Source organism: Cynocephalus volans, chromosome 10 (genome assembly GCF_027409185.1).
Source record: "Cynocephalus volans isolate mCynVol1 chromosome 10, mCynVol1.pri, whole genome shotgun sequence".
Lineage (NCBI taxonomy): Eukaryota > Metazoa > Chordata > Mammalia > Dermoptera > Cynocephalidae > Cynocephalus > Cynocephalus volans.
In genome coordinates this window covers 116,861,203-117,000,116 of record NC_084469.1, presented here as the reverse complement: position 1 = coordinate 117,000,116, position 138,914 = coordinate 116,861,203, and the positions used below count along the sequence as shown (strand labels likewise).

The following is a 138,914-nucleotide window of genomic DNA, read 5'->3' as shown; positions in this document are numbered from 1 at the left end:
GACGCTATCTGAACCCAGGCAGTTTGACCTCAGGGGTCTTAGCCTCTACACTAAGAAACAGTTTGGAGACCTTGACACTGACCCAGGGTAGCTCAGCCACAGGTGCTGTGAGACAACTAGAAAGATTTTTTTTTTTTCTTGGCTGCTGGCCAGTATGGGGATCCATACCCTTGACCTTAGCGTTATAACACCATGCTCTAACCAACTAAGCTAACTGGCTAGCCCCGTGCCGGCTTTTTTAGAACATCATTTTTGCCTGGGCTTTATTACTTGCATTGCAATAACCTTACAAACTCTTTTAAAGCCAGTGTCCTGGTTTCCACATTTTGCTTGGTGCAACAAATTAAAATTTTAAAAAAAATCAAAAATAAAAAAAAAATCCCACCTCAGCTGTAATTAGACACTGGGAATAAAACATAACCCTGAAACTTGCTTTTCTCAGCAAGGTGGTTATCATTCTGAAGCAGCTGCCTTACACAGAATGGATATTTATAGAAAATGATATTTATGGTATCTGTGTTGATCTCACCCACTGTCAAATCTCTGAAAAGAGGCTCCCAGGAACATTTGAAAAATGAAGATGCAGAGCCACTGACCGAGGGAGTGTAAAATGGCACTTCTGAATGGTCTACCCGGGGCAACATAACCTGGGGTTTTAGCCGCCAGTGAGTAAGGGCAGAGGGTCTCCAGGTCACTGAGCGGGTGGTGTAGTCTGATGGTTAAGGCTCTGGGTGGCTGCTAACCCAAGTCCTGGCTCTGCCATACACTTCCTGAGCTCCAGTTTCCTCTTGGTGAAATGGAGTATCTCCCACGGACGATTTTTTGAGAATCACATGTGGAAAATGCATGTAAAAATATATAGTGGCAGCTGGTATTTTAAGTGCCAGTCTCCCAAATCTGCATATCTGTATGCCATCTTAAACTGCATTACTAGAAGTAGCACATGGTGCTAGACTCCACACTGGAATAAGAAACTACGAGTACATAAAGTAGGAAGAAATTAATGCAGGGATGGGAGAGCTGAGAAGCCAAGCAGGTTGGTGAGGCACCCCAAGATTGGCCACAGCACAGAGAGTAGGGAGCAGCCCTGGGCCAGAGAGACAGAGAGAAGAGGAGAGGACACTAGAATCCAGGGACTGGGGTCACCCCAGGAAAGTTTCAGCACAGAGGAGGTGTGGCTGCTGGAGATTTGCTGCACAGTGGGGCAGAAATACCCAGAGTTGTCTTCCCTCCCACCCTCCAATCTCTCACCAGAGTATCCCACTGGCCAGACCTGGCTGGAAGTCACTAACTTTCTGGGGAGCCTGCAGGGGAGAGGCTCTCCCCCCTTGCACCTCCTTGGCCCCACCTCATCTCCCCAGGGATTCAGAGCACAGAGGGCAAGGTAAGGGGGAGGAGCAGATCCAACAAGTTCCTGTGTAAGATTCACACCCAGAACAAGAGAACAAGAGAGTGCTGCACCGGGAGTGGGTTAGACCACGCCTCAGGAATTGTGCTCTGACGTCCTGGAGGGAGGACCCAGGCAGCACAGAGCCCTTAGGAGTGGAGGAAAAGACACAGGTGTGGGTTTATCCTGCAGGAGAGAAGCTCTGTAAGGACTTGAGACAGGAGGACTGTCCCTCCATTCCAGAGGGGCTCTCTCTTGCAGCAGATGGTAATCTCCTTTCATGAACCTCCAAACAGCAGAACAAAACCAGTTACAGGGAGATCGTTTGAGCTCAGTATAAAGAAGTTCTTTCTAATGGAGACAGATTGGGCTCTGCTGTGAGGTAGTGAGTTCCCCATCACCACAAAGGCTCATGAGAATTAATTCTTGACCCTGTGACTGCTGCCATTCTGAACTACTTTTTACTTTTCCCATGTCAAAGACGTTTCAGTGACACAGGGTCTTGTATCATCACATGAACTTTTGCACTTGCTTTGTAAAACCTCTGCTCTATTCCCCCTTAGCAGGCTGTAAATTCCTCACCAACAGCAACTTGTAAATCTTCCTGACCTGAAGCAAATATATATATATAATATGTGACAATCTGAGTTCTTGGTTTTACCAAAAAAAAAAAAAAAAAAAAAACCTACCACAGAAGTCCTTTAAACAGTCATTCTCCCTAGAATATTTAAAATATAATTTCAGGTTCATACATGATTTTTTCTGAAACATATATTACATGCTGCAGAAGGGAAAGTATTACTCTGGGGAGACCACAGAGAAGAAGAAATTAGTGTAGACAATATACAAATAAAAATTCACAGTTATCTGCAGCATTTTAAAGTAAGCATCCCTTTGGCTTTAAACTGCCCGTAACAGAAGCATGCCCCAGGAAAAGAAACATTGTTCAAGTTAATTAACATAGAATACCTATATAATTCAATAAATATAATAAATTAAAAATCTGTAGTTCCATATTTGGACATGTACTAGATAGAGAAAAAGGAAGAGAAAACAGCAGAGAAAAGGGAAAAAGCGAAATTGAAAAAGTGGGAAAAAAGAGGAGACAGAACTTCAGAAAGATGTGGAAGCTTTCTTGTCCTGTAAAATCAGGACTGGTCCATCATCTATTGTGAATATGAGAAGTCAGTGAATACAGGGAGTCATCTTAAATTCTCATATGTATTTTACTTGCCCTAATGTATATGAGTGGGCATTCTGTGAGAACAGGCTGGCTGAAATAGGCCTTGAGTCTTCTCATGTAGACCAGGCCTATAATCCTGCTACAATTTCCCATTTCCTATCCTTTCCAGTGGCTGGAGAAACTAGAGACACTTTCAAAGTAATCTACATGCAGATCCATTCTGGGGTCCACTGCTCCCCTCCACCCAGTCTTCCGCAGCTCCCAGAGCTAATCAATGTCAACTTTCTTAGTCACGCTCTTCCTCAAGGCTTCCGAAGGCGCATCTGAGTTTTCGTAGAATGACATCCCTTCTTTTTACCTTCATGTCCCCACAACTTATGTACTGTTCAATTGAACAAATTAATGGCAATAATAATCACAACTGCCATGCATGGTTTGGGAGCAAACACAACTAACTCTAGACAAGCGCACAGCCGAGTGATGGGGAGAGGCACGTTGGAAGTGCTCGGCATGCTGCGAGCAACTGTTAGTGTGTGTCACAGCAGCAACGGGACAAGTCTGTTATCCAGTGAGTCAACTAAGTGGAAGTTGGTTGAGAGCATCTTAAAAAATAAGTGCTTAAAAATTAAAATTTGATTAGACATTAGAAGTTAGAGATGCCTTTCATGCATCAGTTCATTTCATTTAAGCATCCATTCATTGTTTCATTCAACAAATATTCCTTCAGTGACTTCACAGTACTAGACACAGTGTTTGCCGCAGGCGATTGGCAGGGTCACTATTATCGTGCCCATTTTATTGATGGGGGGACTGAGGCTCAGGCATTTGTCCATCGGCACACACATGGTAAATAATAGTGCCAGGTCTCAAACCCAGGTCTCCTGATTGTATATCCTTATGTGCTTTCTACTATATAATGCTGTGGGTTCACACTGATCTTCCCCTTAGACCAGAAGTTCAGGGTGTCCAAGTGGACAGTGTAGAGTTGGAAAGCAGAGACTCCAGAAGCCATTGTGAAGAATGACAGGTAAATGGATTGAAATTCAAAGTGTCCCAACATAGGGAGTCAGAGTGTTGACAGCAAACAGAAGGCACATCAGGTGGCATTCTGAAGAGAACTTAAATAAGGGACCACTCAGAGAGCTGAGTTAGAAGAGCCGGCAAGGGTGACTGAGGCACCAGGAGCTAGCAAGAACGGGAGCAGTTCCCACTCCAAGCCTGTAGGGTACAGGCAGGGAGGCATGTTACTGGAACCTGGGGTGCCAGGGTCACGGAGGAGGGAGAGACAGTGACTTCAGTTATGCTCCTCGGAGCCTTCTTCTTGACCTTGGCCCCCATCCAGTCTTTGGCCTGCTGAATCCAGTTTTAGCAAAGAATCCTGCTAAGTCAGTTTAGGCAGAACCCCCCACACTTTATATCTGATAAAATTCCTCATCCCTCGCCCTTGATATCTAAGTTCTTGACCTGTTTTTAGCAAGAATCCTGTTAAGTTTGTTTAGCAAGAACCCCCTTTCCTTGATATCTCCTTAGTAATTTCCCATCCACTGACCCCTCACTCTGCTCGGCAGCTATAAATCCCCAGCTGTCTTTGCTATATTTGGAGTTGAGCTCAATCTCTCTCACCTATTGCAACAGTCTTGAATAAAACATCAGAATAATTTCCTTGTGTCAGAATGCCCCAACCTCTCTCCTCCCACCCTCCAACCTCCTTCTGTTGCCTCCCATCGGTGGATCCCAGCAAGGAGTAATGGGGGAAGGGGCACAGGTGATGCCATCCACCAAGGTCAGACTCTGGGACACAGAGAAAGTGAAGAATGGGTGTGGGGAGCAAACAGGGAATAACCAGCCCACCCTGCTTGCCAATGGGTGGCATAAGCTGTGTTTAATTAATAGGGTCAGAATTCTTTTTTTCTTTAAAACATTAAGAATTCTCTGAGGGCCGAGCCCGTGGCGCACTTGGTAGAGTGCTGCGCTGGCAGCGCGGCGACGCTCCCGCCGCGGGTTCGGATCCTATATAGGACTGACCGGTGCACTCACTGGCTGAGTGCCGGTCACGAAAAAACGACAAAAAAAAAAAAAAAAAAAAAAAGAATTCTCTGAGACTGACCCGAGAGGATGTGGCAGGGGCAAGGGCAGGACATGCCAATCAGGGCAGTATTGGTGCCAGCCCACCAAGGTGGTCAAAGGGAATGGGCAGGTGCAGGGAACTGATTCGCAGACACGGGCATGCCAACACTCTTAATGCCCAGAAGGTGACACCTCGACCAGAAAAGGGATTTTGCAAGAGATTGAAGATCAAGAAGGCAGACAAGGGTGTAGTGAGACCACTCTACAGTTCTCATCCAGATTCAAGGCAGTCTTGGTAAAGATGGGACTGTGATCTTCAATCTCTTAGATGAGACACAGTCACTTGGTGAAGTACCTTCAAATCCTCTCTCCACACCTTTCACTCCTGTCACTGTACAGCTAGCTGTTCTGCACAGGTCTCAATGTTTTGTGTAAAATGACAGGGCCACCGGCCAGGACCACCTAACCCTCACTTTCTGCCCAGAGACTTCTCAGATCCCATGGCATAAAGCACTGTAGAGCCCTCTAGAGACTCACACATGCACAAATCAGAAGATGACTGTGGGAGTTAACACCCATGGGCCACCCCTGACCAGTGGGAGTGTAGCCAATAGAAAAATGTGTCCCTCTTTTGTCTCTTGGGTGGACAGTTCTAGATGCATTTCATATGGCTCCCCAGGACATTCTGAGCACCAAGCAATGTGACAATGCATCCCTGGACTGGCTTCCTCTGATTCCCTGTTCCACACTCTTATCCTGAATTCCTACTTCCTGAAATCACTTATATTATGTAACTTGGAAAAGAAAAATATAAAGCATGCTAGTTGCACTCTGCCTTCCGGGAATCAACAGCACGGGAATGGCCTGGGCTCAAGTACATAGACTCATAATCCAGGGCTCTGGGTCAACAAATATGTCTTAACCCCAAAATGCTACTACTTCTGAGTTTGAGAAATTAAAATATTAATAGACCGTGTATTAGTTAGGACTCAGCTATCACAAGTGAGAGAAACAGAAACCACCACACCAGCTTAAGTCAACAGCTGGGGGGGGAGGTGGAGGGGGGAATTAGTGACACATGTAAAGACCCCATAGAAAGAAGGGGTGCAATGGGATGCAGGGATCCAAACATCATCATCTTCATTTTTCTCTTCCTCTGTCTCATTCATTTCTCAGTTCTGTTTCTCTTCGTGTTGGCCACATTCACTTCTATTGCAGATGAACTACTTCCATGAAGAGAACTTTGAGTTTACATCATCCCCAGTCAGTGACAGAGGAAAGGGAGAACTTCTCTCTCCCAGCAACTATATAAAAATCTCAGGGAAGGATCCTGATTTGTCCTGCTTGGGTGACGCGTCCACCCTTTAGACCAATCACCGTAGCTAAGGAATAGGCTGATATGATTGGCCAGACCTGAGTCATGTGCCCACACTTGTGGGTGGGGGTATGTGGGGTTCTCAGCTTGGCAGCTTCAACAGAGATTGGAGGCTTCAACAGAAACTTTTAGAAGGACATCAGGGAGGTAGAGCTTCCTAAAGGAAGGTGCAGTGGGCACTATTGGTGTTGGGACCATATCCCTCAGGTCTCATTTCTTCAGCTGCCAGTATCTGTGTCTCTGGGCCTGAGGGTTTTTTCCCAAATTCACAGAAGATGACTCTGCTCAGATGCCCAGCAGGCTGGAAGTGTGGGCTAATAACACCCTTGAGCAGCTGTCACCAATCAGAGGCAGGATTGATGTATGAGTACCCCAACTCCCCACCCCTTAGACGGGAGAGTACTAAGGTATGTTTCACACTATTTGTAAGAGTTGCTGTGGTATAAAACTCCCTCAGCAGTGGCTGGCTTGATCTGTGCCTTCAGGACCTCTTCCCTTCCCTGTCTGACTCCCCCTCCCAATAAGTGTTTCCTGCACTTTCCAAATTAACTACTTGAGCTTGAATCCTAACCTTAGGATCAGCTTTAGGGGTGAATCCAGGAGAAGAGGATTGGTAGTGGCAGGGGGCAGGGGTTATTGCTCTATAAGAAGGAAAATCATTGTCAGCCACAGTCCTGTCCATTCATTCACTCCATTTGTTCATTGGTGGTGTCATAGGTCAGGTGTCTAAGAAGCAAGACCTGAGACATAGCTTCGGTGCAGTGCTTTATTGAGAAAGGGCTCTCAGAAGGGAGAAGAGGAAGCAGGACAGCACAGGGAGAAAGCCTGGCAAACAGTGTCTCCACTGGAGACTGACCTCAGCTGGATTCCAAGGGAGCTCTGGAGCATGAAAAGCACCTCAGAATTGTTCCCCCCAGCAAGAGGGCCAGACCTTTACACCTTGATATTGGTCAGTCATTGGCTGCAGGCTGCCCTCAGAGGGAGGGGGCTGAGACCTTCCGGGCATTTCCAGGATAGGAGTCCATTCTCCTACCAAGGCTTCAATATTCGGGACCAGCAGGGATGGGTGCACGGGCCCAGAGCTGAGAATCTGCAGTAGAGCATTTTCTACTCATGAGTTGCAGGTTATAGGAAAAGGAGCCTCCAAGCTGCTGAAACTTTTGAAGCAGTCAGCAAATGTGTATTGATTGTAACAAAGAATGAGGATAAGTGAGTTCTGCCTTGACAAAGTTCATAATGTGCTTGTGGAATTTAAAATGTAGCTACTTTAATCTTCCTGTGCCAGCCTCCCAGTTCAGTGCTGAGGGGTTTCTGCCCCTGTGGAGTCTGAGGTCTTTGGCTTCCACCCCATTTCCCACTGTTCCCTGCAAGCACCCCACATTCGGGCAGCCTGGCTCCTCCTGGACTCAGAATGCTACTCAGCCCTTCAGGCCTTCGTGCACACTCTTCCCTCTGCCTGGGATCCCCTTATCCTTCCAAACATGGCTCAAACATCTCTCCCGGATATTTGTATATCATGAGCAAATATGTTTATCCAAGGGGTGCTAGGAAAGTTTAGCGTTTAAAAAAAAAAAAGTTCATGGACTTTACCACACCCACAGAGCAAAAGAGAAAAATCTCCAGGGATTCAGGGATGTGTATGTGACTGATAGTAGCAGCAGGTCTGTATCCAGCACTTATTTACAGCACTCCAGGCACCGTGCTAAGACCTCTGCAAGTACTAATTCACTAAATCCTTCCTGAGCCCTTGCATAGGCTCTACCGTAACCCTCATTTCACGGAGGACAAAAGCAAGGCACAGAGAGGCTATGTAATTTGCCCAACGTCACACAGCTGGTAAGTGGCAGACGCAAGAGTTAAACTCAGACTATCTTCATGGCACGCTATGCTAAACAAATCATTGAATGAATGCAACCAGTAAAACCAAACAATGCAAGAGCCAGCAGGATGGCCCTGCTGCCTCAGCCCTACAGTGGAGAGAGAAGGGCAAGGACAGGCGGTTCACAGGTCTGGCTGCAGATGGTGGAGGTGGGTCCGGGATGGCACCTCCTCCCTGAAGTGGACTCCCCGGGACCCTGTATCTTCCCTCCCCTGGGTTCCCAGAGTGAGGACCAGCCTCTGCCCTCCCCTTGTCTCACTATACTGCAATTGTGTGTTCACGTGTCTGTCTCTCTGGCTTCAGAGGCAGGGGCTGGGTTTCACCCAGTCCTTTATGGCCAGCACTGTTTGCCCAGCCTAGAAACAATACATTTTTTCTTGAATAAAGGAGAGAGACAGGATTCGAGACTCCAGGAGCCCTGGTGAGAACACAGCAGACTTCACCCCAGAGGCAGCCAAGCAAGAAGCCAGTCACTGGCACCAGGTCACAGCAGAAGCAGCTGCTCAGCTGACAAGGTACTGACCATGCACCCCCTATTCCCCTAAGGAGAGGCTGGTCTGGGCCTGGAATCTGAGCTTGAACTCTGCAGACAGGACTTAAGGGGTGCCAGCCTCTGGGTCTGTGCAGGACAAGTCGCTTACCAGGGAATGTGGGAGGTGATGTTGGAGAGGGCAATTATGAGTTCTGAGAAAACATACCTGTTAGTGCTGCCCCATGCTCTGCTCCTAGAATCCCATAGGAGCCTCTGGGCTGGGGAGGGGGGGGCGCTGTGATCAATAAGCAATGTCTGCCATGGTATGAGATGAAAAGTGGGGGCACACATATTCTTTGTTTACCATCCTGAGTAGCAGAGCTGTGGGAGGGAGCTGGGTAGATTACTAGTAATACATAGCAGCTAACGTTTATCCAGCACTTAGAATGTGCCAGGCATGATGTTAAATGCTTTTTCTGCTCTATCTCTTTTTTTTTTTTTTTTTTGGTGGCTGGCCAGTGTGGGGATCTGAGCCCTTAACCTTGGTGTTATCAACACCATACTCTAACCAACTGAGCTCCATCTTATTTAACCCTCAGAATAACCCTAGAAGATAAATGCTATTATTGTCCCTCTTCTAGAAGGCCAGCTCCATGAGGACTATGATCTTTTAAATCTGTGTTGTTTAATGCTGTGTCCTCAGCACCTAAGAGTACCTGGCACATGGCAGGTACCTGACAGTATTTGCCAATGAGTAGATTAACTCTAATTGGCAGATGAGGAAACTGAGGCCCAGAACGGTAAGTAACTTGCTCAAAGTCATGCAACTAGTAAGTGCTGCTCTGGGGCAGTGCATCCAGCAGAACTTTCTGTGATGATGGAAATGTTTTATCATCTGCACTGTCTACTACAGCAGCCACTAGCAGCATGTGGCTCCTGAGGACTTGAAATGTGGCTAGTGTGACTGAGAAACCAAATCTTTAATTTTATGTAAATCTCAACTAATTAAAATGGAAATTGAAAATAGCCACATGTGGCTGGTGCCACACATGGCTGGTGGTGACCGTTTTGCACAGCACAGTTTGAGAGCCTGAGGGCTTGACCACCCTAGACTAATGCCAAGTCCTGGATTTAGAGAACACACAACCAATGATTTCCACAGACTCACACAAATACATTGAGACTTTTTAAGTGATATTTCCATTAGGGAGTGCAGGGGGCGTAACCAGGGAACGAATCTACAAGCGATCACATCTGCACCCTCCAGCAGTTCTGGGAGGGTTTTTATCCCCATTGTCCAGTTTTACATATGAGAGATTTGAAGATTCCAGAGGGGACATGGCTCACTCAGGCTTAACTGCTGAGCTTGGACCCAAGCCAGGTTTCCAACCATGAAATCCTAAATCCCCAGACACTTCATTTTAGCAGTTGACAGAAAGAGTAGTCGGGTCCAGCGTGCCACGGAGGAATCAGGCTGTGGGCATGCCAGCCTGGTTAGGGACCTCAGTGGAAATTCAGCTTGAGAGCAATCCTGACCCAACAGACCCCAGGACAAGAGTCAGCTCAGGTAAAACCGTGCTGTGCAGGGAGCTCCTACCTCACACCTATTCGCCCTCCCTCCTTCTGCACATCTCTGTCCGGGAGCTGGAATCTTCCTTTCCCTCCAATCAAAATGTGATCTTGAAGAAGTGCCTGAAGCTGCTGAACACGAAGGTGTAAATGACTAATAAAAAGTGTCCATTTCCAAACAATTTCTGTGTTAACAGGCATCAAAAGCTTAAGCCAAAGAACACCCCTATAATTGGTAGGGTGTCCAGCATCATCAGCAAAAGCTAATATTTATAGAGCTTTATGTACCCGGCACTGTTTGAAGTGGGCATCATGTGTTAATGCACTTAACTCTCACGACGACACCATGAGAGAGGAACAAGTGCCATCCCATTTGGAGATAGGGAAACTGAGGCACGACAAAGCTAAGTGGCTGGATCAGTCACACAGCTGGGGAGTAGCCACGCCAGGGCTCAAAGCCAAGCAGGGCTGGGAGAGAGATGTTGGCATGGAGAGGAAGGAGGAAGTGGAGAGTACCAACCGAGGGGAGATCTTTTTTCCTTCACCTGATCCGAGAAGCCACTCAAGCACTGGCCCGGGTTGCCCCTTGGCCGCACCCCCTTGCTGGTCTGCTGGTCTGGAGGCATAGGTTGCTTCTCGTCCTCTTGTCTAACAGTTACAAACGTGCAGAAGTGTGTGGGCCAAGAATTCTGCGTGCTGACATGATCCAGGTTGGGCTGCAGGTCTCTTTCATGCCTAGCTGCGATTTTTCTAGATTACTCAGCCTTTGGGAGGGAAGCCGGGCCAAGGACAAACCTTTGGTAAGAAGAACAGGGTGTATAGAGAACCGGCCCCACCTCCTCCTCCCTACCGCCTCCTCCAGGACCTGGAAACACCCTGGGGGGAACAGTGCCACAGCCCAAGCAGCAGCAGCTCAGTGACAACCCTTCCAGGTAATATTGGGAGGGAGCCAGAGAGACCCACCTCTCCCTGCCTCCCCTTCGTAGCCTCTGCGACCGCCTGTGCACTAGGCATGACCGGGGCCAACTCAGGTACCCTGAAAGAGAAGCAGCAGCAGCCCTTCCAGCGAACCCTCTGGTGTGCTGGTAACTGGTTAACTGGGCACTGGCATAAGACAGTCTGAGTTCCTTATCCTGGTTCATGCACTTACCAGCCATGTGATATGGAGTGAGTCATCTTATCAATTGCTCAGAACCTCAGTTTCCTCATCTGTAAAGTAGGGATAACAGCAACATTGACCCATAGGGCTACTGCGAGGATTAGATAGGGAGCTAGCAGAGCCATTAGTACAGGGCCTGTGCGTTAACCACGATTAACCCAGGCCTATCCCCTCCCTCTTTTATTGCTATTCTGTGTCCAGATGATGTGCTTCTTCATACTGGACACTTCCGTGACATTCGTTTTTGAACTGAGATACTGAGGATAGAAATAACATGAGCCTCGAGTGGGCCTCCTTGGTGACAGTGGCAATTGCTCCATCTAGGGCCAGCTTTATGGATGTGTGGCTAGTGTGGTCACACAGGTCTGCTAGCAGAGCCTCCCCCTGCCTCCCCCCCAGCATTCACTGTTTCACAGTCGGGGCCTGGGCACAGGTGCAGGAAGGCATGGAGTTGGACCTGTGCATCCTGCCCATCAAATCACACAACGTGGCCCCAGGTGCCTATGAGGGTCTACATGTGTCCCAAAGATATTCTGGTGCCCAAGGGAGCGCAGCATGAAATAACAAATGAAAAGCACCATGATGGGTGGAGAGAGAGATGGCAGAAGTAAGGAAAGAGCTTTTGGAACAAGGGGCCCCATATTTTCACTCTGTGCTGGGCGCTACAAATTATGTAGCTGGCCCTGGTTCTATCTGATGCTTTCTGAGTCTCAGAAGTGTCAGTGTATTGAGCCACTGTCAGGGGCACCAACTAGTACAGCCTTCTGGGGAAGGAAGTTGCTTAGAGCCTTATGAATATGCACCCCTGATGCAGCAACTCCACTTTATTGTCAGAGATGTGCACAAGGATGTGTGTGCAAGGATGCTTATCATGGCATCATTTATCATAGTGACACTAGCTGGATGCCCAACAATGAGGGAAGGTCAAGTGTACAATCCATATTGAAGGATCGAACATAGCGTTATGAGTGCGGCGCTGGGAGCGCAGCAGCGCTCCCGCCGTGGGTTTGGATCCTACATAGGGATGGTCGGTGCGCTCACTGGCTGAGAGCGGTGTGGCCGGTCACAAAAATAAATAAATAAATAAATAAATAAAATTAAATCATAGAAGAGAACTTATTAACATGAGAAAAACTCATGGAATTTGCAAAAAGGAAAAAAGTAGGCTACCAAAGAGCATGCAGCACATGATCTCATTTGCACAGATGCATAGGTAATATATGCATGGGGGAAATAATAGGCCAACTTTCCCTTAAATACTGACTGCTGTTCTCAGGTGGGGGCTGTTTTCCCCTTTTGTACGTGTCCATCTCCCCAGCTCTCTGCACTGAGCGTGCATCACTTTCACAAGTGTGCAGAAGGAAGCTCTGTGCTGCAGCAGGCAAGGTCAGGCCTGCAGACTCTGGAGCCAATGGCTTGGGTTAGAAGCCCAGCTCTGTGGGCCTGGGCAAGGGATTTAACTTCTCCAATTCCCAGCTTCCCCGTCTGTAAGCAGGGAAAGTAATGATTTCCCCTTCAAAGGGTCAAGGAGTTTAAATGAGTTAATATGTGCAGGGAGCTTAAAGCATTGTCTAGCACACAGTAAGCTCTATGTACGTGCTGGTATTATTATTGTTATCATTCAAAAGAAATTATGTTAGGGAAAATATTGAGAGGCAACAATGTTAACAATTTTGGGGGGATGGTGTAGCAATGAGTGTTTTTTTTCTTTTGGACTTTATATTTTCCAAGTGAAGCATGCATTACTTTTATAATTTGAGGGGGAAACTTACAGAAAGAAAAGAAAGGGAAAGGGGTGGTTCACTAAGAGTTGTTGGGGAAAACAGGATGAAGTCAGATCTGCCAAGTCTGCAGGCTTTTCAGGTCAAGGTCACATGTGGATACCTGAGCTGGTCCCAGGCCCTTGCTCAAGCCCCCTACCCCTGCCACAGGGTGTGCATCTTCTCATTCATAAAGAACCCAACACCTGGAAGGCAGATGTCAATGCTGAGCTAACGGCTCTTAAATTACCTATAGCTAAATCTCTCTATACAGATAGAGAGAGGTCCATAGAGAGATCCATATATACATATATCTCAATCTATCAGGAGAATCTTTAACTCTAGCTGTAAAATAGAATATGTGCCACTCATATTCTGAATATAACCCTAAAGCGGCACTACCCATGATACAGTAATTGCTGACTTGCCTGTTTGCCTCTCTTCATAAAATCCTGGAACATTTCTTCTTTATAACCTTGGCACCTACCACAGTGCCTGGCATGTGGCAAGTGTCCCCTAAAAGTCTGTTGAAGGAATGAATAAAGGAGAACATGGGTCAATGTAATAACAGAGATGAGTATGTCAAGGTACAGGGATAGAGAACATGTGGTTTAGCTTTGTTCGGGGTGGGGGTGAGTCAAGAAAGGACCAAAGACAGGCAAGTAAAGCTTCAGAGTAGAGATGATTGATGCCTGAGTAAGGTTGTGAAGGGTGAAAATGTGTTTGTCCCCATAGAAAAGAGGAGAGAGATGTGGGGACAGCAATCCAATGAGAGAGAACATCACTTAAAGGATCCTCTAGGTGATTCCAGGGCTAGTTTTACTCTAACTCCCATTAATTTAAAAAGATAATTTCTATACTTTTGTTTCTGAACAAATTATGATATTTAATAAAAATCCCAATCATCAAAAGTAAAAAAAATACAACAAAAATGTCTCATAAGTGTAATGCCTTTCAGAGAGAAACAAAGTGTGAGCACCAATGAACTGAACCAGGAATTGGAAGGCTGGGAAGGACAGAGCAGGCTGGCCCTGCTCCTACTGACCCCACTCACAGATGAGGACGCTGACGCTCAGGAGACAAAGCTCACTCGGAAGAAAGTGACAGGCTCCCATGCTAATCTGTCTCTGCTGTATGCTTGAGACACACAGTTATTCGATCACTACAGAAATCCTGCAGCCCTACTTCACCCCAGAGATGACTATGATGCACCCACACCTGCCCTGGAGAGGCAGCCTGTGGGGGCAGTGCTATGGCGAGGGTGGTGAGCCGTGCCCTGGATCTGAGTGGCCACACAGTACCTTGCTGGCAGCCATTTGATGGAAGGGGCCCAAGTTGAGTGTTGTGGCTAGAACAGAAGAAACAAAGAAAGGTCTGGAGGGTTTGCCTGGCCACGCTTACTCCTCTCCCTTATTTTCTCTTTTGTTCAGGCCCACCTTCAGTGGCTGCAACTGGCCATGTTTTATGCAGCCCTGAAAGATGCTCTAAATCCTTTCCAGAGAAGACAGAGAATAGAAAAATAGGGAGAAATAAAAATTTTGTTTGGTTTTGTTTTTATAACAGCATTGTTGAGACAGAATTCACATACCATAAAATTCACCTTTATAAATGATACAATTCAATGGTTTTTAGTATACTCACAGAGTTGTGCAGCTATCAATACTATTAATTTCAGAATATTTTCATCATCCCCCCAAAAAATTCCTTGTCCTTTAGCAGCCATCCCCTATTTCGACCCAACTCCCCGGCCCCTGGCAACCACCAATCCCCTTTCTATCTCTATGGATTTTCCTATTCTCGACATTTCATATACATAGAATCATACAATATGGGGCCTTTTCTGTCTGGCTTCTTCCACTTAGCATCATGTTTTCAAGGTTCATCCATGCTATGGCATGAGAGAAGTCTGACAATTGATAGATTGGTCGATGATGGTTAAATTCATTCATTCAAGAAATATTTACTGAGCGCCTACTGTATGCCAGCCTTGGGGGGCCCTGCCAGGAATAACGCTGACTGTAAACCCTGCCCTGGAGGGTTTCTAGTGGGGAAAAGGGACAATAATCCAAATGAGTAAGTAAATTATTGAGAATATTAGACAGTGGCAACAGCTCAAGCGAAGCTTAAAGCTGGAACTAGGGGAGAAGGGAGAAGGGATGTGACTTTAAACAGAGTGGTCAGCAAGGGCCTCCGCCCAGGCGGATGCAGGGGACAGTGGGGCTCCGACTGGAAGGAGGTGAGGGGGCGATGTTGCCATCACGACGCCCCCTTGCAGTGCTCTGGTCTCGGCACGCAAGTCTGTCCCAGGAGGGTCCGGACCTTGCCTGTCCCGTCCACGCTGTGCCCCCGCGCCCGGGACGGTGGGTGACACCCAGAAAGCATTTCACGCTGCGAGCCTGCGGCCTGCCTCGGCGGGGAGGAGGCCGAGCCGGGGGCCGCCGGACTGCGGCCGAGGGTAGGCGGGCGGCCACCCCGCAGCGCTCGCGCGCGCCTCCCGCCCCGGGCGCAGGCCCCGCCTCGGCGCCGCCCGAGCCCGCCCCCCGCCGGCCGCCGCCATTGGCCGTGCGCCGCCTCCGCCCTCGGCCTCGCACTTCCTGGCGGAGCCATGGCTGCGCACCCGGCCGGCCCAGGGGCCCCGGCGCCCCGGCCCCGCCGCCCCGCCCGCCCGGCCCCGCCGCCGGGGCTCCCAGCGCCGCGCCCGTAGCGCGCCCCCCAGGTGGGCCTCCGCGCGCGTGCGCCCACTCTCCCTGCTCGGGACCCCGCCGGGTCACCGCGCGCGCCGTCGGGGACTGCCGGGGGGTGGTGGGGGGGGCGGGATCGGGAGGGTCCCCGGCCTCTGAGAGCCCCCTGACGTCCCTTTGTGCTGGGGTGGGTGCAGTGGGCGGGCGGGGTGGCGGAGGGGGGCGCCGCGGGGGAGGGGGAGGGGTGCCGCCGCCGCCCCCGCAGGTGACACAGGTGCGGCCTGTGCGGCCGTCCCCCCGCGCCGCTGCAGGTAAGCGCCCCCACGTCCCGCCGCGGGCGCCGGCCCCGAGCGCGTTCCAACTCCGCCTCCTCGCAGCCGGCTCGAGCCTGCCCGGGCGGCCGTTGTGCCGGCAGTTCCGCCAGGGGGTGCCGGGTCCGGAGCGAGCGACTGCGGCGTCCCCTGGGACTCCGCCGGCGAGACCCGGGACGGGCGAGTGCTGCCGGCAGCCGTGTCGATCTCCACAGCGTTGGATTTCCTCGAACGCAGCAGGTTCAGAGTAGCTCAGAGGGGAGGCTCCCTGGGGACCCTCCTTGTCCCAGACGTGGCCTCTGTTACCATGTTTACTGAAAGACCCTTTAGCGTAACTGGGGATCGTCACTGTGCATGTGGATGGCCTTGGTCCCTCACCTGCTTCCACAAAGCATAGGAGGCAGCGGACATGCAACACCCACTTGCCTGGAGACAAAAGGGAGCCTCCGGCACTGGGGAGCTTGAGATCTCTAGATATGCTTGGCCTAGAAGAGAAAGCTTTTAGCGTTTGATAGCAAAACTGAGCCCTGGCTGGCTGCCTGGGGTGGTGGAGAGAAGGGCACCTGCTGCTTCCTGCCGTGTGACCTTGGGCAAGCCTCTCAGCCACCTGAGCATGGATATATCACTGGAAAGGGTGGTGGCACCTGTCTCAAAGGGCAAAAGTGATATAAGGAAGTCAGAGGTATGCAGTAAGCACTGCATGAATGCTGGTTTTCTTCTCTTCCCCCTCTGGGCCTCCCAGCAGCCTCCAGGCAGTCAGGAAGGACAAGGATGGGTACAGCTTGTCATTGTCACAGAGTTGCTATACTTTGTCCAAAGAACTCAAGTTGTCCCTTTCTTCTCCTGGGGAGTTGCACAGGATCGACTGTGTCTGAATTCATTCCTCCCGTGGGAGCACTGGAGCCCTCTCCCTTTGTCCCTGATTATCTTAGAACAGCGCTGACTTCTCGTCACATTGTCCTTTATTAGCAAAGGCTGTTTGTTCAACAGGTAACAAATTGACTCTTCTCATGAACTCAGATAGCAGGGGAAAAAATCCTCCTTAAACCCTCAGTCCCTGTATGTGACTTGTGCCCATATTGTTGACTTAGTCCTTCTGTGTGCCCCCCAAAAGCCCCCCCAAAGCTTGGCTCTGTGCTCTTGGTGAATTGCTTGGTGTTTCAACATTTAGAAACTTTAACATAACCTGGGGCACCAGCCCATTCTATAGATTTGACCATAAGGTTCAGAGAGGTTAGCACAACTGCTCAAGTTCATGTTCAAGGCAGAGCATAAGCCCCAGCAGGGCTTTCCTGCATGTAGGCTTTAAAAACAAAAACAAAAACAAAAAAAACCCCAGCAGTATAGGGGTTAAGAGCAGGAATGCTCCATGGGATGGAATTCCCACTCTGCCGCTGCCTGGCTGTGTGGCACTGGGCAAGGTATTTCACTTCACTGTATCAGTGTTCTCCTCCGTAAAATGAGGGTAGTAACAGCGCTAGCCTTGTGGGGTTGTATTGGGGATTAAATGAGTGAAGACACATGAAAGCACTTAGGACAGTGTCTGTGTCTAGAACATATTTATAGATGTTAGTCATCACTGCACCACGTCCTTAACTTCATGGTATTTTAAACATATGAGACTCTCAAAGACTGGGCCTCATTCAGTGGTGCATCTCGGCAAAGGGCCTAGGTTTGATTCTCAGTCATTTACTAGCTTTGTGACATGAGAGCAATATCCTCACCTGTAAAATGGAACAAGTGACCTCAGCCTGGCTTAACGGTTGTAAGGGTTAAATGAGACGGTGCATGTAAGTCCCTTAGCTTGATTCCAGGGCCATAGTAGTCTGGGCTCTGAAATGAAGGCTATTATTATCATAACCTTGACCTAGCCAAAAGGTCTAGTTTAGGTCAAGCATCAACAGGTAGGTATTTGTAGGATGCAGGCCAAATGACACAATATTGTTAGATTTTAGATAATAAAGGAACACAAGTGAAATGTTCTAAACAATTCTAACAACCTGATCATTCCAACTCACAGCATAAAAGAGTTCTTTGTAGCACACAGTTCTCTCTCCCTCTTTCCTCCATGCAACTGTTTTTACTTGTGCTGTCTCTGGTATCTGCCAGCAGAGCCTGCATTTAATGAGTGACCTGGGGTCGTGGCTACATGCTCAGAAATCCTGTTCTTGTTGCAGGGCCACGATTTCTTTCATGATGGAGGGAAGCAGGCAGACACGAGTGTCTCGGCCGTACAAGATCAGCGAATCTTCGAAGGTCTGTGAATGCTCACTCACCACCTGTGCACATGGCTAAGAAGTGCGATCGTTTCTCTGATTAACTCATCCTAATGCACAGGCTTGATTTTTGTTATTGGGGGTGGGTGTAGTTAATCTCCTTAATGATGAACAGAGGCAGAATCGGGAAAGGAGCAGAAAGCATCGTAAAGTCAGAACTGGAAGTGCAAGGGACATTAGAGACACTGTGGCCGGATGTCTTCATTTTACAGTGTGACATTCCAGAGCTTCCTCTGTGTCACACCTTGACTCGATTATTCTGCCCATCAACCATAGGAGGTGGATGGGACAGAATAAGAACCATGGAATTTCCAGCCCCGCTTAGGGGTTCAAACACTCCAAGGATGTGTCCATTGGGAAACCAGCCTCCAACCTAATGGTGGGGACAACACATTGTATACCTGGATGTTAAGGGCCCGGAGTCCTCTTACCTGGTCATGACTCTTTGGGACCCTAAGAGTAAGTGAGGGTGGTTTCCCCAGGGCTGAACTGCTAACCTGTGTCATGCTGGCTGTATCAGAATCACCCTGAGGGAAAGTGAGGAGGGGATGCCTGCCCCCACCCCGGGCCTGCTGAATTTTCAAATCTGAGAGCAGGACCTTGGAAACTATACCTTCAACAAAATCCTTAGGTGACTCAGAGCATTCCCTGTCCCCACAGCTGCTATAGATGGAGATTGGGGGGCCCATTTGTGGGGCGATCCCCATTTATAATCATTATAAATATTAATGATGTCCTCTTTTCTTTAAAAGTGGCCCTTTTGGGGATGAAATTTTATGGTTACCTTAGATCATACATTCTCAATGGTAGTGATATTGCCCCCAAGGGGGTGGAAATTGGTTCTTGGGGATACAGAAAGAATTTTGCACTTTCTATGTATAAGGCACAGTTCTGCATGCACTGTATAAGCAGACGTGCAGTGTATCTCTGGTGGAAAAATTTTGTGGGGGAGGCTATTAGGAAAAAATATCTTAGGAGGAGAAACACTGCTTTAGATAAAGGGAGTCGTGAGCGGCCTGTAGATTTGAGAAAAGGAGGAAAGAGTTCTACAGTTGTACGTAAAAGAAAAACAGGGTGTCATTTCCAAGAGAGGCTGGTTCTCCTGAGGAATGGTCTCCTATCCCCATTTGAATTTACAGAGACGGCTTCTGCCAAGCCCAGCTTTATCTAATGTGAAAACCCAGAAAGGTCTCGCCACTCTCTCAAAGGGGCTTTGTTTCAGAGCTTGGCTGCAGGGACAGTGTAGCTTTCTGAGGGTGATAGCACTAGAAATCTTTGTCCTCTAAAACCAGATTCTGACTTTCTTTCTCTCTTAATCAACACTCTTAGGAATAAGGTTCTCAATCCTTTGGTTGATTGTATTTATGTTTCCAACTTTTTATTTTTAAAAAAGTGCCCAAATCATAAATGTACTCTTTAATTTCTAGACATTAAACACACACACGTAGCCAGCACCCAGATAGAAAAAAAAAAAAACCCTTCCTGTCACTACACTCAAGACAGCCTCTCTCCAGCTTGTAACACTCATTTTGTCTCCTTTTGAACTTTATTTCAGTAAAGTCATAAGGCAGGAACTCCTGTGTGTCTGGCTTCTTTCATGCAGCAGGGTGCCTCTGAGACTCGCCCACGTTGTGTCGTGCTGGTGGATCGCTCATTCTCAGCGCGATGGAGTCTCGTGGCCACCAAGATTCGTGTAGCCACCGTAAAATGTGTTGATGCATTTTGATGCTAAATTCTTTTTTCATACATAATACTCCATACCTGCTGCTTCTCTCCAGGGTCAGCCTCTGACCACCTGTGTTTGATTAAGGCACTAAAATGGGAGATAAAGGAATGCACAGGATTAATATCATCAGAAAATGTTAGGAGCGAGAGCTTCTAAATTACTTGAAATGCTGAAACTCTGTCACTGACTTCCCTTTAAAATTGGGAAGTCATGTTTGTGTGTTTTTTGAAAGGTGTCATCTAAGCATCTATTCTAAAAACCAGAAACATGTTGTAGTCGAGATGCAGGTAAAGAATTAAATGTGCCTACTTAGTATGGAGACCCAGTCTTAGAGACAACGGCTGCTCTTTTCCCTGCCTGGCTCCCTAGAGCAGATGGTTCCCCTTGGCAGCTGTTGTCCGGGGCTTTCCCCGGTCCCCGCCCCCTGGGCTGTTTCCCTTTTTACACTGCAGCCTGGGGTTGTGTGTAACTCCACCATCACCAGCTTAGAGACAGCCAGGGAACCAGGGTGGGTAGGTGACCCACCTGATGCCCTTCTCCTGCTTCTGTCAGGACACTGAGCCTTCACTGTTACCCAGTGCCACAGCAGTACTTCTTTATTTCCTTCAATCCACACCTGAGCAGTGGGGCCCAGGCCAGTGTCCATAGGAGCCCAGACCATTTCTACTTAATGAGAAGCCAAAACTAGGCCAGGCTCACTCTGTCTGAGTAACCAGAATAAACAGAGGTAGCCACATATGAGATCCATGAAAAACTGTCCTGTGATGTCAGAGCAGCAGGGTGCTCTGAACTTGGAAAAGAAGAAACTTGTGGGTAATGTCCACGAAGCCTCAGCAGGTGTAAGGACATTGCCGCTGCGATAATGTAGACAGCGCAGTTGATGTTGGAACTGGCTAGACATGGATGGACCACAGGGAAGTAAAGTATCTCGATTGCAAATGCACCGGCAGCAGTAAAGAGCAGATTTGAAAGGAAAGGAAGGAACCACAACCATGGCTGTAGGACACATGTAGAGAAGTGACGTAGAATTCAGGAAGATATATGCCAAGCACGCATCTGCTAATGCCTAAAAAGCCCTCAGTCAATTTTTTTCTTCCATTACATTTCCCCTTTTGGGGTTGAATATTCTGCCAGTTCTTTTCATCAGTCGCCCTTGAACAGACCAGGTACCTACTTGATATTTTTGAATGGTCAGTTTTTTCCTATGTGGAATTTTCTTGTTTTGTTTTGTTTTGTTTATAGTGAATAAATAAAGCAGTGTAGAATATCCTGAAAGTGTGGTTGATCAGACCTTCCAAGGGGCTGGCCCGTGGCTCACTTGGGACAATGTGGTGCTGATAACTCTAAGGCCACGGGTTTGGATCCCTATATAGGGTGCCGGTTAGCTCACTTGGGAGAGCGTGGTGCTGACAACACCAAGTCAAGGGTTAAGATCCCCTTACCGGTCATCTTTAAAAAAAAAAGAAATCAGACCTTCCAAGATTTAGAAACTGTTGTCTAGATCTGATATATCTTTGTATTCTCAAAATCACACAGCAGGCCCAGAACACAATAAATGTCTGCCAACTGGAATTTATTGAATTAATAATTTGTATTCATTATTCATATTTAATTAATTAATTCCACTATAGCATGGAGATTAAATGTTTGGGCTCTGGAATCAGACGTAGGTTCAAATCTCAGCCCTGCTAGTCAGTCCCTGTGGTAAATTTCTCAGTCTTTCCGAACCTCAATCTTCCTCATCTGGAGAATGGGGATTATAACAGACGTTCCCTGGGAGGATTATTGAGAGAGTGTCTATCAAGTGCCTGGCCCAGTGTACAGCACATAGGAGCCCCCAGGAAAAGACAACACTCCAGTATTCCTGCACTTTACAACACATTTCTTTTGACCCTAGCAATAACTGATGAAGCCACATTTCTTAAAGTAGGATCCCCAGAGCACCCTAGTCTGATAAGTCTCTGGGACTGGCCACCTCCTAGTACTGAGCAGCAAAATGGGAGATCATGCTTTGTTGCATGACAGTGTGCTAAGCGCTTCATAAGACACAGAGAAAGCTATCTTTCTCAGCGCGGAGCCTCGGTGGGAGCTGACGATCATAACAGCTAACATTTCCCAAGCTGTCACGAAGCCAGCTCTTTGCCATGTTCCGTCTCGTTAACTCCCCGAACCTAAGCGGTAAATACCCTCACCCTCATTTGTGAGAGGAGGAAATGGAGGCTCAGAGAGTCTTTGCGGCTTACCCAAGACTACAGCTAGTGAATGGCAGAGCTGAGCCTCGAACCCACATTGAGTCCTTCTGATTTTAGAGGCTGTGCCCTGAGCAAGCAACTGTACTTCCCTAATAGGACAGCATTTTCAAACCTATATGTCATGACCCACAGTAAAAAAGAAAGAGGGAGAGGGAGGAAAGGAGAGGAAGAGAAAGCAAGCTTTTAGGAATTGCATTTATAAGAAGAAAGGAAGGAAATACATAGAATACATATACACACAGAAATGCCTGTTTCCTGCGGTGCACTCTGATGTTTTCTTTCCACTTCTCTTTAATTCTATGTAATTTCAAACACTGGTTGGGACCCACCGGCTTGATCACAGGACCCTGTGGGCAGTGGGAGAGCAGGCGGCTATGCCTCCTGTCCCTAACGTTCGTTCTCTGTCACAGGTGTACCGCTGGGCCGACCACTCAACCACGGTGCTGCAGCGGCTGAACGAGCAGCGTCTCCGCGGCCTCTTCTGTGACATCATCCTGGTGGCCGACGAACAGCGGGTGCCAGCTCACCGCAACCTGCTGGCCGTGTGCAGCGACTACTTCAACTCCATGTTCACCATTGGCATGCGAGAGGCTTTCCAGAAGGAGGTGGAGCTGATCGGCGCCTCCTACATCGGGCTCAAGGCTGTGGTGGACTTCTTGTACGGTGGGGAGCTGGTGCTGGACGGCGGCAACATCGACTACATCCTGGAGACGGCCCACCTGCTGCAGATCTGGACGGCGGTGGACTTCTGCTGTGAGTACCTGGAGCAGGAGGTGAGTGAGGACAACTACCTGTACCTGCAGGAGCTGGCCTCCATCTACAGCCTCAAGCGGCTCGACGCCTTCATCGACAGTTTCATCCTGAGCCGCTTCGGCACACTGTCTTTCACGCCCGACTTCCTGCAGAACGTCTCCATGCAGAAGCTGTGCCTCTACCTGGGCAGCAGCGAGGTGCAGCGTGAATGCGAGCATGACCTGCTGCAGGCCGCCCTGCAGTGGCTGACGCAGCAGCCCGAGCGCGAGGCCCATGCCTATCAGGTGCTGGAGAACATCCACTTTCCCCTCATCCCCAAGAATGACCTGCTGCACCGCGTCAAGCCGGCCGTGTGCGCGCTGCTGCCCAAGGAGGCCAACTGTGAGGGCTTCATCGAGGAGGCTGTGCGCTACCACAACAGCCTGGCAGCCCAGCCCGTCATGCAGACCAAGCGCACGGCGCTCCGCACCAACGAGGAGCGCTTGCTATTTGTGGGTGGCGAGGTCTCTGAGCGGTGTCTGGAGCTCAGTGACGACACCTGCTACCTGGATGCCAAGAGCGAGCAGTGGGTCAAGGAGACGCCACTGCCGGCCCGGCGGAGCCACCACTGCGTTGCTGTGTTGGGGGGTTTCATCTTCATCGCCGGTGGCAGCTTCTCACGGGACAACGGAGGGGATGCGGCCTCCAATCTTCTTTATAGGTATGACCCCCGCTGTAAACAGTGGATCAAGGTGAGATTAAAGCCAGATTATTTCTTTATTCTTGAGGACTCTTGATTTCCTTACCTAGCCTTGACTTCCCTTCCTTCTCTTGGGCCTTGATGACTGTCCTGCTTCCGAATGAGGTGTGACGATAAAGTGACATAATTTCCACCCTCCCCCATGCCCACACCCTAATTGGGGAGAGTGAAGACTGACCGACCACCCTCTGAAGGGTTGGTCATTGTCCAGAGCAGTGCTGTCCAATGAAATTTCTGCACTGACAGAGAGGTTCCATGTCTACGTTGGCCAATACTGTAGCCACCAGCCACATGTGGTTCTTGTAATATGGCCAATGTGACTGAAGGTCTAAATTTTCACTTTTATTTAATTTTAACTAATTTATATTTGAATGTAAATGGCCTCACAAGGCTCGTGGCTACCATATTGGACGGTGCCAGTGTAGACATTTGATCCATAGTTCAGTGTTCCTTGTGTGTGAGTCTGTTCTGAGCTCCTCTTTGTAAGGTTTTGGGAGCTAGTTTAAGGAGGCCACAAAGGCTCACATCTGGCCCTTCGGCAGGGACTGTGTGGCCTGATTCTGGGAAGAGTATGGGCTTGACACCAGGCCTGAGATGGCATCCCAGCTTGGCTAAATTGTAGTTGGGGGATTTCAGACCAGTTCCTTGGCCTTTCCAAATTTCGGATTCCCCCTCTGGAAAAATATGTGTGGGGACACTGGCCTTCTAGAGTTGGGGGGTTGTAGGTCATGTTGGTTGACAAGCATCTGGCATAAGGAAGGTGTCCCCTTTTTCCCAAGAATGCCTCTCCGGACAACCACCCACAAAAGTCTGTCTCGGTCTTTATACTCACACCTCAGCATTATTAACTCAGTTTTTTTCTAAGCTCAAAAATCAGAACAGATTCCAGATAACCTTTCAATTTTATTCTTAAAAACCTAAAACTTTGCCACTGAAAAGGGGCTTCCAGCTGTGGAGCCCATCTTCAAATGCTCTGTGGCGGTGGCAGCTGAATGTGTGTCTCCTGTGGGACCACATTCATTTGTGCATTCTGCTGGTATTATTTTTTAAAAGTTGGGTCTCCTACTTTTTAATTTCCTGGTACATAGCGCTTTGCTCTGTTAAGATGGATGGCAGTTGGCATTAATTTTTTAAAAATATGTGATGGCGGAGAGAGGGGAAGATAAATTTTTATCCTGCAGTAAATCTGCGATTCTGAACTGTGTGTCCTACAGAATTCTAGTTCATGAGGTTGACCACACGGCCAAGTGAGTTTGGGCAGCCGTGCTGACCATCCCGCTCTTGGTGATTCCAGAGGTCTTAAGGAAACCTCAGGGACTCTGAGAAGTCCCATCTAAAGAGCCTCTCTTCACTCAAGTTTAACTCCCTTTACCTGACCCCCTATGCCTCTGTCTCACCCTCCTGGGCTGTGTATCCCATGGTCACGTTTAGAGAATGCCGAGCTGGGGTCGGTGCTATGCTGGGTCTGGGAAGGGAAGGTGCAGGTGTTTCGCCCCCGCAGGTGGCCTCCATGAACCAGCGCCGCGTGGACTTCTACCTCGCCTCCATCGATGACATGTTGGTGGCCGTTGGCGGCCGGAATGAGAATGGAGCCCTCTCCTCAGTAGAGACGTACAGTCCCAAGACCGACTCCTGGTCCTACGTGGCCGGCTTGCCAAGGTGACTGGGGGTTTTGCAGCAGGCTCTTCCAGCAGGACGTTTTTATGGGATATGGTTTAGTGCACCTCACTTTCTGGGTATCTTGGCCTCCAATTCCAGGAAAGACTCTCATGGCTTGTAGACAACAGTGGGTAGACCAGGAGGGGTGGGATCTGCTGGGGGGAGTCTTGGCTCTTGTTCTAGACTTAGTACAAGTGTCAGCTCTGCCATCAAGACCCCCCCCCCCAGTTTCTGAGTCTGTTCAGTTCCTGAGTTTCAGAGAGTGAGTATTGAGTTCTGATAATGAGGGATTTACCTAAAGAAGTCACTGAATCTGGGCAGGAGGAGCTCTAAGAGGCAGGGGGATATCTATACTACATCTGTGCCTTCACCCCACTCAGCCTTTATTTCCTCATCTGCTGGGTAGGGAGGATCCCAACATCTGCCCCATGGCATTGTCGTGCAGAGCAGATGAAATTCTGCTCACGAGACCCCACGTGGCATCCAGCACACAGGCAGTGCTCCAGGGTTATAGCCCTTTACACTGTCCTTGGTCCTCCCTGTGGCCAGGTGTGCAGTTATTGAGCATTTATTATCATCACAGGATTAGCAGAAGGTGTACACCATTTATTTGACCTGTGGCTATACCTGAAAATGTATTTTCTGAACCACTTTTGCTATGGAACCATCCAGGCATCTTGGGGACTCTGTTCCCAAGGGTTAGAAGAGAGTAGGGGGTAAGTGCCGTGTTTTAAAGTCATGGTTGGGGCATGAATCCCAGATCCTCCATCTCTTAGACAACCACCTTCATGCAGACGTTCCCAGAAGCCAGTGGGGTGTAACACCTGGTTACCTGTTAATAAGATGATTGGGCCATCATCATAGTAGCTACTGATTGCCGAGTGCTAACTCTGGGCCAAGTGCTTCATGTGATGTGTCCTTTGACATCACAGTAGCCTGATGGGGTGGCAGTAGGCATCCTCTATAATTTATCGTCTAAGCCAGGTTGACAGTGAACAGGGCAGGTCAATGGTATATATACTGGCCCTATCCTAGGCTAACCAGGACCCATGGTCTCCCTGGGTTTAGATACTTATATCATCCTACTTCACAGATGGAGAAATAAAGCTTAATAATACGAACACCTGCTGCATCACTTTCTCTGGGCCAGCCAATGTGATTGATGTGTCTTACACACCACGACAACCCTTTTTCTTTCTAAATGGGCTTTAGGTGCACAAAGTTGGAAGAAACACAGTACACGATGCTGTCGTCATTAGTGCATGTTGCAGTTTTATTTAGTTTACTTATTCACATCTTCTTTCATTTATTGACTTGCTTGTATAATGGCACCTCCATGAACCCACGGCCCAACCAGAGCTGTGACATTGAACGGTGACTTCTGTCTGCCCTGGGGTTGTGCTTCTATGAACATCACTCCACGTGCTTTTCTCACCCCACCTCCTCACCCCCGCCTCCCAGCTGAGTAACCGCTGTCCTGATTTTCGTGACATCATTTGCTTGGCTTTTGGTAACCTTTGTTTGCACAGGGGTTTTTTTTGTTGTTGTTGGTCTCTCCCTTTTTTCATAGATTTTTTTTTTTTCTTTTGGTGGCTGGCCGGTACAGGGATCAAACCCATGTCCTTGGTGTTAGAAGGCTGTGCTCTAACCAGCTGAGCTAACCAGTCAGCCCAATAGACTTTAGATTTTAGAGCAGTTTTACGTTTACAGAAAATTGAACAGAAAGTAGAGAAAGTTCCTCTCTCCAGCCACACACATGGTTTCTCCTGTCAACATCTTGCATTGGTGCGTAATATTTGTTGCAATTAAGGAATCGATATTGTTACAGTATTATTAACTAACGTCCCCAGTTTACATTAGGGTTCACTCTGTGTTGCACAGTTCTATGAGCTTTGACAAATGCGTAATAGCATGTATCTACCATTACAGTACCCCACAGAACAGTTTCACTGCCCTAAAAGATGCTTTGTGCTCTCTCTACTCATCCCTTCATCCCTATTCCCACCAGCCCCTGGCAGACATTGATTTTGCTGTCTCTATGGTTTTGTCTTTTCCAGAATGTCATCAGAGTTGGAATTGCACTCTGTTTATTCCCTCTTTGATATGTAATTTGATGGGGTACATGCATGTGCCTAAGCAGCTTATTATTCTAGCTGATTGCATCCGTGTGAGGACGGTAACAGCCCTGTTACTGTCCCCATTTCCCGCTGGGGAAACGGAGATTCCAAGAAGGGCAGGGCAGGGCTGGGATCCCAGCCCAGGTGGCCTGGCTGCCGAGCCGCCCGCTTACCTGCCCTACCACTTCTTTTTTACTGACGTGTACAAAGTGCTCGTGGGGTGCCTGCTCCCTGCACCATCTGCTTAAATCCTCACACCCCCCGAGAGGGCAAGGTTGTCCTGTTTTGCAGAGGAGAAGATAGGCCCAGGCTCTGGAGGCAAAGCCCACAGCAGCACTGAGCTTTTTGTCTCTTTTTCCATCCTTCTCTCCACAGGTTCACATACGGCCACGCGGGCACCATCTACAAAGACTTCGTGTACATCTCGGGGGGCCACGACTACCAGATCGGCCCTTACCGCAAGAACCTGCTGTGCTATGACCACCGGACGGACGTGTGGGAGGAGCGGCGGCCCATGACCACGGCACGCGGCTGGCACAGCATGTGCAGCCTGGGCGAGAGCATCTACTCCATCGGGGGCAGCGACGACACCATCGAGTCCATGGAGCGCTTTGACGTGCTGGGCGTGGAGGCCTACAGCCCGCAGTGCAACCAGTGGACCCGCGTGGCGCCGCTGCTGCAGGCCAACAGCGAGTCGGGTGTGGCCGTGTGGGAGGGCCGCATCTACATCCTGGGTGGCTACAGCTGGGAGAACACCGCCTTCTCCAAGACGGTGCAGGTGTACGACCGTGAGACGAACAAGTGGACCAAAGGCACCGACCTGCCCAAGGCCATTGCCGGCGTGTCCGCCTGCGTCTGCGCCCTGAAGCCACGCCTGGAGGACAAGAAGAGGAAGGGCAAGGGCAAGCGGCACCAGGACCGGGGCCAGTGACCTGCCCACGCCTTCCAGGGACCACGTCCCAGAGTGTCTGTAGACCAGCAGCAACTTCTTAGAATCCTGGAAACATTATGTACTACTTAGCAGCTTTTTTTACTTTTATGATTCTCGGTATTTCTATGATATCACAGTAACCGATTAAATATTATATATAACTTTACATATCTTGCCTGAATAATTAAACCTGGGCCCAGGCAGTGCATACCTCCTATGTCTGTGCAGACCTTCCTCCGCATTATGAATCCCCTCAGCTCTCCCTCATTGTCCCCCTGACAGCAGCTAGTGTGCAGGATACACAAAAATCTTTGTAATGAAGCTCGGGCCTCGAAGGGATAGCTCAGATCACCTAGTGCAAGCCTTCCCAAACCTGGCTGAGCTTTTAAAAATGTTGACTCCTGGGCCCCACCTCAGAATTATTGAATCCAAAACCACCAGGAGTGGGGATTATTTTTTTTTTTTTTTTTTTCTTTTTTCGTGACCGGCACTCAGCCAGTGAGTGCACCGGCCATTCCTATATAGGATCCGAACCCGCGGCCGCTGGGAGCGTTGCCGCGCTCCCAGCGCAGCACCCTCCCGAGTGCGCCACAGGCTCGGCCCCAGGAGTGGGGATTAGAGGGATACCCAGAAACTATATTTTAACCAGTTCTTGGAATTCTGAGCATCAGCCATATTTGGGAGTCACTGGCAAGGTCAAGTGTATTCATTTTATAAATGGGGACACAGAGACCCCATGAGAATGAGTGAGCGACCAGGGTCACACATGTGTTCCCTGGACAGTCAGGTCAGACATGAGTACTATTTGCCAGGGAGCTATTCTCACTGGGATTCCATATCAGGTGACTGTTGTTCTGAATAATCCCATTTTTCCTTATTGGCGATCTTCTGAATTCTAGTAGGTTATAGTTGACCAAAAAAGAAAGAAAAAATGGCACGAAGCTCTTTATAAACATTATTCTATAATTTGTGCTTTTTATTCCCCCCCCCGATCCTACTGTCTCTTATACTTGTATTACTAATGTACTGAGCTCCCAAACTCTGTTTATTTCTCGGGAAAGAAAAAGTAAACACCATAGAATTTGCAATTGTTTCCTGTGACTCTAGCTCTAAGAAGCCATTGGAAGCTTCTCCACAAATGAGCACACGTTGATCCCTAAGAATGTCCGCCAGCCCATGCAACAGGTCCTGGTCCCAGTTACCTGCTCCTAGGTGGTTTTGTGTTGCTGGGCAAATTCTTTAACAAGTCTTTATCTGTTCCCTCATTTAGCAAGAGGGTTAGATGAAATAACCACTGGGCTCCTCCCAGGTGATAAGTTCTTTCAGTCCACATAAGCTATTAATACATGTTTTGCACGTCTTTTTGAGATGCATAACTGCCCTGCACTGATGTCTGCAGTTGCTAAAACAGGTACCAATATCGTATGCCCTTTAAGAGAGCTCTTAGACGCAAAGCAGTATGGGAGGATAGCAGTGCGGTCAGTTTTAATCATGAGCCAAGGAAGGCGTTAATGATTGCAGAGATGAGAAGACATCAAGACTTATCGTTGACATTGATTTTAGGATAAGGAAAATCTGAGTTAACCTTTCTTTCCCTGTCTTTTGTCTCTTCGCTGCACTTCCTTTTCTTTCCCTGTAGGGTTTTAGTTGGTCTGTTTCTGTAATAATCCAGGAGAGATGGGACAATTTGGGATTTGAAAGCTCCGATACTGCCTCTGATACTGCCCTCTGTTGCTAGTTAGGTGAGCAGTCTGCATATTTAGCTAGTTACTTGCATGTGGAAGTCCCTAGGGGCTTACACACCGTTGAGAGGTTCTGCAAGGCATACAAACAAACAAACCAAAAAGCTGTAAAAGCTTCCAGGAGCTCTGCAGCACTTCAGTGTATTAACGGCTCTGAGAAGTCCTGCATTAACTGTTAACCTTCCATCAACCCAGCATGTCCAAACTTCTTTGAGCCTGGAACTCTTTGTCTCAGACCTGGTCCCAGACCTCCATGAAACACCTTTTGCAGAACTTCTGCCAACTTCGTGATAGCCTACCTGCTTCCTGTTCCAGGGAAGCTTCTGTTACTTGAAGACCCTTTAGATGGCATGATGTGGCATAGGTGGTCTGTTCTCCCCAGCTCAGCCTGGGTCATGAGCAAACAGGCAGTTGTTCAACCAGCATCTAGGGGAAGGTTGGGGAGAGCGCATAGAAAGACTGAGTGGTTTGGGAGTAGCATGTCTTTTACCTTGTGAGGAGGAAAGACATTGATTTTTAGCCTAAACCAACTCTTTTTATTTTTTGCTATCGGCACTCATCCCAGGATAAGGGCAAGGTGCTGCCTTCTATTCTGGTTTTCTTGTGCCTTGTGGGTTACATACAATGTCCTGCAGCTAATATTTTGTGATGTCTGTCCTGACACTATTAAGGCAGTTTGGAATTTACATGGCTTAGAATCTATTACTGTTGAGGTTGAGAATCCTCAAAAGGGAGGATTGAGTGGTAAGTTTTTTTATCTTGTGAACCAACTTTAAATAGTTAATGATGGCTACCACTGTGCTGTAGGAAAGGTTTTCGAGCTTCTTAGGGTCGATGGAAAGGCCCATAGCGGGTGACAAGCAGTGTCTGCATGGGCACAGAAGAATGAAGTGGTCGTGCCTGGGCCAGGTTTTTGTTACCTTTGCTTGTAAGTTAGAAATTCACTGTTGTGCCACCCAACTAAGAATGGAAGAAAATGGTTTCTAATTCTGAGAGGTAGAGCTTGGGGCTGTGCTTATAGAGATGGCCATTTGACCGGCACAGTCATGATAGTGTGGTTTCAAACCATAGTAACGAAGGCTGAAAACAGCCCCTTTTGCTGTTTTGTTGTTAAACTATCAATGCTCCACGCTGTTCCGCTTGAACTTTGAGAATACCTGGATCTTTGTTTGTTTGTTTGGTCTTTCAAAATAAGCATGGCAGGCTTTTATTCAGGTTTTGAGAATTAAGGTTTTAACTTCATACTAGTTGTAGGTTTTAGGTGTGATTTATCCTGGAGGCACCCAAGTTGGAGGCCTATTTGCTTAAGACGTAAAGGTAATCGTAAAGGTAATGATAGAAGGAAGGGAGAGTAGAAAGCTGGGTAACCCACTTACATTCACATACAGCAGTCTTCCTGCTGTTTAAAATGTACATAGATTGTCTTAGCTTACTTGTATGGAGCAGTCAGTTGGTATTTTTAACATTTTGCCATTTTAGTAAAATTACCAGGTAGGACTTCTAGACCTTGATCTGAGCAGAACCACATGTATGTATTGTGTTCTGAATGCCCTTCCCCCTGCCCCTTAATAATCAGGTGACCTCACCATTACTTAGTAGAGATCCCAGAAACGAACCCTAAGGGGTGTTCAGTTTTAGGGTGGGAACCCAAATGCCAAAGGGAAGTAGAGTCTCTCTTCTGGGGCCCAGAGTCCTTCTCTGTGAGTTCAGGTGCATTAACCTGTGGCTCAAAGTACCTCGGCCCCGAAACCAAGAGTGACACGTCAGTGATTTGCAGCCATGTAGGAAGTGAAAGGACCCCTACCCTCTACCACCCCCTTGTAGAGTGACGAACCTTCATTCTCGACCCTGGTCCTCCATGGTATGGAGCTTGGCTGGCACCAGCCCAAGTAGTGCCTCATGGCCTTTGGCTCAAATCTCAGCCTGTTGGTCCCACACCTGGACCAGCAGCTATGGTCTGGACCTCCCGGCGTCTCTGTGTACTCTGAATGTTGTGGGGGTGGGAAGAGGGGGTGTCATCCTGGCCTCCAGGACAAGCCCCTGGAGGTAGGACAGCTCTACAGGCACTTGGAGACCCTGACCTGTGCATCTGCCAAGCCCGGCAGTTTTTAAAGGTTTTTGAAATATTTTGATACTTTTTGATACAATTTGCTAATAACCATTTTGTGGAATGCCAACTGGGGTTTCCCACCTCACCCCTTACCTCCCACCCCTTGATTTGTGCCAGACAACAAGTGTCCTGTGGTCAGCATCAGGCACTCGCTTCATGTGGCTTTGTCTTAGGTCTTGCCCTTCTCTGTGACTGATCTGCCACAACTCTTGAATCTCATAAGGTCACACATGGCCCCCAGCTGAGCAAGAGGTCACTGGGTCACCAGGAGGACACTTAAACTACCTTAAGAGGTCCTGTCTTTCTTCTGAAGCTCCTATCTCAGTGATGTGCACAGAGCTGGAGAAACGCCTGAGGGCTGGTACCTGTATCACCTTTCTCAAACGGGTCATTTCTACATCACACGTCTGGCTGGGGTCCGGGACTCCTCCTGTCCACCCCTTCTTTTAAAGAAATCTGAACATGAAATTCGTAAAAGCAAAAAACAGCAAACCATCCTGGCACTTTGCAGAATCATCATCTTCCACTCTAGAGGTTATTCATTTCTTTGTTTTGTTTTTTTACATAGATAGAATTTGTGGCTTCTGAGGGTGTTTGGGGGTCTCAAGAAATTGTCCTTTGGTTGCCTTAGTTACAAGAGTTGAATGAATGTACAAATTTCATGGTGGAAGAGTAGAGGGGATACACCCTTCCGTGTCAGTTTTCTTTGAGAAAACGAACCCCACCTTTTCAAAGTTACTTGAAGCTGTCTTTACAGTTTGCATGTAGTGAAAGGAAGCTTAATGTCCCTTGGATTGAGTGAGTTAATCACCAACCACCAGCCCCCTTTGAAAATCAATAAAGTATTTAATGAGTAAGTAATTCGTTGAGTATGTTCTGGCTGCTGATGTCACTGAAATCTGTAACTGTGTGTGTGTGTTTTAATTTGCTGCTTTTGTATTTGTGATTTTATGACATTCAACGCTTTTCTGTCTTACCTCTTTTTAATTAATATTCTGCATGATGCTTTTTTCCTTTGTTTTTAATTCCATACAGAGTATTCAATTCTTGAAACACATTAAAATAATTTGCCTGCCAGGGTATGGTTTATTTTATAATTGCATTCCCAGACGTGTGTGGTTATTGTAATGATCTTTAGTCTATTTTCTCTGCCCGTATGAAAAATAACCCTTTGCATTTGAGCCCAAATATAATTTTGAAATTAACCAGACTTCCTCTTAATGTTGCAGGAGGCTGGGACATTTCAATTCTGCTTTCATTGTGCTTCGAATGGCTGTATTTTGCCAGGAATTTCATTCAGATTCTTGATTGCAGCACTAAGTTCCCGTGACCTGAAGTGAAACTATTTGCTTAAATTTGTGTCAATTGGGGTAATTGGATTAGAAAAGAGAAGTAGAAACCAAGGAAAACAGCTTGTGACAAGTACAAGGGTATTTCAAAAAGTTCATGGAAAGATTCGTTTTATCTTTCAACTCTATTTTTCCAAGAACTTTTTGAAATACCCTCCTAATTTGTGATCTTTATCAGAGGGATACAATTTCTATAAGCATGGCGTTCACTCTATTTCCCTTAGGGCCTGAGAAGAGGAAGGCTGCTCCCCGGACTTGCTGGCCTTTTGCAAGGCCACCAGCAGACAAGCCCAGTTACAAGTGTGCACCTCTTCCCCAGCACTGTTAGCAATCTAGCATTGGGAGGGTGGAGGGGGGCACCTGTGCAAGTCACACCTAGAAACCTGATTTGCCAATGAGCTACACCAAACTTGACACTGGTTGCCAGATGCCTCATTCCTCACCTGGATTCCTTCATTTCAGCTTCAGAAGAATCTCAGGTTAGAAACAATACTCTCATCATTTTCCAAATGAAGAATCCAAAGCTCAGATTAATTACCCCTCCCAAATTTTATCACCTCGCCTGCCCAGCTAGTCAGCAGCTCTCTGGGTTTGGGTTGTCTTCAATGCAGAACCTTAGACAAAACTTGGATGCAGGTAGTTTATTTGAAGGGAGGTAGGTTCCCAGGAAGCCAGAATGAGACAAGGAGGGAGGAAAAACTGATAAGAACAGCCTTTATCGCTGAATAACCTTCCCCCACCCCCCATCACCACCACCAAGCAGTGGCTTTAAATAATAATAATCATTTATTACGCCACTGAGTCTGAGCCTTGCCCAGCCTGCAATGCTTCTCTCACCTGAGTCTCACTCAGGTGACAAGCAGCTGGGTCCCCTCCAGCACCTCCCCTCCCCCTTTCTGCCCCCTCTCTCTTCCTTTCCCCTCCTCTCTCTCCCTCTGTCTCTCTTCTTTCTCCCCCACCCCCACCCCCATCTCACCTCTCTCTCCTCTTCTTCCCTCCCCTCCCATCCTCTTCTCCCCGCAACCCTCCTCCGCTTCTTTCTCTCGTCTCTCCACCTGGTGGCCTTGCCTAGAATTCTTAGACGGAGCAAATTCCCAGTGCCACTAGCAGAGGCAGCATAGTTTTTCATGGCCTGGCCTAGAAAGACAGGCACTGTCACTCTGCTGCATCTCACTCCTGGAGGCCACCACAAAGGCTCCCCCAGGATCAGGGGAGGGGACACAGATGACACCTCTTGCCTGGATTAGAGCAGCCATGAGGATTGGAAGAGGCCTGAGAAACCACGTGTTCAACATGTCATGATCAGTCATCCACTCCGTCTTCACATGTTTGGAATTTGTTTCACTACTTACAATTTCATGAACATACACTATGAAACCTCCTCGCTTTTCCTACTTGTTGTGCAGACTTACTTCTCATACCGAGAGGTGGTCTCCCTGGTGTGTAAATCTAAATTAAAGCCTCATTTACATTTCCTTATGGACAGAAGGATTTTTCAACAGTGACTAGAATCAGAGGAGGGTCCAGGCCATATCTGGATCCCAAAGGCACCTGCTACAGCACTGGGGTCAGATTGTAACCCAGGTCTGCCAGCTCTGCTAACCTTAGCCTGTGGCTTTCACAGAGCCATCAGCAAAGATTCTGTCACCTAACCTGGATGGAGCCGAGAAGCAGTGGATACAGGACAGGGGAGTGTTCCTGGGGCCAAAGGAGGGCAGACTGAGGACCCACATGGTCATTACCTGTGCTGGCCAAGGCCACATCCAGTGTCTCAAAGACCTGCCCTTGTCCTTACATGAAGACCAACTCATAAGTCAACTCCCTGGAGCCTGGTGGCTCTGGATGAACTCTGAGTGTGCTCATTCACAGGACACGTTTATGAAGCATCTGCCCTGTGCCAGGCAGGTGCTGCTTTACAGGCTGGGATACGGCGATGCCTGCCATGGGGCCTCGTGTTCTAGGGGGAGGAGCAGACCAGCAAACGCGTAAGGTCAGGTAGGGATAAGCAAAAGGAATGTATTGAAACCCATAGAATTCCACACTTTCAATGGGTGCATTTTATGGCATGTGGATTATACGTCGATGAAGCGTATTTTAAGAAAGCCCTGCATGGGGAGTATTGTGGCAGGTAGAGAAACAGAGAACTCTGAGTGAGGGAGAAAGTGGTGAGAATGGCCAATCACAGAGGGCTGTGAACAGAGGAGGGACATGCCCTGACTCACATTTTCAGAGGAAAGCTTTGGCAGCTGCATCGAGCAAGGACAGGCAGGGGGAAGGGTAGAAGAAGAGAGACCCCTGCAGCCATCCAGGTGTGGATGATGGCAGCTAGGACCAGAGGCTTCTCTGATAAATTCCTCTAGGGACCTATTGCTGTGGAGCAAATTACACCTAGACTTGGAGGCTTAGAGCAACAAACATTTAATCGTATCTTATGATTTTGTGCAGCAGGGTTTGAAGCGGGGGGCCCAGCCAGGAGATTTTGGCTAGGGTAGGGCTCCCCTCGCGTGTCTGCTTTGGAGGGGATGGCTGGCCTCAGCTGGGACTGTCATCTGGACACCTTTCCCACCTGGTGGCCTCAGAGTAGAACTGCTCACAGTTCTCACCTGACAGCTCAGGGCCCCCAGGGAGAGTGTTCCAGCAGACAGGAAGTAGAAACTGCTACATTCTTTTTAAAAAATTAACGCACAGTAGAATTTATTCTGTGCGTGCAAGTACACAGTTCTATAAATTTTAACAAATAGCCAATCAATTATTCACTGCAGAAATAATTGCCCATCAAAGGATGAATGGATAAATAAAATGTGGTCCATCCATACGATGGAATATTATTCAGCCATTAAAAAGAATGAAATACTGATCCACGCTACAACTTTGATGAACCTTGAAAACATCACACTGAGTAATAGAAGCCAGTCCTGAAAGACCACATATTGTATGATTCCATTTATAAGAATTGTCCAGAATAGTCAAAATTATAGGAACAGAAAGTAGACTAGTGACTGCTTAGGGCTGGGGTGGGGGTGAGAGAGAAGAGGGGAGCAATAGGTAAAGGGCACAGGCTTCTCCTGTGGTGATGGCGTTTGGACGTGTTGTCCCCCCCAAAACTCATGTGGAAATTTGATCTCCAATGTGGCAGTGTTGGAAACTGATTGAGTCATGGGGGTGGATCCCTCATGAATGGATTAATGCTCTCCCTGGGGGTGGGGGTCCTGAGTGAGTTCTCGCTCTATTAGGTCCCGCAAGAGCTGGTTGTTTAAAAGACCCTGGCACCTCCTCTCTCTCTCTCTTGCTTCCTCTCGCCATGTGATCTGCTTATACCCGCTGGCTGCCTGCCGCTTTCCACCAAGTAGAAACAGTCTGAGGCCCATGCCAGATGCAGCTGTCCCAGAATCATAAGCCAAATAAACTTCTTTCCTTTATTAATTACCCAGTCTCAGGTATTTCTGTTATAGCAGCACAAAACGAACTAAAACAGAAAATTGGTACCAAGTAGTGGGGTGTTGCTAAACAGATACCTGAAAATGTGGATGCAGCTTTGGAACTGGGTAATGGGCAAAGGTTGAAGGAGTTTGGAGGTCTCAGAAGAAGAGAAAAAGATGAGGGAAAGTTGGGAATGTCTTAGAGACTTATGTGTTGGCGAGCAGAATGCTGATAGAAACGTGGACAGTAAAGGCCATACGGATGATGAGGTCTCAGATAGGAATGAGGAACTTATTGGGAATTGGACAAAAGATCACCCTTGCTACACCATAGCAAGGAATTTGGCTGCATTGTGTCCATGCCCTTGGACTTTGTGGAAGGTGGGACTTAAGAGTTGTGAACCAGAGCATTTGGCTGAAGAAATTTCCAAGTAGCAAAGCATTCAGGACGCTGCATGGCTACTTCTAACAGCCTACTCTGAGTTATAGCAGCAAAGGCATAATGTAAAGCCAGAATTTAAAATGGAAGCAGAGCGTAAAGATTTGGAAACTTTGCAGCCTGGCCATGCAGTAAAGAAGCAGAGAGCCAGAGAACAATGCAAGGGTGAAGCAGATAAACTGATTGCTAAAGACATTATCTTGGCAGTGAGACAGCCAGATGCTAATAGCGGAGAAAATGAGAGGAAAGCCCTGAAGGCATTTGAGAAGTCTGGAAGGGTGCCCCACCCATCACAGGCCCCGAGGCTTAGGAGGACTGAGTTGTCCCAGAGGACAGACCTGGGGCACAGCTGCCCTTGGGAACCTGCTCCCTGCATCCCAGCTGCTCCGGCTAGAGCGGCCCCAAGTGTGCTTCATGCAGCAGCCCTGGAGAGTAGAGGCCCAAAACCTCGGTGGTGTCCACGTCATGTTAAGTCTGCAGGCTGGCAGGACATGAGAGCAGTGGAGTCATGGTGGCCTCTACCCAGATTCCAGAGGCTGTATGGAAAAGCCTGGAAGCCCAGGCAGAGACTTGCCACAGGGGCAGAACCACCACAGAGGTCATCTACTAGAGCAATGCTGAGCAGAAAAGTGGGGTTGGATCCCGCACAGAGAGCCCCCACCAGGGAAATGTCTAATAAAGCCAATGTAGCAGGGCTGCCGCCAGGACCTCAAAACTGTAGGGCCACTGGTAACGTGCAACGTAGGCCTGGAAAAGCCACAGGTACCAGTGTGGCCCACTGGGCTGTGCTTGGCAGAGCTGTGAGAACAAGGCTGCCTAATGTTTTGGGGGCCCAGATGCCCAATTGTGCCCAGGATGCAGGACTTGGGAGTCAAAGAACATTATTTTGGAGCTTTAAGACATAATGTCTGCCCTGCTGGGTTTCAGACTTGTTTGGGGCCTGTTTTTCCTTTCTTTTGGTCTATTCCTCCGTTTTGGAATGGGAACATGTACCCAATGTCTGTTCCACCATTGTTTCTTGGCAGTAGATAAATTTGGTTTTGACTTTTACAGGTTCACTGCTGGAAGGACTTTTGCTTTTGGTCTCAGAGCAGACTTTGGACTTTGGACTTTTAAGTTGGTGCTGGAGCAAGCTAAGACTTTTGGAACTGTTGGGATAGAATGATTCTATTTTGTATGTGAGAGCGACACGAGTTCTGGGGGGCCAGGGGTGGAATGATGGAGTTTGGATGTGTTGTCCCCTCCAAACTCATGTGGAAATTTGATACCCAATGTGGCAGCATTGGAAACTGACTGAGTCAGGGAGATGGATCCCTCATGAATGGATTAATGCTCTCCCCTGGGGGGTGGGGGTCCTGAGTGAGTTCTCATTCTATTAGGTCCCTCAAGAGCTGGTTGTTTAAAAGACCCTGGCACCTCCTCTCTCCCTCTTGCTTCCTCTTCTCTTGCTTCCTCTCGCCATGTGATCTGCTTGTACATGCTGGCTACCTGCCACTTTCCACCATGAGTAGAAGCAGCCTGAGGCCCACGCCAGATGCAGCTGTCCCAGAATCGTAAGCCAAATAAACCTCTTTCCTTTATAAATTACCCAGTCTCAGGTGTTTCTGTTATAGCAACACAAAATGGCCTAAAACATGTGGTGATGAAAATGCTGTAAAATTGACTCTGCGGATGGCTGCACACACCTGCAACTATACAGGATATCATTCGATGTTACACCTTAAATGGGTGAATCATATGGAATTATACCTCAGTAAAGCTGTTTAAAATATTAAAGCAATATTTCACCCCATTCTCTGAGTTCTGTGTGTTGGTGTCCCAGATAGCTACAGGTTGAGAGCCAAGATTCAAACCTTCCTGCTTGGATTCTAAAATTGGGGATAAAATGGGGAGACTAGAGGGAGCATTCATTCCCAGCCTGCGTGAGTGCAGGCTTCAGGGCATCCTCCAGAGGGCGCGCTAGAGCAGCAGTCCTCAAACGTGGTCGCTGGATGAGCAACAGCAATATCACCAAGAACCTGTTAGAAATGCAAACTCTCGGTCGCTCGCTGGATGAGCAACAGCAATATCACCAAGAACCTGTTAGAAATGCAAACTCTCGGGCTTTTCCTAGGGTGCGGCCAAGCAATGTGTGTTCTTACAATCGCCCTCCTCTCCTCCCAGGTGATTCTGATGCATGCTCAAGTTTAAGAAACTGCTCTCTAGAGGTATCTGCCTCCTTTATCCACAGGCCTTCCTGGGCTACAAGTCCCTGCCCAATAGCCAGCAGCTGTGCCTGGTTTGCTCTGGCTGAAACCTGAATGACCAGGCTTCTGTCGGGTTAAGCACAGCCTGGTCTAGGGGAAGCTGAAGCTTCCAGCTCGGGAAAACTAGAAGAGGCCTTGGACTGAGCCTTTACATGGGTACACACCTGCTGCATCCCAGAGACAGGACACAGCTCCTGTGCCCTTCCTGTTGATGGCAGCAGGAAGCCCTGGGGCACGGCCCAGATTTGGAACTGGTCTCCAGCATCCGCTGACTCTGGGGCCTCATGCTCCACTCAGATGGGATCATTTTGCCAGGCATGCTGGGCTAGTGATTCATCCCCCCAGGGGCCCTGGCCCTACTCTTGCAGTCATCCAAAGGTGCTAAAAATATATAACTCCTCTATGCAGTTCCGTGTTTCTAAGTGTACCCAAGCTGCAGGCCTTTTTCGTTCCAGGATGAAATTCAAGAGACCTGGATTCCAATCCAATGCTCATCACTAATGGGTGTTGCTCAGTGTCTCCCGTTTTTAGAATAGGGACTGGATCACATCTCTGCAAAGTGGACGGAGCACAGGGCTGTGAGTCAGGAAATGTGGATTTCAGCTTTGGCTCTGTTGCATGCACTTGGGCAAGATACTTCATCTGGTTAAATTCCCTATGGGATGAGGTGGGAGATTAGTGTTTCTCAGGCTATGATCTGCAGAGCCCTTGTCTGCTAAGCAGCTAAAGAAGGAGTTCATGATCAGGAAACGTTTCGGGAACTCTGCAGGCAATATTCCCCTCTTGGAGTCACATTTGGGTATAGATTTGTATTTTACAGACTCTGAAAGTCCCATAAAAGGCATCTACTTAACTTTGCTTAAACCAGGATTTCCCAAGCTTGGTTGGCCTGGCTCCCTCCCCGTTTTCCTCTATTAATAACTACAGAGATTGTGTGTCAACACACTTTGTGGAAAATGGGAAGCTAAAAGATGTCTGTGTCCCATCAACTCTGAAAGTCAAAGATTCAGTAACTGTCCTGTCAACCACATAGAAATATGCCACAAAGATATCACAGAGGATGGTCAGCCAACTTCTCAGGATATATTCCCCCTTGATATGGTGACTATGTTTCAATGCCTGGCTTTCAATTTTGCAGATCTAGATCTTGATTTAGTTAATCCATCTGTGATGGTTAACTTTATGTGTTGACTTGGCTGGGCCATGGTGCCCAAATATGTGGTCAAACTTTATTCTAAATGTTTCTGCGAAAGTGTTTTTGGTAACATTTAAATGGTGCACTCTTGGTAAAACAGGTTACCCTCCGTAATGTGGGTGAGCCTCATCCAATCAGTTGAAGGCCTTGTGAGAACAAAGGCTGACCTCCCCCAAGCAGGAGGGAATCCTGCCAGCAGGTGGTCTTCATACTTGAACTGCAGCATCAGCTCTTCTCTGGGTCTCCAGCCCACCAGCCGACCCTGCAGATTTCAGCCTCACCAGCCTCCATAGTCCTGTGAACCAATTCCTTCCAATAAATTTCTATACACCTCCTATTGGTTCTGTTTCTTTGGGGAACCCTGACGAATACAATGTCTACAAGAGAACAGACTCAGGAACGCACCACAGGAACCACACCCTGGAAGGCAGCAGTGTAGGGGGCTCCTCCCAAGAGGCGGGGCTTTGCCCAACGCACCTGGTCATCCACCTCGCATGGAGAGAGAAGGGGCTGAGATGAGAATCTACATATATGCATAGATTCATGGGCAGTGGCAAATGACTTGACCAACAGGTCAGATCAGAGACCTGGAAGAAAATGTCTGAAGACTGGGGACAGGGAGGACTGGAGGAGAGGCCCTGGACGGGCTCACGCATGTGGGCACAGAGTGTGACGATCTTAGTATCCCATGGAAATGCACACTAGAGGGCAGTCTCCATGCAAGAGGCATGAAGCAACTAAGTAAATGGAATGACTCTACCCTCAGATGTCAGCCAGCCTCTGTTGTTACCACTCCAGTGGCAGTTCAGTGGGCACATGAACAGAATGGCTGTGATAGCAGGGATGGGGTCTATGCATGGCCTCAACAGCATGGGCTCCACTGACCATGGCTCACCTTGCTGCTGCTGCTGCCAGCAATACAAACCCACTCCGAGCCCCCCATATGTCACCATCCCAGAGCATTAGACCCTTTCCACCCTGTGATGCTCACAATTCAGCTTGACTGGAGCTGACACTGCTCCAGGTGTAGGTTTGCCTGTTCTGCCTACAGCATCTATGCAGCACCACATATCTGGTGCTACAGTCCTGCAGACAGGGGCCCCCGCGTAAAAGACCCACTTTACAGAAGAGGAGGTATGGAGCATATGACCATGGGATTCCTGGTCCTGTCACCTATACTATCCACAAACTGCCAGTGCGATAACATGATAGAAAGGTCTTTTGAAAGCACAGTCGAGCTGCCAGCTTGGAGATGATTCCCTGAGAGTTTAGCACACCAACTCCCAGAATGGAATGTCCTCCCTACACCAACTGCCCATTAGTATATTGCAGGTGGAATGCATTTGTCCAGGAACCAGGGGTGTTGGGAGGTTTGGCTCCACTTAGTGTCACTCCCAATGTCTCGTCCCTTCCACCCCATGAGGACATAGCAACAAAGCACCATCTATGAACCAGAAAGCCGTCACCAGACACCGAATCTGCTGACACCTTGATCTTGGACTTCCAGCCTCCAGAACAGTAAGCAGTAAATTTCTGTTGTTTATTAACTACTCAGTTTATGGCATTTGTTATAGCAGTCCAAATGGACTAAGACACCAACCTATGACAAATCCTGTGTGTTGAAGTCACTGGGGCCAGGTGGTTATTATTAGTTGTATACAAACCCCAACAAACACACCTTAAGAACTAAATTGGCATATAAACTCAATGTGTATCCATGGCTTAGCAAATTCTCACCTCTCTAGGAAAACCATGCAAGGAGTTCCAATCACGGTGTTTGTGGAGCACGCACACAGAGAACAGGGCAGACCTCTGATGATCCCATGGCTAGGGCTAGCGAGTGGGTGAGGGGTGGGGAGAACCAGGACTTTATTTTCCTGTTGTTGTGGTTAGGACTCAGGATTCAGAGTGACAGGTTCCCAACTCATATTATCCCTTGTCAGAAAAAGGGACTTCGTTGCACATGCAATTGGAAAGTCCGGGCAAGGCTGGTTCCAGGAGTCTGAATGGCACTGTGGGGACTTGTCTCTCTTCATGTTTCAGTTCTGCCTTTCCCTGAACTGGCCTCATTTACTTGGGAAGTGAATATCTTTGTGGTAGCCCCTAAGATTTACACCCTAAGAATGTCAAGCCCAGCAGGAAGAGAATTTATTTCCTGGAATATAAAATCTGTCTGTTTGGCAAGAAATGAGTCCCACGACCATACCATAACCCATCATGAGGAGTAGGGGTAGAATGATTGGCCAGGCCTGTGACATCTGCCACCTCGGGATCCTGGGGGTGATAACAAGATGGGGGAAAATGGTTTCCTCAAGGAAAAGGGACATATCCTCGCCGCAGGAAGGAGAGATGGAAGCAGGGTGGGCAGACACACATGCCTGCTTCACTCACTGATATGGTGCCCGGAGCTGGGAGGAACCCTCCAGTGGTTCTCCATCTTGCTCACAGTGAAAAAGCAAAGTCCCTACAAAAAAGTCTACACAATTTGCCTCCCAGGTTGTTCCTCTGACATCTCATTCCCCTCGCATACTCCCTTCCAGCCACACTGCTCCTTGCTGTTCCCCACATACATCAGGCATGTTCCTGCCTCAGGGCCTTTGCACTTGCTGTTTCCTCTGTCTGAAACCTTCTTGTCCCAGACATCCACATGGCTGACCTCCTCCCCTCCTTCAGGTCTTTACCTTCCAGTCTTGTCCCCTCACACTCAAGGGCTTTATGTCAGGGTGAACAGGCCTAGTTATCCCCATCTGAGTCATTGATCACAGACTCACCCCTCCCATCTTTCCTTCTTTCAACAAATACGCTCTGAGCTCCTCCATGCCAGGTATGTAGCTAAGTGTACGGGGGCAGACAGCAGACCCCCAGCAGACAAGAAAGACCCAACCCCTGCCCTTATAGCAGTTTCATCCTTATGATAGAGCCTGTCTCTATAGCAAATAAGCTAAGTACAGTAAACTAAGACTCACATGAAGGACTTTATTTCAACTATAGCCATCATTAGGCAGGAAAGGGGAAATTCCAGGCTGTCATTAGAGAAACGCAAATTAAAACCCCAATGAGACATCACTTCACACCCACTAGGATGGCTAGAATCAAAAGGATAGACAATAGTAAGTGTTGGTGAGGATGTGGAGAAACTGGAACCCTCATGCACAGCTGGTGGGAATGCAAAACGGGGCAGCCACTGTAGAAAGCAGTCTGGCAGTTCTTCAAAAAGTTAAACACAGAGTCATCATATGATCCAGCCATTCCATTCCTAGGTATATGCCCAAGGGGAATGAAACACATATCCACACAAAAATGGGTACCAGAATGTTCATAGCGGCATCATTCATGATAGACAAAAGTGGAAACAACCTAAACGTCCATCAGCTGATGAATGGATGAACACCATGTGGTCAATGCACACAACGGAGTGTCACTGGGCCATGAAAAGGAATGAAGCACTGACACACGCTACAACGTGCGTGAACCTTGAGAACATGATGCTGAGTGAAAGAAGCCAGACACAAAAGGCCATATATTGTATGATTCCATTGGTATGAAATGTCCAGAACAGGCAAATCCATAGGGACAGAAAGATTAGTGGTTTCTAGGGTCTGGGAAATAGAAGAATAGAGAGTGACTGCTGATGGGTTTGGGGTTTCTTTTTGCGGATGATGAAAATGTTCTGAGATTAAATAGTGGTGATGGTTGCACAACTCTGTGAATATACTAAAAAGCACTGAATTATATAATTTAAAAGGGTGAATTTTGTGGTGTGGGAATTATATCTCAATAAAGCCATTATTTAAAAAAAGGAATAACCTTGGCTATCAGAGTGCACGCCCATCCTCTCCCTTTAAAGTCCAGAGTGAGCTGCTGGTGGCTGGCATTCTGTGAATGGCAATTTGCTTTACCGTGATAAAGTGAGAGCACTACCGTCTCCTGCAACAAAAAGCTGCCTTTACTCTTTCTGACTTGCTTTGCCAACACCAGTAAAATTATAGCAGCTTTTGAAAAGTAACAGTTATTGGAGGATTTTTTGCATTTTTGGTAATACATTTTTAATATAGGAAACTTGGAAAACACAGAAAATGACAAAATAAAAATTTATGAACCACTGCAAATTCTGGTACCCAAAGATATTTACAATGTGCTGCATGTCTATTCAATATTGTGTATGTACATTTTACTCTTTGCCTTTTAATTTAGCAATCTAATAATTTTAATTTGTTTGGTCATTACTACATGCACTGCCCTAAATATTTTACACATATTCACCTCTCAAAGAGACCCTATGAGGCAGATATCATTATCTCCATATTAGAGATGAATTAACTAAGGCACTGTGGGATTAAGTAACTGGCCCAAAGTCCCACAGCTAGTAAGTAGCAGAGCCAAAATCCAAACCTAGGGTAGTCTGATCCCCATACCAGTGCCTGCATTTGGTGACTTTTCCCTCAAGTCAAGAAATATTTTTCTACAAAGTAATTTTTAATGGTTTCTTAGTCTCCCATTACATGGACATATCACAATCATCTACACAATTATTCCTATTGTTGGACATTTGGGTTGTTTCCACTGTTTGATGTTACAATAGCTGTACAATGAATACCTGTGTGTGCACATTGAGTTCGCACAGTGAGTCCTTAGGAGGTCAGAGAATGTGGGGGACATGTGTTGTTTTCACTGGCAAGGCACCCGTTTCCTGGCTTCTGGAGGAAGAACCTGCACTTCTGCAGCTGGCACTGCTCTCGCTCCATGGACACGAGCCAGGCCATCGGAGCATCACATCCTCCTGCAAGGAGTGTCTAGTCTAGGCCTGGACATAACCCAGATCAGTGCAAATGAGCCTTTGTTATGGGTCTTTTGTTTGTATAGTTGGTGAAAAGAAATGCTCTTTCCACTGTGGATGCTAAGGGATGCAATCAGGGAGCTTCTAGCAAGATCTTATCACCATGGGAGAAGGGCTGGCCTAAGAATGAAGCCAAACCAGGAGAGAGCAAGGATGGGAGAGGGAGAAAGCAACACGGAGTCCTATTGGCATCATTTGGACCCTAGATCCAGCCATGCCCCAAACCCCAGACTTTCATTTCCAACAGACAATAACATTTTTTCTCTTATCCTAGTTAGAAATGAATTTCTGTCACTTGCAATCGAAACATTCCAACCCAAACTATTCGACTTAAACAGCTTTTGAAACATATTATCAAACCACTGGGAGAAAAGTTAAACCAGAGTGCCCATTTCCCCATATTGGGGCAGGTGTTGAGTCTGTGTCTCTATCACAGGTTTCCCACCAGAATTCAACAAAGGATGCTCATTCTTAGAATCCTCAGTCTTAGAACTAAAGACAAGTGCTAGAAATCAGGTGTATGATGGTTAATTTTATGTGTCAACTTGACTGGCTCATGAGTGCCCAGATATTTGGTCAAAAATTATTCTGGGTGTGTCTGTGATGGTGTTTCTGGATGAGATTAATAATTGAGTTGGCAGATTGAATAAAGCAGATTGTCCTCCCTAATGCGGTGGGCCTCATCCAATCAGTTGGAGGCCTGAACAGAACAAAAGGCAGGATAAGGGAGAATTCACTCTCTCTGCCTGTTTTCAAGCTGGGACAGTGGTCTTCTGCATTTGGGCTGGAACTATACCACTGGGTCTCCAGCTTGTGTACATCAGATTGTGGAACTTTTCAGCCTCCATAATTGTGTGAGCCAATTCCTTATAATAAATCTCTTTATATATGTGTGTGTGTGTGTGTGTGTGTGTGTGTGTGTGTGTGTGTATATATATCTCCTATTGGTTCTGTTTCTCTGGACAAAACTGACAAATACAATGTGATAACTTGAAATAAAGAGAAGACCTTGTGCATAAAGATCTGTTCATTAATATTCATAAGGGTAAAACATTAGAAACAATTTATATACATGAAATATGCACAAGACAGAATATGATACAATCTCAGAGGCAATACTCTAAGGAGGGAAAAGAAAAGAATATGGTGCAATCACTTACAATAATGCTCATGAGGAGTCTTTCTTTCTTTCTTTTTTTTTTTAAAGATGACCAGTAAGGGGATCTTAACCCTTGACTTGGTGTTATCAGCACTACACTCTCTCCCGAGTGAGCCACGGGCCAGCCCCCCCCCCTTTTTTTGAGGAGTCTTTCTTTTTGACAAAATGAAAAAATACTTGCATTCATGCCACAGGAAGAGCCATAATACAAAAATCAGATATCCAGTAATAATAACAATAGTAATAACATTCTCATTTCCTGAGCAGTAACTAAGTGCTAGGCACTGTTTGGGGTGTTTTATATGCATCATTAAACTAAATGAAATTCTCACCATTATGTTAAAAATATATATATATATTTGTTTTAAAAACTCAGAAGTTTACACCAAAAAGCGAACCGTGTTTGTCTTTGAAGAGAAATGACTTTTTTCTTCTCTCTGCTTTGCTTTATTTACCCTGTTTATCACATTGAGCTCTATTGCTTTTATATTTGGACAGAATTAAAATGGATCTTTTAAGTGAGATGGCACCATAGTCCCCTGCCTCTGAGCATTCATCCCATTTGCTCAAGATCATGGTGCTGATGCTGAGGCCAGTGACAAGTGGTAGGTGCTCCTCTCACTCTCCCAGGAGGCTCCATGCCCAGAATCTGCCCATGAAGTTAAATTTAAAATTATTGTATAACTAATGTATCAATAGTGCTGACAACATCAACATTATCTTATATGCAAATCAGTTTTATTCCATTGTAGAGCAAGCACAGCATAGAAATTACCCATCAAGTGGTAATTACACTTCTATTATTTTTTAAAACTTCCATTAAAAGAAAGCATCTTAAATTGGATAGAAAAAATCCATGTCACAAGCTAGTTAGCCAAAAAAATGTGTGTTTGTTTGGAGGTCCCAGAATAATCATCTTTGCGTCTGCCCCTGATTAAGCACTCACCACGTACAGGCAGTGTGCAAAGCACTTCGCATTTGATCTCAATATGTATCCTTGCCACCATGCTAGGAGATTCACCTTGTTATCACAAGATTACAGATGAAGAAACAGAGACTCGGAATAATTAAATCAGTTATTGAGGGGGCAGAGCTAGAATCTAAGCCTAGGAGTATTGAATGTAGCAGCCAGGGGATCTTAACCACCAGCAGAGGTGTGTACTTAAACCTCCCTGCTATGTCGTTCACAAAGACATGCTGATGGAAAGAAAGGAGAAGGACAAGGTATACTCATGGTGGTGCAACAGAAGAGCAGTCATTCCCTTGTCTAGAGAGTACTTGCATGTGTCTCTCTCCCCTATCACATTGACAGCAGTCAGAGACACAGCTCTTCATAGAGTCAAACACCGCCTCCTGGACTGCCCCCATCCACCCAATCCAACAAATCAGAAATATGCCACTGGGATAACATTGCCTGTCTCTCGCCTTTCACATCAATTGGCCCTTTCCATTACCTCAATATCTTCAATTCTGTCCCCTGTTACCCAGCTCCTCTGTAATATCCTATATGGGATGGCTTAATTGGAAAGTCTGTGCATTTTCTGTAGCTTCAGGCATGGCTGTATTCAGGAATTCACGAAGTTTCTCTGGTCTGGGATTCAGGTACAGGCTCTTAACTAGCCATAAGTCCTCTCGTCTCTTCATGCTCCTCCAACCTCACTGCCTTCCCACCTCCACTCCCTACTGGTTTACAAGCTGATGCCAGAGAGGTCTTTCTAAAATGAAAATCTGATCACCATTCCCATGCCAAAAGCTGTTGATAGCAAACTTGGGATACCGAATGTCCTTGGGATGTCATGCCAGACTACCAGAGCATTGTCCTCAAATTGGCCCACAGGTCACCTGGCTCTGAAAGGTACTGGTTCTCAAACTTAAGAGCACATCAGGTTCCCTGGAGGGTGCGATAAAACAGAATGCTGGCCCGCTCCTGGAGTTTCTGATTCAGTAGGCCTGGGGTGAAGCCCAAGTATTTACCTTTCTAACAGCTCCCAGGGGCTGTTGCTGCTGGTCTAGGTACCACCCTTTAAGAATCATACCTCTAGGGTAAGGGTCAGAAAACTTTTCCTGGAAAAGACTAGATAATAAAGATTTTAGACTTTGTAAGCAAGATGGTCTCTGTTGCAGCTACTCAATTCTGCTGGAAAGCAGCCATAGACAAAATGTCTATGGGCATGACTGTGTTCTAATAAAACTTTATTTACAAAAACGAGTGGAGGGCCAGATTAGGCTCACAGCCTGGAGTAGTTTGCTGCTCTAGGGAAGTGTAATTTCTTTTGACTTACTATTTATTATTAGGGCCTAGGCTCTGCCAAGTTAGATGTTAGCTTGTAGAATATTAGTAAGTTACAATTCACTTTTGTACCACAGAGATGACTTTATTTCCATCTAAAAGAAAAGATAACACCACATGTTGCCATTGTATTGCCTTGTAGGGCATTACCTTCTTGTGTTGGACTCCACAATTTTATTCCAGCATTCCTTCTTTCATTAACTGTGTGTACTTTGGACAAACTTTGGAGCCCTGTTGGGTTCCCTTTTAATGAGAACCTTTGACATGTGCACACTTTATATTTGCATGAGGTAGTGCCTTTGACTTTTTGAAAATGATACCACACAACGGCAGCAGCTGCAGCCGCAATCACATATTTGTGACACTCATTTGGTTGCAAGTGACAAAACCCAAACCCAAAGGAGAGTGTCTAGAAGGGGTAGTGGTGGTAATTGTCTCAGTTCTAATGAAAGTTTGTGAATTGTCTCTAGTTTCAGGTTGGCTGTATACAGGGGTTCAAGTGACATCGTCAGGTCTCCCTGCCTCTCTTTGTCTCTCTCTCTCTCCCTCCCTCCATCTACTGTCTCCGCTCACTTCTGCTTGGCTTTAGTCTACCAGGAACTCTCCCTTGACCAGAAGCCCCTGCCATTCAGTGTGTGGTCCCAGTACAGTGGTCATCTTTCTTGATGGCTCTGGTACATCCTGGGAGGAGTGTGAGTGACCTAACTTGGGTCAGACGCCCTCTATGAAACAACCACTGAGCCCAGCTGATCCAGATCAGGGTCCTGTCTCAGGGGCCAGAGCAGGGGCCTATCTCTGGAGGCAGGAGGGTGGGGCTCACTCCCCTGGAAGGAGCAAGATTATTCTGGAATGGGAGTGGGGTGCAGAAAGCAGCCTATTTCTTCTGTTAGTGCAGACTAACACTACCGCTACTGTAACTATTGCTATGGCTACAACCACCACCAGGAATAATAATAACAATGCCTTGTGTTTATTGAGCTCATGCTAAGGATCCAGCACAGTGCCTAAATGTTTAACATGTATGAGATTTCCCATCTCAAACCACTCCACATGGTATGTACCGGCATTAGCTCCATTTCACGGATAAGGACACTGAGGCTCTGAAAAGCCAAGTACCTCACCCATGTTCACACAGCTAGTAAGTGGCAGAGCAGGGATTGTGACCACGTCCATCCAAATTCAAATCTTGTATTGTTTCCAGGAATGCCTGTGCTAGGACTTGCAAGATGAATAAATAGGAGTTTGCCAGGCTAGACTGGAGGGATTAGGGAAGGGTGTTTCAGACAGAGGGCAAGGCACTGCTAAACAGACCTGTGAGAGATCATATTGCATTGGGAAGCCCAAGTCGGTCACACCATGGCAAGTACAGAGAGCCCAGTATGGTGGTTCTCTGGCCAGGCTTTGTGTTAGAACACCTAGGGAGCATTTATAAAATACCATTGCCCATGCCCACCTCCAGAGATTTTGATTGAATCAGTCTAGGATTAGGTCCAGGCATCAATATTTTAAAAGTATAAATAAAAACAAAAAGCAAAGGGGTCGGCCTGTGGCTCACTCGGGTGAGTGTGGTTCTGATAATGCCAAGGCCACGGGTTCGGATCCCATATATGGATGGTCAGTTAGCTCACTGGGTTAGCATGGTGCTGACAACAGCAAGTCAAGGGTTAAGATCCCCTTACTGGTCATCTTTTAAAAAAAAAAAGCAAAAATTCCTCGGTGGTTTCAACGTACAGCACTGATGTATCAGGACAAGGCAGATTCTGTGGTCAGACAAGCTTATCGCTGCTGTTTGTTACCGAGGGATGAAGACGCACTCCCAGTAGGGCAACCTGGCCTATTTGAGAGACAGCAAGGGGGCCGTTGTGGCTGGAGCAGAGGGAATGGTGGGGAGAGGAGTAGGAGAGGGGGAGGCAGGGCCAGATCACGAGGGCTTGCAGGTCACCGCATGGACGTTTGCTTTACTCAGAGAGGTGGGACCAGTGGAGGGTCTGAGCAGAGGGGGGACAGGATCAGGCATAAATGGTAACAGGATCTCTCTGGCTACTGTGTGGAGAGTAGACAGAAAGGACAAGGGTGGACTGGTAGGATATTGCACTTGGTAGGATGTTGCTATAATCTAGGCAAGATTCAAGATGCTAATTTTTCTCTGTCTCTCACTAGCTGGGTAATCTCTTAAACTGGGAAAACTAGTTTGCCATGGATTGGGAGAAAGTGAGACTCTACCCAAGAGAAAAGGTGAGAATGGTTTTTGAAGACTTGAAGCCCGTTTGCCTCCTTGTCCAGAGACTCCAGCTACCATTCAAATGTTCTTTGGGGCCCCAGATTGTCATTAATTCATCAAATATTAGTTGAGCACTTATCATGTGTCGGGGATTATGCCTTGTTGAGGCTACAGTGGGAAGCAAGATATATGTGGTCGTAACATCCCCAGAGCAAAATCCTGACCGTTAGGGCGTCATCAGGAAACCTTGTGGCTTTGACTCACCAGCGTGTGAAGGGACAAAAAAATCATTTTGTCTCCTGCTTAACTTCATCAGCATTAAATGGCCTCCTACAGGAAGAGTCCCAGCTTTTGCGAAACGCTTGGATGATTCCCCAGCTAAAATGTGCCACCATCCACCAAATCATTGCTTATTTAATTGCTTAATAATAAAAATAAAGTCAAGGGAAGACCAATTAAGACATAAACACTTCATAGCTGTGTTCTCAATGGTGGTAAGATTCTGGAAACAACCTACATATCTGGCAATGTGCACCGAGAACATGTGTGTATATACAGATATGTATATATAGTCTGTATACGTACACATTTGTATACACACTGTGTACATTCTGCATATGCATTCTGTTCTGCTCACCCTCCAGCATCTAGATCAATACTTGCATACAGCAGGAGCTCAGTACGCTTTTGTCAAATGGCTAAGTGAGTGAATGATACGTATGAGGGGTTTAGTGAGAGTGCTTAGCACATAGCCCTCAATGTTTCCTATTCTTATATGAGCTGCCCCTTCTCCAAGGCCGTCTCTGCCAAGACCCCCTGCTGTGGTTTCAATGTGCCCCAAGCTCCTGTTGGAACTTAATCCCCAATACAGTATTTGAAAGGTGGGGCCTTTAAGAGGTAATTGGATCATGAGGACTAGGCCCTCATGAATGGATTAATCCATTTGTGGATAAATGGGTTAATGGTTTAAGGGGTTAAGGGGATATTGCATTATCAGGGAGTAGACTGGGGACTTTATAAGGAGAGCATGTGAGCACGTAAAACGCTCTTGCCATTCTCACCATGTGACACACTGTGTCACCTTGGGACTCTGCAGAGAGTCCCCACCAGGAAGAAGGCCCTCATCAATGTGCCCCCTGGACCTTGGACTTCCCAGCCTCCAAAACTATAAGAAATAAACACCTTTTCTTTACACATTACTCATTTTAGTATTGTGTTAAAAGCAACAGAACACCGACAAATGCACTCCCCTACTCTGTCGCCCCCACTCGGCTGCCAGTCTACCCCTGTGCTTTGGAGGTTCTGAGTGAGCTACTCTGGTTTTTCCTGGGCCACACCCCTCTCCATCCCCTCATGCCCCACCACTCCCCTTGGAGGGTCAGTTGGTGTCGGTGTCCTGGGGGTGCCTTTGCTGACTGCTGACACTTTCCCGTGTTCCTCAGTTTACATTACTATAATGGATATATACAATCCTGTTTAACCCTGACCACAACCTCATGAGAAAGGTGCCAGTACCCCCACGTGACAGATGAGGAAACTGAGGCTTTCCAGGAGTGGACTTGCCCTCGGTTGACCTGCTACTGAGTTGGGGAGCTGGGAACTGAGCTTGGATCCCTCAGACTCCAAAGTCCACTTTGTAGATTCTCATCGTATACATAACAATAAGCTTTAAAAAAAAAAATTAAATAATCATACGTGTTTTGCTAGAATGCTGGGGTCATGGATTATTTTTTCTTCAAAATTTCATAATTTTGTTATAGTAATCAATCTCACCTTTAGACTAAAAAAGATAAGTTTTTTCACAGGTTTTTTCAAAAAACATTGAAAGAATGTTTTTTCCCCTGGGCTATCTGGCAGAAAAGAAAAACCTAAGTCAGAGGAAAATTGATGAAAAATAAGAAATTCTTGGATGAGTGGGAACAGAAAGTGTTTGCAGGGGTGAACAGAAGAAGAAAAATGAGAGAGCATTAAACAGCAATGTCGCCACTCCAACTCATTAACAACACAAAGGCACTGCAGCTACTGTAGCATTTTACGTGACTTAAGCTGTCCTCATCTCGTTGGACCTCAGTATCCACCCCACGAGACAGGCAGGACAAATTGTACTTTCCTCATTATGTGGGAACCAAGTTACAGAAAATTAGTGATTTCTCCAAGGACTGAGAGTGAGCCGGGAACTGAATTAAGAATGGAACCCAGACCAATGGTGTGTCTTACATTCCTTTTTGCTCACTTTCTTTAGGAGTTTTCTCCTGGCCAAAGTCCTTGAAGATGGTGGTGTCTAAATTTGGGCTATTGCCTGGGGAGGGGCAGAGACATGGGAAAGAAAGACAATGTGTAAGTGAGGGACTGCATTTATACAGATTGTGTACTTAAGAAGAGACTTTGACTATGTGAGTTCTGCCACCAGAAATAGAAGAGAGAGCAAGAGAATGAGAGAAAATAAAAGAGTAAGCCAGTCCACTCAGCATGCCATCCACGAGTGACAGATTAAAGTGAGACAAGAGTCTTCCTGTCTTCCATCTGTCCCCCCTCCCTCCTAGGGCAGGTTGCTCAGCTGAGTTTAACGTCGATGTTTAAAGGTAAACCTATTTCAGATAATATGTTCCTGCAGGGTGAGCCGTAATTTGGGGCTCAAATGACACCCTGAAATCTGATTTGGCTCTGGATGGAAAACGGTCTGTGTTGGTTTTATTAAGGGACACAGAGACAGAGTCAAACAAGGAAGAAGGCATGTCAATGGAGGCAGAGGTCACCGATGCTGCAAGCTGGGGAGCCCCAATATCACCGGCAGCCCCAGAAGCCTGGAGAGAGTCCTGGAACAGCATCTCCCCCAGAGCCTCCAGAGAGGGCGTGGTCCTGCTAGCACCTGGGTTTCGGACCTCTGGCTTCCAGAACTGTGAGAGAATACATTTTTGTTGCTTGAAGCCATCCAGCTTGTGGTTATTTGTTACAGCAGCCACAGGAAACTAATACAGCTACAAGGCTGGCTCTTCTCTGAGATGCACAGGACTTCTCTAATGGGCAAGTATGGCTCAAGGACTCCCGGGGGCCCTGCTGAAACTCTTGGAAGACTGCTCTGCAGTCTGAGCTTCTCCCCACCCAGCCCTCCTGCCTCCACCCTCTGCTCTGCAGGGGTCAGCCCTATGCCCATCCGATGCTCTCCCCGTCTCCCCCAGCTTCCTCCTCTTCTCCCTCAGGGGTGTCTTCCCTCTTGCACCTCTCGGCTCTGCTTCTCAGAGGACCAGAATGAACACACCTATGCCTCAAGTTCAACGATTACCAAGGTTCTGCCGTATTTGCTTCATCTATTCCTTTTTCTTTTCTTTTTTGGTCTCAAATGTTTTAAAGCAAATCCCATTCATCATGTCATTTCATTCTTTATGTATGTCAGAGTACTCCTCTTAAAACAAGACAGGATATTTTCTTCCATAGCCACAATGTCATTATCACACCTTACTCATGTATTGGTTAAATAGTTTCTTAGCATCCTTCAGGCCTTACCTACACTTCCAGGCTGTCTCAAAACACCTTTTTATGGTTCTTGGTTTGACTCAATTTTCAGACGCGATCCAAACTCTGCATTTGGCAAATCTATTTTTTTAAGTTTCAATCCGCCCCACTTTATAAGCAGCATGATCTTAGGCAACTCCCTTGACTTCTTTCTGTTTCCCCAGCCTTAAAATGAGGAAGCCAATAGAATCCACCTTACTGGGTTTTATGAGAATTAAATGAGGTAATTTGTTAACTCATATATTCATGCATTCATTCAACAAATATTTTTGAGCAGCTGCCAAATGTCTGGAATTGTTCTAGGCACTGCAAAAATATCAGGGAACAAAACCAGGTACCTGGCTTTGTGGAGCTTAGATTCTAGTTGAGGAGACAGACGATAAACACATAAAATAAATATACCACAGAATGCTAGGTAGTGATAAGTGCTGTGGAGAAAAATAAAGCAGGACAAAGGAGGGAACATGGAGGGGCAGCCACCATGGATAGGGGTGGTCAGGGAAACCTTTCAGAGGTTTCCCTAAACACAGGGCTGAGCTTCCTGGGAAGAAAGTTCCAGGCAGACAGAGGGCACATGCCAAGGCCTGAAAGGGGAGCTGCTGGTACCCCAGAGCTGAGCTCTCGAACTTCTATCTTGGTCTCCAGTCTCTTCACATCCTTAAGAATTATTGCCAACTCCAAAAGGCTTTTCTTTTTGTGGGTTATATCTATTGCTGTTTACAGTATTAGAAATGAAAACTGAAACATTAAAAAATATGTATACACCAAGGTCAAAGGTTAGGGTCCCTGTACTGGCCAGCCTCCAAAAAAAAAAAAAATTAAATATAGGTACAACAATTTGTTTAAAAAATAATGAATTAATTGTATGTTAACATAAATAACATTTTTTTTTTTTTGGTGAGAAAGACAAATATTTTCCAGAAAAAACACTTTGGTGAGAAGAGTGGCTTTATTTTGTATTTTTAAAAATCTGTTTGGAGTCTGAATTAACAAGAAAACAGCTAGGTTCTTACATCTGTTGCTGCATTCAATCTGTTGTGATATGTTGTTTTGATTGAAGGATTTGAAGAAAATCTAACCTGACACAGATAATGTAGTTGGGAAAGGGAGGAAGGAGTGTTTTCTGAAAACATATATTTCTAAAAGGAAATAACTTTTTTAGATAATTGTGAATATCTTTCTTTGATGCTATGCCCAAACCAGATAAATTTCTTAAAGGAAAAGTGCCAAGTGGAATACGAAATTATATCAATAAACTTTTTGTACTCAGATTAAAATCCATTGGCCTATAAAAAAGGACAAAAAATAAATACATAAATAAATAAAACAAAAATCCATTGGCCTATCCTGTACTTTGAATGGATCTTCTACTCATGATTTTATAACATTCTGCATAGATTATTTGGAAAATATGGATTCATAATATTGAGTTAGACAGATCTTCCAAATGTTGAAACATTCCATTATTTATCTTTTTTAAAAAAATCACATTTGTTGCTTTCACTACCAATCTCATCAGAAAAGTCTCTCTAAGTATTGGGAAGCTTTCCAGCTCCCAGTGATAGATGTGAATTTCTCAAAATTCTAATTTTTGGGCCAACCCCGTGGCTCACTAGGGAGAGTGCGGCACTGGGAGCTCAGCAGCGCTTCCACCTCGGGTTCGGATCCTACATAGGGATAGCCGGTGCGCTCACTGGCTGAGCGTGGTGCGGGCGACACCACCACGCCCAAGGGTTGTGATCCCCTTACCGGTCACAAAAAAGGACAAAAAAATTTTCTAATTTTTGTTTGAAAGCTTGAATTTTATCATCAGTAATAAATACTGTCAAATATACTGAGCCCTTCCTGTGCAAACATTACATTCCTTTCTAAGGACTCTGGGGATAATAATGATAATTTCCACCATTTATTAAGCTCTTGCTGTATGCCGGACATCTCACTCAACAACTACATGTTATCTTGTTGTCATATTCATTTTCACTATATCCCTGGGAGGTATTATTTCTTCCATTTTACAGATGAGGAAACTGAAGTCCAGGGAGGTTGGGTACTTGCCGGAGTCACATAGCTAGTGGTGGTCCTCTATATCATTGGAGTTCCAGAAAAGATTTTTCCAGGTAGGACAGATCTAATTGAAGTTCTCTGCCCTGTTGGGCCAGGAATTAACTCCTGCTTGTCAGACCAGTATCCCCTGGTTTGGATGGAAAAAATATGAACCCCCGTGCCCCTTCTGGAAAATGCCTCCTCATCAAGACCTAGCTCAAATGTTACATCCTTGGGAAAGCCTTAAGCCTTCCCTGGAGAATAATAGGAACTCCCTTACGGTTTGCTGAATGATAGTTAAAAAGCACCAGGAACCACACCCCTACGTGTTAGATTCCTGACTTCACATCCTCCTGGCAACATGTTTGCAGAGTAGGTGGTTACTTCCTGGTGTTAGTATCCTGTTGCTGCTGTAACAAATCACCGCAAAAAGTACTGGCTTAAACAAACACAAACTATTTGTGTTACAGTTCTGTAGGTCAGAAGACAACCTGGGCTAAAACCAAGGTGTAGGCAGGGCCATGTTCCTTCTGACGGCTCTAGGCGGAAATCTGTTTGCTTGCCCTTTCCTGCTTTTAGATGCCACCTGTATTCCTTGGCTCACGGCCCCTTCCTCCATCCCCAAAGCAGCAGCATAACATCTTCAAATCTCCCTCTCTCTCTTTGCTTCCGTTTCACATCCTCTTGTCATCTGACTCTCTTGATTCCTCCCTCTTTCCCTTATAAGGACCCTTGTGACTACATGGTGGCCTTCCAATAATAATTACATTTTTATTACCCAGGATGATCTTCCCATCTCAAGGCCCTTAACATGATCACATGTGCAAAGTCCCTTTTGCCACATAAGGTAACATATTCACAGGTTCCAGGGATTAGGAAGTGGACATCTTTGGAGTGGGGGCATTATTCTGCCCATCACAGTTTCCTATACAAAAGATTCGCAGAAAAGTTAGGTAACTTGCTGACGTCACACGGCCAGTGAGTGAAGGAGTCGGAATTTGAACTCAAGCCTGTCTTGATTCCAGGTTTCTCCACTGTGCATTAGACTCATGGCTCATGATAAGTGCCAGCACCCGCTAAGCACTGTGGGGCCATGGTGCTTATTCATATCTCCCTTTGAACATTTATCTCCTTTTATTGAAGTCATGTGTTAATATTTCTGTGAACTGTTTGGAAATTAAGACTGGGTCTTATGTGTTTATTCCAACTTTTATTTTTTGTTCAAGCAACATTATGATACAAATCAGACATGGACTATCATAAATCATCAATGTCTCTATCCATGTGCAGATATAATTTTTCTGATTGTAATCATAGCATGAACACAATGATAGATTCTGTTTTCCTCCTTTTTTTGTTATAAAATAATACAGAAAAGTTGGGATACAGCACCAGTTAAATCCAACAGTCATTAATATTTTGCCATATTTCCTTCCTCTCTTTGTATGTTTGCGTGTGTATAAATGACTTTACTTTTTGTTGGACCACTAAAAAATAGTGTCAAAAGGAAAAAAATACAAAAATTTAAAGATCTCAGGTGGCTTTATAGACATTCTAGACTCAGGCAACACTTCATTCCATAAAAAAAAATAAGTGTTCCAATGAGCTGAGCAAAGGAGGCTGACATTAGAGACAGAAAAAGGGCTGAAGAAAGCAGAAGGAAAGAGCAAAAAGTGGACTGGTCATTTCAAAGTTACCTTTCTCATAAGGTGGGGACAGGAAGACAGAACAATAGAAAAATAACTGATTATTTAATATCAGGTTACTTCTTTTGTGTAAGGATTGAAGCAGAGAAAACTTCATTATCATATCTATTGAAGATTTAAATTGGTCTGCTTGGGAAATTGGCTATTATCTATGTCTCCTGATTTCTTCTCTTGGAAGATCAATCAACTTAGTTTGGGTTTGGTGACATGAACTTTAGCAGGAGTGACTCCATTTTGATTTTTTAGTCTGGTCTGTTGGCACCTAGTGCAAGAACTTAGGCCAGAACAATAGTCTCCTATAATTTTTGTTTAACGATGGTTTTACAGGCATTATAATATTCACCCCTAAATTCTTCAGAGTGCATCTTCTAACAATAAGGACAATCTCTCAATGAGCACAATATCATTATTACACTATGAAAATTGCCAATAATTCACTAAGATGATCTATATTCAATCCATATCCAAATTTCTCCAGTTGTCGAAAAGTAAATAGTAAATCTAGTTTTAAAAACACATCAGAGGGGCCAGGGCCATGGGCTCACTTGGGAGAGCGCGGTGCTGACAACACCAAGTCAAGGGTTAAGATCCCCTTACCGGTCATCTTTTAAAAAACAAACAAACAAAAAAACCCCAAAAACACTAGAACCCAATCAAGATTGACACATTGTATTTGGTTGTTATGTCTCTTTAGATCTTTTATTTTAGAAGAATTCCTCCCTACCACTTATACTTTTCATGGCATCCCATTTTTGAAGAGACCAGGACGGCTGTTTTTTGGAATGTGGAAATAGATCTCATTGTTAATCTCCTCTCATCCCAGAGTGTCAGCAGTAGTAGGCTCTCTGTAGATATTTGTTGCACAAGTGAAACCAATCCCAGTAGCTAATTTTTATTGAGGGCTCTCTTGACCAGTGTGCTCACATTCATCTGATCTGATCCTCACAGAAATCATATGAGTGAAGACATTTTTCAGTCTCATTCACAGGCGAGGTAACCAAGGCTTGGGAAAGGGAAGTAACTTGCTAGGAAGGAGGCCAAACCAGATGGTAGACCCATCGGCTGGTAAACTGAGATCAGGTAGGGGGCTCGCTAACTATTTCATGAACAAATGAATGAACCAATGTTCCCAAAGCTGGTGTGTCTGTATACATGAGTGTATGCGTGTAATAGGTATCATTTATTGAATGCTTACTATTCGCCAGGCCCCATGCTAAGCACTTCACGCGTGCTCTTACGCTTCTCGTTTTGTTTTCGTCTGTCTTTTCTTATTTTCCAGTGCCTAGCAAAAGGCGTGGCACAGAGTAGGCGCTCGAGCGGTATTCGTGGAATGAATGACGAGCAAATGAAGGAATGGACAGAAATGTAATTTCCATAAACCAAGGAGTCCTGTGGCGTCCTCAGCGATCACTTAGGAGGCCCCGGCCTGGGAAGTCCGTGGGCCCCGGGCCGACCTCAGGCCGCGGCTCCCGAGCCCCAGCGGGCTCCCAGTCGGCCGCGTCCGCGCGCGCGTCCGCGCGAGGGGCGCGGGCTCGGAGTCCGCCCGGCCGGGCTCGGCCGCCCGGTCGGCGCACGCCCACCTGCCGGCCGCGCAGGCGCAGCAGCGCTCCCGGTCTCCCCGCGCCCCGCGGCGCGCGGCCAGTGCGCAGGCGCGGCGGCCGATGCGAGTGTGTATGTGCGGGCGAGAAGATGGCGGCGGCGGGGGAAGCAGCGTGAGAAGCCGGAGGACCGCCGAGCTCATTGAAACGGGCCACCATGGCCCTCCGCAACCCGCAGGTAGCCTCCGGCCCGCTTCTTCGGCCGGGAGGGGCCTCGAGCCCTGAGCTGGCGGGAGCCGGGGCGGGCGAGCGCACGCTGCCCGGAGCGAGCGTGTGGGAGTGGGGGAGGGCGCCGGGACACGCTGCCCGGGCCTAGGCCCGAGCCGCCGCCGCCTCCGCCCCTCGGCCGCCCGAGCCGCTCGGGCTCCCCAGTCCCTGGGAGGCCGAGGGAAGCAGGCGCCGGGCCCCGCCTTGGAGCGGGTGAGGGGGACGCTGAAGGGGTTAACCTACCCGGGGCTGGACCGCGGCGACCCGGGCGCAGAAGGGGGGCCTTCCCCGCCGCGCCGGCCCCGAGGGGCAACTTGGGGCTGCGGAGTGCCGTGCAGCGACAGAGCCGTGGAGCAGCTCAGGTCGCTGGCCCTGCCCGGAAGGAGCCTCAAAAATTGGGGAATACCCCCCTGCCCCCATGCCTCAAAAGCTTGCCTTCTCAGCTTGATTGACGGCCGGGGGGTTGCTGGTTTTCTATTTTTTAGACCCAAGTCACTGAGCAGCCGCCTTAGGCCACTGTTGCAAAGAAAACTCGAAATAAGTCTCCGGGACCGTACTTTCACTTGCGTTTGAGTGACATCTTTTGCACGAATCCATCCCAGCCGCGCTGACACTAACGCACCCTGTCAGAACAAAATCTGAAGCGTAAGGGTAGTTTAAAATAATCTGGGAGTGGAAAGGAGAAAGCAAAGAGTAAAATGAACCTTTCTCTTAGAATCGGGCTCTTGTTTCCCCCTCCCACCCCTCCTCGCCCCCCAAAGTACTGGATAAGAATCGGCATGTGGCTTTATTTGTCAAACTTGCTTTAGACCGCCGATTTGTTTGACATCTAATTCCTAGAAATTGTTGCACTCTTTTATACCATCGCAGTGTGCTTTTGTATTAAATATGGGAAAATGAAACAAAGTGGCTATTCGGAAAGCCGGTGGCGAGTAAAATCACAACCCTTCGTAAGCAATTAGTTTTTGTTGCCCTTTTGCAGATGAAGTCGATCTTTTTAGACCTTTTTTAAAACGATTTTAATAATCACTGTAATTAATGTGGGTCGTGGAATTTATTTTTTCTTTTGGGCTGGCCGGTGCGGGGATCCGAACCCTTGATCTTGTGTTACAAGACTGCACTCTAACCAACCGAGCTAACCCGCCAGCCTTGTCGTGGAATTTAATACGCGAAAACCTTTTTGTAAATTAGATCTCACAGGAAGCTGCAATTTTGTTAAATTTGGGGTACTTTAGTTTCTATCAGACTCCCCTCTTTAACTCTTTGTTCACTTGTACATTTGCTTTTGTAGTATTTGTATAGTTCTTTGCACCAAAAAAAGTACTTAATAGTTATTGAGTAATTTTTACGGTGTAATTCAAAGATTTTGTTAAGAGATCTGGTATTTGTCTTTTTTCCCAACTTAAATACTAATTAAATAGCTTGTTTTATTGTTGCGATTAGTATAAATAGATATAAGGTTCATTATGAACTAATGTGCAAATATATTTATTGTAATTTGAAATGAAACCATGTTTAGGCATAATTCACTTTATTTAATAAACACCAATCACAATGCAAAATTGATTGAAATGTTAGTGGTGATAATTAAACTTAATTGTAATTTCATTTGCATTCATTGTTCCTTAACTGGTATGTTTTATGCAGCAATATTGCCTCTACACATCTTTAAAAAATACAGTGGCAGAAGTTAATTGAACATAAATGTTAGCAACACTTTGGGTTTTATTCTTTTAAAGTATGATTTAAGTGCTTTTAAGTTCTAGCATGGAGAAGATAGCAAAGAAAATAGTTTGATTTCTCATACTTTTTAAGAGAATAGTGCAGTAATGGAAACAAGTAATGAAATTATATATGAAAAGATTTAATTATTGGACCCTGCTTGAGTCAGTCTGAGTATTTTAATAAATTTGTTTTATTCAGTTGCTTGCTGTCCTAAGTATTTTGCATCCTTATTGGCCGTTGATTCGTTAATTCAACCAATATTGATTACTTTCCATGTGCTAAGTGCCATGATATGCATATTATTTGTTTGCTGTTGGGAATACAACCACAAATTAACAATGAAGGTCCTATTTTAAAATTGGTTAAGGTTACAGTTAAAACTTTTTATATAGATTATAGCTTATTTGTACAGTTTTGGAAAGTGTTGGTTGAACTCTGTTCCCAGCGTTGGAGTGCAGTAGGGAAAAACTTGGAAACTTTTCAAATGCCAATAACTTTTAACATTTTAACAAATATAAATGATGAACTTTGACAGTTGTAGTGTGAGTACATTTCTTATTTATGAATATTTGTTGTCAGAGGGAACTGATTAAATAATTTGGGATAATTTATTTGAAGCTACCAGTTCTGCTTTATACCTGAAGAAATTTTTTGTGATCATTGAACCTTACACTGTTCATACTAAACAATAAAATAAGCTATTTAATTAGTATCTAAGTTGAGAAAAAGACAAATTTTAAATCTCTTTTAAGAAGATCTTTGGGGCCAGCTCACTCGGGAGAGTGTGGTGCTGACAACACCAAGTCAAGGGTTAAGATCCCCTTACCGGTGATCTTTTACAAAAGAGAGAGAGAGAGAGATGGTGGGAGGGGGGAGAGGGAGGGGAGGGGGGAGAGGGAGGGGGGAGGGGGAGAGGGGGGAGAGGGAGGGGAGGGGGGAGAGGGAGGGGAGGGGGAGAGGGGGGAGAGAAAGAGAAAGAAAAAGAGAGAGAAAGGAAGAAAGAAAGAAAATTTTTGAATTATATATTGTAAAATTATTTAAATACTAAGTCCTTTTTTGGTGCAAAGAACTATACTGAATCATTTACAGTGAAATCTCCACAGTAATGCTTCCTACACCCAATTTGTGGTTGGCTCTTGTCCTCCTCTGCATGTTCCCAAATCTTTTTATTTCCTTGGTATAGTGGAACCCCCACATTTTACATTATGGAATTTCTTGTATCTAACTTAGAGCACATGTCAGAGTGTCACTGTATCCTTGAATATCTGTTTGTAACTGACAGCTGGATTAGTGTAGTTCTTGAGATACATTTTTACTGGAGTCACATAGTGAGCAGCTGAAGTAAATACAATTATTTGAAATGTTTACAAGATATTTGTAGATAACAATTTACCTTTACATAGTGACAGCAAAATATTTAAACACGTTCTCAGACTAGGTCTGATATTAAAAATTCATGAATTAATGGTCACCTGACTGGTTTCTATAGATTGACTATGTAGATGCACCCTGTGCAGGGTCTCACCTTCATGTTCCTGAGCCCATCTTGTCGGGACCACAGTGTGCTCAAATTACAGTAGATAATATGTGGACCCTCCATATTCTAAATTCCTCTGTGGAGAAAAAATTAGTACATTGATTCCAGTATTCTGTGAAACTGACATGATTTTTACAGTGGTTCACATAGGAAAACAAAGGAAGAAAGGATTATAAAGCTTAATGATTGTTATTTAATGTCAAGTCTAAATTCACATTTATTTTGTGCTGTGCTCAGAATATAATATTCAAGTAATTGAGAAAAGTTGTATCATCTCCACTTGAATTATTACATCAAGGTTATTCTTGTTTGTTGTTTTACAAATTTCAGACATATAAGTAGTTCCTGTTAGTGGATCTGGGTTTTCAAGTGGCACATTGAATGTGTTTGCTGAGGACGCTTCTTACTGATAATATACTAAAGTATGAAAAATAGTAGGAAGTGCTTTTTTTGAATTTGTAATTAGGCAGTTACATTTCTATTTACTGCCACACATGCAAGAATCACTGTTGCACAAAACAGATAAATCTGTTTGCAGTGGAATTTGCTGGCCTCAGGCCATTGGATTACTGTCATTTGTCACTTTAGTGCTACTTCAGCAGTGTAGAGGTTCATTTTCAAAGACTTACATATGCTTGGACTGCAGTTTTCCTGTTTGTTGAAGTGGTCTCCCGGAAGGTCTTTCTGTGACCATTTCTGTCAGTAGATGACGGATTAAGAACTCATGTAGGAACATAAAGGTAGCCCATGGGGTATGTGTATAGTATTTGTTTCAAGGATCAGAAAATGTAGAATTTGCCATAAACTTAGATGTGGAATCTTCAGATTATAGACTTTTCATGAGCTGGCTATTTTCTGCCTATTTGGAAGTTCAGCCATGACCCCATTTTCATCAGAAAACTTACCACAAGCTGTCTACCATTACCTCCATTCTGCCCTGTCTTGAAACATATTGTGTCCTACCTGCCCTCCTCTGGGAATAGGGTAGGTGAAGTGTTGAGACAGAAGTGTGGTTTGTGCTGGAGAGAAAGGTAATGACAGAGAGGACTAGAGCCTGTCTTCCTCAAGTGTTCCTTTCCAGTTTAAGTGAGAATTGTTGGAGGGGAGTGTGCGTGTGGAGCCCAGTGCCTGCCACTGAGTTTCTACACAGTAAGGATGGCTGCTCTTATTATGATCCCCAGGTCCCTCCCTTTTGGGCTTGTGTCCGCAGCTTTTGTGATTGTCATTCTTCAGATCAATTCTCTATATTTTTGGTATCGGCTTGAGGGCCATTCTCCTAAGCTTACACTCTGTAATCTAAGTCTCACAGCTAGTGCATTAGAAATCAAAGTACTTCCTAATAAAAAACCTGGTGTCCCTACTCTTGTGCCTTTGGTATGTGATTTTTACATCTAGCTGCCTCATTTTGTGTCTGTCTCTCTCTCCCTCTACCTTAACATATCTGATGGTGGTAGATTTTTGTTTCCCCATTTGTCCTTGTTTTGATCTGTGTGTATTGGTATGCCCTTTCTTTTTTCTGGCAAAGTAGTCTTAAAACCAAAAGATTCACCGTGACAGCTCTCCAAACATATTCTCATTATAGGTACTGTGAAAAAATGTATGTATATATAAATGTTAATTGAAAAATATTAGACACATCAGGTGTGCCCTGCTGTTAAGAAACTGAGTGTAGCTAAAAACAAGCATTAAAACTGCACAAAATAGAGAGGTTCACATTATAGACCTGTTACTGTGGAAGTGCTGGTTGGGATAGGAAAGGAGCCCTCCCGTGAATAGGACACCCCCTGGAGTCCTTAGATGAGATCCACTGGATGTGGTGGGGACAGCTTTGTGTCTTGAAGTTTATGATTATTGTGAGTACATGTCAAAAATACTCGTGTTTATATTTTTAAATACATGGAATAAAGCCGAATTACTGTATAAATTATATTTTGCAAGCTGTGGACCTTGTGAACTAGAACTGCTCAAAAGCATTTAATATATTATGATTCTTTGTAGAAATTTCACTTTGCGTTTTGGCCTGAGTTACAGTCTGCATTGTTTAATTGTTCTCACATAAACATGATAGTGTCCTTTGCCCTGTATATAAGCAATATATTTTAATTTTATCACATTCATTTAAATTTCATCAAGATGAATTAACTTATGAATTTATTTGGTATTCTAGTAACTGTCAGGAGGCTTTCTAGCATTCTTTTTTTCCCCTCCACTTCTACTTTAGACAGTTTATAATCCAAAAGAGGAGTGAAATAATGCCTCTCTTGAGAACTTCCATCTTATTTAATTGAAGTATATACTCTCTTTTTTCTTTCTGAAAGTATCGACCTTTTTTCTTTTGATAGGACATGTTGAAGTTTTGGGGTAAATAGAGAATTTGAAAATGAAGTTTAAATTCTAGAGTTTTTGGAGGTTTCTGTCCAATGTAGGAAAAACTTCTTTTGATATATTTAAACCATTTTTTTACGAGTTTATTTTTTGAGAACAGTTTTAGGTTCTCAGCGTAATTGAGAGGAAGGTACAGAGATTTCCTGTATACCCATTCTCTTGATATTTTAAGTAATAATTTCCCTTAGGTGGTGCCAAGACCATGTGTATTTATTTAGGACCTGAAGTAGTCCTTCTGGGTAGATCTGATAATTGGACAGGAAGAACACATTTATTATAAAATGCTAAGTATTGCAGAAATCAGCATTTGAAAAATGGTGTACAATAACGTGCCAAAGTTTATTCAATCCTTATGGCAACTTTGTCATGTATTGTCATTATCACCATTTTACACATGAGTAAAGTAAGACCCAGAGAGGTTGTGACTTGAGGTCACATGGCAGATAAGTGAGTGATCAGGGACTTAAAAGCAGGTCTTTGGACTTCTAAATCTTTTGTTGTTTCTACTTTGCCAAACTGGAAGAGACTGATAAAGGCATAATATTTCACATTGTGATTTCGTCATAGTAGTTCCTCAGTGAAAATTTACAAAATGAATGAATGAAGGAAATACTTAAATGTTTAAAGACCAATATGTTTCTAATTGCTAATTATTAAAATATTACTAATACATTATTAATTACTAGATTTTGTGTGGGATATCTTTTGATAAAAGTTCTTGTTGATTTTATTTTTAATTACAAAATAAAGACATGCTATTTTAAAACATGTAAACAATACAGAAGTATTTAAAATAAAAAGTATAAATCATTCTTTTGCTCTCTGATCCTTAATCCCCAGTTTGATGTGTATCTTCTGTGCTTTTTAATGTTAGGGCATTTTTTGTTTATTCGTTTTATTGCTTCATAATAAAGTCTATGCTAACCAGTCACTGAACTGAACTTTTTAGAGCAAATCTTATTTTCCAAATTATTGAAGGCATTTACTTGAGTAAGATTTGTTATTTTTACTTGGTTTTGCCGCAAAATGGAGCAAATATTCTGGAGGTTAAAGTGGCTCATTAGGATCTAGTATACTAAAGATGTGGAAGTGTTGTAGAAATTTCTTTCTTTCTTTTCTTTCTTTTGCGGCTGGCCGGTACAGATATCCGAGAAATTTCTGAGTAATAGAATGTTGCCCAAACAACTTTTTTTAAAAAATGAAATATTTTGAAGACATTCAATCCTTTAATTATAGCAGCTATGCTAGCCAGTTTTTGTATTGTAAAAAGAGGTCTGATTCAAATTTTTGTTGGTCCATTGCCTTTGCTCTTGAGATTACCAAGAAGATAAACTTTTCATCAGTTGGAGAGATTGGTAGATCACCTGCTGGAATGAATACTGGAGAACTGGGTAATTAACCTGAATTTTTTCCCGTTTTCTCCCGTTTTCTCCAAGATCATGTTTTCTTCTCTAGCTTTATCAAAGTATTGCAATGGCAAAAAATAGAAGACCTCTTCATTCCCCAACTCAGGTCCCTCTCGCCAGAGACAATCACATTTAACTACTGTAACTAATAAAACACAAAACCAGATCTTCCAACAGTAGCATCCTGTTTTGTTTGGAATTAATTTGTAGGATATTAAACACATTTTTTTCAGAACCGTATATAAAGGACTTTATATCTTTTGTGATTGTTGAAAGATTTTTGGTGTCTGGGCATTAGGAATATAGAGCTGAAAAGAAAGTTCCTGTGCTTTAGAAGTTCACAGAGTAGTGGTGGAGAGAAACAAGCTATTTGGTTGGTGAATCCAGTTGTAGAGTGGTAATTCCTGTCATAGAAGCGTGAATAACATAGTCAAGAACATTAATTCTTCCGTTCATTCAATCTTTCATCAAATAGAATGGCTGTTGTGTACCAGGCACTGAGGATGGAGTAATGAGCAAAAACAAGTGTTGTCTCTCTTACCAGGGAGCTTATGATCTAGTGAGGAGGACAGTTGCTAATGAGATAATCAAAGTAATGCATGTGTCATTCCAAACTGAGAGATGTGTCCCAAAGGAAGGGAACACAATCTGTTAGTTGGCCTGGGGAAGTCAAGGAAGGGTTCACATGGAAGTGACACATTAGCTGAGATTTACAGCATGAGACAGTGGGAACAGCAGATGTGGTGGCTCTGTGGCTGGAAGGAGTTTAGAGCACTTCAGAGAACTCAGATGCTTGTGTCTTGAGGGCAGAGCTGGAAGAGAGGTAGACAGTTTGATCCAACCTTGCCATCTTTGTTAGCTGTTACCTCTTTATTCTGAGAAAAATATGAAAGAGGCAATGGTATAACATTTGACCATGGAACCTCACAATCAGATTGCAGTTTGGGATCACACTCTGCCTGATGCAGAATAGACTCTTAATAGGGTCACAGTGGCCATAGACATTTGACTAGGAGAATGTAGTGGCAGTGGAGAAAAGTGGAATGATCCAAGAGATGGTTGGGTGTAAGGTGGATTGAAAAAGGAAGAGAGTGTGACTCATGTCAAGGGAATCTGGGAAGATGTCCCTCTAGAAAGGTGACATTTGAGCTGGAGGACAAGGACTCCATAGGGAGAATATGCAGAGGAACAAAGTCTCAAATCCGGTGGCATGTTTGGAAAACAGATAAATTTGTGGCTGAAATGATGTATAGGGTGAAATGGTTAGACCAGGTGTCTGGAGAGAAGAAGTAAAGAACCTTGATAGTACAAGTCAAAAGCTGAGTTTTAACTCGTAAGCAGGTGGATATCTGTGGGAAACCACAGGTTTGAGGAAGTAATGTTGGTAGCACCACTCTGTATTAGTGTTGCTGGTTGAGATGATTGTGCTGGGGTCTGATTGGGATCCTTTGAGAGTTGAGGGGTTTGACAACTTTGGGCTCTCCTCCAGATCTGGGAATCTATTTACTCTGCTCACCTTAGTACCCCAAGCATCTTAAAACTCATAACTTTGAAGGAAAAAAGTAGGACATTTCTATTGGGGACATCTGAGGCAGATTAATGCAAGGCAAGTAGCCTTTGAATGTCCTCCTCAGTGATAATTGGATAGGGTAGTTAGGGAAGGTCATTTAGGGATATTACTCTCTCTCTTTTTTTGGCAGGGGGGGCACCTTTAAAAACAAGCATTTGTCCCTTGATTGTACTCTAGAAAACAAAGAAAAATATATCACCCATAATATCCCATGGCTCTTAAATGACTTCTGTTAATACTTTTAAATAAGTTTCCTCTAATAACTTTTGGTAGTAAATTTTAGAAATTTGGAATCATTGTGCATAATAATATTTCTTAATTTGTGATCCTTGGGCACCCTCTTCTAACATCAGAATTACTTGGCATCAAGACATACTGACGTACCAAGTATCCCTTTGACTAGGCCCCCAAATCTGTGTTTTAAACAACTTCCCTGGGTTATCTCAGCCAGGCTGAAGTTTCAGGACCTGCATATGGTTTTGTGTACAGCTTTTTTCGTTTAACCTGTTCAGCACTTTTCCATGAATAGGAATAAGTAAATCCTAATTTGGACAAAAGAGATGTTTCAGTGTCTCCAGTTTAGGTGTGAACAACAGCAACATCAAAAATACTGATTTAGGGCCGGCCCCGTGGCGCACTCGGGAGTGCAGCGGCGCTCCCGCTGTGGGTTAGGATCCTATATAGGAATGGCTGGTGCGCTCACTGGCTGAGCGCGGTGCGGGCGACACCAAGCCAAGGGTTGCGATCCCCTTACCGGTCACAAAAAGACTAAAAAAAAAAAAAAAAAAAAAATACTGATTTATACCATCCTGAGAGTGGTATTATCTGTTCTAGCCCTGAGTGGAACTGTGGAACAGTTGTGGAACGAGCATGAGAAAACTGAAATTTTGTCACTTTGATGATCTGCCAATTTGGGTCTTTAGAATGAGATTTCAGTTTTGTTTGAATTTCATTAAGTATCTGATTAATTAATTCCTTTTCAACAAACATTTATCCAGCACTTGCTTTGTATCGGAGCCTGTGTTGGAGTTTAGAAGTTGCAAAACACTTTTTAAAAAATGTTAAGTACAATTACGTTCTTCAAAGCCATAAGAGGTGCTTCGGCTGGTGACTCTGTGCTCCACGTCTTGAAATAGGACCCTGGTGGACAGCATGGCAGCAGCACAGACTCTACCACAGCTCATTGTGAGTGTGACCAGCTGATGTCCCAGGGAGTTGGAACCACCTTCCTAATTCATCCAGAAGCCTAGTTGTCAACATTTCTGAGGATGTGTGCAACAGCGTTAAGCCAGTTTGCCGTCAGGAATTCTTCCTCCTTTTTTTGTTGCTGGTTATGAACTTGTCAGCTAAGGAAATTCTTGTCTCCCGTTTTACACAAACTGGTGCTAAAATTATTAGTCTTGGTTTCATCTTGCTTCTTTTGTAACTCTTGGCTTTTCCATTTCACAAAAACTTGTTAAGTGCCAAGAGCATACACTTTCTTTTTCATCTCTGCCTAGAGTTCTAGTCAGTGAAAAAGAGCTAGCCTGTTTTGTTTTTTTTAAAATCTTAGAAAGCGTTTTCAGCTGGAAGCTTGGGGAATATGAGTTGAATTTCACACACAGTGACACTGTAGCACTACCCTAGCAATGACTAGTTTTGGACACAGTTACCAGAGCTGTGTTTGGAAAGAGTTTCCCACTTATGTCCCGTGGCATGTGTTAGCCAAACCTGTTTCTTCTTTTTAAGGAGAACAGAACTTAACATCACAGTTATGTTTCTTTGCCATTGCTTCTTTTTGGATGGAAACATAGATTTGAGTTAGCCATATTAATTAGTTGATCACTTTTCTATGAAGAAGGAAACAGATCTCACGAATTCAATGTGCTCGGCAGACTTTGAGAGTCCTGTGGACTTTGATTCTGCAGATGCCGTGTCTTTCTTCTGGGAGGTAGTCAGCCATTTACAGAGGCTTGTGTGGACCCTGTGCTGAGAACAGAGGAAGGAAGACATGGCCCTGCTTGGCAGAGGCTGTGTTGTGTGCAAAGGTGAACCCCACAGAGATGAGCTGGGAGTGATCAGTGGCCTGACTGATCTGGTCAGGGGTCAGGAAGGATTTCTTGAGTCTGGTGTGGTTGGGCTCCTCCAGTGTCCCCCACTGCCTAGCCCTGTAGGCGCTCAAGTGTTTATTCAGTATATGAGTTAATTGACAGAGGAACAAGTTGAAGAAAATAACAAAGAGAACACCTGTTTGTTATTCACTGTTTTAAGGACTCCTTATGGACCACAGGGTGCATAACCATGTGGGACAAATTTGCCTTCTATAAATTTTTTTTTTTTTTTTTGGGCTGGCTGGTATAGGGATATAGCAATATCTTTTTAATAATGAGAGCTGAATAAGAAGAGTTGGCTCCTTCCTGAAGTATTTGGCTTGTTGCGTGAGTGGCCTCTAAACTTTCTTTAAGGTTTTTCAGTGGTCACTTTTACCTCTTGAATTCACGTGACTGACCTGTGTGCATCACATATAAGTTATTTTGTTTTACTCCTTGGGCTGTCTCTTAAACAATTGTAATCCTGAGATCAGAGGTTAGTAAATAAAATGCCTTCCTCAAAATTACCAGCAAGTGCTTGGAGTGAGAGCTCTGTGTACTAAACCTCTTCCATGCCCAGTTAGTGGGCATCATAGTGATCTTTGCTGACCTGGTCAAAGCAAATACAGTTATCCCCCGGATCTGAGAACCATGGAGTAGCAGTCCTTCCCAGTTAGAGAGCCTGATTATGTGTCTATGATGAATGTGGTAAGCAAGCTTTTCATTTGGCCAGCAGCAGTTATTTTTTATTTCCCCCCACCTTTTGTTACCTTAGATATCCCAGCCAAAGTCATCATTCACCCACTATTTATTCATTGAGCTCAGCTATGTGCCAGGTGCTGTGGGTACAAAAATGAAGGAGAGCCCAAGACCCTCTGCTTATAGACACGCTCCTCCCCTTCGTCCACGCAGCTTGCTCCTTGGCTTTCAGCAAGTCTCTGCACCCATGCCATGTTCTGAGATGCCTGCTTTAAAATTGCACCCTCTTTTATACTCAGCACCTTCTTGCCTTGCTTTCTCTCCAAAGCATTTACCACCTTCTAATACCCTATATATCTAATATCCTAACATAGTTATTTAGTTCGTTTTCTGTCTCCTCCTAATGTAAGTTCAGAGAGGGCAGGGATTTTTGTTTTGTTCACTGCTGCGTCCCCAGGGCCTGGAACATGATAAGTGCTCAATAAATATTTATTGATGAATAAATTAATGAAAGATCTACTGCAGTTGATATATATGGAAGTCCACAGTCAAGTGTGGGAAAGAGGCTAGATAAATTGACTGTTCAAATCTACAGTGAGAAATGCTGTCACAGGAGAATCCCAAGGGAGAATATCTTCACTCAGAAAGTTTGTTAGGAAAATAGTTCAAAGATAAGCCTCTGGAACCAAGTTCTACAGTGTGAGAAGTTATACAGGCCAGTGGAGGTTCGAGAGAAGGGCACCCAAGGCAGAGAGACCCTGTGTGCACAGCGTGTGGAAGTGCAGGTGGGCATGGAGCATTGAGAGGACTGCAGTGTTGGGGGTGGGGGAAGTGGCGGAGGAGTTTGGGAAGTGGACAGGAGGCTGCGTCTGCTAGAGCCTTTTAGCTTGAAAGGTCCTGGGAGCCTTGAGAGGCTTTTCCTGGGGACCGGAATAGTCAGATTGACAGTTGAGAGAAAGCACTGTGGTGGCCACATGTAGTTTGGAGGGTGAGGGGTGAGCACAGGGGCCAGAGGACCGGGTAGACTCTTGCAGAGATCCATTGAGAAGTGTGGAAGGCCTGACCTCAGGAGTGCGGGTGCCGAGAGGAGGGTGAGGGCTTTAGGGTGGCCAGTGGGAGTGGGGTGCATAGAGAGATAGACAGCTTTATTATTGTGTTTGTGATCATGCGTTTTCCTTTTTAACAAAGTGGGATTATACTGCTATTTCCTAAAGTGTTTTTTCCCCACTTCTTGTATTGTGACTATGTTTCCATTGACTATTTTTCTTCACTATTGTTATTAAGGACTGCAGAGTATTCACAAGTTATATTTTATGCTTACTAGAAACAATGATGTTTGGCATTTTTTGGATCCATTTTTTAGTTGTCTCTGTGAATTATCTTATTTCCCAGAGCTAAGTAAAGTGCATCACTGTAAACTGAAAGATGAATATCTTTAATTCATTGATTATTTTAGGGGTGGAGAGGTATGTTTTCGTAAGTGATATTAAGAAAAATAATTAGTGGATATTTAAAACATGAAGTTTTTATGTTTTTGGATTTTAAAACTATACTAATACGATCAAAAACAAGTTCTATATATGAAATGTTTGAAAAATATTGGGAAAGATCTGTTTCTAAAATGTTTGTCAATAAGCTGGCTTGTGTTTGGTGAAGGCCAGCTATTTTAGCTACTGCTGTGGATATTCAGGAAGGTAACCAAAGCATTCTCACCCTTGTGTAGGTGGTAGGTAACTAAGGCATAAGAAATAATTGGGGCACATTATGAGATGTGTAATTAAGTACTGAATGTGCACATGGTAAGTTCTGTTGTAGTAAGTCAGAGAATGAAGATGGATAATGAGCTAGGCTTGAGAAGGAATAGGGTTTGGGCAAATGGAGAGGAAAGAGGGAGGGCATTCTAGGGAGGCAGACAGAATGAGTAGGGCTAGATTTCAGATTAACCTGTTGTTTTTGCTTTTTGAGTGATCTTTATATGAATTCTCTGATTGCTGCCGCTGAACTATGCTTTTTCTCACTGCGTTACCCCATTCCGGTGTTAGGATGCTTCCCCCCAGCCACCCCCCCCCCCACCAAAAAAAAAGTAAAGAAAGCCCAGCTTTCTAACTGGCTTACACCACAAACTAGAGATTTATTGGCTCATGTAACTAGAAATTCCAGAGATAGGTCAGGCTTCAAAGTTGGTTTGATTCAGCCAATTGTTGATGTCTTTGAGGACCTGGTTTCTTTTCATCTTTTCATTTCTGTGTGTTATCATTTCAGTGTTATCCTAAAGCTATCTTTGCCCCAAATGGCAGAATGGCCATAGCAGCTGCAGGCTTGGTGTTCGTGCATGACCTCTGTCACAGCACCCAGAACAAGAGAGTGAGTGTTGTCCCAGAATTCTGTGCAGTGGACTGAGCTTCATGTGCTTTGGGTCACCCCTGAACCAGGAGCTGTGGCTAGGAGGATGAGATGCCAGATGGGGATCCCCTCTGGCTTGGGTGTGGGTGTGTGTTGACCGTCTGAATTGGGTGACCACTATTCAACAGGGGAGGGGAAAGGTGGCTGCCCAGTTCATACAGTCTCACTCAGAACACTGTCTCTCCCCTTCTCCTTTTCCAGGTGTGTTAACTTCTTCCTTCTTCTGGACTCCTTAGACTTAAGACTCTGTCCTTTCTCCTTGGCAAATCATATTGTACTGGTATCTTATTATATCTTATAGTCTTTCTTAAATATTATTGTTGCATAACTGTTCATGTGTCTGTGCCTTGAGATCAGCCCCAGGTTCCAATACTGCCATTTTCTGTTAGTGGGATCTCCGGCAAGGTTGATTTCCCTGAGCCGCAAGCTCTTTTCATCTTCATCATTCAGTCAGTGGATATTTATTAGATTCTAAGTATTGTGCTTAAGTGAACGAGGTCCAGAACTGAAGGATACAAGGAGATCATGATTCATTTATAGAGACATGTAGGTGAGTGAGAATTATAATGAGATGTGAACAATGCTTTGACAGAAATAGGGTTTGGAAACACTTTCTGAGGAGGTGATTCCTATGTTGAGCCTTGAAGGACAAGTAGGAGTTTGTCAGAGAAGAGGGGGAAGATGGAGCTGCCTGCATGAAGGTTTAAAAGCAGAATAGTGAGTAAATGTAGAATAACTGGGGTCTTAGGTGCACAAGGAGATGAGGCTAGATGGGTAGGCAGGGACAGCTCATTACACTAAGCTAAAGAGTTACGATTCCATCTCTGTATACTTTGTAATTAGGAATGACCATATATTCTGGTTTATACCCATTGTCAAAGCATTATTAATAATAGTGATCCTTTCACTGTGAAATGTGCCTCTGGCTTGGATGATAAATGGTCACCCAACTTAAAACAGGAGTTCAGATCCATAGGGATAGTTAGTCTGATAACAGTATATAGGATAATATGCTTACCTTACAGTAGGACCCTGGGATTACATGAGAGACAGCATAGCAGTGCTTCTCAAACTTTAAAAGTCAGTTAAGAGTCAGCTGCTAATATGCACGTTTGGATTCAGTAGGTCTGGGGTGGATCCTGAGAGCTGCGTAATATCCCAGGTATGCCTATGCTGCTGGCCTGGTGACTACACTTTGAGTAACAGGTAGTATAGAACTTTGGGAGCTTCAGATGTTCTGTATGGTTTCTAAAATCATATGTAAAAATGTGTGTGTGTGTATTCTTCAGGGAGTAAACCTAATTCCCTTACATCAGTTTCTCAAGGGGCTCTGCTACCACCCAGAAAAGATTAAGGATCACTGACTTTTAGAAATAATGTGGAGATAGTGAAATATGTGTATTAAATACCTTTCATATGTGTATTAAATACCTCTAAGTCCAGTATGCACTAGATACCTGTTCTCTTCCTCCCCCCACCACAGTTCTTTGAAATTAGGAAATGTTGCTTAAGCACTTGAAATATCTCTTTATGCCATTGGTGCTCAATAAATACCTAGTTTGGTAACAAACTGTTTTAGGACCGTTAGCCATTCTGTCAGCATTTGAGAGTCTTAGGTGCTAAGCATTTTCCTAGCTAGGAAGTATGAGTCTACCATCTAATCTTGGTTATTTCAGATATCCAGCTATGGATGGGGTAATTAGGGCTTGTGGTAGATAGTAACTGTAGGATTGAAGAGGAGATGAATCAGTTTTTTTTTTTTTTTTTTTTTTAAGTAATCTTACTGAGTTATATGTTCAGAAAGGTCCTTCTCTTGACTTTGATTCATTGAGATTCTGTTCTCTGGTTCTCAATTATATGTGATTTAAGTATGGTTTAATTAATTATAATCATTTTAATTCATTCAGTTGCTATTGTTCTTGCCAAATACACTTTTCTGAACATTTTGATATTTTGTTGAGATCATCTCAGAAATTTGGGATTTGTGATCATCTTAGGGTATTTGGAATGGAAATGGTATATATTTCAAGATATTTTCAAAGTTTCTCACTTCAGAGATTGGAAGAACAGTGAAGTGTGCCATTGACATAAGTGTAGAAGCTGGTTTTGAAAAAAATAATGGACCTTTTGAATTCAAGGTAAAACTAGGACATAAAAGTGGGAGTGTCATGGTTTGTCAGCCTCGAAAATGGAACTGGAAATGTAATTGAGCAATCTAAGTTGAAGATGTGAATTTGGATTTCTTTCTTTTTTTTTCTGCAGCTGGTGGGTACGGGGATTGAACCCTGGACCTTGGTGTTATCAGCACCATGCTCTAACAAACTGAGCTAACTGGCCAGCCCTTTTTAAAACAATTTTTTAAATTAAAAAATTTTTTTGGTGGTTGGCTATTAGAATTTGGATCTTATCAACATAGTTGAAGCTGTGAGCGTAGATGATCTACTTAGGAGGGAATATCTAGAGGTCAGCCCAGAAGGGAGGGAGAGTGTAAGAGACAGAATCAGGTCTTATAGAGTTGTAAAAGGCACTAAAGGAAAGAGTGTTATGAAGTGTGTATGTGAGAGAAATCTTGTTGTTAATGCTTTGGAGAGACTGACTAGCTGGAGAAAGACAAATGATCTTGGAAGGTTATTTTCAAGAAAGTGGAGTGTCAGAGGTGAAAGATTTCAATAAATTAAAAGAGCAAGTAAGAAATGAGTTCAGTTACAAAAGAAGTGACTTGTGTGGAAGACATTTCTAAAAAGTTGCATGGAGTTTAATTTTTCTATGAAGTTATTTCTAGTTTAGTTGCATTATAGTTTTTCTTCTGATTGACATTTAGCTGCTTTTTTTTTTTTTTTTTTTTGCCTTTGTTGTTAGTGATCAGTAAACTCTTTTTTTTTTTTGTCTTTTTTGTGACTGGCACTCAGCCAGTGAATGCACCGGCCAGTCCTATATAGGATCCGAACCTGCGGCGGGAGTGTCGCTGCGCTCCCAGCGCTGCACTCTCCCGAGTATGCCACGGGCTCGGCCCTCAGTAAACTCTTAAAAGCACTAAGAGTTCCCATTTTAAAGGCATCTGTTCTTGATGTTCACCAACTTATAAAGTGAATAATCGTCTCAAATCATTTGATAATTTATTTTTTTAGGTGGGGGGACATAACTAAATGGAAAAGTAGCTGTGCTCACCCTCCTGTTTTCTGCTTGGTTTCTCCCACTCTCTTAACTAACTGCCTGTAGTAATAGAACCTTTTCTTGGACTGTGAGAATGGCCCTACACAGTGATTCTGAACCCTGACTGCAAGTCAGGATCATGCAGGAAGTGTTTAAAATGCTGAATGAGACCTGGGCTCTGCCCCACACCACTGAAGTCAGAATTTTTGCAAGGTGTGGCTGAGGATGATGATTTTAAAATATAACTGGGGCTGAAAACCATTGTCTTAGGCTTTTGTCCTGTGCAGCCGATCTCGGAGAGCAGCACCAGGAGTTGGTTTTCTGCTTCTGTATGGAAAATGGAGTGTTGTGAGCTGGTTAGGTGGAAACCATCTCTTCCAGATGCTCAAGTTCCAAGCTCCACATATTTACCATAAGGCTTTCTGAAGCCTCGAGTTACATTTTTCTAACAAAAGTTTTTAAATTATAACAATGAATTTCAATACATAATTAAAGAATGGAGTGTAAACTATTTTAATTTTGGCTGATAAACTATACTTCCATAATTAAAATCTTTGGAGGACATGTTTCAGCAGATCACTAGGTGAAAGTTAAATTGAGATTGTAAACAGTGGACTGTTTCCTAAGGGGGCTTGGTCAGACTCTTTAGCTATCACTGTGCCTTTTCGCATTCCTTTATTTTCGGTAGATAGTAATTTTGCAACTTTGTACTTCTTCAACCAGTCCTTCTAAGTAACTTTGGTTTTCATTAACAACCAAAGCAGCTCATTAAGGGGGAGATTCTGTCCTTCTTCTTTAAAAGTGGCAGAAGAGGATTAGTATATGTACCAGTTAAAATAAGTACTGCTTATTAGACAGCTCTAGATTTTCCAGGGTATTTAAGGAAACTGATGGCAATGACCAGCAAATTAGAAGAAAATCATTTGTGTAGTCAGACTTCTTTTTTCATGGATGTCATTGAAAATGAAACTCTGGTTTAGTGGTGTACTTTCCTTCCTTGGCAGGTAGTATTCAGTAGCTGAGCTTTTGTTGGTTTGGTACCAGCATATTTCATTAAGTGAAAAATCCTGTAGAACAGATGACACAACTTTCTGTCCATGTAGCACTCTGTTTAATGAAATACTGTAGTTTTGCTTCGGTGATTTTGATAATAATTGTCTTAGTGTGTAGTGTGAATTTTGAGTACATGATCAGAGGATCTTGACAGTAACAAAGGTTGAGCCAAGCAGGAATAATCCGAGGTGACTGAGTGATGATAGGACAGAATCTTAAAGATGGGTAGGACACTGATACAAGGAAAGCAGACAATGGAATAAAAATATGTTCAATATTTTAGGTGTTGTTATGTAGCACTAGTAAGAGTCTGTGGACCAAGGAGCGTGAAATCTTTCAAAATTTCCAATGTGTAGATGCTTACAGATGCAGAGTACCTACTTAAAAATTCTACTTTTGTAAGTGAAAGATTAAAATTGTGGCCTTTGGTCTTCTTTGAAAGCTGTTTTGCAGGACTGACAGCTGCCTCATCCTCCTTATATAGATTGTGCATCAATTTTTTAAAAACATCAACCTTATTGAGGTATAATTTAATAAAATAAATGTACGCATTTTGTTTGCAGTTTGATTTTTCACAAACGTGTACACCAAGGTAACCACCACTATAATCAAGATATAGAATCTTTCCATTGTCCAAAAAGTTCCCTCATGCCCCTTTGCCATGAATACCCACTCCCATCCAGGCAACTCATGATCTGCTTCTGTCACTATAGGCTGTTTGCCTTTTCTTACTGACACAGAATTATACAGAATGTACTCTTCCATGTGGCTTCTTTTCCTTGGCATAACATTTTTGAGATTCGTTTGTGCTGTGCAGAAGGGTTCCTTCCTTTTCAGTGCTGAGAAGTGTTCTCTTGTATGGATATATCACAATTTGTATGTCTTTTCTCTTTAAAAAGATGACCAGTAAGGGGATCTTAACCCTTGACTTGGTGTTGTCAGCACCATGCTCTCCAAAGTGAGCCAAATGGCCATCCCTGTATAGGGATCCAAACCCTTGGCCTTGGTGTTATCAGCACCACACTCTCCCAAGTGAGCCATGGGCCGGCCCTTCTTTTCACTTCTTGATGGACATTTGTGTTGTTACCAGCATTTTGATGATTATGAATGAAGCTGCTATCTACGTTCATGTAAAAGTCTTTGTGTGGACGTAGGTTTTCATTTCTTGTGCTTAAAATATCTAGAAATGCATTTGTTTGTCATATGGTAAGTATATATCTTATTTTATAAGAAATTTCCAGGCCTTTCCAAAGCAGCTTTGCTGTTTTACATCTATACCAGCAGCACTTGAGAAGTTCCACTTCTGCACCTTCACCAACCCTTGGTATTATAAGTCTTCTTAATTTTATTGTGCATCAATTTAAGAGGAAAGAATTCCTTGTCCACAGGAACAGAAGTCCCTGTCTATGACAGAAGAGTAAATCTGAGTGCGATTAGGTAGTTCTTAGTGAAGTAAGTCCAAAAAGACAGTTTACTCAAAGAGAAGGGGGCTAAGAATGACTAGGTGAGTGCCCTGTTCTTCACACTAGACACAGGTGACCTTCTTTAGTGGTCAAGGGTGGTGGGGTTGGGGAATGAAAATGGAATTTTGAAGGATGGACCTGCCCTGGTACTTTATGATTGCATCCATGATTTGTTTTGCCCCTTTTTTCCTTGTAAATTTAAGATTTTAGAAAATTGATTTTTGTTTAGCTTGGGTGATTGGTCACATGGTGCCTTGGGTTGAATGTTCTCCCCCAAAACTTAAGTCCCACTGTAACTGTTGAGGGTGGAAATCCAATTATGGTGATTGAAAGGTGGGGCCTTGAAGAGGTGATTAGGTTGTTGGACTGTGCCATAGTGAATGGGTTGCTAATGGTGGTCCTGGGCATGGCTCTGAGGGATTTAAAAGGAGGTCACATGAAGAACTCTCTCCCTGCTCTGCCATTTTCATTTGAGATCCCTGGATCACTGTTGCCACCACCAAGATCCTCACCAGGTGTATTCCCTGGACTTTGGACTTCCCAGTCTCTGAAACTGTAAGCAATAAATTTTGTTTTCTTTATGAATCACCCAGTTCCAGGTATTAGGTTATAAGCAACAGAAACTGACTAATGCAGAAAATTGTTACCAGGAGTGGGATGTTGCTTATAACAAATACTTGAAAATGTGGAAACAGCTTTGGAACTGGGTATTGAGGAGAGGTTGGAAGAATTTGAAGGAACAGGCTAGAAAAAGCCTATATGCTGATGAAAGTTTAGAAGACAAGAAAACCGGGGAAGTTTGGAATGTTTTAGAGACTGGTTAAATGGTGGTGAGCAGAATGCTAATAGAAATACGGACAATAAAGGCCCTTGTGCAAAGATCTCAGATGTAAATGAGAAGGGACTTATTGGAAACTGGGGCAAAGATCATCCTTGCTATGAACTGGCAAGGAACTCGGCTGCATTCTATTCATGCCCCCAAATTTTATGGAGTGCAAAACTTAAAGGTACTGACCCAGAATATTTGATGGAGGAAATTTCTAAGCAGCAAAGCATTCAGGAAGCTGCATGGCTACTTGTAGCAGCCTATGCCGAGTTATGGTGGGAAAAGCATGAGGTAAAGCCAGAATGTATAATTCAAAGGGAAGCAGAGTATACACATTTGGAAAATTTGCAGCCTGGCCATGTGGTAGAGAAGCAGAGAGTAGGAGAAAAATCCAGTGGTGCAGCAGAGGGACTGGTTGCTAAAGATACTAGCATGGCCATGAGGCAGCCAGGTGTTAAAAGCCAAGACAATGGGAGAAAGGCCCTGAAGGCTTTTCAGAGATCTTGGAGGCTGGTCTTCCATTACAGGCCCAGAGACCTAAGGAGACAGAATAGTCCTGGGACACAGGCCCAAGGCATCCTCCACTGGCTCACTGCCCAGGACCACCTTGGGAAGCTACTTCTAACACCAGCATCCTGGCTGCTTTGGCTGTTCCAGCTGTGGCTGAATTGGCCCCAGGTGTAGCTGGACCTGCAGCTTTGGAAAATACAAGCCAGAAGCCTTGGCAGTATCCATGTGGTGTTAAGTTTGCGGGCTCACAGAGTGTAAGAGCTGTGAAGGCTTGGGAGCCTCCACCCTGATTTCAGAGGATGTATGGAAAAGCTTGGGGCCCCAGGAAGAGATCTGTCACAGGAGCGGAATCCCTGCATAGAATCTTCACTGGAGTGATGCCAAGAGGAAATGTGGGGTTGGAGTTGCAGCAGGAAAACTCCACCAAGAAAGGCCATGCCTAAGGGAGCTGTGAGAGTGGAGCCGCCATGGAAACCCCAGAATTGTGGAGCTACCGGTGTGCAGTGCCAGCCTGTGAGAGCTGAAGCATCACCTGAGACCAGGCAAACCATGGAACTGGAGCTGCCTGAGGACTTTGAGACTCAATCCCCACACCAGTGTGCAGAGGAAGTTGAATATGGAGTCAAGGTACATGACTTATTAGCTTTGAGATTTAATGCTTGCCCTGCTGAGTTTCTGACTTATTTGGGACCTGTTACATCTTACTTTTGGCCTATTTCTCCCTTTTTGAGTGGGAGTATGTACTCTGTGATTGTCTCACCATTGTATCTTGGAAGTAGATAAGTTGTTTTGATTTCACATATGTGACTTTAAACTTTAGACTTTTGAGTTGAAACAAGGTAAGACTTTGGGAATGAAATGAGTGTATTTGTATGTGAAAAGACATGAGTTTTGGGGGGCCAGGGGTGGAAAGCCTTGGGTTGAATGTTCCCCCAAAACTTAATCCCCACTGTAACTGCTGAGGTTGGGAAATCCTATTATGGTAATTGAAAGGTGGGGCCTTGAAGAGGTGACTAGATTGTAGGACCGTGCCATAGTGAATGGATTGATAATGGTGGTCATGGGCATGGCTCTGAGTGCTTTAAAAGGAGAGCACACTAGGAACTATCTCTCTCTCCTCTGCCATTTTCTGCCATGTGGGCCCCTGAGTCACTGTCGCCACCACCAAGACCCTCACCAGATATATTCCCTGGACTTTGGACTTCCCAGCCTTCAAAACTGTAAGCAATAAATTTTGCTTTCTTTATAAATCACCCAGTTGCAGATATTTTGTTGTAAGCAACAGAAATGGGCTAATACACATGGTAATTGTGAATGATTTTTCTCTAGGTCAAAGTAGATATTTCCTTAAAGTTTTCTGTAAAGCTTAATTCATTTATCTTAATTATGTTTAAATGTTATTTCTTGATTATATTTAAAGATTATATTTTAGAATGAAAAATGTGTTCCTGGCTAGAACATCTCTGGTGATAATAAAGACAAGAGAATAAAAACCAGTCAGAGTGGTCAAATTAAAATTTTGTCAGTCCACTGACATCTGGGAAATTAAAACTATTGCTGTGAAGCATGGAGAAGTTACTCCTTATCCCTAGAACTTTTTGTGTAGGCATTTTCTTTTCATCTTCCTCTTCCTGAATTCATTTGTTCAACAAAACTATTTTGAGCACCTGCTATATGTCAGTACTGTGTTAACTGCTGGCTATACAAAGATAGCCAGCAGTTCGTGCACTTTTTAAAAAATCAACTTTATGGAGGCGTAATATACATGCAGTGAATTTCACCCATTTAAAGTATATGGTTCAATGAATTTTAACAAATGTATACATTTGTGTAATTGCCTACACAGTCAAGATACCATTTTCGTCTCTCCCCAGAGTTTTCCTTGTGCCCCCTTTCAGCCTCTTCTCTTGTTCATCCTTGGCCCCAACAAAGAACTGCTTCTGTTAGTTTTCTTTTTGTTAGTTTTCTTTTTACTGGTTTTCTGCCCGTCCTCCCTCCCTACCTCTCTTCAGATTGGCCCAAGGTGACTGTAATGGATATAAAAATAGGTAGAGTCTTGAACTTCTGCTAGGGCTATCCCAGATAATGTTTATTGAATTCACTTCCTAGTTTATCAGCTCTGTACCATATGATAAAAACTTTGTATATCAAGGTATCGTATAATGAGGGTATATGTATTATCTTGCTATTTAGTACTAGTTTAGAAGAAAGCAAGTTAAAATTTGACTGCCATTGTTTAATGTTGCTCTAATACAGACACAGGGCTAGAAAGTTGGTAAAAGTGGATTTCTGTTGAGTGAAGCATATTTTCTAATTTGGAGATGCAGTCTGTGGAAACGAATTTTAGTCCAGAATCTCTATATGAAAGCACTTAATATACAGCCAACCTATTAAAAACCATACTTTGAAATGTGAGATTACTCTTTGATAGGGCTTTAATGGTCAAAATAAATGACACAAACACAAAAGTGGACACTAAATTGCAGTACGTTGACTTTTGAATCCCAAGAGAGATGCTGTCTGTGGCTTTGTACCAATTTGTCCACTTTGTTCCTTTCTTCTGTGCCCAGGAAAGTACAGCAAAATTCTGCTGCAGCCTGACAGTGGGGCAACAAGACTTCCTCTGCCTCCCTCTTTCCTTTGCCTGCTTTTCCCATTTGTAACACTTACTGCAACTTGTATTTCTCTCTCACTGTGACAGCACTGTAAATATCATGATGTCCTGAATCCCCCACCCACGTGCATCGTATTCAAGGTTTTAACGTTCACAATCTAGTAATCTAGCACAGTCCAGTGTGGGTAGTTGGTGCTCAGTAAGTTTGATAAATTCAACAAAATTCCTGCTGTGTGTTGACTGTTGAACAGTGTCATCTCCAGATGTCCCCAAAACTACCCCCACCACTTTCTAAAGTTGAAACACACAAAACTATTCAGTAGATGTCAGTTAGCATCCATCATGTTACTGAGCTCTGACTAATGAAGCTTAGGAAATTAAAAATTTTCCTCTTGGGCCGACCCCGTGGCGCACTCGGGAGAGTGCGGCACTGGGAGCGCAGCAGCGTTCCAGCTGCGGGTTCGGATCCTATATAGGGATGGCCGGTGCGCTCACTGGGCAGCCGGTCACAAAAACGACAAAAAAAAAAAAAATTTTTCCTCTTGATGCAAGTACTGACTTGTGTTTTTGTTGTTGTTGTTTACTTATTTTATTGATATAATCGTGTACCATGGGATTCACCCATTTAAATAAGTATGCATTTCAGTGGTTTTTAGTATATTCATACATCTGTAAAGCTATCATGACAGTCAATTTTAGAACATTTCATCATCCTGAAAAGAAATGACATGAGCGTCCATTGGCAATTGCTCTCCCATTTCCCTCTTACCCGAGTCCCTGGCAACCACGATTTACTTTCTGTCTGTATAGATTTGCCTATTCTGGACATTCCATATGAATGGAACATACAATTTATGACCTTTTGTGTCTGGCTTCTTTCACGTATCAGAATGTTTTCAAGATTCATCCATGTGGTAGCATGTATTAGCCTGATGACATTTCCAAACCCATGTTTCTTAATCCTTTTTAGATCCAGGAGATCCTTTTGGAGCTGTGAAGAACTTTGGAGGTTGTATAGTCCAGCATACCCTCATTTTATAGATGAAATTAAAGGCTTTTATTATTTGAAACAGTCCCCTTAATGTTCTCACATCTCCCAAATTCAACCTAATTTGGATCAGGAAATGAGAGAGGAGAAAATCTTGTACTTCTCAGCATCTTGCATATTGGCTGTGACATGGTTATGCCATTTGACCCTGTGAGGCTTGGCTTTGTGAGACTGTTCCTGGAGCTTGGGTGATAGTTGTCCAACTGCCTTGGAAACTGTGAAGTACTGTACAAATGCAGCAAAATATTTATTGATTACTTACCTTAGAGGCTGATCTCCTATTTCCATCAGTCTGTTTGAAAGCAGAGAATATTAATTTGGGGGCAACCTACATATTTACGTTTCTAGAGAGATGAAGCTTTTGGTAGGAGTTTGGACTCAGAATGCTGTGCTCTGGCGCCCCCTAGTGTCGTGCTGTAGCAGTAGTCCTCGATTTCTCCTGTCTTCTGCAGAAGGTGGTGCTTCCTGTGGCTCCTTTAGAGCTGTAGAAAGGGATGGCAGGTGGTACAAGTGAATGATAAACATTGTTCTTTCTTCTCACCTTTCTTGGACTGAGATTGAGGAGTTTATATTTATTTCTGAGGAAAATGTCTTTGTTTTTCCTTTAGCATGAACACTGGTATTTCCATTTTTGCCACTCCCCTTCCCCAGGGTTTATAAACCTAGGCCCTCTAAAGGCTGTGGTAGCCTCCAGTCTCCTTCAGCAGATAAAACGAAGAGCGGCTAAGTAAGGAGGCTGTGCTTCAGTGAGGTGTCTTTTGTTTCCATCCTAGCTGTGTTGTAGGCTTGCCCCCCTTTTCCTGATGCATTTCTTGTGTATATTTTTTCATGTCCTCTTTAGAAAGGATCAGAAAACAAGCATGTGAACAGTGGAAGTTTTGAAAGCTTGGGATGGGGGCCAGGTAGGATATGAGGGGAAGGTCAGCTTTGTTCCTAGTGGTAGTGGGGAATAGCTATTCCACCTCACAGTCTTATTTCTCCTTAAAGGGGAATGTAGATGCCTAAAGGCCATGAGGAATGCTCTCCCTGATCATAGGCATTTCTGCACTGCCCCCCACCCCAGCCCCCCACACGTCAGGACGTGGAAAAGGGAGCATTTGATGTTGCTTTTTTGTTCCTCCTCTTGACTGCAATATTCATCTAACTCTGGTGGGGGTTGCTTAAAACCTTGGGGACTTCCCAGCACTTGCCTTTTAGTGTTTGATATAGCTAGTAGAAGAGTCAAGCTGTTAACGGCACTATAAACATTTCTGTAATGCATATGGCTTACAGCCTTTGGGTACCTGCTGTTAGTTTGGAAATACAAGAGAGAATGAACTTGTTCCTACTTGAGTCTCTCGTGCTAATAACTTAATTGTCCTATATCTTATCTCACTCTTTTAGTAGGACAAAACTAATACATATATGGTCACTGGCATTTTTTTCTTTACTAGATCATAAGTCCTGTGAAGTCAGGCACAGAATTTTTTTAAATCTTTATTTTACCCAAAACCAATAATTTTCCCCCTCGTTTAACAGACTTTAACATATATTTATGAGGTTACATCAAAAAATTCATTGAAAAATAGAATTAAAAGATAATACAAATCTTTCTATAAAAGATACTTTTTGAGGTATCCTTGTATTAATCCCCCAGAGGAAGGAAAATATTTCACACTCATAAGGAGAGGGGTAAAGATTTTCCTCAAACAAGCATTTTCAGTGTTAGCTTTTTGTTTTTTCCTCTCAAATCTCTATTTGGAAATAATTTTAAACTTTAAACAGTTGCAAAAAGAAAAACAGTACTAAGAATCCCCAGATACTCCTGTACCCCAGTTTATCTGTTATTGAGATTTAACTCCATTTGCTCAATCATTTTTGTATGCTTGAATTCTCTCTCTACACAGACACGTAGATAAACACAGACACAAATTCACAGAGGCACATAGATGCAGACATGTATGTGTACACGCACATCCAGACACACTTTTTTTCCCCTTGAACTCTTTGAGATTTGAGGGTAAATTACGTATACCATGGCCCTTTATTCCTAAATACTTGAATATGTATTTCCTAAGCATAGGGATGTTCTCTTACACGGCCACAGTAATACAGTTATCACTTTTATAAATTTACACTTTTTTCTAGCCTTCTGTCCATATTTTAATTTTGTCGATTGACCTTATAATGTCCTTTATAGCATTTTATCCTTCAGTACAGGATGATCCAGTGTAGGGTCAGGTATTGCATTTAGTTGTCATGCCTCTTTAGCTTTCTGTAATCTGGAAATTTTCTACAGCTTTTCATTGACATTGACTTTTTGGAAGAGCACAGTCCGCCCACACCCCCCTCATCCCCCCACTTCCCCGCCTTCTTTGGCAACATTCCTCATTTTGCCAGACTTCTAAAATTATTTATTTATTTATTTATATTTCTCTGGTGGCTGGCCAGTAAGGAGATCTGAATCCTTGACCTTGGTGTTACCAGCACCATGCTCTAACCAGTAGGCCCAGCCCTTAAAATAATTTTTGATTGAAAATTAAGAAGGCTTTTGGAGAAGGAAATGGTGAAACCTGAACATTTTAATAGCAATTGGCTGTCCTGAATTTCTGTGATAAACTCTTTAGTGTCACAAAACATGCCTTGCTTCAGCTTTTAGTCAGATAGCATTTTTAGTTAAATAATTGCGACGAAAATGGCAGGGTGGTAATAATTTATGTCCACTCATTGGGATTTGCTGTTGAATAAATATTTGGCCTTTTCTTTGCTTTTCTAATTTTATCAGTATACCAAAAAATTACCTTTTTTCTTCCCAGTAGATTTAAGTTATATTTTAATTTATAAGCAACACCTCTGTTTGCCTTTATGGACCAGTGTTGGCAATAAGTGCTTCTTCATAGTACTACTTCCTGTAATCATTTTTGAATGATACATATGATTTTGTTAAGCACTGAAATGATGTAATAGCCTCTATGTTTATATGGGTTACTTTATTGTATCATTCCAAATGAATTTTTGAATAGTTACCATACAAGCATTACTTACTTTACCTAGAAGGAAATATTTATCATTTTTTAAATGTGCACTACAGTTACAGCAAATTTCTTTTATTCTTAAGAGTCCCCTTGCTTGCGATTTCAGTGACTTGACTTTTCCAGGCATTTGAGAACAAACTCCCCAAAGATGAGGCATTCTTTTCTATGCAGTTACTGTGTTACATCACAGTTCCTTTCCGTGTATAAGTAATATGTGTACAGACACATAGGAAGAAGATACATGTAGTTTATCTGCCATGAGCATATGGGGGATACTCATTCTATAATAAATAGAAATTCTAACCAGCGCCTTACAGAGATGCTCACAACCCTCTATACTGGCTTCTTAGCAGTTCCCTTTGTTATCTCAATTGCAGGGTTGAAATGACTGGTTTTTAATACCAGTGAAGTGTAACTGCTCACTTTCAGAAACTCATGCATTTTAAAGATCGAAAATAGGTCTGGGTATGGCAGGAGGATGTGATTCGTGAGAAATTTGATGGAGTTGTTTATTGATACATGTGAGCCAGTGTTAAGGAAATTAAGTTGGAGTTCAAAACAGCTCTGGCTAGTTCTTTGTCAAGTATGAAATGATATTTTTGTGTTGCATAGTTTGTTGTTAGTTGTTTATTGTGTCTTTTTGTATTAAATGTTATCAAGTCCTAATCTGTTGTCAATGAGATCTTGGAACTACCATGTGTCTATGTAGAATGGGTATATTTGAAGAGTTGTAAAGTGATTTCTGTTGTTTACATTGACTTTTTATAATTAACTTATTGAATAAATAAGGTATTTATGTGTTTTAATATTAAAAACTCTGAAAAGCTACACACTAAGAACTACTCTCCCATCCAGTCCACCTCCACTTTTTTCCCTGTTGCCCCATGTAGGTAAATGGCTACATCCCTTCTTGTTTATCTTTTCAATATCTCTTGGTGCAAACACAGATAACATATTTTAAGAAAACACAGATATATATTTTTATCAAATATATATAAGCTCAAATATATATTTTGTTCTCCCTTTTTTTTTTTTACACAAAGAATGTTTTCTTCATATAACAGCCTCTTGAAGATCTCTCCCTATCTGTACATAAAGCTCTTCCTCATTTTTTTCCCCAGTGAATTTTGTAATCAGATTTGAAGGTGCGTATCTGTGGAAAGATTATTGACATGAGGCTATAATAAAAGCATACCTAAAATCTATAGCAAACTTTTTCAAATAATATTTTAAAAATAAAGTAAGTAAAAATAATAAAATTGAAAATAATAGGAGAAAAAATGTTTCACTGGTACCTTTGTAAGTATTCCAACTATTGACCATGAGGTTGCTTGCAGCTGACTAGTGGTGAAGTGACTTGGTGTCTGCAGTTTAAACAGGAAGGCCTGTGTGTATTAGTAGCCTGGGATCATGTTTCCTTCTCCCCTTCCTCTTTACAGTCAGGATTTTAATTATTTGGAATTTTTATTTCTCTGGATGAACTAGATCTGTCTTTTTATAAGACTTTAGGGAGTATATGGACTTGAATAAGAAAGTGTTCTCAGAAGTGTGATTTAAATGAACATTTCATGTTTATTTTCAGTTTCTCAGGAAGAAAACCTGCCTAAAGACAATACCTAGTAATTCTGTAGAACATTCCAATTCTCATCCTTTTATATCTTCCCCACATTCTGAATTAAAATAGAGTCCTTTCTTATGAATAAGATAAACTGGATGTCTTTTGATACAGCACTGTTATTATTGATATTAAATGAAATAACATGATTCTAGTTTAGTAATTCTCGGTATTTCCATTAAACTTCACAACTACAGTATCAACATTTTCTTGGATTTTACTTTCATTATTCTTGTATCTCTTGAATTCATTTTCTGGAATTCTTAAGCAGCACCATCCTACCCCCCCCCCCCCCAAAAAAAAAAAACAAGAAAAGGGTGTGTGGGTGTCAGAGAAGGATATCCTTTTTTTGGTACTTGAGTAATCTAACTATAGAATAGAATTCTATAGAAAAAAAATATTCTAGAATTCTGGGAACAAATACTTTTTTCTTGGAACATTCAGAACATCTCCCCATTGCTTTATAGCGGTGTTGGTTCTGCTGTTCAGACCTTCTGCTGAGTTTTTAAATTTAGTAATTTAAGTTTAGTAGTCAAATTTTCATGAACTCTTTTTCTCTGATAGCTCCTTTTTTGTGCCTTATTTTTTCTGCTTCCTTTTTACCTAAAGATACTTTTCCCTTCCATTGCTTGGTATATGCCTAAGTGAAATTGATATAAGCTTTTTCCTCATTGGAGTTGCTACAAAGGTCTAACTTCACAATGAAAGAAGGTCGAACTTCACAATGAAAGAATTTCAGAAGATCATTTCGAGACTGCTTATTTTTGCTGTTGCTGCCAGTGCACAATTTCTTTGTGGACAACTCATATGTATATATATTATGCGAAGACATTTTTCTTTTCAGTGTGTATTTACAATCTTGGTTGAAATTGCCGAAGAGCCATCCAGAAGTGTTTTCCCCTGTACATTCTTAACAACAGGGTATGAACTTGGTTGCCATTTATTTGCATTTACAGTAAAAATGGGTATTATCCATTTACTTTGACTTTCACATGCTTGTAAATTTCCCTGCAAATTACTAGACTGTAAGCTCCATTAGAACAGAAGAACCACAGTTTATCATTTTATCTTCACTTCTGATTGTTGTGCATGGCATTTAGTAGGTTCTAAAAAATTATTGGTGTAATGGGTGGATGAATGGGTCCCTATTGTAGAAATTCATTCCTACTGATTCTTCTTAATGACTGACTTCTTGAAGCTCCAAGGAGAATATGAATTGGTAGCCACACTTCCCAAACTCATGTTCATGTTGTTTAACCAGTTGTTTTTCCAGAAAGTCACATTCAGAATTCTTTGAAATTGGGGCCCATAAATAGTGCTGTGTCTGTCTGATAGTACTGGTATCTGTGCATCATGCTCAAATGCATTTTTAAAATAAAAAAAATCCATATATATTTTTAAAGATCACTAATCAGGATCATTAGCATTTTTCTGTTTTGGATTTCCCTGTCTTCCCATTTGAATCATGTTTTCTGTTTTTCTTTAGTCAGTTTGGCAGAGAAAACTGAAATTCACATAGTGACATGAGTCAGCAGAGAGGTAAATGGAACAACTGGAAATATCTGTGAACCAAAAAAATTCTCCTGCAAGCAGGACTCCACAAGTTTGGTGTACAAAATTGACTTGTTTCTAAAGAAGCTTTATCAATTTCAGAGTGTTCTTTGACAATTTATAGAAATGTTAAGTAGTGTTTTTATTTTTATTTTTTTGATAATTGGAAAATACTGCACCTAGAAACCTCAGTTTGCAGACCAAATTAAATTTGTTTAATTGAGAAAAGGTTTTGGGGATTCTGGCCCAAATGTTTCATAGGATTGTTACAATATATAACATTTTCCTGAAAGTATATAATTTATATATTTTATGTGATCAGTGACTCTCTTATTTTTTTCAGTATGTTTTTGGAGATTTTAGCCCTGATGAATTCAATCAGTTCTTTGTGACTCCTCGCTCTTCAGTTGAGGTAAGACAAGTGAGTACGTGTGTGGCTATAATGATTATATGTCCACTTTAATTTCTATTTGTTTTTGATAAAGAATTCCAATGTACAGAAAAGTTCAGAGACTAATGAGAAATACTTGAACCCACTAGCTAAATTTGACTGATATTAACGTTTTGCTGTATTTGCTTTAGACTTAAAAAAAATAAAGCATACAGTTGAAGCCTCCCTGCACCCCTCTCAGATCTCTTTCACCTCCCTCCCTAGAAATAATAACCTCCTGAAACTGGTAAGTATTGGTTCCTGGCTGTGGTTTTCACCTTTTACTACATATGTGTGTATCACTACATAGACAGTTGTAGTGTTTTATGTGCTTTAAAATGACACATAAATGGTATACTGTATTTATTATTTTGTAGTTTGTTTTAACCTAATGTTTTATAGTCTTTAGATTTATCTGTGCCGATACATTTGTTCTTATTTGATTTTAATTGCTCAATACTGTTGATGGAACATACCACATTTATTTACTTGTTTACTATTGAGGACTGTTTAGGTATTTTGTTCAACTGTTAAAAAATGTTGCAGTAAACATATTTTGTCATGTTTTCTCATGCTCATCTGTGGGTTTCTCCAGGATATATATAGGCCTAGGAATGAAATTGCTGGGTTTTGCAGGAAATAAGCATATTTAGTTTACTAGAGACTGCCACTTCTGCTCTCTAAGGGTTTTAACAGTCTGCATTCCTCTCAGCAGCACATGAGAGTTCTTGCTCTCATTTTTTAAAAAAAATCCTTGCTAATTCTCTGTATTGGCATACTTAAAATTTTTGTTAATCTGATGTGTAATAAATGGATTCTCATTGTTTTAATTTACATTTACTGGATTACAAACAGTTGAGCACTATGTTATTTTCATTTCTATTGGTGATATAGATTTCCGCTTTCTGTGAATTATCTGATCTATATCCCTTGTCCATAGTTTTCAATCAAGTGGCTTGTCTTTTTCTTACTGATTTATAGCAGTAATAATCTTGATTTTGCATATGATAGGTATCTCTTCCTAGCACGAAGGGTTTTAAACTTCAGAGATGATGCACTTTTTAAAAAAATTTTTATTTTTTGGCTGGGTGAGGGGAGTACATTTTTGGCTTTAATTTTAAACATGTTGATTTATTTTTCCTCCTGGTTTGTGGATTTTTAGTTTATAAAAATGTCTGTAAGAAATGTTTCCCTTCCTTAAGGTCACGAGGACATTGTCTGTTTCATAAAAAGTTTTAAGGCTTTGTTTTCACACTTCCATGTGTAATACAGCTTAAACTGAGGAATTGGATTTTGTTTACATGGAAGTGGGGAATCTAACCCCTTCTCCCCATGGCAATAGCAAGTTGTCTCAGCACCATTGATGGAGAACTCAGTCCGTAGTTGTCACTCCAGCGCTGTTGGGTAGCACATCTCCATATATGCTTGCTCTGGTTTTGGGTGCCCTGTTCTGTGGGCCTTTTGCTTATCTCTGTATAATACCACATGCTTTAATTGCTACAGCTTTATAATCAGTTTTCTGGTAGGATGTGCACACTCTTATCCTAATTCACAAGTATTTGGCTGTTCTTCATCCTTAATTCTTTGGATTAAGGATCATGTTTATGATCAGCATGCCAAGTTCTATGAAAAATCTTACTGAAATTTTGATTAGAATTGCATCAACATTATGGATTAATTTATAGGAGAATTAATATCTTTATGGTTGTGAGTTTTCACAAAAATGATGGTAGTATATTTTACCATTCATTCAGGTCTTCTTTTAAAATGCTCACTTTTTGTGTGATTAATGATTTCTGCTTTAGTTCAATAAAAACTTATCTGGGACATTTTTTTTCAGATTTACTTTTAAATATGAAATCGTTGAAATTGTATTGAAAAGGGAAAAAGTAAGTGTATCAAGTAAAATCTTAGTTAAGTTTTAATGAAGCCTAAATAGCCTTTTAGTTCCTTTATTTGATCAATATGACACAAAAGCGTCTGTTTGGATGTTATTAAATATTTATGTTTGGAGTTCTTTTATTTGATAAAATGGGGTAAGGGAGCTAACCCCTTGTAATAGGAGTCAAGAGGCTAGGGCTGGGGTCTGACTGGGTCACTTACATGTGACCTTGGTGAGTTCTTTGTTCCTTTTCACCTTGGCTTCTTAAATTTTAAACACCAGTTGTGGTGGAGATATAGGACTAAATGAGAACATATTGAAAGCATTATTTGAGCTATGTAAATATAACAAAGATTTATTGCTTTCTTTTCATTTTAGGAAAAAGAAAGAAAGAAAAGAAAAGAAAGCTATGTCAGATTTCTTTTGGAAAATGAATGAATTCACTCCATCTCGTGTTCATTGATGTTAAGTTAGGACGTAAAGGGATCTAAGAATCTGAGCCAGAAAAAACTGAAAACTAAATTACTATATTGCATTTACCCAGGCATTAAAATATATCTATGCATTTTAGAATTTTGTACAAGGATTGAAGTTTAGTGTTTTCTGATAAAAAACAGTTAATTAGGAAAAACATGATCAGATCCCATATTCCCCAAGTGTTAGTGTCGAAGGTTGTACTCTATACATTATTAATGATTCAAGTTTTAAACAATTTCTCTTTTTGAATCACAGTGAGATATGGTGGTACTTTCTAAAAACACTGAAATCTTATCTGTGCTTTTTGCAGTTAAGGATTTAACAAATGATAAAACCCAACTTTTCTGTACTTTGTAACTATCCTTAAGTGTGTGCCTATGTGTGGTTGTGTTTGTTTGCAAGTAAGTGTTAGAATAAAAACTTGGGTTTTCATGTAATATGAAAGTGGGACACGCACCCTATTTCAAGTCTGAAGATTTGGGTTCATTCTGACTCTGCCACTTGCACAGGCTCAGAGATCTTGGGTAATTTCCTTCATCTCATCATGCCTCCCTTTTCTTTCTTTTTTTTTTTTTAATTTGAAAAATGAGAATGTTTATTTACTTCATCAAGATGTTTGGAAATCAGCTAATGTATGTCGTGATACCTAGTGTGTAACAAATGTCAGTAGTAGATAATGAAGGATGTAGATGGTAAAGTTTTGCCAAACTTTTTAGTGGCAGAAGTAATGGCTGTGTCTCATCAAAATGAGTTCTGGCTTCAGAAATGTTAGTGTGTCTGGAATTATTTGGGGTCTTCCGTTTTTCTTTTTTTTGAGCATATATTGAAGTTTGAGGGGATATGACACATGTTGTCTATCAAGGTCACAGTAACCTGAAAAAGGGAAATATGGGCTAAGTAACATGATTGGATTGAGTTACCTTTCTCAATATTATAATTATTATAATAATTTCTCAATATTATAATTGTTATAATTCAGGAGTCTGAATTATAGTTCTCTTCCACTTCTTCGTTTGTTGGGCCCTTTATCTTGCAGGTAAAATAATTTAAACTCATACATGCATTATTCCTACCATGTGTCTGTGGCATAAATTAGAATCCAGTCCTGTTTTTTATATACTTTTTTTGGCTAATAGGAATTTGATAAAAGCATTTTTTTTCCATTTGATCCAAGAACTGAAAAACCAAAATTAAGAAATGTAGGGTGTTAAAATGTAAAAGCATCCTACCTTCCCCCAAAAGCATCACTCCTCTCAGTTGAGGGCTTTATTTTGTCTGTCTTTTAGTTTGCTTGTTTGAAAACTTGCAACATAGGGTGCCCAGTAGTTTAACAGGACAGACAAATTCAGGTGATTTTTTTGCATGTGATCTTAAATATTAGTATTAATTTTTTAAAGGTAACTGATAATCCCTACCGTCCAGCCTCCCCCTCTGAAAAAATAAAAGTAACTGATAATCTTTTATAGAGCTGTGCTCTAGATTATAAGCTAGTGTGATTTAAAAATGAATTTCTCCAATGGAAAAAAATACAGTCAGTTTATTCCATAAGCATGTCTGTGTACCAGTCATAATCATGTTGTGGATATCAAAAAATAGGGAAGAAAATACTCATTATTCTTAAAAATTTGCAGAATCTCATTATTGGAAGCAACACACATACCTCAACCATTACTGAATAAATAAGTCCACAACAACATAGCTAATACAGACATTGTGAGTGTTAGAGAATGTGGGTGGGAGTGTTGAGTGTGGAAACTGATGCCAGGTATAGACAGTTATTCTCAATTTGGCATTTTAATGAGATTTCAGAGGAAGGATTCGTGATACAAGAGTCTTTCTTATGGAGGACAGAACAAACAGTGGCAGCCCCTGAAGGAGACTTTAAAACTGTAGCTTCTCACCTGAGGGTGGCCCACGCATTGCCTTCAAAAGATTGTAGCACTACTTTCAGACTGGGTTGGTTCAACTTTGTCTCTGACATAACTGGATGTCAGTTTTTTACATTGCTCGGTTCGCATTTGTGTGGGGAATTTTATGTTTTGCTTTGATTGTTCTTTTAAATTTTTGTTTTCTTATAAGTAGCTGTATAGTTAAAAAGTGAACTTTGAACCATTCTTACATTCTTTTTTTAAAAAAAATATAAAACATCTAGAAGATATTTATTTTAATAGCCTTAAACTAGATACAGCCCAAATGTCTATTAATAGGTAAATGGATAAAATGTATTATATTTGTACAATGTAGTACAACTTAGTTAAAAAAAGAACTATTAATACATGACATTCTTACATTCTTATTTTATTTTGCTGTTTATTATACCCAGTTACCACAGACTAAGGGGACATCTTATGTGTGGTGGAGGTTTATTGAATGAAATTTGCCACATGCCTAAAGAGTAGAAAAGAAGTACAGACACCCCCAATTCTTCTGTGTGAGAACTCACTGCAGAAGTCAGTAATTTCCACAATTAATGCTGTTTTATAAGATTAGCAAATCAAAGTAAGCGTTTTAGGCACACTAACAGAAAATGATGGTATTGCCTGGAGTTCAGTGGTGGGCTTTCTATCACCAGATCCCTCCTGTACCACTGACTAGCAGTGTGACCTGGAACGTCAGCCCTGGCTTCCTGATCTGTCAGATGTCCTCTTTCCAGAGTAACAGGACCTCTTTCCCGAGGTTGTTGAGAGGAACGGGGTGTGTGCTCAGCACATCTGTGTGTCCTCTCCACCTACTTGTCCTCCTCCCTCGTCTTCTTGTTCTTCCACGTTGATGGGGTTTTTCTTCTGCGTGTTGCTTGGAGGACTGGTTTGGGAGTTTAGGGGAGTTGTTACAATCCCATGGCTGAGTGTTTGGAGAGGAGGTTAACTGCAGGGTGGTTGTCAGTATTCCAGCAGCTCTCTGCTTTGGAGTGGGGTTTGAAGTGGATCACTGCTGCAACCCCTGCTCCAAACTGGGAGTCTTCCCAGCCTGCTCACTCTCTCGGTCAGCAGATTTTCTTCAGAGTTTCTCTCTTCCCCAAGCAGAATGGAATACAAGTGTAAAGAGAACTTTGTTCTGATATGTGGGATGATGAAACTGTTGATTTGTTTTGGCTCAGAAAAAGATGGTTTCTTGATATTAACAATGATTTTGTGTAAATATAGACAGATTCAGAACACTTTTTGCACCTTGGAATAGTACAGATTTCCATCACCAGAGGGCATCCTAGTATCACTGACAGGAAAGGAGGCATTTTGTGATCTGAACTGTCTTTTGTGACTGCAGAGGGCATGAACATGACTTGTGTCTTCTTCAGACACACATGGCCACTGTACACACATGCCTTTCTGCTATGGGTGTCTGTCAGCATAACTGCTGGTATGTGGAATGGTCTTTGCACTGCAGGTACAAGGCCCAGTGCAGCCCATTTCAGCATACAGAGCTTCCTTTTTTGAGTCAACATAAGGAGAACCAGGGTACCCCTGGGTGGCAATATGCGCAACTATCAAGTCTTGAAGATGTCGGGTTCCTTTTGAAGTGCCCTGTGTTTTCTTAGCTTCTTATCTGTCATTAATTCTCTGGGGAGAGAATTTACTGGGTTACTTGGAGATAAAAGCTTTTATCATCGTGGTTATTATATTGGCTTGCTAAAAGTTCATTGGCGAAATCAGCTGAGGAAGCAGCAGCTTTTAGACAGTAGTGGCTGCGAGAATCACCTGGGAGCCTCTGAACGTTGCAGACCCCTGGACCCTGTCCTGGCACTTGGGCCACTGAACTGCATGTGCTGCAGCACGCAGACTTTGAGAAACGGTGCACCAGGATGTTGTCGTTCCTTTGTTCTGCCTTCAGGTATCAATTATCTGTCCACTTACCTATCTTCCTAAACTTTTTTATCCCAAGCACGTCCAATTGAAGCATTTCTAACTACTAAATAAATATTATGGCATAGCTAGGAAGAAGAAGAATCTGAGGTATTCATAATACCTCCCTGCTTTCTACAAAGAAGTTAGATGCTTGCCGTTTTGCTTTCTCTCCTCCAAACAAGAAATGTGACTTGCTGTTAATTCAGTTATTGAAGGCAGTGTGTTAAAAAGGAAGCCACGATTCCCAAGCCTTTTCTTTCTGGTGGGCTTTTCTCTGCTCTCTAACCATAAACTTGGTCCTGGCCTCTGCTGGCTGTGCTGCATGCAGTGTGGCGATCATGAGCAAGAAGTGCAGATGGTCCATGAGAGTCGTATTTACCAGTGCATGCACACACACAAACAAAAGCGTCTGTGCCATTTATGGTCAGTCACGAGCATCCTGTGTAGCTGATCTACATGTCCGTTGGAGATCATTTTGATTTTTGTCTTTTTTTGGCCTCACTTTTGGATCTGTTTAATAATGACACATATTTGAAAGCAGTCCTATAAGTGTTTTTTCCTCATTTAATTTAAATGAAGATAATTCAGATTTTATTGATTCTTGTGTTGTTCTGGTAAAAGTAACATCAGGAGAAGAAGTTGCATGGTAAAAAGTTTTAATGAAATAGAGCCTTAATGAAATATCATGTGTTCTTGGGTTTTAACATTCTGTTGAATTAAAACTTCTTTTTCGATTCCTTATACAGCTTCCTCCATACAGTGGAACAGTTCTGTGTGGTACACAGGCTGCAGATGAACAACCTGATGGTAAGCTAGTTCTCTCCTTGTTTTCCTGATGTGAATTCTGGCTGTATGTGCTGGATGGGCAGGCTACCTGCAAACAGTGTTTTCCCGTTTGTTCATACTTTCTGAATAAACATTTCCTATAGGTTGAAGTTTTTGCTGTACATTACAGCATATTTAACCACTGAATCACTTTGACTAATGTACTAGTTTTAAAGTTTATTCTGTGCTTCAGAGTGCCAGACATCCAAGATTTAGTTTAAGAAATTGTGGTTCAATTATTTTATTTTTTTCTTAACCATTCTCAGTGCCACAGGTATGTTATTCTTCATAACCACATGCTAAAGTTCTGAAACTTTACAAAGTGGGCTTTCTTGTCTTGTTGCTAAGGAGGCTGCTGGGTCCAGAGCTGGCTAGCTTCTGAGCATGTGTTCTTTGCACTGCTAAGTGGCAGCTGGGATCTGTTGTTCTTGCAGCTTAGATTCATGTCCTGGTCTGTTGCTGACTCTTGGGAATTCAGGTAACCTCTTCACCTCCTGGTCTGTTACTTTTTTTTGGTCTCTGTCACAGACACTGAGCTGATTACTGGAGATGGTGCTTATTAAGATGTAATGATTTTGTATTGTTTGAGTACCCTGTGTTGAAATACCAGCGGGCTGCCACTGCACAGTTCAAACCCGCTTAGACCATTTTTTAGTCTGGACCACTTTAAAGGCTCTTGCTGGCCTCTGAGAAGCTGAAAGCCAGATGTTTTCTTCGAGAGTCAGGGATTTGGATTCCCTCCTTAGTTAACATGATCAGATTTATTAAAGGGGTTTTAATTATAATTTAGTTTTAACTGTAAACCTTGAAAAGACTAAACTTTTTATCTACAGTAACATCAGGAAGTGATTATATTGAAAATTATTAGCAGTCGTATAAGAAACATTAATATAGAAGACCATAAGGGAGCAAGCAGATCTAATAATAGCCTAGGACAAGTAGTAAAATAGATGAAGCTCTAGGGACCCAAAAGCCAGGCTGCTCAACCTTCTGAGCCTCTTTAATCTGTTAAAGTCTTAGACTTCAGGCATCTGAGTCAGTGGGATTTCCCTCTGTCTGTGTGCTTTGCACATACTAAGCATGCTGCAAAATGTTTATCTAATGCTTATAGGCGTTCCATTATTTTTCCTTCCACGTCACTTTTCCTCTCTAATTCAGTTAATGGCCTCACCCTCTTCCCAGTAGGTAAGCACCACCAGCTCTTCCTCTCCCCAGCCTGGGGTTTTCTGATTCCACACCCTCTCATCCACTTCTTCTTTCCAGGCTGTTGTCCCTTTTCATTTACTTCTTCTTGGCTCTTTTTCTCCATTCTCTGCTGTCTTCTTTCAAATTTGTCTTTTATTCTGCTGAAAACATAACTAAAATCTTGCTGCTTTCTTGCACAGTTAGTGATAGGCCTACTTAAAGGTCCCCTCTTTCTCCAAAGGCTTTTTGGTTCTCTTGTGTTCCCATTACTTTTCTTTCTCTTACAGTGCCTACCCCACTGTATAGCAGTGAATCTGCCTTTCTTTTTAGGCTGTGCTCAGCTGTTGATGGCAAGGACCATTTTCATTTTTGTATGTCTGTCAGCTGTACAGTAGAATATCTGGAATTTTGTAGACCCTCAGTATGTTTGTTGGATGAGTGATTTAGAATGCCTTATTCTGCTACCTCCCACCACAGCCAGCCACAACAAGCCACTTGCAGGGACACCTCATCAAGGCATGCACTTTCATACCTTTGCCTTTTTTAGACAATTCCTAAAGTTTGAAATATCATATCTCCACCTTCCCCAAATCCAGTTACCTTCAGGTTCCACTGACCTGTTGGTAGCCTCTGATTGAAATCAATCACATTTTCCTGTGACCGGAAGCATTCTTTTTATAAAGCTGTTCCCAGCCTTGTCTCATCCTCCGTCTGCATTGTCGTCTTTGATAGTTTGCATTTGTCTTCCTAGTAAACGTAAACCCCTTGAGCAGGGACCTTGCCCTACTAATCTCTGTTGCCCACTCCCGCCTCGCACCCCAGGCCACTGTACTGCAGGTACTGCAATGAACAGACTTTAAGAAATGCTGCAGTAGGATGTCATTATTCCATTTGAGCTGGTTCTCTTTCCCCCAACAAATCCACTGCCTATGTGACCTGAGTGTTGAGTTCCCATCTTCCCAATCAGTGTATTGATGGGGTTGCTTAAAGCTGAGTTTGCCGGCCTCTCCCCACTCCTCCAGCATGACAGATTGGGCTCTGTCACAGCTCTCTGCCATGCAGTGCACGTGTGTCCACTGAGTGTTCCTCCATGAGAATAGGAACTGTTCTGGTTAGGAATCTGCCTTCTGTTTTTTGATGTGATCAAACACTATATTGGGTAAATGTTTTAGTAATAGCCGTAGTGTATTAAAATGGTTCCACTCATGTTACATCGTATTCTAGAACGTTGTATTATCTGATAAGGTTGAGAATTGAGATGTGGAAGGCACTGTGTCTGTTGAAAATAATCAGTCTTGCATAAGCTTTGTGACACAATGCATACCAATTTTTAATGTGATTTCATAACGTGTAACACAGTCTCTAAAGGGTACTGTCCCACAAGGAGTGTTCTTCACTGCTTCAGGCACACCCACTGCAGTCCACGTAGCATTGCAGCCTCAACATATCATGGAATAGGTGATGCCTGGAAGCAAAACGGACAGTCATCCCCTAAGTATAAAAATAAAAAACATTTCTCTTTGATGATTTCTTTTCAGAGTAAGGGAACAAAAAATAAATACTTAATGGCCAGAGGAATTAGATTGTCCTATTGGTGGTTTTATATGTAAAGTTGCTATTAGATAGATATAATCATCATCAGTGTTCTTTTTGGGGGGTGTCGGGGGAGGACCTGTGATATTGAAATGAATGGAGAAGACTTGGAGACTGTTCAGGTCCCTGTCTTCCTCCCTCCCGCTCACTTGCATGTAACTGGCCCCTCTCTGGGTCTGTGCTTTGTCTTCTACAAAAAGACTTCTGAGGGTTTTTCCAAGGTAAAATATATTCAGTTCTCTGCACTAGAACACCATTCTTTGGGTATTATGATTCTTTTCTTGAAATAGATGCCTTGAAAAGAAAAATTGGTCTCCTACGCTAGACTTGAAGAAATCTTCAGTTGTGCAATAAAAGCTAATTATAAGGTGTCCTTTCTTACCTTAACTTCGAAATGTATAACTTCTTAAAATCAAAGGCTATATTGATGCTCGATATCTGTTGAAAGACACAATTGATGGTAATACTTAACCTAATTTCAGAGATGTGAACTATGAAAAAATGTCCATCTTAGCATGAGTGGAATATGTAGATTGTTGTTAACTGGGAGGAGATATTGAAGACTTCCAAAGAGACATGTAAAAGTTCACGTTCTTAACTTTATCTTTTGGTATTTTTGAAAGTGTCCTTACCACCCATGGAGTTAGTCCAATATGATTTCACGTAGTGGACATTTACATGTGTTCATGCTAGGGCCATTTTCAGATGTCAGTTAAGGTTGTCAGCGAAGGAGACCAAGAGATGGTTAATTTGAAAGAGTGCTTCTGGAAACACACTTTTATATTTAGGATTCTTTGTGTAGTTTATATTTTTGGAATTATTAAATCACAGTAACTAAAGAAGCCTGTGTAAGGTGTTTTAAGTTTCTAAGTTAATTGTTATGAATTTTTTAAAATTAAGTTTTCCAAAATACATATTCCCTTATCTCAGGAATAAAAATAAGCTATAATGAAGTCAGATTCCATTGAGGGTTGTTTTTAAACAGGCAAAATATTATTTGTTTTTTATCACAAATGTATTTTAATTTCCACCTTCTGAAAGTCTTCTTTAGCCACCTGGAGACTTCAAAGATAAGTCCAGGCTTCCGTTTTTCATATCCTCAAATTAAATATAATTTTGTAGTTATTATTTAATTTCAGCAGATTATTTATTCATCACAGAAATAAAATGTCATAGCTTTGTTAATTAAGAAAAGAATTTAAGGTTTCAGTTTTCAGAAATGAAAATGAGTAAATTATTGGTACTTTTATAGTTTATACAGCTGTTCTTAACTAATGGGGTATTTACTGATCATTTTCTTTCTACACAGGACAGGAATATCAGAGAATTGAGTTTGGTGTTAATGAAGTAATTGAACCCGACGATTCTTTGCCGAGAAACCCCGGCTACAGTATTTCAAGCACATTGAATCCTCAGGCCCCTGAATTTATTCTCAGTTGTACACCTTCCAAAAAGACCTCTGATGGCATAGATAAAGAAGTAAACTACAGCTCCATTGACTGCCAGTACCCAGACTCTGCCCTTGCTTTGGATAGCAGCTCTAATGTAGAGGCAGAAGTTTTGGACAATGATGGTGTCTCAGGTGGTCTTGGACAAAGGGAGCGTAAAAAGAAGAAAAAACGGCCACCCGGATATTACAGTTACTTGAAAGATGGTGGTGATGATAGTGTTTCCACAGAAGCCCTAGTCAATGGCCATGCCAATTCGGCAGTCCCGAACAGTGTCAGCACAGAGGATGCAGAATTTATGGGCGATATGCCCCCATCAGTTATGCCCAGGACTTGTAACAGCCCTCAGAACTCCACAGACTTCGTCAGTGACACTGTACCTGATGGTTCTTTCCCCAGAGCACTTGACAGTGATGCCAGGACTGCAGGGCAGCCTGAGGGGTGCCACGGGACTAATTTTGAACAATCCTGCCTCCCTGCAGAGGCTGGCAGAGACAACTTGTTAAGGACAGCTATGGCTCAGCCCTTTGTTGATACCGATACTACTGAAAACCTTGGAGTTGCTAATGGACAAATACTTGAATCCTTGGGTGAGGGCACAGCGGCCAACGGAGTGGAGTTGCACAATGTGGAAAGCGTAGACTTATATTCAGCTAAACCCGAGAGCACTTCACCTCCCACCGATAGTGCGGTCTCTGCAGCAGGCTCCATTCCCGTCAGCCAGCCCAAGTCCTGGGCCAGTCTCTTTCATGATTCTAAGCCCTCTTCCTCCTCGCCTGTGGCGTATGTGGAAACTAAGTATTCCCCTCCTGCCACATCTCCCCTGGCCTCTGAAAAGCAGGTTGAAGTCAAAGAAGGGCTTGTTCCAGTTTCAGAGGATCCTGTAGCCATAAAGATTGCAGGTATAGTTAAAAAGATACAAGTCAAAAGAGAAAATGGGAGCAAATCTCATCGACTTGTGAATAAAAAATTTAGTAAGACAGTCCAGGTTAATAAACTGAGGTAGATTGTTACCCACAGCAGTAGTAGGTTAACTGCATTAATAGGAATTTCTGAAGAATGTCAATGTCAGTGTCTTACATGTTATCTGCAAGTAAAACAATACAGAAACAAAATGGGAGGAGGTGGGTGTCATACCTTTATGTCAAGTGGAAAATCCATGTCTGTTCCTTGTCCTTTTCTGTTGACAAATTACATTTCCATTTCTTGCCTTTTGATCAAGTAGTTCTGCTCCACTTTGTGAATGTGTAATGAACTTGTCCTGTGTTACAGCTGACATATATCTTTGGTATGTTTTGTACTCACTTTGTACTGTTTCTTTTTTATATTTCTTAAGATATAAGAAAGCATTTTGTGAATGACAGAGGATTTTTCCTTTTTAATGCCTATTTTGGATTGAGTAAATAGATTTTATTCAGAGTTTTAGGATAACAAGGTCAGCTCTTGATAGGAAAAGAATTATGAGTTCATCCCAAAGTTAACATTTTTTATAAAGTACTATGTCTCTAAAGTGGGAGCAATTCATAATAAAAACACAGAGAAATAAAAGAAGCTGCACATGTTTATACATGTGCATATATATATGTGTATGTTTATACATATCTAAGAAGCAAAAACTGTTTCTTCTGATTTGGTTCTACCAAGAAGTTTGGTAGCCAGCTCTTCAGATTCTTGCCCTATTAGCCAAGTTAAGATAAGCCACCTCATTTAGGCTTTATATAATATTTTCTGATTAAACATTGTGGAACACCTGACAGCATTCATTACCAGGATGCATTAGTAAGCTACAAGATGGCATACATACCCTTTTATGAATGATCAGAATTCTATCAAAAATAAAGCACATTCTTATGATGGTAGTAGGATGACAGCAAGCAATACTTAGTGGGGGGAAAGAGCCTTTTATTCCTTATACAAAACACATTAGTTTGAATAATCTTGGTGTTCTGGAGTTCTCTTAAAATGAGAAGATAATTGATAGGCCAACTAACCATCATTATTTGGGGCTTCATATATATTTGTAAAAGCCAGGTGGTTTCTTTAATATAACTTTAAGAGTGTATTCATTGCAGGGGGCCACTATCACAGTCAGGGTAAGACAGTGTAAACCTTTGTACAGATTAGTAAATTAGAAGTGTATTTTTAACCTTTAATGAGAATTGCATGGTGGGATGCTTGTAAAAATGTACATTCTAAGTTCAAAGTCATGAGAACATTGTAATTATACTTTGTTCCTAGAAATTATTTCACAAAAGAAAACCACCTATCCCTGGGAAATTTTCTTAATCTCTATTTCAAATTAGAAAGAAAAGCTTCATTTTTAATGTTTTAAAACATTCTTCTCAGTCATGTGACCTTATGTAGTTTGATACATAGTTTACTATGTTCTACATATGTTAAAATCTAATTGTTAACTGCTTTATAAAACACTATGGAAATAGGGCCATCTTAATTACTTGTGTTAGTGGAGGGGGAGCATTGTGACACAAAGTCCAAGTAATTATTTTTGAATAAGTGTAGTGTATCCCCCCTCCCCCTCCGATTTACTTCTTAATCTTGTTTTGGTTAGGCCAGTTATAAAGATATGTTAATTATCTGAGAAAAAGTGAAGTTCCTGTTATGTATTTCATTCCTTTGAGTCTGTTTGTTGAGGCTCAGAGATACAGAATATCATTGCTCAGAGTTTTCAGTATTATTTCCTGTAAAATAATGTAGCAATAGTAGTCACACTAAATAACTCTTGGGATGATATAGTGCTTAGGTAAACTGATATTGTTTGGATTTTTTTCCCTTTGTCACATTCTCCTACTTAGGGATTGACTTTATAAAAGTGATAAGATATATTCAATTCATTATAAGTTAGATCCACTACCACAAATACCCTTTAATGGGCGTACTTTTAAGTGTAGGCCAACTTGTTTTAAGCAGCATTTAACTGAATGAAATTCTAGTTCCATTAAAAGATCTGTTGATATTGGTAGAATATGACTTTTATTAGTGTCTAGTTGGTGTTACTGAGAGTAATTTTTATGTTTATCATTATATTTATTAACATTTGGGAAAGAGGGAGAAGTGAACAATAGAGACATCAAGTCTATTCTTTTTTAGAATAATATCCACAACTGGTTTTGATCCCAACTTCATTTATTTTGAATACCCACACTTCTGTACCATATCTTCTGTCATTAAGTCTGCTTACTAAATACCAGCTAATTTTATATAACCAGAAGTGAAATACAAATTAGAAAGGCAAATCAATTGTAAAAGAAGAATAAGAATCACATGCAAGGAATTTTGAAGTGAAATACAACCAATACTTAAGTACTCGTAGACTCTTCGTCCACCTTAATGGGTTCTGCTTTCACCTCCTGGGTGGCAGGGCTGTCTTCTCAGTGTAGATTTTTTGTCAACCTTTTGTTCCATTGGCTCTTTCTTCTTAAGTGTAAACTCTAATTTAAGAGAAGGAGATACAAGGGAAGAGCATATGAACTGAAATACTAAATGCTTTCCCCTAACCTCAAAGGAAGTATGAATCTACACAGAAAAGGCCTGCCAAAGCTTGGAGAGGGAGCTGTGTTCAGTGACTGGTTTGTGTTGATCAAAGAGGGGATATTTGGTGTCTTCATTAGGATTAACTGAGCCGAAAGCAAGAAAAGGAAACTTGAAAATCTTAATAGCTTGTGTTTGAAAGTGGTTGCAAAACATTACACATACCCATATTCAAGAGTAAGTGTGACAAATCCAAGGCATGCTGTTGCCTCTCTCCCTTATGTGGACACTTCAGAGTTGACCGTGCATGTGATGTTTGAAATTAAACATATGCTTTTAATGAACATTAAACTTGTGGGTTTTTACCAGAGAACGTTTGTTATATCCCAAACTAAATGGTATCAAATGCTTTCGAATCTCAGAGCTATTTCATGTTTGATGTTTTGCTTTTACAAGCATTGCATCAGTGTATTTTGTTTTAAAGGAGTATGAATAATGCTGGGCAAGGAGAGAGACTAGGCCAAATGCCCAAATAAATTAAAATTCCAGTGTAGGAGAACTAAGTAAATTGAGGTATTTGACCACTGTAAAAAAAAATTCTGTCAAAGTGTCTATCTAGCAATGCTATTTATTATGAATTGTTAGTCAAAACCCATTTAGTATATAATTTTTTACAGTGGTTTTATGCCTAAAAGTTGTTGCTGGAGAGAGCAACAAAGTGTTTACAAGTTGGGTCCGCTCAGAAGAATTAATTCCCATGACCATATTTATTTTAAGTGTAAATGAAAACATATCCTAAGACACATCTTTGTTTTGGTGATTTCTAAATCATACACATACTTCCCCACTTCTTGGGAAATGATTTCTCAAATATTTTGCATTTCCTTTTCAAACTCTAAAGTAGCAAAGTCATGTCGCACATCCTATCTTTAGAAAGTGTGGCACCTCTTTGCAGGCGTCCACACTTGTGGATTGAGAGTTCAGTTCATATCTGATACGATATGTATATATCCTTGCTTCCATATGTCTTCTTACATGTCTCTATGTTATAGACCCTTCCACTTATACATTGATCTATAGCCACTGGGTATGGTACATTTTGGTCACTTTGCTGCTCTCCACCTGATTGGTAACCAAGATAGTGTGTGTTCTTCAAAGTGATGGTAATGAGGAAAAGAAAAACACTTGGTGGATGTTCTGGACAGTCAGGAAGATGACAGGAAAGCAGGCCAACAACATCAGAATATCAATTACGGGCCAGTTATTGAGCCTTAAGAATCAGTGAGAGTTCTGTACCTTGCATTTTCATGGATTTTTAAATGGTAATATGACCTCTAAATCCTAATTTTAGGAGAACAAAATTTGATGCATAAAATATGTGTAAGAATAATCATAGCTTGTATTGACATAAAAGTTTACAATGCTAGTGTTACCATTGAGTTTATAAATCATTTCAGTTGAATGATTTGTGGCAGTGTATGTCAGCTACTGTGTATGTATTCAGATAAACTAAAGGATTTAAAACAAGTCTGTCTTTCTTTGTGTCAGCAGATTTCATAAGAAAGTTGAACTTTCAACTCTTTAGTGTTCGAGCTATTATAAAAGTAAAGACATCAGTTTCAATTTTGTATTTCTTATAAGTTGTTCTGGCATTTCGTGCCATTCCACAAACATTATTCTGGATAGCCCCATCAACACTTAGGAAAATGTAGATTGGGGAGGCCATCTTCCTGAAGTTTCTGTCTAAATGGATGTAAGTATGAAATTACACCAACAATGATGAATTGAAAAGAAGGCTTCTGAGGAGTAAGTTGGTTATTACAGTCAACTTGTATTATTTGCCCTAAAAGAAGATAAAATAGATAAACCAACAGCAATGACTTGGGTATGGAGGTCAGATTTAAAGTTTCAGCCCCAGAAATGCCCTGCCCTCTCTCCTTTGTGGCCACTCTTCATTTTGATTCTTTTGACCTCCATAATTATAGTGATTATAGGACTTTAGGCTAGGAATAAAATAGTAGATGGAAATGGTGATGATGTTAAAAGAGGAACCTAATTAAATAAAGAGTGATATTAGAAAATTGAAAGCAATATTAATACTGGCTTGGGCTGGCTGGTTCGGTGGGTTGGAGCGTGGTGGTATAACACCAAGGTTAAGTGTTTGGATCCCTGTACTGGCCAGTGGCACCCCCGCCCCCCCCAAAAAAAGTAATACTGGCTTGTCTACAAGTACTGAGTTTTGAATTATAGCAATAGGATTTATTTATATTAACAGAATTCAATTCAATGCCAAGTGAGTGTTGACTCTCTACAAGGAATTAAATGTCTGCACCCATGTTTTTTCCTTACAAGAGGAAGGAGCTCGTTTATGGCCTTTATAAAGTGTTAGTGTCTGGTTCAGTTTGTGGTTATTGAGATTATTCGGGGGAAAAGGGCTCAATTTACAATTTGTTACAAAACTGGAACTTTAACGTTTTTTGATATTTGGATTTTGAAAGAAAACCTAGATTAGATATTTAATCTTAATTTTTTTACCATCTTTCATACCTTTTGAAATGGATCTTTATTAATATATATTTACAAAATGTTCAAAACTTTTAAACATTTTAAGGAATTTTGGCTTATTCTTGGGATGCTGAATATTGTTGGTTTTCTCAAACTCTTGCATAAATTAATTTCCTTTTTTCATCTCTTCCCACCTAGATTATTAGCTTTTTTGTAGTAAGGATTATGAAGTATCTATAATGAGCTGACCATTATGCAAGGTGTTGTCTGTACATTTATTTACATTATCGTTATCCTGATTGTAACCGTGCTGCATGGTATAGCTGATTTCTCTCTGTTACAGGTGGGGAGTTAAATGATCTGCTCCTGGTTGCAAAATGCATGAAGTTGCAGAGCCAGGGTGTGAACCCAGGTCTTTCTGGTTTGTGTGCCTGGGATCTTGCCCCTAGTATGCTGCTCTGCAGGGGCTCTCATGTAGACTTTCTGAACTGTGAGATAAAACGACTTAAAGACTGTTGGGTCATTTCTAACAAGCTGGAATGGAGTCATTTGCCATGCTAACAACTTTCATCTGCAGATGTTTGATTCATCCTGTATTACTGTCTAATGAGTACTTACTGTATGCCATGCACTATCTAGGTCAATGAGTGGTGATTGGCCTTGCCTTGAGGGTAGTCTAAGGCATAAGATAAGAAAGGAGCAGATGGCAGCTCTTATTAGCAGAAAGAAAGAAGTAATCATTTGCAGAGGGATGTGGTGGGGAGAACACAAGGAGGGGAGACCTCATGCAGCCAGTAGGGATGGCAGTAGCAGACTGGGGACAAACAAGGCCATTAAATCAGCAGACTATTGTTTTTAAGGAGCTTCCTGTTCAGAGAAACATGTACACCACTAATACAAGGTTAACAGTGATGAATCTGCTACCTTGGAGGTACAGAGTGTGGAAAATCTTAGGCGCTATCAATCAATCTTACTTTGAGAGTAGGATTTAGGTTCATTAGAAGATACTAATAATAGAATGATACTACATTTCAGTTTATGGACTTGCCACTAGAATAAATTTTTCTAGAATAACAGAATAATTATTAAGAAAAATCAAGATTGTTCAGTGTCTCTTCCTTGTATTTTCCAAGTGTGTGAAGGCTTATTCCACATTTAAGAATATTGTACCAGAAGGCCCTTTCAAAGAATGTTAAAGCTTTGGAAAGAAGCTAGTTGAGTACATTGTCTAGCAAATGTACTGAGTGTCCTTTTGTTCTACATTATGTTTCAGAGTTTTTGCTCTTTTGATTTTATAGATTCGTTGTCTGTGTGAAATGTTCTGTTACTTGCAGTTATTGAATAAACCACTAGGTGATGCTAAAAGACTTGATCTTAATACCGTGGAAGACTAAAAAATGAAACTGCTTTTTTCCGGCCTGCTTCTCAAAATAAGCAAACTAGAAGGATGGTGTCAATTTGAGGGAAGGTTTAGTGTAGAAACCAAAGGTTTCTGTCTGACCAGTGCATTATGTTTCCCAAATCAATGTTGGAAAAACGTCAGCTTATAGTCAATTTTAAATTGGATGTATTCTCTGATTCCTTAGGCTTGAATGTTTCACCTCCAGGCCATGCAGATTATTCTGGGCATTTAGCTCAGTTAAGACCATGAAAGGAGCTGTGTTTTCAGGTGAAGCTTAGTGCAGCTAGTTCCTGATGGTTTTGCATTTGCTTCCTTTTTGAGAATGGAGTTAGTCTTGTCATAATTTTTTTTTTTAACTTAACAAGCTGTTAATTCAAAGTAGTCTTGTCCTTGTCCAAGTATGTAAGCATGTTTTGGATTTGTTAGAACTGTTGACAAGGAGGTTTCACGTAGATCTTGTATGTCTGGCCATGGTTGGTTCCTTTCCATTTTGCACCAGTATCTTTGCAAAACAGGAGTTAATAATGTCTTCAGGTCCCCTCCCCATCTCCCTCTCCCACCTTCACCCCTAATCCCATCCTAGAAGACTTTGCCTCCCATATCATCAAGAAAATGGAGGTTGCTATTTCATTTTCTCTTCTACCCAAGAGCGTTGGTGTCTGCCCCATCCCTTGCTCCTTCTCTCTCACGGTCCTGTCTCACTCCTCAGCCAGGTTTCTGGCTGAGTGGTCTGCACTTGCTGTCTGCTCTCTCACATTCCCTCCTGAGGCACTAGGACCTGGCTCTGGCCCACTCCTAACTAAAGCTGCTCGGTCCTTCTAGATCCCCATCATGGGTTCTTCTCACCAAAGACGACTTCTGGTGTCTCTGTTCTTCCTCCTCAGCTTCCGTTTACTGTCGTCAGCCCCTGGACTCCTCTCTGTTTCTGCAGTCTCTGGATTGGGCTAAGCATCCATCCCCCTAGCACCCCTCAGCTGAACCTCCATTGTGTTGTGTTTGCAGCCGCTGATGTTGAAGTCCCTCCCTTCACTGGTCTGCGAGCTCACCTAGAACAGGGCCACCTCTTAGGCATCTCATGCCTCCATTTTGCAGTGCCCAGGGAGGGCTCAGCAAATGTTTGTTCAGCTACCAGTGAAAAGCAGCGTGTCACTTAACAAAGGTGCCTCTGTTAGGAAGACAGTTGATTTTGAGTCTTATGATTATGTAAAAACTTAATGTTAATTGTTATTAGATATAAAAATACTGTGGCAAAGATTCATAGATGTCATGCTGGAATTTTCATTGGAGGTACTGTGCCATTGCATTAGAATATTGATGCTTAGTTGAAACTGCACAGATTTGGGGTAGATTAAATAATTGACATTCTGTGGCACAACACACTGGAAATGATAGATGGTTGTGATTATATGCCTCAAAGGTAAATGTGAAAATCCACTCTAAGTAGAAGAATTTAAGCCTGTAAGTATCTGAAACCTTGGAGTAAAAAGGGATTTTTTCAGTGGAGCCCATTATGTATTGAGGGGAAAGATCACAGCCTCTGGAGTCAGATAGACTCAGGTTCACAGGTCAGTTCAGCTATGTGATCTCAGTTTTCTCATCTGTATAATGGGGATGATAACAGTGTTTCTTTGGCAGGATAGTTAGGATGATTAGGAATAATGTAGATAAAGCTCCTAACATAGTGTCCCTCCACGTGACAGGCACTTTCTTTGCTGTATCATCTCATGTAGACTTGGGATTCAGTTCTATAACTAATCTTTACTCATTCAAGGCCCAGGTCTGTATTGTGTAGTAAGAGAGATGAGAGGAGCTTTGTGAGCTTAGTCTAATTGAACAGATTTCACTGGGTTCTCTTAAGCCTATAATGTTTTACTTTAAAAGGAGAACTGTGAAAATTATTCCCCGTGCTTCCTCAGTTAGAGGAAAGATGACATTTACTCTCATGGGAAGGAGGGAATGAGGTAGGGGTGCATGTGCGTGTGCGTGTGTGCGTGTGTGTGAGATGGATTTTGCAAGTTACTTTCTTCATTTGACTAGTGCTTAAGTCTGGGACCTGCTAGTATAACTGTGTTTTCGAAAAGAAAGGCTTTTGTTTGAGCAATGCCTTAGATGGATGGTGATATCAATCAAATGTTTGCTGTTTAGTTTTTCTTTCCTAGTACATAGCGTACAAGTGAAGGAAGCAATGTGGTGCTGCCACAGACCGTGGAGGTCAGGCCCTGGCTATGCTGCCTAGATCCTGTGGCCAAGTTAGATAACCGTCTTGGGCCTCAGTTTCCTTATTGGTGAAAGAGGATAGTGGTGGTACTCCTGGATTACTAAGGGTTAAGTCCAACCGATTAACATTTGTAAGTTGTAAAGAACATGCTAAGTGTTGAAGATATCCATAAATTGCAGCTGTCACTATTATAAGATTCATAATGGGGCATGGGGAGAATTTGTCTTGTTTTAAAGCATTTCTAATGGTTCCTTGTATAAAGATGGCATTCACAGCTGTCTTAAAACTGTGAAAAAGAGTGATGTCAGAGGGTGCATCTGAGGATAAGAGGCTTGTTTATAAATGGAATAAGGGAATTACAGTATACAAAACAGTTGCTAAATTGACTTCTAGTGGAAAAACACAGTTTAATTAGTAGGAGACAGTTGTCCCCAAAAGGAATATCTTTGGTCACTGAACAGCCATTGAGCACACACTGTGATCTGCTGGGTATGGGATTAGTTGCTGGGGATTCAGAGATGAATGAGACTCAGTTTCTGCACATAAGCACCTTTGTATCTAGTGTCCGGGGACCTTGCTACTAACGAGTCATGCCTGGCTAGCAGGGTTTAAGGAAAAAAGCCTGTATCTTAAATCTGTTCTCTAGTACTGATACATTGTTTTTAATTTTTTTCTCTTATTAAAATAGGTAGTTATTGTGCTCCCTAATTGTATTCCCATGGGAAGATAAATAAATGTTGGTGTTTGAGGAAAAATATTAAATTGAAAAAAGTTTTTAGTCATTAAATATACTTGATATTGAACTGAATGAAGCTTTAACAGTACACATTTTCTTTGGATACATGCTTTATTGAAGAGAATTTTAACACTTTCCCAGAGTAGAGCATATGAGTTGTTTTAAATGTTATTCACTATATGTCATTAATTTCTTAAATATGCTTCTTCACTCTTTCAGAGTTACTGGAGAATGTAACCTTAATACATAAACCAGTGTCGTTGCAACCCCGTGGTCTGATTAATAAAGGAAACTGGTGCTACATTAATGCTGTATCCTTCCTGGACACCACCCCCAGCCCAGCTTACTGCAGTCGTCTCTTCTTTGAGATGCTCGTGACTTAGTTCAGCTTCCATGGGGCATCTAGCCTGAATTTGCTTATAAACACAGTTATTCCCAATACCCAATCCCTCCACCCCCCCCAAATAAGGATTTGTTGACCTGTGAATGACAGAGCTGGGCAAGTTTTATTAGAATGATCCCAAGTAACAGGGCAGAGTGACCTCTTACAACTGGAAATTTTGTTTTAACTGATTTGTGTTGGTTGAATCAAGTTTTTGAATATAAACTACTGACTGCGTAGTAAATTCTTCTATGGATATTACAAGGCAGTTATTCTAGTGATTATTTGTTTTTTTCCTTTTTGTGTTTACATATCTAAGTAGTTCAGTGTCCTTGGCTTATTTAGTTTTTATATGCTCTTGTTTAATGTGCCTTTAGGAAATTTGGAGTGTCTGTTTCCTTTCCTTTACAATTCCTTACTGCCAATATTTAGACACTGCAGGCACTGGTTGCTTGCCCTCCGATGTATCACCTGATGAAGTTCATTCCTCTGTATTCAAAGGTGCAAAGGCCTTGTACATCAACACCCATGATAGACAGCTTGTAAGTAAGGGACTGAACAGTGGGCCAAGGGGGTGGCGTTTTTCCCCTGTGATGATTAGAATTTAAATAGTTTAACAAAGTTTTTCTACAAATGAATCTATAATTTTTTTTTTCTTGTGTGTGTGTGTGACCGGTAAGGGATCACAACCCTTGGCTTGGTGTCGCCCGCACCGCGCTCAGCCAGTGAGCGCACCAGCCATCCCTATATATGATCTGAACCCGTGGCCGGAGTGCCGCTGCGCTCCCAGCACCGCACTCTCCTGAGTGAACCACGGGGTCGGCCCTATAATTTTTTTTTTAATGTACTGTTCATGATTTTATATGGGGGTTAAACAGAAATGGAATTGGAGCATTATCTCTCTGTGTTCTTTAGATTAAGTAGAAAACATATTAGTTTTTACCAACTTATACCACTTAATGCCACAAACATGCATAGAAGTGTTAAAGAATTCAGTAGCTGTTATATAGCGTTGGTTGCCTAAAATCTGCTATATTCATACTAATTAATATTCTACTTAGCCATTAAAGTTCTTTAGTAAGAGTATGTCTTTTTAAAAAATGCACTACTTAACTTTTTTTTTTCATGTTTAGTGTTCGGCTAATGAATGAGTTTACTAATATGCCAGTACCTCCAAAACCCCGACAAGGTAAGTAAAAATGAGGTCTTCAGATGTCATTACATATTGGAAGTTAATGGTATCAGATGACTGAATTTGGTAAATCCAGTCTTACTGGAAAGAAAATGTCTTATTTAAATACAAGTTGCTACACCTGTGCAACCTGTATTTAACATTCAGCTCAAGATTCAGCTGGGTGGGGAGGTGGGGGAGAGTTTTGATGATTTTGCTTTTCATCATTTCTGACCATGTTAGTTATGAAAATCTGTGTCCTGTTTCCATCGCAGCTCTTGGGGATAAAATCGTGAGGGATATTCGCCCTGGAGCTGCCTTTGAACCCACATATATTTATAGACTCCTGACAGTTATCAAGTCGAGCCTGTCTGAAAAGGTTTGAGACTACTCTGACGTGGCTTTCTGTAAAGTGTTGCCTTTTGCTCCCCTTTTTCGGTTAACTGGTGCTTGTTCAATGTTTGCCCTTTGTCTCAAGTGCTGCAGTTTGGTGGGTGTGGAGTAGATCTGGGTTTATTATGGAGTCAGTTGCTTGCATGAATTTAAAGAGTATAATGGTAATCTTTATAATCAGACCAAGCTCATATAACTTTTACTGTGTACCAGGTACTATTCTAAGTACTTTCCATATATTAACTTGGTGGTTAACCCGATGAATAAAGTGTGATTATCGTCTCCTTGCTACAGTTGAGAAAAGTGAAGTCATTGTCCGAGGTCACGTAGCTAATAAACGGCAGAGCCTGGCTTCCGAGGCAGCTCTCTTCACCACTGCCTTGTGCCACCTTTTGGGTAGAGTGGAGTGTGCTGGGCCTAGAATGACAGACAAGCTCTGTCTTCATCATACTCCTAGGATTTAGTAACTATTTTATGTTCTTGACTCTTTTTTTTTTTTTTTTTGGTGGCTGGCTGGTGTGAGGATCTGAACCCTTGACCTTGGTGTTATCAACACTGCACTCTAATCAACTGAGCTAATTGGCTAGCCCTCCATGATTCTTTTAAAAAATTTTTATCATACATTTTGCTACTAAAGGAGACTAATGGACCAAGGAGGCATTATACAGGGCCCTGGCAGCTGTTGAGAGTGAATGAAAAGCACCCTTAGCACAGTTAACTGGAGCATTTCTTTCTTCCCTGAACAAGTTTGTGATGAGTCAGTACAAGCAGTTGAAATGATGCTCAGGGAAACTTATTCATAGAGAAAAATAGTCAAGAACATACCATTTAAGCCAAGCAATATTGAAGCTTCATTGCTGCGAAGAAGGGTGAATGTCTAGGGCAGTGTAGCAGGATACCACCAGGGGCAGCATAGAGTTTGAAGCTTTTTAAATGCTCGGTAATGCAGCTTTTGGGGTTGGCTTAGAACTCACATTCCCCGACTAGCACAGAGTGTTAGGGATGCAGGAATGGGATAAAGTGTGCCCTCTGTCTTCACAGAGCTCACTGTCCAGTGGGGGAGTTAGATATGTAGTCTAAGTGAACAGACAGCAAGGGAAGTGCAAAAACAGACACCATGAGGGTGCTTCCAGAAGTTCACAGAAAGATTTATGTTATCTTTTATTTCTATTTTTCCACGAACTTTTGGAAGTACGCTCATATAAAGATGCTTTAGAAGCCGGGTTGGGGGGAGGGGTGTTTGGCTGGTTAGCTCGGTTGGTTAGAACACACGGTATTATAACACCAAGGTCAAGAGTTCGGGTCCTTGTACTGCCAGCTGCCAAAAAAAAAAAAAAAGCCAGAGAGGGCCATCCAGGTCAGGTGGGGGCAGAGATAAAGTGGGTGCTCAGGGAGGGCTTCCTGAGGCCAAACCCTTCAAGGATCTTGCTCAGAGGTAATGCTTGTGAATAAAAGTGTCTCTGAAGTTGCCTTAATATTGGATGTGGTGGGGTCCCCAAGATCACCTTCAGGTTTGGTGATTCGCTGGAAGGTCTCATAGTACTCAGAAGCTGTTATATTCATAGTTATAGTTTATCATAGCAAAAGAATACAAAACAAAATCAGGAAAGGGAAAAGACACATGGGGCAGAGTCTGAAGGAAACCTCCAGACCCTTCCCCCAGTGTAGTCATAGAGGACACACATGTAAAATGTTGTCTACCAGGGAAGCTCACTAGAGACTTAAGTGTCCAGGGTTTTTATTGGGGGCTGGTCATGTAGGCACCCTCTGCCTAGCGTGAGCCAAAATTCCAAACTCCCAGAAGGAAAACAGGTATTCAGCATAAACCACATTGGTTGCACAGTTTATGCACAGTCCCTTATCACTTCTTGGAATGATGGGACCCCTTCTGAAATCCAAGTTTCCAGACACCATACAAGGGCCAACCTTGCAAGCAGACCTTTCCAAGGAGAGCAGCCCCAGGCCTGCTATATGCACTATTTACTACATCTTGGGCTATGCCAGTTTTTGCCCTTTTCTATACATACGCAGAGCATACTTACACCAAACAGCTGCTGTCCTTATCTATACTTCCATTTGGAGAAAACTCAGATACACAATACCCAGAGACCTCAAGCAGGAGAATTTGCACATCCTTGGAATAGTCAGTTATGCTCCAGAGAATGAAATATGAACTAATCATGATAAATTACAGAATCAAACAAAACCAGTGTGAGATTATAAAACTCACATGTGACTAATCTATGAGTGATTTTGCTGATGTGTGTATATATGTCAGTCAGCTAAATCTTTAAATCAGCCGAGTTTTTCACATATAATTTGAGTCCTTTCCCCTATAGTTGCTCATCATAAAAAATAGGAGACATACAGGGCTGCTCATTTCACAACTCATAATGTGATTGATTACCCCTGGGCTTGTGTAGTGAGATGGCCCTAGACATCTAGTCGTTGGTCTTCTATTTCATTTAAACAAAAAAGCAACTTCTAAATAACTTTTTTATTGTAAAGGTAATGTATATTTACTGTAGAAAATTTCAAAAATATAGAAAAGCATAAATAAGAAAAAAAATTCCCGGTAGTTCTCCCACTTAGAGATAAATGTTTAATATGTTCATTTCCTTCCTTTCTACATCCTAGGATCTCAGCTATCCAAAGAAAAACCCATATTGAGGCTGGTTCGATAGCTCAGTTGGTTAGAGCACAGCCTTATAACCCCAGGGTCATAGGTTCAGGTCCCTGTACCAGCCAGCCACCAAAACCCCCCAGAAAACCAAAGACCCATGCCATTTTTTAGAAATACTTTACATTTAATCTTGAAAACTTCAGAGGAGGCATAATTTGAATATGCAGGTAATATATATCTTGCAGGCCTTGGATGGTAATTAGTTAAAATTAATGTGATCATATTTGGCTTTTTCAGGGTCGACAAGAAGATGCTGAGGAGTACTTAGGCTTCATTTTAAATGGACTTCATGAGGAAATGTTGAACCTAAAAAAGCTTCTCTCACCAAATAATGAAAGTAGGTTATGGTCTATTTGCTACAAAATTGTGCAAGAATAATTTCTTAAGAATTATTATTCTTTTTGGCAGTTGGCTGGTACAGGGAACCAAACCCTTGATCTTGGTATTAACACCACCACACACTAAGCAGCTGAGTTAACCAGCCAGGCCTGTTTTGTTTCAGTGTTTTGCTTAAAATTAATTTTAAATAAATGTTGCATGCTCAATATATTATGTTACCTTCCCCCCAGCAGTCATTTGCCCTTCAGAAGTCACTTAATTACTCATTCAGAAAACTAGTTATTTGTATTGCATTTTATATACCGTTGGGAATGGTATATTTAGATATATCAAAATTTATCCAGAAACTGTACTGTTCACCTTCAACTTTTAATTAGGAAAATGATCAAGCGTACAGAAAAGCTCAAAGAATAGTGTGATGAACACCTGTGTAACTGCTGGAATCTACAGTTGTTAACATGTCATTATTTACACACATACGTGTATGTATACGTTTTTCCTAGATGGTTCAAAATTAGATTATGGATAATAGTTCAGTTCACCCCTGCATGCTAAGGTGTGTATTTTTTGAGGACCCTCTCCTGCATAACTGCAGTCCCTAATCTAAGAAAACTAACCATAATTGCACAATAATATCTACTTTCCAGTGCATCTTCAGATTTCTCCAGTTGTCTGAAGAACGTCTTTCGTAGCACTTAGTGCAAACGAGGATCCAGTAAAGTTGCACATGTTGTGGTTGGTTGCTGTGCCTCTTAATGTAGAACACACCCTGATTTAGTTTTTAAAACTAAAGTTGACAAATCTCTTTAAGTGGTTTACATAGAACCTTTGTTTTTTTGCTGTTCGTATTTTAAGTAGTAGCCTAAGCAAACTCTTTCCTTTTCAGAATTTAGGATTTCCAATGGGCCCAAAAGCTACTCGGTGAATGAAGAAGAGCAGGAAGAACAGGGCGAAGGGAGTGAGGATGAATGGGAGCAAGTGGGCCCCAGGAATAAAACCTCAGTCACCCGCCAGGCAGATTTCGTTCAGACTCCAATCACCGGCATTTTTGGTGGACACATCAGGTTTATGCTTTTCTAGAATACTTCACTTCTTGCCTTTTTCATGGTTTTGTTATTTTGGTGACAGGGGCAGGTGTAAGACTTGTTCTGAGGTTTTTCGTAATTTGCCTTTACATCTCCCTGCTTGCTCTCTTCTTGTGCTGTGCTCCCTCATTCTCCTCCTGCCGGCCCCTCTGCTCTCCTAGTACCCACTGGAGCATTTCTGCAGGGGTGCTGTCCCCAGGGGGTCTGTGTGCCACAATGAGCTCCTCCTCTCACCCCACCACGTCCAGCTGCTCGCTGTTGAGAGAGCAGCGAGCAACAGAAAAGTAAGAGGAAAGCAAGCAAATTTGTTAAGAGAAGAAAATCATGTTTGGAGGAATTTTATTTATTTATTTATTTAAATATGCTTTATTGTGTATATATAAGTATACAGCATAATGTTACGTGATGCAGATTAACATAGTGAGTGAGTGAGAAAAACACTGTCTTTCCTCTGCTTTCACTCAGTAACAATCAACAACAACAAAGATTGACTTCAGACTTCTGTGACCAAATGGGTGAGGATTTTTCCCTGCTGGCAAGCAAGCCAGCAGTTCTCCAGCGGACACCAGCTGAGTGTTGTCCAATTCAATTCTTACACCATCTACCTGGAGATAGAATCAGATCCCTCAGGTTGAGGGCTCAGTTCCCAAGACTGCCACCCACTTCAGATGTCAGTCACACATCCAGGCCTCTGGAATCAGGGTTCCCACACCCCATCCTTGGGTTCACTGAGTTTGCCTTGACTGCTCACAGAATTCAGAGGAACACGTATTTACATTTACTCGCTTATTGCAAAGGATGGTACAAAGGATACAGAATAAGAGACGCATACAGCGAGGTGTGGGGGAGAGGCGCAGAACTTCCATGCCCTCCTTGGGCACACCACTCTCCAGGAACCTCCACCATGTTCAGCTACCCAGAAGCTCTCCAAACCCAAGCCTCTTGGGTATTTTTGGAGGCTTCATTACATAGGCATGATTGACTAAATCATTGGCCACTGGTAATTAACTTTCAGTCCCTCCCCCTCCCCGAGGTTGGGGGTGGGGCTGAAAGTCCTGCCTTGGTCTTTCCTGTGACCAGCCTCCATCCTGAAGCTACCTACCCACAGGCTTCCAGCCATCATTAGCATACAAAAAGACTCATCACTTTGGAGATGCTAAAGATTTTAGGAGTTGTATGTCATAAGGGAATGAAGATCAAATATATATTTTCACAGTATCACACATCTGTCATCTCACATAGTGACCATTTTTTTGTGTGGCAAAAGCAGCTACAGTCTACTCATTTAGCAAAAATCCTTAGTACAATACGCTATTATTAACTATAGGTCCTCATGCTGTAGGTTAGATCTTTAGACGCGTTCATCCTACTTATCTGCTATTTTGTATCCTTTGGCCTGCATCTCCCATTTCCTCCCCCTGACCCAGGTAACCACTGTTTTATTTTCTATCTCTGTATATTTGACCTTTTTTTCCCTTTAGATTTCACATATAAGTAAGATGGTGCAATATTTGTCTTCCTGTATCTGGTTTATTTCACTTAGTGTAATGTCTACCAAGTTCATCCATATTGTGGCAAATAGCAATATATCCTCTAAGCCTGAATAATATTTCTGTATGTGTGTGTATTTATCCATTTGTCCATCATGTGTATGTATTTATACATTTGTCTGTCAATGGACACTTAGGTTGTTGCCATATGTTGGCTATTGTGAATTGATTAGAGGAATTTTAGACATCAGAACCAGGTGAGCTACAAAGCAAGGGGAGCGTGGAGGGAGATACTTGTATACAGAGGCGGACACTGGCTTGGGCTCAGCACTGGTTCTCTTAACCAGCTTTTTGCTCATTCATGAAGTCCTTCTGAAGGGCTTTTATTTGCTTGTGCGGGAGCCTTTCAGTACCACTGTGATATGGAATTCAGTGAAACTTGTACTGTCTCCAAGGAGGTTTACCATCTAAAGTACTAAAAGGGCCTCAGGATTTCCTCTCTGAAGGCCTTGCAGCATAACCTCCAAGGCTGTTTTAGTGAGACTCTTAGTCTGTCGTCCCCAGTGCTGTGCATCTGGAAGAAATGATATCCTTTTCCAGGCATCAAGCATTGGTTTAGTCTCTCTCTGCTCTAAAACAACTGAGATTATTGAGCAACTTTCCACAGGCTAGTGATAAAAACCTCAGCAAATCCGCGCTACTCCCTCAGAAGCTAGTTTTTTACCCTTGAGAACTGGATGTAGAAGCCAGTTGAACAAATGTGACCTTGAACAAGTCATTTCTGTGTTCTGTGCTGTAAGCGAGGCTCCACAGGCCCCTTTCTCTTCTGGTATTCTGGAGTCTCTTGTGTCAGCAATGGGTCAGGCGTGGTCTGAGGAATGCCCAGCACCCCCCAGCACTGCTGCTGTGACTCTTTTTGCCAGACCTGGTTCCTTGGGGTTTGCTATGTGGGCCGGGGAAAGCCGAGACGTAGGTTGGTGACCAGCAGTGAGGAGAGGCTGTGCCCTTGGCCCCATCAGCTCGGCAGCCTGATGTTAGGACTGTTGAGCACTCCCTTAGGGATGGGAGAGAGGGACAAGGGAACAGCTCAGATTTAGGCAGTGGGAGCACCACTTTCATGCAGAGCTGCAGTATCAAAATTGTAAGGCCACAGATGACCAGCATACCCAAAGATCCCAAATTTGTCTCAGAATAACCAGTGGAAAACACCACAATCCACTTTGGAGAAATTGCTATCTTGGCTTGAATGGCTCTGCCATGGCTGCTAGCCTCGACCTCTGTGGTGTCTTTGTGTTGAATTTGGTTGTCGATGTTTCTTTTTGAAAAATGATAAAGCAAAGATAAGGAATTCTTATAATTTAGGAACTTCCTTTTAGCCATCATTAAACATGATCCTTTATTCAAAGAAGACCAATTGAATGATTTTTTTTTTTCTAAAATTCAGCCTCTTCAGATATTTTTCAGTTTCCTCAGGAAGACCAGCCCCTTTCCCTATCTTTTTTTGATAAAATGTAGGACTTTTGAGTCAGAGGGCCACCTGTTACATCCTTCACCAATTTTCATGACTGGTTTTCCCTGTTCCTTTTTGGAACCAAAAAGGAACTGCTGTCATTTAAGTCTTTACTCTCAAAAGGAGTGTGAATATAATTAAACCCTGGACAGAAAAGCTCTTAGCTAGTTCTTCAGGGCATCTGTTCTGGAAAGCCTGAATACCTATCCACACCTATTTTATTCCGTTTATAAACTAGGTCACTCTGACTACAAAAACAGAATCCCTTGTTGAACTCCTGGAATGTTTCTTTGCTGAGGCTAAGTGAGAGATGGGCTGAACACAATTTTGACTCAGAAAAACTTAGAAAAAGAAAAATGAAATGAAAAACCAGCTAAGAAAACAAGGTTGAATTGGCACCTTTCTTGGAAGGGCGGTAGCCTTCTTTCCTGGAATGTTAACTTGTTTTTTATTATACGCACCCTGCTTCCCTTCTTTTTGTAGGTCATTTTTGTAGAGGGAAAATGCCATTAAAAATATTTTATTTACCTTGGGATTTCCTCTATTTTATTAGATACAGGCTATGATACTTTGAGAAAATGAAAAAGTCTCAGCATTTTTAGGCCATGGCAAGATAGTCCCCCTTATTAACTAGTGCATTAAATAATAGTGTGGAGTAGAGTGAAAGAATTTAGAAGATGAAATATGTTTTCTTCCAGAGCACTTGATCTGGGAAAATTTATCAGCTGGTAGATTTAGTTGCTAGAAATAATTAGGAGATGGTATTCAGCAAAATTATTTTTAAATTCATTATATTTTTGGCTTTTCTGTTCTTTTTGGTCTTCTGAAAGTGATATTGAATAATCTTACAGTGTTTATTTCTCTTCTCCTGTTGGTTAATCTTAAGGGAAAATAGCAAGGAGTGGTCTCTTAAATTTTTTGTTTTTGCTTTCAATTCTTAGGTCTGTGGTTTACCAGCAGAGTTCAAAAGAATCTGCAACTTTGCAGCCATTTTTCACATTGCAGTTGGATATCCAGTCTGACAAGATACGTACAGTCCAGGATGCATTGGAAAGCTTGGTGGCAAGAGAATCTGTCCAAGGTTATACCACAAAAACCAAACAAGAGGTATATTCACAGTTGATCTGCAATCTTTATACCAAGGCAGTCTGGTTTGGTGGAAAAAAATACAGAATAAGGAATGAGGGGGAATGGAATTGAGTTCTGCCTCTTAAATCAGTTGCTTAACTGTTTGGGACTGAAAGTTTCCACATTTTTAGAATGAAATGGTTGAAACAGATGATCCCAACAACCTCTTTTAGCTCTAAGTTGTGTAACACAAGATATGATCTCCTTTTGAATTATTTATCCTGGGGTACATTTAATTTTCTGGCAGTCTAATCAAAAAATCAAATACTACCTCTGACAGGCTGAATAGCTTATTTATATTCATGATATCATAGAGCACAATTTTTATTAGATTAGTTAGGATATAAAAGATTCTAAACTCATCTCTTGCATTTGTTTAGATCTTCTAGAACGTTGAAAAATATAGTTATTGTTCTGATGCGTATTACTCTGGTTTGATCTGAAAAAAAATAAAATCTTTGAGTTTTTTCCATCCTCATGAGTTGAGAGTAGCAGATGATAAGCTTAGTGGTGTATGTGTCAACTCAGTTGGGAGGGATGGATAATATTCTGCTCTGAGAGAGCTTATTAGTTCCTGGCTATCCATATGTGCCAATTTATGCCTGTTTTCTATTTTGCAGTAGAGAATGTCTTCTTTATTATGTATCTTAGATTGTGGCAGCAAATTCATAAAAATGCATTGGGGAGATGAATGCAAGCTAGTTATGGGCAGTACTTTTTTGGACAGTTCATAGTATTCCTGTGAAGCTATATTTACATAACAGGCAGTGTGTGGTGGGTACAAGGTGAAGTAAGACATCCCAGCATAGAAAACCTGTCACCTCGTTGCATGACTGGGATAGATCTAACCTTGTCTTACGGCTTGTGTTCTCAGTAAAGAAGAGCAGAGTAGGACGTGGAGACTTTATTGTACCTGGGGTCTCCTGCTTTGGACTGGCCAAGCCAAACTCTTGGGGGATCTACAGAAATTATGCCTAATCCTCCACCATATTTTCTGACTTGGGTGATTTTATTTAAAAAATAAAAGTGGTAGGAGCCAGAGACAGAAATTTGGCAGTTGGCTTAAGTGAATAAGCTAAGAAGAGCCTGGTGGTGGGACTTCATGGAAGAGAGATAGTGGATATTATTTATGTGGGGAAGATGGTTGGTTGGTTAAGTTTGTGTGTCTGGCTGTGGGTGACCGTCAATTTGGCTCACTTCTGTGGCAGCCGTGACTCTCCAGAGATGGTTTGCGGTCCCTGGCTGCTGCTGCTACTCCTCTCGTTCTCGTCTTTGAGCCAACCGTGGCCACGCATCCTGCTGGGGAGCTTTCTAGTCTTTCCCAAAGCTGCCCAGCAAAGACTCTTCATGATGTTTCTGTTTTCCTCTTTTGCTTCTGCCGCAATTAAATTTTGTCTTTGCCCTGGGAGGATTGGGTGGGGACAGGGATTGGGACAGAGGCTGTTGTCAGCCTGTTGTTAGAGAGTGGTGAGAAAAGGATGATTTATCCTAAATAGCAGGTTTGGAAGAAGGCTTCAAGAAAGAAGGTGGCATTTGGTGGAGCCTTGAAGATGAAAGAGAATGATGCCAACTGTTCTGGCTCCATGGTTGTGGTCATGCGTTATCAGACAAGGTTGAGCATATTGGGAAAAGCAGGTGTTAGATGAAGGATGATTGTGGACAGCTTGTGTGGAAATATCTGCAAAGAGCAAATACATTTTCTAAATGTGATTTTTTTTTAAAGTTTCTTTTTAAAATACCAAGTTTCACTTTATCATATAATTGAGGTCAAAAATTTTTTTCTATGGGAACATGTGAAGGTCCATGGGAAAATATGATAATATAAAATACTTGCTATATAGAAAATGTCTGGTTCTGTTGGATGATTAGAAATAGTGCCTCAATATGTCTAGAAACCCAAAATGCACATTTTAAAATTTCAGATTAGCCATTTAATAAATTGAAAGTTTTTGAAATCAAAATCATAGATGATTACACACTAAGAAGCACCCTAGAGATAATTTAGTCCAGCTCTCTCCATTTCACAGGTGAGGAAACCAGAATCTTATAGTCTATATTAGTCAGTTTTCTGTGGCTAATAAGAGAATACCTGAAACTGGGTAATTTATAAGAAAATTAAATTTATTTCTTAATCAACTTTGGAGGCTGGGAAGTCCAGGGCCCCGGGGGCACATCTGATGAGGGCCTCCTTCTGGACAGGAACTCTGCAGAGTCCCTAGGCGACACAGAGTATCACATGGTGAGAATACTGGAGCTGGAGCACATTTCCACATGCTCGGTTGCTCTTCTTATAAAGCCCCCAGTCTAATCCCTGATAACCCATTCATCCATTAACCCATTAATCCATGAATGGATTAATCCATTCGTGAGTGCATAGCCATCATAGTGTTATCACCTCCCACTTTTCAAATACCATATTAGGAATTAAGTTTCAACACGAGTTTGTGGGGGACACTGAATCCATAGTATAGTCCTAATCTCTGGTTTTGACTGTTGAGCTGTGTTCACACTTTTCATTAGTTCACAAATTCTTGTTAGATATAGAGACAGGAGACAGAATATAAAGACATTATACACACACACACATTTATGTATTTATATTTATATATACACACACACACACATATATATATAGTCCTCTGACAGTTTTAAAAATTATTTTATATATTCTGCTATCTTTTGGATTGTTACTTTAAAAAATATTTCAACCAAAAGTATTCTCCAAGTAAATACAGGAACCATCAGAGTTTATAAATACAGAGAACAATAGATAAAGGGATTAATAATTATCCTCATTTAAGCATCATGTATTCCACACAGGTATTGATATTCAATGCTGTACCCCACAGATATGTAGAATCAATTATGTCTCAATTTAAAAAAAAGGATTAAGTATTGTTTGTGAAGATGCATTTTAATTTTTTAAAAAGCTAGCTTTTTAAAAAAGCATTTATTAAACCTGTAAAAGTACTTCAGGGGCATATTAAATTGATAAAACCAAACTACTATAAAACTAATGGTTAGAATAAAGAGCTCTAAGGTTATTTAATACATCTAATTGAAGAAACATACTGGCATCAGTTTTATCAATACTGTGAGAGTTATTAAAAAATAGGTAAATAAATACATAACTCAAGGTACTACTAACTTAACTTTTTTATTTTTATACCGATTCGTCATTAATGCCACAGAGCAAAGTTCTTAACTTGGAGTTCACAGATGGAATTCGGGGACCCAAGGGATCTGCTGCAGTTGTGTTTATAGGGGTTTGTGCCTTTTCTGAGAAGAGTGTCAGTGGATTCTCCAAAGCTTCTGTGATGCAGGAAAGGTTATGGAGCCCTGCCGTAGGACTCTAGGACAGTCAGCTCTCAGAGGAAGTCTTTGGAGAGATGGAAAGATGGAGGTGGCATCTGCTGCTCTAAGTAAGACGGGGACGGTGTGTCCTGGTGTGTTTTGTGTCTTAGGTTGAGATAAGTCGAAGAGTGACTCTGGAAAAACTCCCTCCTGTTCTCGTGCTACACCTGAAACGATTTGTTTACGAGAAGACTGGTGGATGTCAGAAGCTTATCAAAAATATTGAATATCCTGTGGACTTGGAAATTAGTAAAGGTAATAACAAGGCAAAGAGCATTTATGGTGACGACACTCCTGCAAATCAATAAGCTCTCAACACTCCAGCATTTCTGTGTCATGTCAAGATTAAGGAAGTCCTGTGTCTTGACTTTTCTAGAGGCAAAAATAAATAAACTATATACTCTTACTACATTAGAAAAATGAATTTTTTCCATCAAAAAGAGCATCATTGTTTTATAAGCATACTGATTCATGGTATATTATCATTTTCTTTATGAGAAGTTTTAACAATTGTGTTGAGTAGTCTGGTTAAATGGACTTTTTTGGTCAGGTAAGAATGTTTTCCCATAGGCAATGGGAATTCCTTCTGACTTCTAGTTGCAGTGACAAGCATGTTAGATTTGTGGTACTTTATCAGTCACAAGTATCTGTCAGATAACGGGCTCAGCAGTGTTGCACATTTTTGAAGCAATTTAAAAGAGCCCCAAGTTGTCCTGCTAAAAGCACAGCTTGAAAGAAAATTTTTCTTGAAAGCCTCAGGATTTGTGGAAAATGTATTATACCATACTGAAGCTTGATTGGAAATATGACAAGCTAGAAGTGATTCTCAGAATATCAAGGTGTCTGGAAAACAGGAGGACATTGGATGTTGCTCCTTTCTTGTAGAGGAAGAAACCAGAATTGAAAGACCTCTTCCTCTTCCCCTCTCCCCAGCAGAGCACAGTCACTCCCCACCTCCTTCAGTTCGGGTGGCTTATGAGTGTAGTTGGCTTCCTCCCTGTCCCTTACGGACCTTGTGTTACCTTCATTGTCTTCCAGGCCTGCTCAACCAGAGTTGTCGCTTTCAGCTAATAGACTCGGTTGCTGGCCAATTTTATTGTCCATCCCTCTTGCACTTCCAACTATTTTGTCATTCAGCAGTGGCATGGTTTTTACTCCCATTTGAGGGCCGGAAAGGGGAAGAAAGATGCCAGGGAGAATTGTGTAATGGATTGTCCTTCCCATTTTATTTTGTCCATCAGGAAACATAGAATGCAGACTTAGGCAAAAAGCGTCCTTTGTCCTGCACTCCTGCATCTTCACTCACCCCCAAATTAGCCATTTGTGCTGACTTGGATATTTTTCTACACTGATTTTATTGGCATTTCTTCATATTTTTGTATCAGCTGCCACCTCAGATGCTTTATAGAAAGAGAAATGACACAGATGGGGACAAGAGAACCTTGTGTAGGTCACAGGGATGGGAAGTAGAGAGGGAACCAGTACCAGCTGCCCAGAACAGTGCATCTTCAGAGGAACTCTTGCTGGCTGGTGTTTACGTGGTGCTTCTGCAAAGACGGGAGCCACGCGCATTAAGAACAGGAGGAATTCCCAGCCGGTGGCAGCTGGTAGACTAGTACCTGTTTGAAGTCACTTTACTGCTGTATAATTGAAGTTTTGTGATCTAACTCAAAGGTAAAATATTCTAATTCTTGGGTTTTCCAGGACTATTTTTATTTTTAAGTGGACAGCTTTTTCTTTTTTATTTTTTAGAGCATCTGTTTTTAAGGGGTTTTCCAGCATGAACTTCATGGGTTCAGTATATTACTCATATTTCTTTTAACAGGGTGCTTGCTGGTTATGTATGTATGTATATTACTACATTGCACAGCTAATTTTCCTCATGGGTCAATTTTTATGCAAATACAGGGATGGGGATTTGTTTTGTTCCTAGTCTGACTGGCAGTTTACTTAAGTGGAGACTTGTTAGCCCTTTGCTTTTATTACTTTGAGCCTTTCTGTGAGTGCTTTTATAGATTGGAGATGTCAATGTTTTGTTTTTCAGAACTGCTTTCTCCAGGGGTTAAAAATAAGAATTTTAAATGCCACAGAACCTATAGGCTATTTGCAGGTAAGTAAATTTGTATAAATTACTTCATTATTAAAGCAATGATAAAAGGTTTATACAGTTTTACTGTAATACCACTTAACATAGAGAATAGATTTCTCTAGGTATCCCTGTGGACTTGGTAAGTCAGGAAATTATTTAAGAATGTGTGTTTCACCTGAAATTTGGTGCTTAGAATTTGACAGAATATTATCTTGGCCCTGAGCTGAGCCTGACATGTAAGACCTCTGTCAAAGTGAATATTTCTGTCTCTGAGTCAGAGGAGTGAGTTTTAGGCTGCCAGGCTGGCCATTTTAGAACAGAACCTCTCCCTGCTGCAGTTGTGGTACCTGTGGGATGACAGTGCCGTGGAGTTGCCATGACATCTGGTTACCCATCGAGGTTATGAGAGAGTGCTCCCCATACTGGTGTTCCCCCATATCCTCTTCCGCTGTGTGCTGTCAGGGGTGCTTGAGAAGGTGGGCCCTGATCGCACGGGCTCCTCAGCTGCCAGACTCTCCAGTCAGTTACGGGAAATCCCCCAAGAGGATGAATGGCACACCCCATTCTCAGACAGTGGCTGAGGCCTCTTCTGTCTCTTGGAGTAGAGCTTCCTGCAATACCAGTTTTTCTTCCACACCTTCTCCAGCAAACACTCGAACAACACAGATTTGAACTGTGTGGGTCCACTTATAGGTAGATTTTTTTCAGTAAATATATTGGAAAACTTTTGGTTAGATGTGTTATGAATGTGGGGCTTAGCCTGCACAGTGTGGCACAGCTACACCCAGGGAAAGCCGTCCACACACTTGGTTTCTCAACCACGTGAGGGTCGGTGCTCCCAACCTCCACGTTGTCCCAGGGTCACTGTGCTCTTTTCTTGTCTCCTTCCATCTGTCCTTCTCTCTTCTAGCTTTAGTCTTTCATGCCTCTAAGTCTTTTAACCTCTTTTAATGGTTGCCATTTGCAACCCTTTTGTTTGCTTTTCTGGCCTTTTTTATTAGAATTTTCTAGTTTCTCTATCATTCTTCCTTTTGTATTGCCTTTGGTGACCCTTTTGTATTTTAAAATAACACTGCCATTTATTGATCCTCACACATCTGTTGAACGTTCTACACAATAGCTCTTATGTATCATTTCTTTCATTCCTTACAAGCATTCTGAGAGAGAAGTGGCGGCATCCACATTCTATAAAAGAAGAAACTGGAACTCAGAGAGAAAAAGTCACACTCTGTGGTCTGAAGTGGCAGAGCAGGGCTTAATACTTGTCTACTGAGCCCACTCCTGAGATTTGAAGAAGTTTGATTAGCCACTGATCAAGGGGTGAGGGTCCTGGGCCACACTGGAGGGTATCTAGTCTTTTCTCTCTTCGTCTCTGTCCTTTGACTTTCTCTTCTTGCCCAGGTCAGCTGATCACGGCCCCTCCCTATTCTGGGCCCCAGACAAGGTGAAGACAGACACTTTGCCCTTGGGGGTGTGTCTTGCCCTGTCCTTCCACTGCCTTGCAGTGGAATCTCTGAGGCCTTGGTTGGTGCACAGGCTCTGCAGCCCATCTGGGTTCAGCCTCGCACCCTGAAGTCTGGCCCAGCGTCCCCATGGGGGATGAACGGTTTCTTTGCCTTCTCCCTGCATCTCTGCTCCTTGGAGCACTTGCTAATAATCAAGGTTGATAGTCAAGGGCAGGGTTTAGGAATTCCTTGTGTCCTGGTCGAGGGCCTTAGTATGAGTTCGTGCCCTACCCACCTGCCCTCCTGAATCACCTTCTAATCCATTCTCACATCTGAAATAAGGTCACTGGGCTGGTTAGAATTTTCTGTAAAATGTGAGTAAAGAAATATTTCTTAAAAATGACTCTGACAAGGGGGAAAAAAAGATAAAAATGACTCTGATTGTGGGATCAAGGAGAACTAGTAATGTGCATGAGATTTTCAGTAACTGTCTGATTCCAGGTTCTGCTCCTGTCAGGTGGGCTTGTGGGTGTTAATTATGTATTACTGTGTAAGTTACTTGGGCTGCTGCTTAAGAAACTGGAATGTGTAGAGTTCAGTTCTCTTTTGTATCTTTGGAATGGAGGTGTCTTATAGGAAATACAAATTAGTTAAACCCACAGGACCTTCAAATTCTACTGACTCGGTCACTTTGAAACAAAATTAATTAGGTCTTCAAGGTGAAAATCCAGGACAAAAATTTCAAAGTGAATTTGAGGTCCGAGGGGCACGGTGCTGCTGAGCATGCTTCACTGCCTTTTAGTGGTCACTCAGATCATCATGACTTTTGCAGTACAAGGTTAAGCTGTGACCTTATATTGGCCATATGCCTGGCTTTCCACCACATCATCCTCATATAGACTTGTGGTTCTCATGTTTGTCAGGTCTCCTCTGAGGTCCCAGAACAGAGGGTTTCTTTGTGTGGAGCCTAGGAGTCTGGCAGTGACTGAAGCCATCCTCTTGGCTTCATAAGTGTCGACCTCTCACCCGCTGAGGTCCCTGACCTGGAGTGGACTCAGGACTCCTGTGTTCATTTAGCACTCTGGAAGTCACAGCTGAACCCAGCTAGAACACAGTGGTGTTGGGCCTATTTGTTGCTGAAATTTCCTACCAGCTAAGCCTCTCCCAGTGATTATCCTTTGTGCCTCTGCTGGTGGAGCACAGCTTAGAAAGCCACACTGCCCTTCCCCCCAGAATTTCACTAGCCTTTTCTCTTACCCAGGCTGATGTCTGCTGCTGACCGGGAAGCCCTCTGCCCCTCTGCTTTATAGAAGGGAGGGGTGTGTTCCACAGCTGTCTTTTAATATCTTCATTACATCTTCTAGCAGTTATGTTTGTTTTAGCCTTTTGACTAAGGCTTCTTGCTTGAATTACAGCGTTTTTTGTTTGTTTGTTTGTTTTTTTACGTAAAAATAAGTGGATTTTTTCTATTAAAACATTATTGTAGAGAAATCAGCAATTTTTTAAAAAGGAAAAAGAGCAATTACTAGTACTATCCCTGCAGGGTCCCTCCACAGCTACACACTCAGACAACCACAGTTAATGGTTCCAGTGTCCCTCAGCCGTACAGGCATGTGCATGCAGTTGGTTTCACATTTCATAGTTGATAGATAGTCCACAGAAAACTTAGGATCCTTGTTTTTTCGTGTAATATCTCATAAGCATATTTCCACATCACTTAACATTCTTAATCTATTTTATGAAAAAATCCATGTTATTGTAATATAATTTACTAATCAGTCTTCTAGTGGGCATTTAGGTTTTTCCATTTTTTCACTGTTAGAAATATAATCTTTGTCCAAGATTCAGGTAATCTCTTTAGGACAGTCTAGAAGGGAGTTGCTTGGTGCACAGGGTATGAGTCTGTTCTCAGTTTTGCATTGCTGATGATTGCCATGCACCACTGCCAGCTGTGTAGGAGATTGCTTTTGTGCAGTGTTGTGTGTTTTAAATATGCCACTAAGATGTGTATGTATATTTTACTTACCTTACCCTTACATTAAAGTTATATGTAACTTTCTATTATCATTTACTCATGTTTTCTGAGTTTAAATAACATTGCTTTGTGTAATTACATTTCTCTATCTCACCTACTTCGGTAGAGTGTTTTACACTAAGACACATCTTTGGAGGGAGTCAGGTGTGTGCCTTTCACTGTTTTTGTGCAGTGCTTTTCCCACTGGGTCACCTGCTGTGCGCTCTCTTCCAGTGGTCTACCATCACGGCAACAGTGCGACGGGTGGTCATTACACTACAGATGTCTTCCAGATTGGTCTGAACGGCTGGCTGCGCATCGATGACCAGACAGTCAAGGTGATTAACCAGTACCAGGTGGTGAAGCCAACTGCTGAACGCACAGCCTACCTCCTGTATTACCGCCGAGTGGACCTGCTGTAAACCCCCTGTGCGCCATGTGTGTGTGTGCCTGATGCCTGCTTCGTAGAACATCAACTCTCACTAACTTCCTGCCTCTCTTTAGTGGCTCTTTAGAGAGAAACTCTTTCTTCCTTTTGCAGAAATGGGCTAGAATGAAAAGGAGATGCCTTGGGGTTTGTGCGCAACATAACTTATGTTGACTTCTAACTTCCAAATCAAAATCATTTGGTTGAAACAGACTGTTGATTTAAAAAAACACACATAAACCCATATTTCTGAAATAATGCTGATTCCTGAGATAAGAAAGGGGAACTTGCATTTGATTCCCAGGCTAATTGCTTAGTAGAATCAATCCTGCACCAGCAACACTTGTAAATTTGTGAAAATGAATTTTATCTTTCCTTAAAAAGTAAATTTTTTAATCCATCACACTTTTCTCCCTCACCCTTTAGTTTTTGATAAGTGATAAAAATGAGCCAGATATCAGAGAAGAAATAGTTCTTTCTTCAAGAGAAAAAATAAACACAAAAAATAAGTTGCTGGTTCCTAACAGGAAAAATACATTTTAATAATTGTGTAGTGAGAAACTGCTCACGTACACATTGCAGATAAAAGTTTGGAGTCAAGGTGTTAGCCTGCACAGATGGGTGATTGTAGCTTTATTGCCATTAAAAGATTGCGCTCATGCGTCTGTGTACACACAGTGAAAAATGGGCCAGATAGTGAAGACTGATCCTCAAGTCTGCTCTGTTTAATTCTGCTGTCTGCTCTTCTGTAATGCTGTGTCCCTTATTGTACACAGTTTAGTGGTATCTAGGAGTATAAAGTTGTCGCCCGTCAATAAAAATCACCAAGTTGGTTTAAAGCTGTGTGTGTCTCTTTGAATACAAATGCCTTTTCCAGTAACTGGAATTCATGGGGTCACAACTTCACCTCCATAATTAAAATAAGCCCTTTGATTGGCTTGATGGGTTTGTGGAAGCTGAACCCAGACTCAGGTTATGCTTGTCCGGTATTTCCAAAGGAAGTAACTGTAGTGATCTGGGTCAATGAAGTTTTGAATATTCAATTAGCAGAAAAAGGGAGGTTTTCTACCCCTTTTTCCTCCCTCCATTGTTTCTGTATCCCATTTTCATTATCACCAAAATTGTTTGTTTAGATCAAGGCTGAGCATCCTTTTAATCAAGGGGCAGCTTAACGGTGCCTCTGGATGCCACCCTTAGGGAGCGGAAAGGAAGCCCTCTCTACAGAAGAGATGGAGAGAAGAGAAGAGACCACCAGCAGTGTGCTCTTATGCCTCTTGTGTATAATGTATAGTAGTGTACTGGGATCTACAGACAAGCTGTTTTACCATGTGGTGTTCCTAATCATAGCCTTTGCCACTGTGGGGTTCAGAGCTTACTATGTAAAATCATTGTACCAACGTTGTCTGCTTAGCCTGCTTACTCTGTTGTAACCTATTCTGATTTGTTTGGCTGAATTATAAGTCATATTATAATTAGCTTCTCATTAAAATAATATACAATTCTTGTGGAATGTGTGGAGTTTGAAAATCAAGTTAACTTTGGGGGAAGCAACCCACACCAGCAATAACCCAGCCAAAGATGAAACAGAACCCTATTCTAAGTACTTCAGTGAGTTCTTTTTAAATTTTTATTGAATCATAATTGATAATACATATTTCTGGGGTTCAACATTGACATGTTGATCAAATTAATATTACTAGCTATGTATTGTTACAGATCATACTTATTCTTTATGCCCCTTGTCCAATCTCTCCCCATCCCCCACTTCTTCCCCCCTCCCCCCTCTAATTACCCTAGATTTCTTCTCTCCTTCTAAAAGAGTAATGATTACTCTGTTGATTTATTGCCTAGATGATCTGTCCATTTTCAGTGAGTTCTTACTTGTGATAGTTGAGCCAGATCATGTCCCTTGTGCTCAGTGGCTTATCCATCCTGAGTATGCCCCCAGCCTCCATAACTGATGTTGGTCATTCGCCCTCAGTAGTGTAAGATGGCTTTGTTACTGAAGTGTCCCTTGGAAGTCAAGCTGAATGCCCTCTCAGGAACAAGGCCCTCTGATCTGGGAATGCTTTTTTACAGGAAGCTGGGATGCAGGGCCGGACAAAGAATGCAGTTATTAGGTACACAACCTGCTTCCAAGTCTTAAAACATGTACTGTGTATTTAGATGGGAAATTTTTCCCTCGAATGTCATTCAGTGGTTGCTACATAATCTTTCAGTTGCTAGGGTATATATTTTGTCAAGTCCAAATTATGCTGGAAATGATTGAGATATCAAGAAACTCCCGTAGAAAGATCTCAAGTCTTTTTCAAGAGTGGTTAGAGATTAATTAAATCCAATGAGACGTTCCGATGTCTCGGTCAACTTGTGACATGTAGTGATACCTCATCTGTTCTTAAGGTTGCTCTCCCTGTGTGGTGTACCTGGACTTTTTAATTCACCCCCCTGGTAGCCAGAAAAGGATCCTTTTTTTTTTACCTTCTATGTCACTGTGTGGTTTGTTAGATAGGTGAAAGCTCACACTAGCAAGACAGCACACATAACCCTTGTCTTAGTTTGTGCTGCTGTAACAAAAATGCCGTAGTCTGTGTTAGCTCAGTTACAGCATGGTGTAGTAACACCAAGGTCACAGGTTCAGATTCCCATACTGGTCAGCCACCAAAAAAAAAAAAAAAATACCATAGTCTGGGTGGCTCAAACAATAAACGCTCATTTCTCACAGTTAAGGAGGCTGGAAAGCCAGGATCAAGGCGCCTGCAGTTCCGGTGAGGGCCTTTTTCCTGGCTTGTAGACAGCCACCTTCTCACCGTGTCCTCACAAGGCATAGTTGGCTATAGTCGCTTTCCCTTGTAAAGGCACTAATCCCATCATGGGGCTCCACCCTTATGATCTCATCTAATTCTAATTACCTCCCAAAGGCCCCACCTCCTGATACCATCCCACTGGGGACTAGGGTTTCAACATATGAAAACTAGGGGGCAAAAATACATCTGTAACAACTCTGAACCACCTGTCTCTTGGTGTGTTTAGGGTAGAGATGTAGCTTCCCAGTTTTATTTTGCTTAAGCGGGGTCAGCACACAACCAGCTGCAAACAGGAAAGCAAAACTTAGAGAGGGACAGGCCATAATACAGCAAGGAGATGCCAGCCGAGAATTAAGAATGATCAGCATTTGGTCCCTGAAGTGAATAATTGGCCCATGGCCCTCTGTTTCCACATGCCATGCACGAACAAGAAACATTAGTTTCATCAGTGAGCATCGGTTTTTTTAGTGGGGTTTAAGTTGTCAATTTGCCTCTCAGTTGGACTTGCATTTTGTTTCTCAGCCTTGGTCCCATCCCCCGTTGTACAGTGTGGGCACAATTAGATGATTCTAGCAAATCCAAACATTTTCTAGAGTACAAGTAAATTGTGGACTTGTCCATGTTATCCATTCTGGAGATTTTGCACACAATGTTTGTACTTTGTGCTAGAACACTTAGTCTTTTTGTAAGTTTCATAGTGCTGTTTCCCTGGCTTTAGGTCATTTATACTTAGAACTTTACCCGTTAACCTTGATATTAGCATTTGATGTTTCTTTGTAGGTGGCTTTTAAATCAAAGTGAATGCTAAGGTATTGTTAGAAATATAGATTATTTTTTTCATGTGTAAATATTACCAACAAGACTTGGAAGTTGTCCTGTAGGGAAGGACATAATGAAGTTTACCTTGTTAGAATGTTATTTGCCCACTAGCCAAAAAAATACATGAGTCACTTTGTGTTCGATGCAGGATGAAAATGGGGAGTCATTTTATTGTCCTGTTGGTATAACCATAGTTCAGCCACCCAAGTAGCTCCTAGTGGCATTCTGCTTTCACTTCTCAGTGTCATTAGTCATATCATCATGGTCTAACATGTGGGCAACATGAGCAGGAACTCTGTAATCAGCAATGGGATCATTTTGTAGTGTTTTTTCCTTAGTGACATTTCTGGTTATTGCTGTCATTGGCTACTTGGACTTGACGAAGCCACCTAGGTAGAAACCTAAGAATGCAGTCCGTGTGTTGCTTTTGAATTAGTGTACTTGAATTGACCAAATAAACCAGTGTCTTTAGTATTGTATAGCTACCAGTTAATTTTCATGAGTCAATGGTAAATTGCTAAGTTTTGCCAGTGTGGATCTATCAATCTAATGGTTTAACTTCTCTGTGGAAGTGTTTAGTCCATCAAAAGAAAAAGGAGACTCAAGGTTTTTCTATCACTTCTCTGGCTCAAGAAAGAAAAATACCTTGTTGACTGTCCCCGGTGAAAATGGTATATTCTATACCAATTTCCTGGGGGTCAGTGGACTTAAAAAACATTAGATAAAAGATTAACATTTTAAAAATAGTCCATGTCTAGCAAGGCCACATGTTAGTAGCCAACTCTACACATAACGTCATTTTTCCTTTAAAATCAATCATAGCAAATCGCCAAGCAGACAGGCTTCTTTCTTCTTCAAATGTTTTCTCTTGCTTCCTAGGAATATATATATATATTTTTAAATGTTGTTGTTCATCTTTTGGACTGGCCATTCCCAACTTACTTATGCCTTTTGGAGAGAAATTAATTTGCTTGAAAAATGGAACTTACTTCATAGTGTCTGTTGGCTTTATCTTGTGATGTTCTTTTAAAGAATAAGCAGATGAAAGAGAACAGAAGCTTTGTCCCCTTTCGTGGTCTTCCCCTCTCTTTCCATATCCACTGCCCCAACAAGAAACGTTAGTTTCATCAGTGAGCATAGGTTTTTTTAATGGCGTTTAAGCCGTCAATTTGCCTCTCGGTTGGACTTGCGTTTTCTCAGACTCAGTCCCATCCCCCGTTGTACACGGTGGGCACAATTAGGGAGCATTTGCTGAGCACCGATTTGCTGAACACAGTAGTATTTTGTTCAGTGGCCTTTCCTTGGAAACAACTGGCAAGTAAGGTTTTAAGTCACTGTGTTTGCATTAAAGGAAATTTAGCCAGTCCTGGCTGCTATGGTATCTATAAGTGTTTTGTTTTGGTTTGGATTTCATGCTGAGTGAGATTAGTTTAAGATGTTTTCATTTGAAAATGTTTATCAACTTCATTTGTTCATAGTCTCCCATTTAAGTTCTTGATCTGCCCTATTGATCGTTTTTTGGGAAAGTATTGTTTATCAAACCAATGCACTGTTATGTTTGCACATTTGCAGAGTTCCTAGATACAGACTCTCCAAGGGATGCCTCTGTAACTTGATGAATTTGGGAACTGGACAAAATCTAACCCTGTTTTTTAGGTTTATCGGTGGCTGGCCAGTGTTGGGGTTTTTTGTTGTCTTTTTTTCAATAATTAGAAGGGTTTTTTTTCAAGCATCTTACCCATCTGGAGCGTATTTTTTTCAGGCCATATGTGGTGGTTTTCAAGGTGTTTCTGGGGTTGGGTCTGGTAAAACTGAACGTGGGTTTTCCACCTGTCCTTCAAAGGAAACAACTCTCTTTTCACATTTTCTAAGGTTTTTTTTTTTGTTTTTTTGTTTTTTTGTTTTTTTTTGTATTCTCTATTTGGTTTAAGAAAAAAATATATCTCTGCTTTAAAAAAAAGTCTGAAAGCCTGTGTAAGGTAGGGATTTATTTCCTGATCTGAGAGTGGACTCTATGGCCTCCTTCATTCCCTGTATCATTAGAGGGGACCAGCTCAGGGCTTTTCTTCAGCACCATTGATCTGTCTCTCTTTGCGTAGGTAACCATGTATTTATTGCTGCTTAAAGTAGTTCCTGATACCTTTGGGGCTGGTAAGAGACCTTGACATTCTACTCTTATTTCATCACATTCAGTTTACTCCTGTGATCCACAGAGAAAAGTCAGTGCCTCTCAACTTTCTAGTGAAATGCACAGCCTTAGTGTCCAGGCTCATGCGTGGGGCTTCCTAGGGGCTCCATGCTGGGATGTGAAATATGTCATATTTTTGAAATGATGTAAGCTTTGCAATGAGTGAAATTTACTGTCTAGGAAGATATTCTCATTTCCCATGGCTTTGAATACTCCCTGCCACTCAGCGGGCGGGGGGCACACCTCCCAGTGCAGGAAGTTCAGACTCAAGTGGCACCCTCTGCTGAGACCAAGACAGTCTACAGAGACAGCCCCACACTGGCATCTGGGGGGAGGAGCTGGGCGCCTTCTCCTGCTGAGACTGCAGCGCTGACTTACATGGGCACATGTGGCACTGTTCCCACAAGAATGATTAGCATTTGGTCCCTGAAGTGAATAATTGGCTCATGGGTAGAGAATCAGACAATTCTAGCAAATCCAAACATTTTCTAGTGTCCCAAGTAGATTATGGACCTGTCCATGTTATCTATTCTTGAGATTTTGCACACAG

At 42.5% G+C, this 138,914-nt stretch overlaps 2 protein-coding genes across 2 annotated transcripts; both read left to right on the top strand.

Annotated features, from left to right (window-relative positions):
• Positions 1-15,513: 15,513 nt before the first annotated feature.
• Positions 15,514-28,466, top strand: KLHL36 (kelch like family member 36). Its single transcript, XM_063112300.1, has 5 exons — positions 15,514-15,567; positions 18,021-18,099; positions 22,508-23,581; positions 25,091-25,248; positions 27,741-28,466. The coding sequence occupies exons 2-5, from the start codon at positions 18,037-18,039 to the stop codon at positions 28,294-28,296; spliced, it is 1,851 nt and encodes a 616-aa protein (XP_062968370.1). The 5' UTR covers positions 15,514-15,567; positions 18,021-18,036; the 3' UTR covers positions 28,297-28,466.
• A 31,769-nt stretch (positions 28,467-60,235) lies between these two features.
• On the top strand, positions 60,236-134,063 carry USP10 (ubiquitin specific peptidase 10). The gene is made up of 14 exons (XM_063112327.1): positions 60,236-60,341; positions 91,355-91,423; positions 98,389-98,449; positions 102,555-103,595; positions 113,263-113,354; positions 113,858-113,967; positions 114,559-114,614; positions 114,872-114,975; positions 117,910-118,009; positions 118,898-119,075; positions 123,038-123,203; positions 126,689-126,833; positions 128,623-128,688; positions 132,361-134,063. The coding sequence occupies exons 1-14, from the start codon at positions 60,321-60,323 to the stop codon at positions 132,546-132,548; spliced, it is 2,397 nt and encodes a 798-aa protein (XP_062968397.1). The 5' UTR covers positions 60,236-60,320; the 3' UTR covers positions 132,549-134,063.
• The last annotated feature ends 4,851 nt before the right edge of the window (positions 134,064-138,914 follow it).

Coding starts and splice junctions, on each gene's coding strand:
- KLHL36 (XM_063112300.1), top strand. CDS start 18,037: ATGATGGAGGGAAGCAGGCAGACACGAGTGTCTCGGCCGTACAAGATC. Junction 18,100..22,507: donor AGATCAGCGAATCTTCGAAG/GTCTGTGAATGC, acceptor TCTCTGTCACAG/GTGTACCGCTGGGCCGACCA. Junction 25,249..27,740: donor TACGTGGCCGGCTTGCCAAG/GTGACTGGGGGT, acceptor TTCTCTCCACAG/GTTCACATACGGCCACGCGG.
- USP10 (XM_063112327.1), top strand. CDS start 60,321: ATGGCCCTCCGCAACCCGCAG. Junction 91,424..98,388: donor CTCCTCGCTCTTCAGTTGAG/GTAAGACAAGTG, acceptor TTCCTTATACAG/CTTCCTCCATACAGTGGAAC. Junction 126,834..128,622: donor GGACTTGGAAATTAGTAAAG/GTAATAACAAGG, acceptor TTTGTTTTTCAG/AACTGCTTTCTCCAGGGGTT.